This window comes from Anarhichas minor, unplaced genomic scaffold (assembly GCF_050575085.1).
Source record: "Anarhichas minor isolate MPS153535 unplaced genomic scaffold, ASM5057508v1 ptg000022l, whole genome shotgun sequence".
NCBI classification, from domain to species: Eukaryota; Metazoa; Chordata; class Actinopteri; order Perciformes; family Anarhichadidae; genus Anarhichas; species Anarhichas minor.
In genome coordinates this window covers 706411-850589 of record NW_027466468.1, presented here as the reverse complement: position 1 = coordinate 850589, position 144179 = coordinate 706411, and the positions used below count along the sequence as shown (strand labels likewise).

The following is a 144179-nucleotide window of genomic DNA, read 5'->3' as shown; positions in this document are numbered from 1 at the left end:
CAGACAAATAAGGACGTGATTCTGTGAAAGCGGACAGTGCACATACACTGCAGTTTGACATACTCTTACAGTAATTAAAGTACATCTGTCCCACTGGGGCTTGAGTTGATAGAAACCTCTGTCTCCACTGTGAAGGAGCACTCTGTTGAGAGAAGACAAGAACTTTTTTGATAGCTGGAGTAATTTCATTCGAATTGAATAGCGTCCAGATTCTGAAAGCCAGAGCAAGTGGAAACATTTCCGCTTTGTTGCTGACGATACTTAAATAGACTTATGAGTTATTACAGTCAGAGTGATCAATAATGGAAACACCCCTCCGCACACGATGTGACGCGTGGGGAAGTGTATTATTACCTGGTAATGATTTATGAGAGTGCGGGCCTGTTTCTTCAGTCAGCCCCGTCATTTCCTGACACTGACAGGCAATGAGTTTATTGGTGGTCAGTGACATTCAGGGCAACTGGAGCCGGCCGGTGTGACGGTCACTGCAGGTCACCCCACGCAGCTGACAACGGGGGGAATGTGGCCCACAAGCTCACGCACACACGGGCAAAAACACACCGACACTCTACTTGAAGTTTCTCACTACTCAAATACACACACACACACACACACACACACACACACACACCCTCGGGGACGGCAAACACACCATAAGGAATAACTTGTTCCATTCTACTCTGTTAGCAGATCACTTTAATCTCTTTGGGTCTGAGATACCAAAGACGGAGGAGTAAAGCTTGTTAGCGGCTCCAAATACCTTCCGCAGACGTATTCTCTCCGGCTTTGACAGAAGATGCGGTTAGTTTGAAAACTACCCTAAATGGCGTGGCTGGCTCCATGGTTTCACCAAAAAGGGTTGCGCAAACTGGCTGTTACATAAAAGGGATGATTTGTTTGAGAGACAAAGCCAGCCTGTTGAGGTGGTAGAAAACTAAGCAGGGCTTCTGGTGCGCTTGTGTGTCTGTTGACCGGCAGGTCTCTGAGGGGCGGTCCCGTTCTCCCTGCGACCCACGGGTCAAACTACAACCCTGGAAACCCCCATAAAAACATGCCTGTTGTTTGCTTTCTTATCTAAAAGTTCAAATCACTGCTAATTCTCGCCTTCCTGTAGCTGCACTGTGACACGCTCGAACTATGTTGTGTCGGGACACAAAGCATGACCGGCCTCCAGTTGCTCTCCCTAAACCTTTCATCCCGTCAAGGTTGAGCGTTTGAAAAGTGCATTTGCGTGAAATGAAACCAGCGTGCGATATGTTGCCTTGCTCTCGCTTAGTTGTTCCAGCTGTTATCACAGTTAAAGGCTCTGCGCAGGCACTTGATAAGTAGCAGATCCATGGAAGCTCACATGATAGGGGGGGGGGGGGGGGGTGGAATGCCATGGCCTCCGGTATGAATCATTAATCGTTGGACTTTACATTCATTCCATGAATTCACAGCTGAAGCCCAGGAGTGATGGTCACGAGTATGATATGACAGTACGTTACTCACTCAGTTGACGTGTATACTTGACCTAAATGTTGCAATGTTGCACCGCTGAAGTGCTTCTACAATGATTTCCAACAGTGCAGTATGTCACATGGGGGTTTCTAATAACCTTCACCTCCTAATAACTGACAAAAAACGTCTACTTCCACTACCAGATTATTAAAGAGCAAATGTATAGATTTTAACAGTAAGGTCACATTTTGAATTCAAAGTGACGGCCCTCTACTGTGTCTTGGCCAAGGGAACAGTTGAATAATAATATTCTTCTAGTCATGAGTCTCGACTGAAAAAGCATTAAGGTCTGCTGAATTTGCTGAATTATACTATAGCAAGACCAGAAATATAGTCAGCGGCCAAACTATGTCGCACGACTTGTCAGTAGAAGGCAGTCGACTGCAAGAGCCAGTGTTGGAACAGAGGCAGACACACCCGTGTCAAGTTGTGGGAGAGCTGAAAGGTCTCTGAAAGAATCGATGTAAATCTGTCAGACGTGTAGGAGGAGTTCCCTCCGTCCATCCTGGGAGCAGAGCTTAGCGAACCAGCCGTCAGAGCGGCGCCCTCCGGCAGAAACTCCCCGTCATGCGTGGCGGAGACAGAAAAAGATGACGAGGCACTCGGAGAGTGTGGGGAGAGAAGACAGACAGGAAGTAGGGAGACCGGGAGCTGGAATGAAACTGAGACAAATAAGAGATGCTAAGCAGAAATTAAGAGGAAGAAAAAGCAGAGCACGTAGAGGAGCATTGGTCACTTAGCATTGATCAGATTTGTGGTTGCAGTTTGTTTGGATGAAGGGATCTGTGTCAGGTGAGATGGGAGGCCTGTTCTCACGGTGGGCCTTGTCTCTCCTGCTGTTTCCTAAACGGTCTGTGCTAATTCAATGACACAATACCTAAATACAGTATGATTCATACACATGCTGTACATGAAAATATATACTGGTTTTCAGAATGTATATACGAGAGGTCTTCAGTGCATTGACAGAAAATGACGATTATGAAAACTATTTAGATAATCTATTAATTGTTTCGGCCATTTTTCAAGTAAAAATGCTTGAAAAATGGCCGAAACAATTAGTTGATTATCAAAATAGTTGATGATTAATTGTCTTTTAAATAATACTTTGATTGCTGCAATCCGAATTTCGTTGGGTTTTGAAGCGGTGTTCGAAACTTTGGCTTTTCCACTATTTACCGACATTCTATAGAGTTGATTAATCAGTACTGAAAACAATCAGTAGTTGCTCTATACCTTTACATATTATTACTTTGTATGTATCAGCTAATATTTGTCTATTATCCATCATTTGACTCCCTTTCTCTTTTACCAGAGGTGTCATTCAGATGGAAAACATTACGAGCCGCCTCTTATTTGGTTCTCTTCCCAGAAACAGTATGAGTTTCAGGTCTGGAGGTCTCTTATCTCATGTTGGCATCTTCCCTGCTGTGCCTACAACAGTAAACAAAGCACCAGTGGCGTGCCCCACCAGTATAATCTGACTGGTTTTGAACAGTGACGAGAGCCCGTGGCAGTGTCACGCTTTTCCATCCACACACACACACACACACACACACACACACACACACACACACACACACACACACACACTGCCAGCTCCCTGTACTTTCCCCTCAAGGCCCATGGGAGGCATCGCTTGGCAAAGACGGTGTTTCCAGCTTCATGAGAGCGTCCAGCTTACAGGTTTTCTGCCTCTCCCTGTAGAAGCACTGCAGGTTTAGAGGGTATGGGATGAGAGGAAGTGCGTCCCATTTTTTAAGTATGCATATTACTAAGTGTAGTATTCATAATTGATGGAAGTCTTCAACTGCTCTAACATTTACCGCTGCTCTTGAGAGTACTCTGGTTTTTTGAATAAGACTCAACATTTAATTTTATAGATTGTTATATGATCTTTTAAGACTGTACGTTCTAGTACTGAAAAGGATTATGATGTTTAGTTTGCTGTCGGCTCCTCTCACGTCTCCCCGTGCCCGTTGAGCTTATTTGGGCTTCGCAGGGTAAGCACAGCCCCTAGTGGATCATAGTCCGCACAGCAACGGACCTGACAATCAAAGAAGCAATAGTCTTTTAAGGAAAACCTGGGGGGGATGAAAAGCTTTCCAGGACATCCAGAACGGTAGCTGAAATGGATAACTATCATATTCCGTTGCATTGCAGGCACCTTTGAGGTCTTCTAAGATCATCTTTTAATCAAAGCCTGGCTTAACCTCCTCTCTTCTGCCTCAGTAGCCGAATCTAAATAAAGATGAAATGACAGCATCTCTCCAGTAATGGTGTTGGTCCAGCTCCAAGCGACTGATTCTCAGTGAAAGCCAATGAGTCAGAGCGTGGGTGGGGACGGGACCTTTGGGGCCCTATCTCGCTCCTTGTCCACTGCAGAAATCTCTAAATCGCACCCTCCATCTCTCCTTTCTGCAAATAGGATGTGACTCGGAGCAGAACCGTCCAGCGTCCGCCTCTCTCTGCTGTGATTTATCCAAATCTCAGAACGGGAGGCTCTTTATTAGGGAGCGACCGCACACAACTTGAAAGCCCCCCACGGGACCTGGTCTTAGGTCTTTTTAAGGGTGGAGCATGGGAGGAAAACCCACAGGGGTCATTTGCGCCACATCTCATTTCCCATCCGTCTCAATTTCCAGAATTCCTCAGCAGTCACGCTTGTACCAGTATGGAAGGAAAGTCAGCTCCTTGTCAAGGTTTAAACAGCTGTTAACATGGATGCATTCTTTTTTTTCAGCTTTGTATACACTTACAATACTTTAAAGTCAGACAAAATTATTATTTAATTAACTGTCATTGGCTCTAAGTAAATTCTAGCTGAAACAACAATGTCTAACACAATAGACCCTTCACAGACCACCACGTCCCTGATTGATTCAGTCCGTTGGCTTAAATATTCTATCACAGGCTAACACAGAGGCCGTCTCTCTCACCGCGGAGGCTGGTCTCCATGCTGACTGCTGCCCAGGGCTCTAAGCCGGCGCATTGGGCCGGAGCTTTGAGTGGCTGGGTGACCTCAGACAGAAGGAATGTTTTGTCTGGATGTCCACAGCGGGGCTACCTGTCTGACGCAGACAGAGCCGAGGGCAGCAGGACCATGAAAGACTCGTAGGTGAAGAGTATTAAAAAGAAGGCTTAGTAAAGTAGCTTTGTCCTGAACAATAATACCAAACAGAGAAAGAAAGCCAGTTTGTATACCTTCACACTGGTACCGGGTAGCAAGCAAGGCTAGTAAGCTCAATGCTATGGTGCGGTTTTATGGTTGATATGTTTATTAGTACTGCTTATCAGAAGCATTGTATGTACTCCATTGTATGCCTTCATAAACTGTTTTTGACAGCAGCGTTTAGGTTTTTATTCGGAACCATAATGCCAGTGTGAAATTTATTCTCGACTTCAACCTCTAGTTCAACTTACTTGAAATAGTAACTTGGAATAGTGTGAAAGCATTAGCAGGTCAACAGTATGTATCATGTTGTCAAGTATGCAGTGTGTGTGCATAAGATACTAAAGATACCCGCTCTTTAGAATCATTGCTCCATGGTTCTACTAGTGGTCAAAGTCTACACAGGAGACCTCTTTAATTGTGCAATGTGGGTCACATGAAAACACTTTTTCCTGTTAGTGTTCAGTAAATATCCCACGTCATTTAAAATAAGTCCACACACACACTCACACACACTCTGTTTCTCTGTTTTCTGTCGAGGTAATAAAGTGAAGGACTGATGGGATTCTAGTAATCTAGCTGGCGTGCTGTGCAGTGATACACTCATCACGGATGCGGCGAAAGGAGGCTTAAGTCAGAAGCTGGGAGAAGATGTCCATAGCAGGCCTTAACAAATAAACCTCAGCAATTTACTGGCTGTCCGGCTGCCAGTAAACTCTTGTGTAGATTGGCAGGTTCCTCGCAAAACTGCACAGGAGCAAATAACTCCGGCTCAGCCTGGGTTATAGCATAACAAAAGCCCCGCTTCTCATAACTCTCATTCCTCACAAGACCCAGTTATGAAACGCCGCCGCTGTAAGAGAGACGTAACCTTGACCGGCCCGGGGAGTTGGTGTTTGACATTGTTTGTTGCAGTGTGTGTAGCCATGTGAGCATCTGCAGGCCTGAGGTGTGTTTAACATCCGAGTAAAACATTTGAGAAAGGATGACAGAGGACCGTGTTTGTGCATTCCAAATGTTAGGCACAGAGATAAAAGTGAAGTTTGGATTTAAAAAAGACATGTTAGATACTGAAGCACACGTTGCCATGTTAGGAGGAGGTAGTTTTCTCAATTTATGTAATAAATCTGCAACAAATACAGACAATGGGGAGAAATCTGATCAAAATCTGCAACCGGACCTCCTTCTGGCTCTTCAACAGACACGGCTTACTCACAGGTTTTTATTGCATCCGGCAATTACTGGTAAATCCCACTATTAGATTTCCAGTCTTCGCTCTAACCGAGGAATTTACTCTTTTAATTAGAGGCATTATCTGCGACTGAATATCCAGCTGCAGGCGATGTATTAATGCGTATGGTGTTGGTCAAATCTGCCACGGCACAGCAGAGTCTGTTCATTACTAAACAAATAAACACGAGTCGCGTTGGGAAATAAAAGGCACAAACACATATTGCTCATTTCCTCATGCGTTAAGAGAGTATTGCCCCCCCCCCCCACCCCCCCCCCCCCCTTCAGGTCACTAAATGCTCACTGAGATTTGTTTTCTCACTAAAGCTTGGCAGCTTTTGAATGTGGTAGAAACACACTTGTGCTCACTGATTATCATCATCACAAATACCTGCTGTGTTTTTACAATATATTTTTTCAAATTTGATTTCTATACAGTGTCAATTGGCACATTTATTTGATGTCGTTCCTAGTGTTTTCACAAAAATGATGTGATGTTTGATCAGTTTAAGTTACATTTTAGTCTTTGAGATAGTGTTTTAGTCAGCAACAAAAAAATAATTTATAGTTCATATGTTGTTTTATGGTTACATGGGATGTTCTTGTCCATCACCAATTGTGGAAAAGGCAGTTTATTGCTTTATACCCGACTAATGATCCACACACACGACCCACATTAAGCCTTGCTCCTTCTTCCAAATGGCAACGCAAAAGGTCGACGACTGAAAGTATCATCAAACTTACACCCGCGTTTCCTGATAATAATACAACATTAGCCTAAATGAGCTACAGTATGTATCAGCGGGCTTTCCTGCTCGTTTCCGAGGCAGATGTTTTGTTGCCATTCTTGCTTCCTTTCCAGTGAGATTGCTGATTTAGTCCCTAAATCTGTCACTTCCTCCTTCCAGGAACAAGTAATGTTCGTTAACACTGGCAGCGGCTCGTTAGATCCTGCTGGCCAAGCAGCTAGATTCATTTTTGAAGAAGTGGCTGTTTACCAGTCACAAGCATATAATCTGTGATTTAGCAGATGCATGCAGGTCATCTAGTAAGACTTCATTCATTGATAACAAATTGTAAGACCAGGTACTTATAGGTTGTTTTTTATTTACTTTTAATATTGTAAACTTTTTTTTTCAATTCATATTTTTGTCTTGATGAAAAACTGCTACTGCTAAATAACAAATTTAATTAAATTCAATTTATTTTGTATAGCCCAAAATCACAAATCACAAATTTGCCTCAGAGGGCTTTACAATCTGTACACATGAGACATCCTCTGTCCCGGGACCCTCACATCAGCACAGGAAAAACTCCCCCAAGAAAACCTTTCAACAGGGAGAAAAAAAGAAGAAACCTTGAGAGAGCAACAGAAGAGGGATCCCTCTCCCAGGATGGACATTGATCATTCATTTACAATGATCAGTCTATGCATAAAGTACTTGTCCTGCCTATTGTTACTATTGTACTCGGATGGCCGCCACAAGCAGCACACACAGAACACACACACACACACACACACACACACACACACGATGGAATTCTCCTTGACTGTGCAGACCAGCTAGACTTCCATTTCACCTGCTGCCAAAAATGTCATTTCCTCCAGACGTCCTTCATTATGTACAAAGGGCCATAGAAGAGCTGAATCAAATAACCGCTCCGCAAAAAGGCCGCCTGCTGTTCGAGGCGAAGCGGAAGCTAACTGATTATTAGAGTGTGTATTTGATTTTTGCCGTCATTTATTCTGTTAGATTTTGATTTGGTGCACTCTAGTCCATTTCCTGTGGCTTTGACCGCAGGATGTGCTACAAGCAGGGCTTCCTGCGTGGTGTCGGGGGGGCTCGATCAGCGTTAATGCTTAGCCAGCCGCTCACTACGAGGGGAGTAGTTTATTGACGAAGGGTAGTTTGGGATTTGTTCACACTAGGCACAGATTGTGTGTCGACGGATCCAAGTTAGTCCCTCAATTCATTCCCACATCAAAAGCTTTTCAGCTGATTATTAGGAAATAATGAATGCTTTCAGTGCATCACATTAGAGGTCCAGGAACAACAGTAGGTTTGTGATTAGGCCAACAAGCTGAAGATAAAAAGGATTCTCATCTGAGGTTTTTTTTTTTGTCTTCAGTCCTCTGAATTTTCTTACTGAGCACAATAAATTGTCAGACTACTCCAAGAAATAACAGCAGGTATGAACAACACCGTTGTGAGTATGTTCCCTATGACCGAGCACGAGGAGGCTTAAGGGGACCTCCAGTTTAGGCACTTCTTTAATACATTTTTAGCATACCTGCAGATATGAAAATGTACAGCCTGTTATCATTCCCCTTCCTTTGGTACTTCAGGCTTTTGTTAGCTTTTCATTGGCCTAGCGTGTCTGAAATGCCTGTGGAGGTTACTAATATATTGAAGCGGCCTCTCCTGCTGTTGCTTGTTTGCACAGTTGTTGTTTTTCCATTTTTTCCTACGAACCCAGTGTCCACTGTAGCTGGTAAACAAATGGTGTTGGTCTGTACTTTGTTATAGGATGAAAAAATGTACAGTAAACATTCAGGATTCTACACATCAGTCATAGCGGCTTTAGACGCTAATCTGTTAAATTATACGTTTTTACTGATGCATATTGACACATGAAATAGATTTTAGCATTACATATGCAGACATATTTTATTAAACATTTACAGTAGAGCTGGGCAATATATCCATATTATATCACTATTGTGATATATTGTTTTAGATATTGGATATTGTAATATCACAAAAGTGTCTTTTTCTGGTTTTGAAGGCTGATTTACAGTTAAATGATGTTGTTCTATTATTTGTCTTTACTCACTTCATCATTATATCCACATTACTGATGATTATTCATCAAACTGTAACAACATTCATGTCATTTGTGTAAATATTTTGGGAACGCAACAACAGTCAAACCTTCAGAATTTATTGCGATATCGACATCGAGGCATTTCGTAAAATATATTGTGAGATTTTAATTTTTTTCTCATTGCCGAGTCCTGATTTACAGTAATACCAACACAATATTTGATTTTCATTAAATTGCATTATGTTACCCAAGACTCTAAGCTTTTTTCTCTGCAACATATGTCCAAGCTGAATGAGTGTTTTACTGTGCTACTGTCACAGAAAGAGCCTTTGTTGCTCACGGTGATGTGGTAAGATGCTCACAACTGGTTAATAAGTGTAATTAGCGCTGAGCTACTTTGGTCAGGAATTAGACAGAGACGGTGGTTATATCTCCCCTTTATGGTTGTGGTCGGTCTGGGTAAGCAGCAGGCTCATCCTGGGATTTACTGCAGGGCTGTGGGTGTGGCTCTGATTCTGTTCCTCCACATACACACACACACACACACACACACACACACACACACACACATTACATTACTTTATCTTTTTCTCTGTGTTGTAGTCAACAAATGAACAGAACTTGCCTCCACCCTCTGCTTTTTATACATCTGTATCCTTGACAGACTCCCTGCTAATGTCACGATTGATCGACGGGTAATCTACTCTATCTGCTGATTGGCTGGTTTGTGGCAAAGCAGGTGGCTTTTTGACTTACTGACTGTGTTTGTGACTGAAAAGCCAGTTTTTAGGTGGGAGAGGAGGTGGAGGGAGCAGAGGAGGGGACAAGGGAGGAGCTTTGCACTGTTCTGATGCTTGCACACACAAAATGTTTGTGTGTTTGTGTGTGTGTGTGTGTGTGTGTGTGTGTGTGTGTGCACACATGACGTATCGCAGGAACCAAAACATAGCAGAGTGCCGGTCAGCAGAGGAGGAAAGTGACCAAGGAGAGACTGAAAAGACTTTGCTGCTCTAACACTTGAGACACAGGAATCTACTTAGACAAGGCATCAAGTCTGCCATCACTTCAGCTAAACAAGGAAGGAGGCGAAACCATTGAAGCTTCAACATCAACATTTAATACGTTCACTATCATCATACTTCTCAAGGAGGCCAGGAAGTGACTATGGACTACGGCAGGTCCATCCAAAATGAGATCACGTCTCTCAAAGGTATTTCCCCATTATGGATCAAATATTTGGGTACTTTGCTGCACGTAAGGCGGGATTGAAATGAAATTAACAGGCCGAAGCGCAGAGAATGGGAGGGACATTTTATTGTGCCTCTATAGGAAAGCAGACGGGGAGGGGTGTCCGACACAGGCATTGTTTGAGAAGCAGCGGAAGCTCAGAATATCCCCCAAGCTGAGACACTTTTAACGGCTTTCACAGTGACATTTGAAGAACAAGAATTTAGGTGGATACAAGTAGAGAATAGGCTGCTGTTGTTGAGTTGGAGTGCTGTGTTTCATCACCGTCGACGACCTTTTGTGCTGTCGACACAGAAGAGTGTGTCACGGCATCCCGGCTTGTGTAAACAGACAAATACTGAAGGAGTAGAGCACATTTGAGTGACGTACACGCAGACCTCATATTTGTCATGCAAAACCCACCATGCAAATTTCAACATCACCTCATCGTGTGCATAAAAGACAAGGAGAGGTGTAGTTTTTTGATTATCACAAAATACATAAAAAAAGACGCTTGCACAGTTGTTTTTGTTTTTTCTCCTTCTTGTTTCACCACACTCTCCCCTAGTGGAGGTATTTTAAACATGGGACCTGTCAGGTTCTACCTCCCAGAACAAGTTATGTGGCGGCGGCGCTCCACTTTCTGCTCTCTGAAACAGGGGAATGCTAAGAATTACGTCATCACTGTGCTCAGTGTCTGGCCTTGTGCTTTGTTACACTGATGATGGGGGAAGAAATAGTTGATGATAAAGGTTTCGGAGGTGTGACCCGTACGAGCTGGTAGGCGTATTGCTGAGCAACATGCCTTGTTAACAAAACCAAAGCAAGCGGGCAAAGAAGTTCAGGTCAGTTTAGCCGTGAGGAAGGGTATACAGTGTGTCGAAGCGCTTCACAGGCTTTGCATTAAAAGTTCCCGGTGAAGGCATGGAAGCATTTCTCAAAACCATTAGCGTCAAGACGCAACAGTCCATCAATAGGATTATGAGCTGAGCTCAAAAATGTTATAATAAATTCAATACAATACCTCCAAGTCCCAAATACTGTAAAACCAAAGCAAGATGGAATGTGATCTGATGCCACTCCCCAGCTCTAAGATGGCTGTCAGGGAGAAATAATGGTGGAGGACGGAGGTGGTTGTATTGATTTTCCAGCGGATGAATGAATGCTGACTTAACACACAGACCCCAGCCATCAGCCGAGCAGGAAGTGTGCTCAAATATGATGGTGATATTGAATCGCCCTAATGAATTAATTGAAAAGCCAGACGGTATTTACGATGGAAACATCAGAGGCAACCGCGTTGAGCGAGCTTGTCGGGTCTCCTCGGTGCACCGGAATAAATCTTGATGTAATTACAGCTGTGTCACCGTCTGGCGCTTTGGTTCTCTCTGTAGCCGGTGTGTGTGAGTCTTCACACAGTCGCGCTAATGGGAAACTATTTATTGGGTCTCACCATGGTGCAAAAGTCGGACATGGACCCCAGAAAGCAGGCCTCTTCATGTACAGTATCATTAGATAATGCACAGAGGCTAGTGCAAAGGGGGGGGGGTAGGATTCCAGGAAGCTGTCAATCGTAGCGTGCGTGCAATTAATGTGATCTCCTTGTTTTACCTCGTGACAGATGTCCACGGACAGCTACTGTCTACTGTATGCATTAGGGTGGGCGCTTTAGCATCCTGCTGTCGTCTTCCTGTCTTCGTCTCCGTTCTGTCCGTTCTGTCGTGGCCGTGGAGTAGCACGAATGTTTTATATGCGTAGGGTTAGTTTGAACAAACTCCTTGCATCACTTTTCTATCACTGTGGACAGAACAGTGATGGTATTTTGTTGAGATTATAAAGGTGGGACTTTTTACTTTGTTCACAAATGGTGGCAGTAACTGCTCGCTGCTCTGTTAATCTCTTAAAGGGGATTTATAGTTCTGGGTTTAGGGGTTACAGCGTAGTCACAGTTTTGACACCATAGGCTCACGCCGTGGCCGACGTCCACCTCCTCAAAAAGGTAACTGCACGTCGAGATGTTGTTTGGTAACGAGAAGCCACCTGGAGACTGCAATAACTTTGATTGGCCAGCTTTTGTTTTTCTCCTGCAAGCATCTGATGCCGGAAAAGAAGGAAATTGAGGAAGGGCTCAGGAATCTTCTCCTTTTCAGTAAAGCACGTAGATGAGATGTTTCCACCGCACAACCTACACCGCGGGTATCCACTGCCATTGTCCCTTTCCTTCGAGTATAAATCTACCTGCTGTTTTCCAGAGTTCACCAGACACTAGGCATTTAAATACGCGAATACTGCCCATTAGTCCAAGTGAGGAAGAGAGTGAAGGCCTTATATGCGTGCACCCTCCTCCCCGCCATTGTCTGAAGGAAATAACTTTTACTGTGCAGGAAATGTTCCGTGGACTCTCTGAGCCCCTCTGTTCAATCACATATGCATGCAGCATGCTTTGTACTGTACACACACTACTCAGAGTCAGAGGGAATTCCCTGACCTGTGTGTAGGTATTATGAGGAGTTCCTGTCTTCTTTCCCATATTTTTTTTGCCAGACAATTTCAGCCAGTGACCTGCCTGACGGACTGTATCCCCATTTCCCTTTTGACGAGCGAACTTACGTAGACTTTGTTTCCTTCTGTCTTTACTTTACTGCACCTCTGTTTCCTGACCAGAACAATCCGTGGCAAAGGTGGCATTCAGTGCCGTTTGTCAAATCTGATGTGAGGGGAAGGTAAACAACAAAAAGAGAGTCAGTGGTGTAGGAGCCTAGGACTTAGGACTGAAAAGCAGTGCAAGCAGGCTCCCATAGTGTCACAGTGTGACGAGAAAGTGTCGACCTGTTCATTGGGAAGTTTTCCCAAAAGTGATTTTCCCAGAATGGCATGTCGTCGTGTCAGCGTTTTAAAGGGCTGCCTGAGCACTCTTTGAAGTGTCTCTCTGTGCTGCCGTCATGGTGCATTCATGTGTGCGACGAGCAGTGCCAGTAACAAACTGGCTGGCCACATTGTCACCAGTTTGCTGATTACAGTGAACACTGTCTGCGTTCAGGACCGTTTCGGGCGGCGTGTTTGTTGTCGGACATGAGGTGGCGCCACAGCATGGGATGCTTGATGAACGCATACTCATTTGACAACAGAGCGAGAGGCAGTACGTCTTCTGTTTACCTCGCACCGTGGTATAGCGGCGTGAGTCAGTTTGTGTCAACGCACCTGTGTGTGTGTGTGTGGGGGGGGGGGGGGGGGGGGGGGGGAAGTATGCTCTGAGATTTTCTAGCCCTGCAGTGTTATTTTCCATCTAGTCATCACTGGGGCCTAGTCCTGGTTCTTGCCTCATGAGACACACTAAGTAACACCTTTTACGTTGAGATCCCATCGACTATAATGTTTTCATTATCCCAGAGCTTTCTCGTCATTTTGTCTTTACATGATGTAATAATAGTTTAGTCTCTAAAATGTGAGACACAATGACAAAGCCTGTTTATAGCGACTAAAGCTCTGCTCATCAGTCAATAAGACTAAGTGTCTACAGCCATGCTAGCAGCTCTGTGGGGCTTTGCTTAGGCAGCACTTTGAGCTAAATGCTAACATCAGCATGCTAACATGCTAACCATAACAATGCCAACATGTTGATGTACATGTTTACCATGTTCCCTACCTTTACACTAGCCAATTAGCACTTCACACAAAGTGCAGCAGAGGCTGATGGGAGTTCCATTAGTTTTGCAGGTATTTTATCATAAACCAAAGTATTGGACCAATTGAAATTCTGACTTGATGATTTTGCTGGATGAAAAGTAAAGAGTGCACTAAAGTTATTACAATCCTGAAGGGGATGTGACTGCCTGAAACAAATTGTATAGCAATCTATCCAATAGTTTTACTCAAAACTACAAATGTCAACTTCATGGGACAGTTCTTGAGATCTTTCAGTCTGGAACAAAGTGGTGGGTGGAATTTAGGCCACATTTTGGAGATTTTCCTTGTGTGTCTCAAACAGTTTCAGTTAGATTTGGCAGAAAAGGCCCTGCTCTTTAAGGGGGCTCTCAAAAATGATATAGGCAGATGATTCTGCTGGAATAGCTAATTTATATGGCCATGCTAGACACCCGTATATATATCCTGTATACATGGAGTTGGACATTACTATTCAGCTGTTGGCCGAGCAGCTGTTTAAGAATAAAAGAGGCATCTGCTGCTTATTAATTAATGGACCAATGCTATGCTCCATATCATTAACTGTCATTCACAGTAGCTGTTTATGCAATGACGAAACAGTGCCCTCTCCCTGTTTTGCGCTGTACAGCACATCTATCACATCTGAGCCAGTAACGCAAGGCTGCAGGAGAGATGACTGTATGCTGCCACTCGGCCCACAAGTGTCTTTGTGAATTTGCAATAATGTCATGTTTCTGAATGAATGCAGTCATAATGAAATGATGGTTCTTAAATTACTATGTTAAATAGTTTTACAGCCAGTAGTCACTAGTACTGTGTGAATGACATTATTTCCAGATACTGTTGTAAAATCTGCAGTCCAGATTGCTCTCTTTTACTAGCGATTGTTTCTTGTAAGTGCTGCTATATTGGATCCATGTCTCACGTCTAGGAAACATAGAGCACAAAGAAAGGAAGGAAAAGTTGCAAGAGGCTTTTGAAGACTCAGGAAGTTGTAGCTGCTTTAATGGAGACTTTCGATATGAGTTATTTACCTTATCTCTAATACGCTGCTGGGCAGTCTTTGCAGTGGTGGAAGGAGTACTTTGTAGTAAAAGGACAAAGGTATGAGCATAATATTCTTAAAATACCCAAAGTGAACTTATTCATTATGTGGAAAGGCCCAAATCAGAATAATATACAATTCCTATGATAATGATTATTGATGCATTTATCTTTGTATCACTTTGATGTTGCAGCGGTTAAATGAAAATGCATTGAAATCCGAAAAGTAGTTAATCAAAGCTTTGAAATAAATGTACAATATTCCCCTGTTAGCGGAGTATAAAGTAGCATACAATGGAACTGCTCAAGTTAAGTATAAGTACATCTAAATAATACTTGAGTAAATACAGTTTCCTTCTACTGCTCCCTTGTGTTGAAATGGATATGCTTGCTCGTTCAGTGTTACAGTAGCCTGGATCAAATCAAAATTATCCAATTTGACAGCAGTTCCGAAGTAAGACATGATGTTACTCTGGCCACAAAAATGTAGTCTTTGATCGGAGACATCCAGCTGCCAAAAATGCCAAAAAAGGCAACAAACTGACAAAAGCTGCATGTCAGAGGAATGGAATGAGACTCGGGTTAATTACAGCTCGGATGAGAGTAAGATAAGAATTGGGAGGACAGTTCATTATTTGACTCTGACCTTAAAGGAATGATCGGCAGCGGGGCCGCTGGAACTTGAAGTGTGAAGAAAGGTCATTATTATACAGGTCGGGTGTGTCCATGCCAGTGTTTGATTTTCCCAGGAACTGAGCAGCTTCATTAACCAGATGTTAGTTCAGATAGGAAGTGACTCGCTGACCATTTCTGTTTATTTATTTTAATTTCCTTATTCAAAAACGATGCATGATCTACAAATGACTCAGCGTCTGAAAGACTTCTGACCACAAGCAAATGAGTCATACCGACAGACTGCACTCTCATCGGCAGCTTCCTGGCTACCAAATCTAAAATTGCAAAGTTGAATGTCCTGTAGTTAATGACAAACTCCCTACGGTTGGATCATGAATACGGAGACACAGAGAAATGTGTGATGTTGCATATACAGTATATAAACGTACAGAATTGATATATTAGCACTCATCTTTTTTCTATTTCTTTTTCCTTCACCGATTGGAACTGTCCTTCTGAAAAACTGAAAATACATGTTCATTCTGAGGACTTTCCTTCTGGCTGGCTGCACCCTCAAGGACTTCAAGCGATTCAATATAAAGTAGAGCCTGTTCCTCCCTTGATGTCGTTAAAAGTTAAAGTATCCGGCAGTAACGGCACAATATGCCGGGAACTCAGAGTCGCTGTAAATCTCCGTAGAGCTGAGAGGAACTGCAGAGTCGAGGGATGCATCTCTATTGGTTTCGTCACGTGAGCGACCACTTTCAAGTGGACATATAGATAGAAATATTAATTTAACAAAAAAAAACTTGCACATTTACAGTCTAAATCACACAGTGGAGTCTCTCTTTTACTATATATTTAAATTGTTTTCGTGTTTATGTGTTTATTCTATGTATGTACATGGAGAGCAACGAAAAACCAGATTCAAATTCCTTGCATGCGTACGCATACATGGCCAATACAGCTGATTCTGATTCTGTACAGTTGTGAGAAAAACCTCTTGACACACAGAAAGTGGTCATTTGAAATTGGGCGTGTAAATACAAAAATGTTCCCTCTCAGATAAAGCTGGATTCATCAACAATGATTGAACCTTGCCAATATCTCCGAAGATATTTACAAGTCTTCAGTGAGGATACGACATTCATTATAAGCACAGGAGTGAAGTCTGATTGTCATCAAACTGTTGAGATCAGTTGGCTTCTGTGAGGTCTGAACTGTGTGGTCTATGTTGATGAAGATAGGGCAGGACAATGGATTGTGCAACTCGTGTTATTGTTGACTTGTGGAACAGCAACTCCCTTTTTTGTCTAGTAGTCCACCACATGGGAATCACATCAAATTCCTGTAGTGTTTATTGTGTGTCAGGCTTTTTCTTAGCATGTTCCAGCTGTCCTGAATCCCTCCTACCGTTCTGCTACATTTCTATTGTTTGGAAAACTTCCACGTTGTTATTCTCACTTCTGCACATCAGCACAGGGCTCTCTGTGTATCCCGTTTCACACCCTTGTCCAGAGTCCCTGAAGCAATTTTGTACACAATTCAGGACATTCCTCTGACATGGTTATCCCTACATCCCTGCTAGGAAATGCATCGTGGGTAGTTTCCCCTCCCTGTTGTTGAGCTATTTTTGGTGAGACCCGGGGGAAAGACCTTAGAGTCGGGCTGACCCACAGCTGTGATTTGACTTAGTGTCCCCCTCATGGTGAGCATGACCAGAGCCAAAGGGAAGCCTGCACTGTTCAACTTCCTCATTTTGACTGTTTGCTCAAGAAGTGAAAACTGTGTGTGAGCCTGTAGCTTCGGTTTCCTGAGCGGGTGATGCCATTAGCGTCACAAAAGCAAGTGGGTGGTGTGGAAACGTGTTTTCATGAAGCACATAATCAGTTTGCCAAGTGCAACGGCAGCACAACAAGCTGTAAACACGACGTTATTGGCAAACTGTTGGCAATGTACACAACCGTAGACTCACAGCCACAATAGCATTCCTTTGGAGGAACTTGTTTCCGGGGACCTGGATGTAATTACAATTTTCTTTCTCCTTTTCTTTTTGTTCTCCACCAACTCCTGAGGGAAGTATCTGGCTCTTTAGCAGCTTTAAATAGTAAAAGAAAAGTAAATAAGATTGGAAGAGATAAGCTATAAACTTTAGTTCAAAGTTTAACAAAGACAGCAAATGCACAGTCTGCCCTCATTTTAAGTATAGGGCTTTGGGGACATCCAGCAGACAAGAGTGACTTACTGAATGGACAAAACAATGAGGAAATGCTCTCAGGGACTTCACCATATACTTTATGTGCTATGTTTGCAGTGCAGCTGATAGGCCCAGCGATATCCATCCTTTCAGGATACAATGAAACAATAAAAAGCAAACATGCACCACTGCACATACACGACTGGTCTGTTAAAGGAAACGCATTAGAGACGACGACTTTTCCCCTCATGCGGTACGTGTGCTGCACTGTTGGTTTTTCTCAAGGGACAGGACTCGACGCTCAGCAAATTAACTTTTGGCTCTCAGTCAGAGGAGGATCATGGCGGGCTTATCAGACTCCGAGAACAAAGAAAGGCTTCACCAGTTTAGGACTAAACGTTCACGTCCGATTAACGTAGAACTACTATTTAAGTAGCTGCTATTGGAATAGAGAGGGACCATTATCCTACAAAAACATTCATATATTCATCTTTTATGAAGGAATTATAATGAGTCAGTTAAAACTGAAGCCTTGTCTTTGGGTGTCATTCACAGTTCTCTCTCTCATGGGTCCACTTGATATCTCCATGTTGGGTTAATGAGTGTGGTGCTATGCTGCAATTTAAGAATACGTGTTAATCTTTAATCCACACATTCAGACAAACACCTGCTTGACCAGACAACGCCGTATACTGCAACTACGGCTGCTATTTACTTTACACGGGGCTTATAAATTCTTTTGCATGTTGGACTTTTATTGGCTGAGAAGCATCCACCTGCGCCAGCCTCAACACCGCAAGCCCGATGAATGTTAGGAGACCCATTTAGACGGCCTGATTGCATTAATGTGCTATATATAACTTTGACAATCTTTCACCCGCTGACACTCATCCTCTCTTTACAGTATATTACACAATGCATGCACACAGTGTGTGGCACTGCAGTTAACACGCTGCGGCCCTCTTTGTCCGTGCAATCTGTAATGCTTTTGTCTCCCTCCGTCTGAATGTCACCCAGTCTTTTTTCTCTCTGCATAGTAGAGGGGAATTTGACACTCTCTCACAACACATTAGATGTTGAAAATGCCTTTTTGTCCCCGCACAAAGCTGCATGGAAACCTCTCATTTAGCCTCACGAAATACCCCCTAACTGTGTGTGACTGTAATTACTGAATTAAAGATCTCATCTGCCGTTGCAGCGGGAACGCAGAGTCGGTGCTTGTGCCAGACTTAATTTGATCCTTTCACTCATGTTCTCCGTTGTTCCCTTTCAACTTGACGCCCTTGTTTGCCTTTGTTGCAGCTTCGAAATTTTTGCTCATTTCTTTCAAACACTTCACCGCCGTACACACTAGCACACACACACACACAAACAGAAGTATTATTATGGAGGGCGGCTCTGACCTGTGAAGGCGGAGAGGGTGGGGTGTGGTGGGGGGGGATCTGTTGATCTATACAGTGGGACGTGTTTGATAGGGAGAGTTGAGAAGGTACATAGATTGTGAGAGAGAGAGAGAGAGAGAGAGAGAGAGAGAGAGAGAGAGTCAGAGATCCGGCGGGACACACTCGGATCAAAAAGAAGAGAGGGAGTGAAGAAAACACTGTCAGGGAGAGGGGGGCAAAGTCGCAGCGGTAACTCTTGAGGCTCCAAAGTTCTTCACTGCAAATGTTCAGCATGGAGTCCTTCTGCTCGGGCAAAGGTAAGCGAGCCGTTGCGTGTACTTGTAAGTGAACAGAGCTGCAGCTGAAAAGGAGAGAAAGGAGACGGGTAGCGAAGCCAACAGGTAAAGTGATACAGGTGGAGAGCAGACGGAGAGAGGGTTTTTTTTCAGGCTGTGGGTGGGACTGCACAGACTATAAAGCAGCAGCAAATGCGTAGCACGTGTCCGTCTGAATGACTTGTCGGGCTTGGAAAACATGAAAACGGCACATCATGTGACGATGGACACGTGTCACTCGTCAGATTTTGCCATGACACTGGAGAGATGCTGTTCCTCAAGTGTCGCTGGTTGCCTTGAGACCAGGATGTGTTGCAACTCAATGAGCTGGACTGCTTCATGGCAACATTCCACTGACAGGATTTTATTTATTTGTATTCCTGAATTAGCCTGTAAAAGACAAAACCATTTGGTTATTTCATCTGTAATACGATTTATATCTCGATTTACAGTATATCAGGATCGTGACCTTAAATATCACATACACACAAATAGATTTTGTACGGAAACAGAAATAAAAATGCATAATGCATGTTTGCATATGTGCATGTGATGGAGAGTATCTGGGAAGACTATTTTATCACCGATAGTCACTTGTTCTGTCAGCTGGAAGTTTATTTGGTTGCCAATAGAACTTTGTCAGAATACAAGTCTGCATAGTATATAACATCATAACAACAAAGTATGTTTGAATATGACTGTAACAGTAGATTTTCCAGCTGTTATGACATTATACAACCATGCAACAATGAAGTACGAGGATACCTTCAGGGGATGGGTACGAGTTCAGCTGCTCGGTCTGGTGTACAATCAGCGCTGAAACAATTAATTGATTATCGTCAACATTATTAGTAATGGTTTAAGTAATTTGCTGGTTTAAGCTTTTCTCGTCTGTTTTATATAATTAGAAATTGAATACCTTTGGTTTTACTATTATTTTGAGATCTGAGAAGTACACATTTCCTTTTTGTAGAATAAGTAATTGATCAGTTAATTAAAAAACAATCTACACATTAATTGATAATGAAAGTGATTGTTGCAGCCCTAAATAAAACTGAATTCACCAAAGATGATAATCTGTAAATGTATTCGGTGTAGCACCTTACCTGGTAGTGACATGGGTAGTGAGGTCAATCAAATACAGTGTCAACAAAGACCCCGGATGGAAAAAACCAACATCAAATGTGGCCAATGCAGTTCCGCTGTATTTGACTTGCTGTAGAGTAGAATGGCTCAGGGTCACAATAATGCATTAAGAGATGCATGGAAGTAAACGATGGTACTATCAAGTTGTCTTCTATATTGCAGAAGACCTCGTGAGCCTGACACCAGTTGGCATTTTGAACCAACATACCGTTTTCCCCACAGCGCCTGAAGAGCATTTTCTTCTCTGTCTGCTGTGTTTGTCGCTGGATCAGTGTGTCATCCACATTTTGTTTTGCCTATTTGCTTTTCTTGTCTGTGCTTGCAGGGGAACACAAGACAACGTGCTTCAAAGCGGCTAATGGTTGTCTGTGCTATAGTATAATGGACTGCAGGTTACATGTCCTCATTCCGATCCTCAAAACATGCTATTTTCCCAGAATTGTCAGGGGTTTGTTTGTTTTATTCTTCTCGAGAAGGAGCAACATTTTGCAGGAACCAAACCTCAATGAACAAAACTGGCACTAATAATCTGCTATCTGTTTGTTTTTTTAAATACATATTTTATTATTCTGCCACAGATTGAAAGCAGACATTGTGATTTAAGAATTCCCTGCTTTGTGCAAAGGCTATAGATTTGGTGTGACAGAGCTGATATGTGGTCCTTACTCAGTCTCAATGTACTGACGGAGAAAGTTCTGCATTAATCTCATAATGCCGCATCAAAGATGGATTAAACCTTTCGAGGTGTAACTCAGAATAGATGCTGACTGTGGCCGTGCAGTCCTACAGAGATATACTCTCTTCCCTTCACTAGCGGCTCCCTAATTTGCCAGTTTATGCCCCCGTTTTAGCAGCCTGAGCAGTACCGTATATTACCCTCCGTGTGCTCTTGCTGACTGCGATGTTGCCGTGCTGCTGACTCTCAGTCCAGAGCCCACAGGGGAGGGATTCTTCCTCTCACTCAAAGGCCTTTTTGCTGTGGCACTCTCTGGGATTAGCGAGGACGAATTTCCCGCTGAGAGCTTCCATCAGGCCGCAGCACGATTCAAAGACCTCCCACAGAGCGAGAAGAAGTAAGGCACTGTCAGTTAGTGTTTGTGTCTGTCCGGTGGAGGTTTGTCTGTCTGGCAGTGATCAGTGTTTCCCGACACTGCAGGAGTGAGAGTAAAAGCCAAGGGCAGGTTTCTGGGGCTGTATTGACTGGTGGAATGTGTGTTAGGTTGTTGTTGGATAGGGGTAGTTTGCAGTCTGGGCAACCAAAGAGGAATGCGTATCAAAACAGGAGCTACAGACATCCAAGAGTTGATATCACTGCATACTTTCATTTTGCATAGTATCATTTCTTTCTTTTTTTATTTACAATTTTGGTCTTTGACAAGTGGCACTCCAACTATTTCACTCATACAGGTCATTTTGCTTTACATAGTTAGTTATATTCAGTTTGTGCAAATAATGTTTTCTGAGGACTTTTTATGTTTGAGAAAAATTCCCTCATGATGTCATCGAGTCATCTTGAGTTCTGTTTGAAACATCAAACAAATATTTATTAGTGGAGATGGGAAGTAGGGAAAGATCTATTGACTGACTCCTGAGTTGCATTGTGGGATTTGTAGGATTCAGTGTTTTTTAAGCTAAAAGTCAGGATATCTTGGCATTTGCTTCTGTGATTTTAACTTTTCTTTTTTTTTTGGAGATCTGTCTCTTGCAAGTCATCCAACTTTCTATCTTTTTCCAGCTTTTAACTACATCTCACAGTCTTCTGTAAAATAGAGCAGATACAAACAGTGACATCACTAAACAAAGGTCTACTTCGGCAATTAACACAATTAATCATAGGGAACCAACTGCACTCATTTTCTGCCTGGTCAGACTTTGTAGTACACATGCCCCCTTAATGAACCGAAAGCAGGGCCAATCACACTGGCTGGATGCCGCCCCATGACAAATAAATGGGCTCTGAGAGTCCCTTTCCTAACAAAGATAATGCTTTCCTGTCCCATGATGTTGTCCTTGATACGCATATTTTGAAGATGTCACTATCCGGCAGCAGACCGTCCATCCGGGAAATGTGACCATGGGATGTTCCAGAGGAGAGTCTGACTGCTCTTTCAGGATGCTTCCTCTCACATGTTGTTGTTCTGTATTTTATATTTATTTGATGAGTCCCCAAGCTTACAACACGACGTGATTCTGGCAGCAGTTGGTATCACATGTCACTTATCGTACGAGCGACACAAGGCAGCTTTGTGACCTAGAAATAATGGGACATGATGTCTGTAACTGCTGTAGATTTCTCTGGCTCAGTAGTGAATTTGAAGATGCTACAGAACCGTTGTTAGTGTCCAGCTTTCTCCCGTTTGACGCATTTCTCACGCCTGTTTTTAGACACTTTTTTAATTGATTCTCTTCACTTTGATATGCCACCTCTGTGCACCAATTTCCGACCATACACACTACCTAATGTAGTCATATCATGCTTATATGGTTTGTTATATTAACAGGAATGGGACTGGATGGGGAGTCAATTGATTGACAGAAAAATGAATATGCAACTTCTGTTATAAAAGAAAAGTTGGTACCCTGAAGACGTGACCTAAAACTGTGCTGGAGGTTTTACTCATTTTAGACCAAATTAATTGATGCATCGATAAAATGATTGGCTGAATGAATGAAAATAGTTGTTAGTTGCAACCCTGAGCCTCATCATCGGCTGTTTTTTCAACTGAAAAATGTTTAGTGTTTTCACAGAGACATGAGTCTTGCATAGTGTTAAATATCCCTATCCTAGATAAAGTAATAAGGTGGCTGGATTCTTGTTTATTGAGGTGTAATATTCTGAAGCAGACATAACCATTTAAAATGAGCTGCAGAATGTGAAGCATGGGGGACCCCCCCCAAAAAAAGAAGTAAATCCTTAAAACCTTAAAAGCTGCCCACTAAAATGTAATCATCCTCACCATAACCTAATAACTTATTACGTCAAATATTTACCACATGTATTCACCATAACCACCTGGGACACGCACAGGAAACTGCACTGGTGCTCATGTGGGGAATGTCCTGCACAGTAGCGGGGCGATGTGGGTGGGAATCGCTGGGGCGCAGAGTGGAGTGACCCCAGTGTGAAGGACAGCTGTACAAATCTGACCCTTTCTTCACAAATACTTTCAGAATGTTTAATAAGCTTAGTCTATTTTTCTGGAGCTTGAACATCAAATCTGGTTTACTGTGTTACTTAATTCTCATAATTTTTCTTATCTTCTTATCAATGTGTATCTTGTCGACGCTAGGGCAGTGAAAGGTAAAGGTAGAAACTTACAGTGATGGAAGAAGTATTCAGATCCCTTTCCTTGTGGAAGTATTATCAGCAAAAGTATCCAAAGTAAAAGTATAGTCATTGCTGCATTAATGTGTGTGTGTGTTGCATTTCCTGCTTTAAGGTTGTGCAGATTGTAACTCCTTTATATACTGTTGGATAGTTTAATCCACAGCAACGCATCATATTCTATTAGATCATCGTATGTTGGTAGCGCTGCTGTCCTGTGAGAACCACATATCTGTGAAAAAAAACAAACATTAACAAACATTCATGTTTTTAGCTTTGTGACAATGCAAAAAAAGAAAATCTTAAAAAGGAGACTTTTCTCAACACATAAAGCAACACATCATCCTACAGTTTTACAACAAATTTTTATATTCATAATAACTTCATTGAAAAATCGTAATCTGAAAAGTAACTGCAGCTGACGGACAAATATAGTGGAGGAAGAAAGACAATATTGACCTTTGAGATGTAGAGTAAAAAGGAGAAAATGTGCCTAAAATGGAAATACCCTGGTACATTATAAATACATTACCTGCAGTAGTATTAGTAAATGTACTTAGTTACATTCCTCCACTGGCAACTCTATTATAATTGATTTAGACACCAGATCCAATGTTCCCTTTACACATGTCGCTATGTGCTTGATGAATTATGATACTCACCAAATAATTATTATATCTTACAAGTTATCAATGTCTCAGTTTGTCCACATGAATTATTCTGTATACCATAATGGAGTTTGGAAGGTATGGTGTAAAGGAATTTGAAATAGTATAAGAGTGTGGTGACCCGGCTGAAATACTTTGTAACTTAGCGTCATGCTTTGCAGCACACAGCTTGCTTTTGTTCTCTTTGTCCAGTAGATGGTGATATTAGCCAGTTTAGCTTGACTTTGCCTCCTGGCCGTGTTGTTCACATCCAGGGATTATTCTTGCTTAATCGTCCGTGCAGCAAGATTCCCGAGATCAAGATCTCTCCTCTCCTTTTGTGCAAAAATCCTTTCACCTGACGCAAACTTCCCCCGAGGCTCAAGCGTGGTGATTAATTTGTAACTCGGCTCTTTGTCGGACAGCTATGAAAACCCCGAGTGCCCCAGCGTGTGGTGAAAGAAATGCTCCCAATTGACTGAAGTCTTTGCAAGTGTCTCTGCTTAATCCAACACACTTGGAAGAGTTGGTTACAGTTCAACAGATGTGTCTGTGAGAGATGTAGTAACTTCACCCACATTTGTATTTTGTTATATAACATGGCATACTCGTATCTTTATTTACCACTGATGAGATTACACTAATACTTTGTTTTTTCTGTCTGTTTTTTCAGGTGAGTGACTCTTCTTCTTCTGTGGTTTCACTGTTGCCGGAGGATGGTCCGGAACATCTGAATATCTGAACCAATAAGTACTGCATGGATTTATGAAAGAGACGCTTGTTTGAACTCTGAGTGTCACATTTTCCTTAACGACACAGTTGCATCACTAGTTCAGTGATGGATATTCTGTGCTACACACTTAAAACCCTCATACACTCACTGCAGCACATGCTTTTAAAATTTTTTTTTGCTGTCTTGAAAGAGAAGGGCTCGGTCAAGACCTGCCCTCACAGGCCATCGGTTTCCTCAGAAGTACATCTAGAAGTCTTCTCGTCCCAGTTTGATAAACCAGCAGAGGGCCCTTTAACACCTGGGTGTATAGCTTGGCCCCCATAACAGAGCATTAGGTGAAAGTATGAACAGTATGTTTTCTTCCAGTGTTTAAGGAGCCATGGAGACTCTGTTGGGGGTTCTGCTTATGTTGATATCTGCTGTGCAGTGAAGGTAGAGCGACAACAGGAGAAATAGCATCAAATGTTGCTGAAACGAATGTGTGGGCGTGTGATTGAAGGGTGGGGTGGGGGGGGGGGGCGAACAATGCCAGCTCAGTTACTCTGAACTCTACTCATAAAGCAAAAATGCCAAGATCTTTGTGTGTGTGCTCGTGTGTGGTCTACCAATGTCGGCAAACTTGCGTAGGGCTCCTTACTGACCATGTGATAGATAGTACTACAGATATCTCTCCGCCCTAGCTTTTCGGCTTCACATTTCTTCACCCGAGGGTGAGTAACCACTCCTGCCAAGACCTCGTCACACCTCACATGGGTGCTCTTTAGAAAGCGAGGTGGATCGTGTCTGAAGCTGATCCAACTGGTTTGGCTTTCCCTTCAAAGGGCATGCCGCTTTTAAAGCCATCAGACACTCGTATCGTATCTAATTCCCCTGCAGCACATGTGTCGCTGTCTGGCTTCGGGTTTTGCCACAAAGAGTGTACTGGCCGTATGCCTTTTTCTGCCGTGCAATTGTATATATGTGTGTGAGTGCAAGCAACACAACTGTCCCCACACCTTTTTATCAGTGCATTCAGTCATGGATTGATTGCGGTAAAATCTTTAAAAGCTCATACTGTATCCTGAGAGGAGGCCTTTTTTTTTTATTGCAAGTCGTGCTAAATGACCCCACTGTATTGTTCAATGTTGGAGCAGCTCCCGCTCACTGGCTTTTATTACAGTTTGGAAAGACAAGCCACCCATTGTTTGGACTGTTATTCTCTCTCAAAGGCAGGAGTTTCATTTTATAGGCGTCCCGGTGTGAAAACAGGATGTGGAGTCAGCTTTAGCCATGCCGATAAGGACGAGGGAAGAGGAAAGCAAAATGCCATCTCCTGCGGCAGTGAGGACACTTGAACCGTGGACATGAATAGCCTATGTCAAATAATACATTTACAACATGTCAACTGGAAACTCGATCATGTGGCTTAGTGTAGGTGTTCTCGTTGCCTCCAGTGTATTGTACTTTGAACATGCACCTTAACAGACCTCATATTTTATTAATCCGGTAGCAGAGCAGCTCTGGGTGTGGTGTATTATTTTCCCAGCGTTTCTGCCTTGGACTCTCGCCAGTCTCACAGACAATGCTGTGAAAAAAAATAATAATTAGAACTTAATAATTCAAAAGTGATCAATTAATATCTCACTCCACCCACTGGGTGAAGCTCTGCTCCTGCATGACATACTATGTCCTGTTGTTATTGTGGTTTAGTGGCAAGCACGGACTCAGTGCTGCATGAGTTTTTTTGCTCCATAGGTGCCAGGCTGTGCTTATTTCGGTCACATCGTTGCATGAAAGGACATGTTGGGTTACATTTGTATTTTTTTTACTCCAGTAATTATACTCTGCTGCACATGGGCTGTCATTCGGACAAGCAGAGAGCATTCCTGTAGTTGTTGGAGTACACGACTGAAAGAGCAAATGTTCATGGAATGTGTTCATTAATTATCATGTGTTCATTTCCCCCACCTTTCGTTTCTTCATACCTGTCTGCTATGCTACCGCGGTGGCAGCGGTCTGTCGTCGCCTCTCAGGCGACAGGAATTCAGGAAGTGAAGTCTAGCGTTGTGTGCATCAGATAAAACACACTTCGAAGCTCCACAGGGGCACTCTGAGGCAGAGGCGTGGTGACTTTCTCGCACATTGGAAATATGTCAACCGTCAGAGCTTCAGTAAAAAGAGCAGCAGCATTGATTCAAAATGCCACGGCTGTTGTGTTTCTTTCCCACACGATGGAGTTACAAGACCCTCTTGTGGGTGGTTCAGCTCAGTTTATGAATGTCACAGAGATTATAATGATGGTGAGTCACTCGCTGTCTGAAACAGGACTGCATTATGGGAGAATAGGCCTTTTCTTTTCTCAGCCACAAACAGACTAAGTTTACTGCAGGTCTTTCTTTTGTGAACGGAGCCCCTCGTGCGGTCACTTTTTTTTTCCCCTCTCCACTCTGAGGAAAGAAAGAATGCAACTGATTCATTCTCTCCAGATGGAGCCGCTTTATGGTAGTGAGGATAATAAATCACCTGTCTGTGTGTGTGTGTGTGTGTGGGGGGGGGGGGGGGGGGGCATGCATATGTGTGTGTACGGGAGGAGTAACCTGTATTTTGTTTGCGTGGGTACAATTGGAGGCTGATCGTCAGGATGCCTGTCTAAATATAAAGCTCAGCCTCTTCAGGTTACAATGCAAATCCTCACATTTGTGGCAGCCAGTCAGGAAAGTCGGAGCCCGGATCCTGTGTCGAGTTTTGTTGTTTAATAGCTGGTTGCCCTTGACAGCAGCAGGCCCACGTTTCCCCGAGACCTCAACCGTGGACGGCCACATGGTATTTGAATAACCTGTGGGCGCCGTTGCTACAGCGACCGAAGCCCGGCATGGCCACACCCATGTGTGGTTTGCAGACGCTGAGTCATCGTGCAAATAGTCTTTTTTTCTTTTTTTTTCTTCTTCTTTTATTCCTAAAACATGACTTTGTTACATTGTTTGGGGACATGTTTTCATATTGGCTCAGATGTTTCCTCTATTTTCATACAAACACAGTTTAGAGGAAGAGTGAACGAGCTTGCCCACTCTGGCATAAGTCTGTGTCTCTGTGTGGCACAAACCGGCTGGTCCTGGCTGGCACTGGCTGGCACTGCCAGACCTGTTGCTCCCTTCCAGCCATTTTACACCCTCCTCACCAACCACACTGGAGCTCCATTTTGTGAAAGTCAACCTCCATTTAAGCATAATTCCGAATCACATTTTTTTTTTTGTTTATCTTCATACAATACTCACATGTACTTTTTTTGCATACGTTTTGCGTACTTTTCGATATTGAAATCATTATTATAAATCACTAATATATTTTAGGGATGCAATATTTTTTATTGCACTTTTAAAGAGCACAGCTTTCATTTCCACGTCGTGCTACATTCCTGGAGAATTGAAATAAGGTTTCTCTTCACCTAAAGTCAGTGCTTTTTCGTTTTAATACAGTGTATTACTTATTACTATGTATTGCAGACGCAACATTGAGGAAAGTCTTTCACAGGCAGTCGCTGTAGGACACAACACAGGGACAGCTCCCCAAAACGCTTCTGTGTGTAAAAATCCTCCCTCGCCTATCTAGTCATGTATGTCAAGGGCCAAGGAAGGGGCCACATTGTAATTTTGACATAACCAGGAGGATTATGCTTTGACAGGTTTGGTCGCGCCACAAATTAGTCTGAACAAAGTGCTGCAGTGTATCGTGTGAAGCTCCGTCTGAGCTTTATCTCTTGGTCTACCCCTCAGGGCCAACTGCACTCATTGGAATCAAGCCAGCATTGATAACGACTAAACCGTATTAGCTGTTGCCTGTGATCTCTTGCGCTCTTGAAATATGGTTACACCATTTGCACATTAACAAGGAAATTTGCATTGGAGCTCTACACGGCGGGACTGTTCTTTTTGGTTCCCTAATACTTGTCTCCAGTTCTAAGATTAACTCACCGGTCTTTAACGACTCACAAAAAGCTTAATTGCTCCCCATAAACCAAGAAATAAGACAAAGACAGAGTTGTTGTTGGCTTTCTTGTGGATGCCTTGGTAGTGATTTTTGCAGTCCGGCGATTAGTTCTTTGTCTTCTGTGTTTCTCCATCTAGTTTTCTTTGTCCTCCCTTTTCATCCAGTGTCCACACTTCATTTTAACGTCTGGGGCTGTAATCCGTGAGGTTTCTCAAACAAGGCGCCCAGTGTGTATCTCCCCACTTAGCCGCTGTCAGAATAAAGCGTGGGCGCCTTGGGATGTATGGGACATGGCGCAGGGTATCCGGGGTAGCAGAGAGGATGTGTCCAGGCTGGCAAGGCCTCTCAAATTTATGGCGTAGATGTTCCTCTGCATTTATGGGCCACAGATGAAAAGATTCCCTTGTTCTTATTCTCACAAACACCCTCCCTACCCTGAATGTACCCCTCCACTCCCATTCCTCCTCTCTCTTAGACCCATCTTGCGTGCCCTGTTGTTCCGCTGGATGGGCAGCGGGTCTCACGAGGGTGAAAATAAGGAGTAGCAGTGTGGTGTTGACTGGGTGGTGGAAGCAGAAAACAAGGTGTTGTGTTTTGTCGGTGCCACCGAGGCCTTTGTGCGATCAGATCAAAGCAGCATGGACAGAGGAGATCCTCTTGGAGATCGCTTCTGGCTCAGCCCGAAGAAAGGTAGGTGGCAAACATTCATCATGAATCGATACAGGAAAGGGAGGCAGGGTGCAGCGAGTGAAGGGTTGTCAGCATTGGTTGTCAGCATTGGTCGGATGGTTTATGTCATGAAGAGGTGTGGCCACATACAAGCAGCAACTCATTTTTCACACTTTGGAAGCTGGCGAGTTAAATTGGGAGTTGCGCACGTCAAGGATCCGTCTTACTCATCAATAGTTAAGCCTTTTCTAGTACCTAAATTGCGTAATACCTCTCTTGCATGCTGATTCTGATCCCTGGCCGCCGTCTAGCTGAGCTGGCGACCAGCTCTCACAGAGGAGAAAGAACAAGAGAGTCGAGGGCTGGTTTGAATTTTCTGTGCAGATCCCACTGCTGGAACTTGTTTGCAACACAGAGAGTTTTTTTGTAGTCTGTGGCTGTTTGCAGAAAATCCCACCGAGAGCTGATTTCTATTAGAGAATGAAAAGAAATATTTTCCTCCTGCGGTCAAAAAGCAGAATATAAGTGCTGTGTATAATGGATGTAGAATGTTGGGGCAAGGAATACTTTGGCCTCCTCTGAATCAATCATAAAGAACATTATCTATTATTATCCACGGACGATGCCGTTCCTGTTAGACATGGCCCATCTGTCACGTTACAGATCCTGCTTCCAGTTCGTCCTCATTTGCCCCCCATCATGGGTGGGCTCCTGTCTAAGTCTGAGAGGCTGCAGGGGGCGTTGTGATGCTGGACACATAGAGACCCCACCACTAACACATGACATGACAGCTTGTTGGAGAGAGTAAGAGTGAAAGGGACTTGGCAGTCCTTTCGGGGGCTCCTGCTTATTTTTGGTCGGTAAAGAGGGTGAAGGGAAGCATAATCTGTGACTTCATTTCTTTCCACTCTGGAAAAGGAGAAGTCGGTGTGATCCGTGACTCGAAGGAGTCGAGAACACAAGCGGGGCCTGTCATATTTACCTCAAGCCCACATCGGTTTATAGATTTTCCATGTGCACTTATGCATATACCGACCGGTCACAAAAAAGCCAAGAGTTGCCCTTTTTTTTTCTTTTCTGCTCACACAGTAGGCTATTCTCCTTGTGACGTCAATATGTTTTTATATTGCTTCGCTTAAAATAATGACTCTTTGCTGACATTTTCTTTTACTTTTACACCGTTACACAGACTTTAGTTTATGAAACAAAGATGTCTTAATCCACAATTGCTTTTAACGAGCCTTATACAACTCCAAAGATATTTACGGGGCAAGAAAAAGCTTTGGCAAAGCAGCAAGAACAGTTCCTATAGCGTCTTGATTGATTTCAGACCATTGCCTTGTCTATTGTTCTTGCCCCTCCGCTCTGAAACACAGCAGAGCATTTTCATCCTTCTACTGTAATTTGCTCCTTCCTTGTTTTTACTATCAAAGAACAGTTGATTATTTACTTTCGCAGAACTGCGAGTAATGCCCAAAGACACCTCTGGCTCCTTACATGCGCACCAGCCTCTAACACACAGTGCTTCTTTGTCTGAAGCCATTCTGTGGTTTAACACACTTCTGTTTTGTTTGTGTTTGGTGAAACAGTATGAAAACCTTTTTTTTTTTTTTGTGTACTGGCCACCCCTCAAATGATCTCTTGTCCCTTTTGGCATGCAACTCACAGTTCCCCTACGAATCGCCAATGTTTAACCACTAGATCGCCACAATTACGCACAGAGTGGCCAGGGACCGGTCAGTGCAGTGGGGTTAATCCTTGCAGCTTCGTCCATCTTGCATTTCAAAGGCTACTTTCTCTGCTTGTACAAGCACTTATTGACACTGTCGGGATTAAGGCCTCACATGCCGTCAATCGACATGTTCCAACTGTCAAGTCAACGAGTAAAGTTTATATATAGCTCCCAAATCACAAACGTGTCCCTGAGGGCTTTTCAATCTGAACAATATGACACAACTTAAATCTTTAGGCCCTGGTCAATTCTAAGTATGAAATTGAGTATGAAAAGATATGACAAATTTTGTGGATTCATCCTTTTTACACTGCGGCCACATTTAAAGACTATGTTAGCAGCTCTTTGAGACTGTACTTAGGCACAGTGGTGCTTCGAGCTAAATGCTACTGTCAACATGCTTCAATAATATTCTTCCACACCCAAGCTACTGCAGTGATATCATGTCAGTTATTTTAGTTTAGTGTGTTAACATGGTTACATTAGGGCTAAACACAAAATACAGCTGAGGCTGATGGGAAATGTCTTTAGAGCTCCCAGTCAATGTTATGGTGGCACTAGAGGAAGAGTCAAGACACCAAAGCCAGTCCAATTCATCCTCTTGAGACCAAGAATATCTTTGCGAAATCCATCCAATAGCTGTTGAGATATTTGAGTCGTGACTAATATGTGGTCGACCGATCAACCGTGCAACAGCCCAACTTATTCCTAGCATGGCTAAAAAAGATCCTGAGTCTTGACTCTTCTCTTTACTCCTCTACACTAAAAGCTGCAAACATGTGATTTCAGTAAAAAATTGTTTGTGTTTATTTTATTTATATTTTCTTATTTAAAGCAAAAAGACAAAATTGACTAGTGGGACAACCGATAATTACTGTGAGGACAACCCCCGCCTCCATATATAGCTGTTTACAACAATGTCTAACTTTAGCAGGTTACTGGGTCAGAGGTGTTTGTGATCTAAAATGGGTCATCCATGTCAGGGGCCACAGCTGACCCCGACTGAGGGGGTCACTCGCTGCACTATATCCAGCCAGGGGTCAAGCTCCTCAAATGAATATAGGCTTATTTAATAAAAAGGGAACTCTCGTGCATTGCAGAATTACTCTTCACTAACACAAAAGTGCAAGTCATGATTTGGGAGCCACCCTTCCAAAAAAAGATGTTAAAATCCCCTTCTGTGTTTTTATCCACCTCATACGCTATCATAATATGTGGCAAATTTTTTAAACCGTATTTTCAGGTCAGCGTGTAGTGCTTCAAAGCACTGTGGGAGAATCAGTTCCTGCCGCTCAGCTAGAAAGTTTCAGTGTGTCATCAGTGGCTGGCAGATGGCAGAGACTTATTGCATTTGTCCAATTAAACTGTACTGTAAACCGTAACGACTTGATAGTCGTGTATGAAGCTAACTCGTACGCTAGAATTGCACGTGTCATTCATTAGGAGGACCCATGGTTCTGACATGGTCTCCAGTGTCGAGACAGGTGTGACTTCGCTCTAACTTCTGGTAATGTCAGCGCACACATTAGTGGGCTAGAAAAGGCTCTGCTGACCTTTGCTTTCCCTGGAAGTGGCTGGAGTGGCTTGGATCTGATATCAGAATGGAGGGCACGGGTGCAGGACCAATAGAACCAGAATCAGCAGGCTTTTACAGTGGGCCAGTTGCCAGCCACCACCAGTCTAGTGGTGACAAGTCTATTCTGGGACTTGTGGAGGTCTGACTCATCAAAGCAGAAGTGGGCTCTTAACTAGGAATCTATTCTTCCCCAAAGTCGTATTACTACTTTATCTGCTTCAATCAATCAAATCATGTTTCCTTTTGCAGCTGTCTGCTGTTAATAGACTGAATGAAATCGGACAGTATTAGCTCTATAGTGAGCGTTCCCTTCTGAGAGTCTATTTCTAAGGATTTCTTATGTTGCTACCGCCACCCTCAAACCTTCACACAGCTATTGTAACCACCAGGTCGCTGTAAAAAGCAGCAGCACTGTGTTCATAGCCAGGGTTTGTCAGGCCCGGCGATACTGTATTCCTCTTGAAGCTGGGCATATTTAATATTTGGATGGCTGAAGGGGACTGGGCCTCGAGCCAGAATACGGGTCACTGTGGGAAGTTTGAAGTTCACTGAACACTTTGTGCATGAATTCACACTGATATGGGGCCAGGAGATCAAAGCACCATGCATGGTGATGCAGATTACCCCCCCCCCCCCCACACAATTTTAACACTTAGTTGACTGTCGTATGATTGGGGCTGATGTATTTGGTTATTGTCTGTTTGGATAAGTTCCTTATATTGTTTTGCATTGACCTCTATAACTGCCAGCTAGACATTCAGCAGTGTGCCACAAAATACCAAATGGGCTGAGCAATAAAATGCTTCAGAATCATTCTCATGTCACTTATATATGCTTATTTAAGCCCAAACTTGCAGATTCACACGTGCATTCACACACAGCCAGCTTGAACCAGCTGCCACCACCGCCACCGCTTCTGTTTCAATGTCAGGCAAACTGCAGCAAGTCAGTGATAAAACATTTGTTTCGTAATACAGAGGTATGCCTGTCTTGTACAATGGACCTGAGTATACCTTTGTTCCTCCACTAAAAACTCCTCCAAGCTGTTAATCTGTATCATTAACCTCACAAGCAACACCACAGAAGATGGAACCCCTGGAGGCATGTTTCAGAGCATATTTGCTGTATAGGTGGAGTACACGCATGGCCTGAGGCATCACCTACTAGTCTGACTAGATAGATGCTGAAGAAGTATTGACTGACAGGAATTGTTTTCATGACACTATTAGTAGACACAAGTGTCACCACAGTACTGCCAAAAACAGTATTTATCATATTCATATTTAATATTTGTCTGTGGTTTTAAGCGCATAAGACTATAATTTTGCCCTCAGATCATTTTTTATTTTCTTAATTGCTATCAAAAGCTTGACAATGTGCTGAATGGTTTGTTTCACATCACAGTGTCTTTGCAAATAGCTCTGATCAATAGGTCTGATTAATGACAGTTCAGTCCAGCTGTCCAGGAGAACAGATTTATGTCCCGCTGCTCCACTGCGGCCCAGCAAGCGGACATGTGGCTTACTCAGAACTGGCTCACTTCGTTTGACTGTTACCATGGCAAACAAAGTGGAAACAGTTTTCAGCCAGTGTTTAGATGTGTAATATAGCGTGTGTGGTTTCAACCAACAGGCGGAATGCATCATTTCATCGCTGCCACACAATTTCGCAACTGGATCGCTGTGTTCCAGCACAGTACTGTGTACTTTTCACTGGGATGAGTGAACATGTACTCCTCTGCTCTATCCAACAATGGTCACTTTTCCTTCCAGTTTGGCTTGGACACTGGCCGTGAGAGGACACTCACTGACACAGAGAGACGAACGGGAGACAGATGTACGGAAGAGAGAACTGATCTAGGGACAGAAATCTGATCTCATGTTCCTAGGAGCGCTGGAAAGGTTAGCTATAATGCGCAGCTCTTTATATAGTTGTGCAAGACAGAATCTCGGTTGCCAGCTAAGTCGAGGCATGAAGCCTGAATGTTAGCCGTCCGAAGCAGCAACACAACTTTAGGGTGCTTTACAGCCTGTTGCATCACTTTAATGAGCTGCAATGGGAAACACTTATTAGTCTATGTCATTTCCCTCACTTGGTGTTTTGGTGACCCTCCAACAAACAGACATGAATAGAATCTCTCTCTCGCTCTCTCTCTATCAAACTACTTGTGTGTCAGTTAAACTGTCATTGCAGTTTTCTCCCAATACCAAAATACATTAATGGTTAATTATATGTTTTCTCTTAAAATGTCATCTTTTTCTTTCCACATTCAAAAGACTGTGTGACATGAGATCCCCAAACCACACCTTGTGCGTAGAGTAAAAGTTCCCCAGTGATACCTGATCGGGAAATGTGTAAAACTAGACGCCTTGCACATGATAAACTACATAGATGCTCAGGGATAGATGCATGCCAAGGGGATGACTGTCTTTTCTGTAAACTAATCCCTGTTTAGAACAGCCCATTTACCTGGCGTGTGTGTGTGTGTGTGTGTGTGTGTGTGTGTGTGTGTGTGTGTGTGTGTGTGTGTGTGTGTGTGTGTGTGTGTGTGTGTGTGTGTGTGTGTGTGTGTGTGTGTGTGTGTGTGTGTGTGTGTGTGTGTGTGTGTGTGTGTGTGTGTGTGAGAGACACGCCGAAGGCTGTTTATCTGCCGGTCGTATTGTGTGTTCGGAGGTGTGTGTACATTATGAAGGAGGTGTGTGCTTTCGTGTGTGATTGGGGCGTCTCTGTAAAAGTCACAGAGCTCCAGAACATGTGCTCAAACACACTTCATAGGTGTGTTGCTCCATTCGTTTAACTTTGTGCTTTCTTGATTTCAATCAATTTATTGCGTAGACTTTTATTACTCGCTTCCTACTTCCTGCTGTACTATTTACTTTATTGAGAATTTTTTTCCAGGCCAGTTTTTTCCTAAGAAATAGAGAGAGAAGGTGGGAGGAGCCCGACTGAGAAGTGTGCCTCACTCTCTCTCTCTCTCTCTCTCGCACTCACACTCACACACCACGCTCCCTCTTCCATTCTGTCATTGCCATCTCGGCAGAACGGAGACTGTTCATTCCCAGGCACGCTGAATGTAAGGGGGGGGGGAACAGCCCACGTTTGACTTTGTTTAAGACCGATTTCACAGAGGAATATTCTTTTTTCTTCACGATATCCAAAGGATCGGCAAGAACGAGGAAAAGAAAGTAAGATAAAAAGATTTCAAGGATTCCTTCTGCCACTTTTTTCTAATTGAATTGAGAAGCATGTGACAGCCGGTTTTGCCACTGGATTCTTTTAAACAACAGGGTGTGAGATCGTCTTATTTATGTTCCTTTCATGTTGTGATTTTCAGTTTTGCTTTGAGAGACCACATTGACATTAAGCACAATGGTTGCTGGAATGCTGATGCCCCTGAGAGAACTGAGGGCCATCTACGAGGCCCTGTTTAAAGATGGTGTCATGGTGGCCAAGAAGGACAAGAGGCCTCAGACCAAGCACCCTGAGCTAGAAGGTGTGAGCAACCTACAAGTAATCCGCTCCATGGGGTCTCTTAAGTCTCGGGGCTACGTGAAGGAGACATTTGCCTGGAGACATTTCTACTGGTACCTGACCAATGAGGGCATTGTTTACCTCCGTGACTACCTCCACCTGCCCTCTGAGATTGTCCCTGCCTCCCTGCAGAGGATCAGGAAGCCAGCCGCCACCCTGGCCATTGGCCACCGGGCTGCACGGGTCCAATCTGTGGAAGGTCCTACATCTTATGTTCCCAAGCCAGGCCGCAGGGGCGAAGTAGAGAGCCTAGAGTCTCTGACTGAGCGTCAAGGCTACCGCCATCAGATGATGGGTCCCGGAGAAAAAGAGAGCTACTCTGATAGGACCCCCAGGTTTAGGGGTCGTCCGCTGGCTGCGGAACCAGTCAGGCCAAAAGCATCATGGGAAGTGGAGGACCAGCCTCAGCCTCTGTTTAGGAGGGGGAACAGCTTTAAAAGTGAGGCAGCGGTGATGGAGGAGAGCAAGGTAAGAAGAGTCTCTCGTCAGCATGCTGATGTGAGCAGTGAGAAGCCAGCAGCTACATCACAGGTGAGACAAGTGTCTGAAGTCCAAAAGGAGAAGGCACCAATGTCTTTCCAGATTCAGAGAGCAGCTTTGAAACAGGATGTGCCGCAGACCACTCTGACATCAGTGTCCTCCAAGACAGCCCTACCATTAACTGTGGCTTCAGGTGCTGCAACATCAAAGATTACAGCTGAACCCTCTTCTCCTAAAACAAATAAAGAGAAGCTCAAGATCGCTGATGAAAAAGCTTCCAGGAAGCCTGGTTATGTTGTAACAAGCAATTCAGCTATCGCAACGCTTCCTGATTCAAAGATCAAAGAGGAGAAGACACAAAAGGTGATCGTGGATCCGATTACACCTTCAGAGGTCAAGGCTACAGCTGAAATGGCAAATTATAAAGCAAAACCCCAAACAGTTATTAAAATGCCTGCTGCTGAGGAAACCAACAATCTCCTTACTGCCACGGCCACTGCTGCCCCTGTCGTCACCAAACCTGCCACCAAAGATGTCAAGGAAGAGACAACAAAAAAGGGTGTTGATCCAGTTAAATCCACAGAGGTCAAGGCTTCAGCTAAAACAGCAATTGATAACATTAAGGCCCAGACAGTTATCACAATGGCTTCTGCTCAAGAAACTTCCAAACTTCTTACCGACACGGCCACTGCTGCCCCTGTCGTCACAAAGCCTGCCAATAAGGATGTCAAGGGAGAGACAACAAAAAAGGTGATTGTTGATCCAATTAAATCTGCAGAGGTGAAGCCTACAGCTAAAATTGCAACTGATAACATGAAGGCCCAGACGGTTATCACAATGGCTTCTGTTCAAGAAACTTCCAAACTTCTTACCGACACTGACAGGGCTACCCCTGTCGTCACAAAGCCTGCCAATAAGGCTGCCAAGGAAGAAAAGACAAAAAAGGTGATTGTTGATCCAATTAAATCTGCAGAGGTGAAGCCTACAGCTAAAATTGCAACTGATAACATGAAGGCCCAGACAGTTATTACGGTGTCTGCTACTCAGGAAACCTCCAAACTCCTTGCTGCTACTGCCACTTCCACCCCTGTCATTACAAAACTTGTCAATGAAGAGAAGCCTAAAAGAGCAAAGATGAATGAGGGACCTGTTAAACTGGCAGAAGTGAAGACCCCAGTTGAATCCAAAATAGATCACGAGAAGGCCAAGAAAACTGCCGAAGTTTCTGTTACTCAGGAGACCACCAAACCACCACCCGACAGTATCACCAGGAAGTCAGTAAAGGAGATATCTAAAGTAAAAGTCACTCAGGAGCCCATTGATGTTAAAGTGTCCACAGTGAATCTCTCCGCAAAGCCCAAAACTGATGAAGCTCCCCAGAAAACTACTAAGGTGACGGAGTCCTCAGTACTCGAAGTTAAAACTACCATTAGTACAACGACTCTCTCAGCACCTATGGCCGGTACTGAAGACGCAAAACCCGTTAAGGGGAGAGCTACAGAAACAGAGATTATTACAAAACAGGAGAGAACTGATGTAAAGGTGACTCCTCCTGTCCAGAAAGATGAAACAATAGTGCCAGAAGAGGTGCTTAAAGTCTCAGTACAGGGTGTCACATCCCCTCAACTCAGTCAAAATGTTGCCACCACGGAGGTGGTTAGGGAAACCAAACAAATGGTTGAGGGAAGCTCTAAATCAAAAAGGAAGAAAAAGAAATCTCCAGGTGAGAGTTCCAAGATTATCGATGCTGAGGAGCTGCCTGACTTTAAGTTGGAGAAGGAAAAACCCCGTGTTGACAAGACGCCTGAGGAGGTGGCTGAAAATACCCTCCAACCCACACCACTGACTACCTCAGAGCCACTGAGCATGTGTACCAGCATAAAGACTGAGGGACCTGCAGAGAAATATACGGCTCAGGCTAAAATAGATAGGGATGGGGGGGAAATAAAGGAAGTGCCTAAACAAATTCCAGGGAAGCCATTAATGGAAGTCCCTAAACAAACTGAGGACCAGAGTATTTCTAAAGTAGCATCACTGCCATTAGCTCAGATTTCAGCAGTGCCCCCAGTGGAGCTTCCTGACAATGCACTAGTAAAAGGGAAGGTTGAGGGAAGCAGTGTCAGCAAAATAACACATGGACCATCATGCTCTGAGGACGAGTTAAAAGCTAAATTGCCCCACACAGAGTCAGTGAAATCTGAGGGAATGACTGTGACTAAAGTGGAAACAGTGACTATACAGAAAATAACTCAAGTGGAGCTCATACAAGCAAGTCCTAAACCTGAGGGCAAAAGCCCTGCAGCAGCGCCAGAATCCCAGAAACCCACAGACACTAAATCCCTTATAAATACAGGGAAAGCTGCAGAGGAATCTTCAAAGGGAAAAAAGAAAGGAAGAGGGAAAAAGCAGGCTCAGGCAACAGTATCAGACACCATAAACACAAAGCCTGTGCTTTTGCTTGAAGCAGAGGCCTTACCATCCTCTAACATTACACCATTACCCAAGGCTACAGTTAAAGACAGCAATGTCACGACCTCTGAGGTGACTGAACTGAACGTTTCTCCAAAGAAGACTCCCAAAAGAATGTGCAGCGAGGAAGCCAGGCAGTTAGCAGCTGTGCTCTGTGAGGCCACGGCAGACAAAGGGGAGGTGGAGCCATCGGGGCTCTTCGCAGAAAAAATCAAGCGGGAGGTTCCGAAAGGAAAAACATCCTCCACTGCGAGGGAAGCGCCCGCAGCCGGAGAATCAGCGTCAGCAGCACCAGCGGCGAGAGCAGAGGCAGCTGTAGCTCAGGCACAGGCCAGCCCCCTCGGCAAGCAAGAGGAGCCTCCCAGAATTGCACAACATTCAGCCAGTCGGGCAGCAGAGTGCAGCACAGAGAAAAGGCTCTCTTTCGGTAAGGCCTTGAAGCAGGAGGAAGAGAAGAAGAGAGAGTTGGTGGAGGACACACCCTCTGCCACTGCCAAACCCACAGCTGCCCAGCTTGACCAGCTTCACCTAGGAGACACCTGCAAGTCCGAAAACCCTGATACAGACGAAGCAGCCATGAAGAGAAAGATTGTAGTGGTTGAGGAGATAGTCGAGGTGAAACAGGTTATTAGTCCAGAGGACACTGGGGAGCACTCGCCTCCTCCACCTGTGCAACAAGAGGATGAAGGCGAGGAACTGGACATGGATGTTCTGGAAGAAATTGCCATCGAGCGGGCACTTTTGTCAGCTTTGCCGGGGTCCAGGGTGCAAGGAGCCTCACCTGAGGGAACCTGGGACCACTCACTGGATGAGCCAGAGGAGAAGACATGGCCACACTTCGTTGAAGGTTTGTTTGCATGCGTGCCAATTAACCTACTTCCTACCTTGAGCGACTCTCGCTTTGCATGTGTAATTGCTCTCTCAGCTAGGATCCCACCTTCCTTTGAAGTGTGGGAGGTCTTAGGTTGGGTGTTTGATGAGGGCTTTTCTGTTGCCCCTCCACATTGTCATGCATTTAAAGCAGTTCATACTCCGAAGAACATAATTGTCTGTCTCTCACTTCTCTTCTAAAGTGTTATTTGGGGTGATTTGATTACAGTTTATGGCTTAAAGTTACATGCTACAGAGCCTCTACATTTGCGATGTGGACGAGAGGCTTTCTCTCTTTAGGAGTGGTTTCAGTGAGCTGGTGAGAAGAGTCAGTTGAGATGTGGCTGGGATTTAATTATCCGTGTGTTAAAATAGATGAAGTATCGGTAACGCACTGGCAGATTTCCCACTGGCATTATCACATAATCTCAGGTGAACGCTATACTTAAAAGCTGTTTATAAAGCTATACTTGGGCATTAAGTACTAAATGCATCGTACCTATAATTTGCCACACCGTTTACATGCAGAGCGTGTTGCAGTGGCAATTATAATTATTTTTAACAAATGCCAAAAATCACACTGTTTTTTGGGTGGGGAACTCTACACACGTGTCAGTAAATACAGTACTCTCTGGAGCCATCTCTGAGTGTTTGCCAAATAAGATTATGCAGACCTGCAGTCATTCCAACAAGGTGGGGCTGTTTGCTGAGATTCAGCCTCGCCTGTTCCCTTCAGAGATAGTTGTGTGTGAGCTAAAGCCAGAGGCAGGGAGGTGTGGTGCTTTTGGGAGCATTTGTTCCCTTTCCTCCAGTAAGACTGTGTTCTTGGCACTGTTTTATATTCTGTGGTTGTTGCTCTGTTTCTCTTTTCTTGTATTATAGGAGATTGGCATTCCCCTTGCATACTATTATGCAATGGCATGCGTAGGATATGGGAGTTATGTAGACATTGTGATAACAGGAGTGTATGATGGCCTCCTTTTTTTGCTGGATCTGGAAAATAACAGTTCTACAACTCCCTGAAAACGATGCCATTCGATGCTGCGGTTGGTTCTGCTGAAGTGAAACTTATGAATCACGATGAAGCATGTTCATGTGACTCTGGCTTTTGGATGATGGAAAAAGTGATATAACGTTATGTTGACTGTCATGTGCATATGGGTGTATAGGGACTTCACACGGGCGTTGTCTTTTGTGGGTGTGAGCAATGGGACAAAGAGTCAGGAAGTTGGAATAGCTTGCTCACAGCTCTCTCAGGGTGTGTTTATTTGGTTCCACACGTGACAGACGATCTGGATTCAATTAGCAGCCTGGACCCTCGATTCAATCTGTGGTCCTCATCAGGGAAATAATTACCTTCTGCACTTTGATAAAGATATATGTGTGACTCACAGGCACAGAAAACAGCATATGCAACTAATTATAAACAGAACTTGAATTAATTGCTTCAACATTTACAAACAAAACAAACTAATAAATGAAACATTAGGAAAGATTTCAATTTTGTTTTAATTATGGAGTCTGATAGACTATGGTGCTATCAGATGTTGACACAGACGGTGCCAGTCTATCAGATGACCACAGTTTTCGGTGACCCACTGCTGACATCTGCTGTCCATTACCAACCATTGTCATCTGTCACATAGACCAAATGCTGCAGCTGTAATCAGTTTTGATAATGCTCCAGGTTATGCATATTTCACATCACGTAGTGGACAAGCCTTGTTTTCTGTTTGGTTATCAAGCTTTGCATTATCCAGCTTTTTGCACTGTTGCCAAAGCAGTTTCCTTCTAATCTGACCTCAGATATGCTGTTAGACAGGGCAGTGGTTATCACAGGTACAATGTTTAGTGCTGTAAAGAGTGTGGTATTCTTGGTATGTTAGCTAATCAAACAGCTGTCGGCAGACACAGTTACACCCTGAGACATAGTTGTAGTCTAGCATGTCTGCTTTTGTCTTGCTACAATCTGTCTTTCATTGCATCAGTGAGGTGGAAACCAGGAAAAAGGAAATAATTTGAAAAAGTCTTGCGCAACCAAATAATTTAGCTTTCTAGAGAAAGAGAGCTCCTTGAACTGGTTTTGATTTGAAGGGAACGCTTTGACATCACGTGCGGCACTTTTGATTTCTTGAATGGAGGGCGCTGTACGTCCTTTGTATGAAGTGGACACACATGAGAAGGCTGTTTAAACTCTGCCCACACATGGCACCAGGGGCAATTAGACTAAATCACATCCCAGACATGGCAATGAGGTCCTCAATGTTGCTTTTTTTCTTTTTTTCTTCTTCTACCTCTGAAATCATGGCCGATGCATACTTGTGTGATTGGTTAAATGAAGAGCTGCAGCTTTGTGCCTTTCATTATGGCGGCACGTCATTTTGATCTTATGACTCACCCGGACCGTTCTCAAATCCGAGAGTTATAAGCCTGACCTTTTTGAGTTAGAAAAAATAAAAATAAAAGAATTGGGGACATAATTAATGTTCAATCTCATGCTATCTATCAATAGCCTTTGTTGTGAGCTGGCAGCTTAAGAGTCTGCTGCCTCTTTTTGCTGTTGCCCACCAGCGATGTTTTGCTCAAAACAAAGTAAATGACCGTAGCTGCTGTGCCCTATCTTTTACCGCTGACTCAGCCTGCGAAATCGCTTAATATGCTATTGCACCCACAAGTGTCAGAGCATATCGGCCTCCCTTTCATGAAACTGAGACAGAAGCACAGCAAGCAAACATTTTGACAATGAAGAGATGTTGTTGATACATTCAGAATGAAACTTGAGCAGGCGGCTGTAATACTCCAAAGCTGCCGCATCACTCCGGTTAAATCAGGATTTAAATAGAAAACAGGAGTTCAGTTGTCAATAACTTTGTGATATCAGCATAAAAATGTGAGCTTTCTTGGAAGAAGTAAATGATGCAGACGTGGCTACGCCGGTGTAAGGAGAAACCAAAGCGCAATCCTGTCTCATGGGCCAGTTGTTTGCGACCCTCCAACGCGAGAGAGAGAGCGAGCACAAAGTGTTTGATATCAAATTTAACAGCAGCCCATTGAAACATAATGACCAGAGGCTGCACAGTGACGCAGAATCAGAAATCTGTTATAGCAATATAACTAACTGTAGACCCAACCCTGGAAACAAGAGGGATCGATAACATGTGGAATATATTGAGGGTTTGGTCAAGATGGTTATGATGTTAGTCATTTCCCAGAGCACATGTTTGGCCGTATTACAGGGGCTGACTAACTCAACTTCAGTTTTATGAGTGAGTTGGTGGAATAGCTGTAGTTCAGTATTCTGTAAGGGGTTTTTAAGCCTTTATGTCGAATTTGTCTTTTGTGTTTTGACCATTGCTTAATGCGATATTTTCTCAGGAGACCCCACCACCTGTTTAGTCAAGATGGTGTTTACAGAAAATGACGCTCCAGCGGTATACGGGTTTAGATTGAGACAAGAGGTGTATTCCCCTCTGGACGCAAGCTTCGAATAGCTTTCGACCATGTGTCTTAACATGAATGACACGAGTGTGAGGCTCAGTTAAAGGTTCAGGAGTTTGTGGAGGCACATGAGGATGTTCACGGAGGAATTCCATGTGATCCTCCGTAAAGCCCCCCTGTGTGGTTTCTCAGTATAGCTGCCTCACACGGGGCGTCCATCTATAGTGTCCATGTTTTATGAGAGGAGACAATCCCACCTCTACTCTCCAGACACTGGGTGGAATTGCTTTTAGCATTACAGAGAAATGGAACTAATTGTCAACACGGAGCCATATGCATACATCAGAAGCCACTCTAGTTCGAGAATGTTGTGCATTACTGTGATCCAAAAGCAAAAGGTGATGAACACTGGGAGCTAAACTCTCTTCAATCTGTCCATCACTAAACTCTGTGTGTGGCTATTGATAATTATTCCATCAGTCCTAGTTCTCAGTTTTTATTTTTAACTTCGTCGCTATTTCTGTCAAGCGTTACTGCGGTGCCTTTTTCCCTTAATGACACTTAATATATCCAGTCAACCCATCTCATTTACAGTTTAAATGTCAGACGTTTCCGTAAACACTCTTGTTATATGCCAATCATCGTGAGAGGCCTCACCAAACAGTAGAAGTGCAAAAGAACTGCACCAAAGTTATCAAAAGTTAGGAAATCACAAATGGGGATATGACTATATTACGTTACATCACATGTCATGTAGTTTTATCATCGAGAATATAATGTCCCAATGATGCCTCTAGCATATGCTGCGAATATTTTGAGAGCTGTGACTTAACTTCACAGATAAACCTGCGGTCGTCATCCTCCTCAAAGAGAAACAGGGAGTGAGGGAGGGAGGCTTCTGTTTGTGGAGTTTGTCTCTAGTGGGCGAGTGCAGCCAAGTGTCCCGCCAGAGCACTTCCATCAGTTTCTAACTGTGACACTGTGTGATCATCTGGCTTTGGTGGGTATTTATAACCCTCAGTCAGCTCCAGCCCCCCCCCCCCCTCTCAGTTCTCAGAGCCCCTCGCCCCTGCCACCCCCACTCCCTCGCCCCTACCCTGGCGTGTCGTGCCTCCTCCCCTGGCCACGGGAGAGCAGGCTGACGGATCCAAGCAGCAGGCGCAGCCTGTCAAAATACAGCACAACAGAGAAACGAGGCGGTTCAGAGCGAACAAACAGGAGCCTCTCCTGTCCTCTTCATTCCCCCTCTGTAAAGCTCTCCTTTTCGTCGCCCTCGTCCTCCTCTTCCTCCCTCTACCGCCTCTTAGATGAAGATCATACCTGGTAGGTCCACAGAGTGGGGTTGCTGTGGCGTGTCTGTCTGTGTCTAACTGCGTTTTGTCCGTCTGTGCCGCTGACCGTCGGTGAATTGTTGATTTTGGCGAACGCCCCGTGTGAAGTTGTGTTGTCGTTAGGTGGGACCGCTGGAACACCACAGACGCACACTTCTAACAAAGAGAAACCTTCAGCACAGATTCTATTCCAAATTTAAACATGTCTACAACGTGACTGACTTGAATCATGAGCTTGGCTGGCTTCTGTATTTTCCTTTATTTGATGGTATGCAGATAGTGGGTGAGGGCAGGGGTCGAGGAGAGAAATGTCCCCTTCCTTTCCGCTTACTCTCTTCAGGAGCTGTCTTTCCTGTCAATCATGACATCTGATGGGCGTCAACACGCTGGGGTGACTCACACAGACTATATTTTATTCATTTTCTGAGAGAGGGCTATTTTAAATTTGTAGTTATTCTTACCTGTTTACCATCACTGCGTCACTGTTTCTTAACACAGTCATCACTTGATGCTTCAAGATACTTAATAATGGCGATTCCTTTGATGGGTGTTGTAGTAATCACAACGTCCTTGTAGGTGGACTGTATCAATACCTGTCATTGCTCAAATGGGTTTCACCCTATTCTCCAGAAACTGGTGATCTGCCAAGAATGCAGATGACGAGCCCATCCGGCGCGATGACCTGAAGTAGCTGTTGCAAGATTGAGTGATTGACAGAGGTGCATCTGATAAGCAACACAGATTAACCATAGCTATTTTTCTTCATGCTTAATTGATACAGAAATAAGCTTAAACCATTCGAAATAGATATTTATCCAGAAAACAAGTGTATTTGCTCTTTTAACACTGTGCTTAGGAAAAGAAACAACACATTTCGTAATGTGATAAGTTGCTCTGACTGTATAGAACGCATCTGTCAGGCAAGTGTTCAAAAAACAGCTGAACAAATCAGGAGAAGCAGACCAGACCCTCAGTAATAGCCGTAGTCTGGAGCAGCTAGGAATGCGTCCTTTTTTCTTTCTTTTTTAAAATGTCCCCGCCACACCCTCACCGATCCACTCCCCCCCTCCTCCCTCCCAATAAAAGCCCACCTGTCACCACAGTCCGGGCTCATCGCCTGAAACCCTCTTACTTATCTCTATTTATCCAAACAAATGCCTTCAAGCCCCCCAGGACCCACTCTCCCCGCCCTGGTGGTTTTGGGGCACTTAGTCACCCTGATTTTATTCTGGCGCTTGAGACAACACAAGAGGAAAGGTGAGAGAGGTGATTTTGTAAAGGTTCAAAAAGCAATGAGAGTAACGTGAAAGTTTAAGCCGCTAAATGCTGACTTTGGTGCTAATACTGTGGCAGCAAGATGTTTAGCATATTTGTCATTTTGCCTGCGTCTTATTTGTTCTATTTACACTTGTTTCTTTATTATTATAGATTTTTTGATCTGTACAGGTCATATTTCTGACACTGAGAGGTCACACACACATCTTCACATGTGGTATGTTTACCTCGCGCATTAGTCACGTTCATGTGCAACCTTGAGACCTGTCCGCCGTTGCACACTGTGACCGGTCGGAGGTGCCACCAGGCCTTTCCGTGCCAGTTTCGCAAAGTGGCTGCTCTTACTCGCAGCGGCAAAGAGATTAGTCCCCATTAGGCTCAGACAACGTTGGAGGCCTTCTCTATTTGGCTCTTGTCGCAGTTGCCCTCAACACTGATGGCCTGACATGTCACAGTGCATTGACACAAACCAGTCCAGACTACGTGGAGCTGAACTTAGCTCATTTTCTCACGTAAATGAGTGCTTGTGTAACAATTACTTACTGGGTCCCTCCCAAACCTGTCTAGTCAAGTTTGGTTACGGCTCAAAGGGGTGGGGTGGGTGTGTGTGTGTGTGTGTATTCTTGCTGGTGGGTGTCCTCTAGTTTCTTCAGATTGATGAATTGCTTTCTCTTAGCACTGGTTTAGTACACAATCCCCAAACTGGCTGCCAGCCTTTGAACTGACAGACAGCCGTACAAATGAATCCAGAAATGAATCCAGAAATCTGCTCCCCACAGACTGTAGATAAAAAATAAGCTGTCTGATCCTGCGATTTCGCATTAGTCTTTGATTGCAACATTTTGATGTGTTCCTCACAAGTTACTCAATGACTTACCTTGAGTTTTGAGCCATGCTAGCATGTTGTGGCTCAAATTTTTGTCTTTTTCCACCTTGCTTTTGACTGAAATATCTCAACAACTATTGGGTCCATTGCCATGGAATTTTGTACAGACATTCATGGTCCCCAGAGGATGAATCCTACTGACTTTAGTGATCCCCTGACTTTTCCTCGAGCTGTATGGTCACAATTTAAATTTGTCCAACCCTGCCTTTCATCAGACTTAGCTGTGTGTTCAGTGCTAATTAGCAAATGGTAGTAAGCCAGCACATTGAAGTAAGATGCTGAATGTGCTTGACAATATACTTGCAAAACCTCCGAACGTTAGCATCGTCACTGAGACCATTTATCTACGGACACACATATCAAAAGAGCAGGGGTGTCACCTAAGCATTGGTATCTTATCTAATCTGAGATAGCTGTAATTCAAAGGAAGGTGACTGTGGTGAGGGACTAATTATGGGGAAACTGGGCTGACCATGCTGAAAAGATACAAATATAGTATACATTGTGCCACTTGAAGTTTTGCAAACACATTTTTCCTAAAGAGATATACTTGATATGCTAAACATCCAATCTTGGCTGTTATACTGTTGTTTCCATGACCCTGACGTTACCCTGCTATCCGCTAATGTTTTATCGTCAGAGATACTGAAGACTTAATGCAGCTGCTGTCCCTGGTAATCTGTGCTCTTGGAGCTTTCCGGTCTTAGCTGTCCCCTTTTCCCTGGCATCCATTCCGCACGATGACAAACTCTGTCCTGTAGTTAGCCACTCAGCTCGAGCTATCGCATGTTACAGCGGTGAGAGCAGCTTCGACTTCTAGTCAGATGCACCGCACTGTGCTGTGCGCGCAGAGGTGAGAACACGGATCTGAACATGCCCCACCGACCATGTTGGAATGAGGTCAGCTGAAAGGTTGGACTGTAAATACTCTGTCACACACAAGGTGCATCACTCGGCATTCTCTCGCTGAACTTTGACCTTTCTTCTGTGTTTGTCCCCCTGGAGTCGCCCGAGGAAGGGATATACCAAAGCAGATTTTCGCAATCCATCTCTCTTAGCTGAGAGTTGAGAATGTGTCAAGTTATTTTTTTACAATGCTGGTAAAAGGTAACATCCTGTTAGACATGCTAAGGCCACATATGCCATTTAAATCACACAAACTGCCAAACAAATGCTTTAAGAGATGAATGTAAGGCACACACACAGAGCTGTATGGGCTGTGGTGGTTGAGCTCTGGCTCTGGCTTTGGCCTGGTTTATGGAAAAGTCAGCATTCTTCCTGGAAACAACCACAACTCCTACTCTGAAGTAACCCCGCTACTTTACTGTACACACACACCAGTGTGTGTGTGTGCGTTTCTTTTTCCAGCCCTCATGAGTATATATAAAACACCACCGTGACTGGCTCTGATCAACCAGTGGGCATGAGTCATAAGATAAACAGTGAACTTGTGCCTCATAGGAACCCAAAGGGGCTGTGGATACATTTCGTATGTCCTCTGGGAATAGTAAACAAACCCAGATGAGACAGAAAGACACATGGAGCACATGCATTCATTATTCATGAGCAGCACTGGGACCGTGGATACACATCCGGTCCTGTGCTGGGAGTTTATTTAGACCTCTTGTGACCTCCATCAGGGATTCTTTCGGTACTCCTTGGGGCATAAAGTGCAGTGACACCAACAGTTTACTTAAACTGTCACTTTCTAACTACGGTCTTTGTATGCAGTTATAGTGATTAATGAAGGACAGAAAACATAATTTCTGAGTCAAATAAACAAAGTGTGATTGCAGGTACATGTTCAAAGTTTCTTGAGTCATTTTTCTTGACTTTTTTTCAGACGGTGCCTGAATTCATTGCCCCTTTCTCTAGTTGACCAGTCTGTCTGTTCTGTTCTAGTGGCGTCACAAAACCAAAATTCTGACCTCGGTATGATACAAAACCTTAACGTGCTTATCTGGATTTATAGTTTAACATTTTGGAAAATTAGCTGATTCCTTCTCTTGCTGAGAGTTGGAAGAGATAAGATTGATCAATTTGAAGCTACAACGAGTTAGCTTGTTAGCATGAAAACTGGAAGTACGGTGAAGCAGCTAGCTCGGCTCAGTCCAAAGGAAATATAGATCTTGGGCGGACACAGTGTCTTTCTTGAGTGTCGTCACCGTGAGGTTGCAGTCAGCCGAGACTCTGCAGACAGAGTAACTGTGCCTGGCCAAGAAATAATACTGCATATGTCCAGGCTAGCTGATTCCCTCGGTCTTCATGCTAAGCTAAGCTTACCGGCTGCTAAATAAGGAGTGTGGTGTCAATCTTCTAAACTAGCTAGAAAGCAAATAAGCGTATTTCCTAAAACGTCAAATATTCCTTTAATACTTTCCTTGAATTTTGAAGCTTAAAGGACAAGAAGTGGCTCGCACCAGTTCGTCAACTAGTTTTGATGAACTGATATGACGATATCAAAGATTTATTTATGATTTATAGCCATCCCTTTAATATAAATGGTTGTATTAGAATATTATGGCCAATGTTGCATTACTAATCTCTTTTGTTTGCCATATATTCGGCTCATATCTCAGATTTCAATTTCCAAATTGCAGCTCTGTCCATTCTGAGGTTGCAAGGCTATGATGCCACCTCAATTAAATTCCAGACACTATTAACACAGCCTTGAAAGTCTTGAATTTGGCATTCTTGAATCCAGTTACATTGCATATCGCACTGAAAACGTGTTATCAGCAACAGATTCTTCAGGTCAACAGGATGATGTTTGCTGTAAAAAGACTACAAGGAGGCCTTCCTAAAAATGCTCCCTCTGCGAGTGACTGTGGTCATAATGTTAGGAGATCAGAGAGCATCCCGTGTGGTCCTGGGTTAGAGGTCAGCATCCTGTAGATCACAGCACATTCAGGTCACTTTCCCTTTCAAATGTGACCTAAGAAGAGCTCAGCTGTGCCCTGTCGTAAATTGTCACATGCTAAAGTTGACTTGGCATAACACAGTCAGCGTTTGTTGTTTGTGTTTTTATTGTATTCAAACATATCATTCCTTATGAAAGTTCTGCAGCTGAGAGTGTGTTCTTGGATTGATTCTAGAAAGCCCAGAGGAGAGAAACTATTATTAATAATATCACTGAAGAATTGTCACTGTTGTTCCAGGGCTGCATCAAACCTGCCAAGTCACATACGACAACACACCCTTAGGATTTTAAATAATTCCACTTTTTACTGCCAATGTATCCAAAAATGCACCAGCTGGCACTGTGTCTGGAAGACAGATCTTGCATCTGGCCCCTAATGGCCACATTATGGGATCATGTGCGAGGGCCCTGTCTGAGATGGGCTCATATGGAGAAAGCAGATATTTGTACAGTAAGATGTGTTGTGCAGGTGAGTGGAGAGACCTGACGTGCATTATTGACTGGATTAGGTAGGAGTGAGTTTGTTGTTTTCAGTGTGGTGAAACTACATGGTTGTTACTGCCAGAGAGACTGAACACAGTTAAACGTTTTAGGTGAATCTGCTTTATTGTATTCAAGTATTTAAATTATATTTTGTTAAAAAGTGTATAGTTGTTCCCATTGTTACATTTTGTAATACTACTACCAATAATAATAATAATTATATTTATTATAATGCACTAGTCGTATTGTTTTATGAAATAGAAATGAATGAATGGCATAGATGGACAGAGAGGGTGTCCATTTGTGTGTGTGTGTGTTGTTTGTTGCGTTACCTTGGATGTCATCGTTGAACGTGCAGTACTTGTTGCACTACTTGCTCAGCAGCTGGAAAACCTTCATATTTGCAAAGTACTCAAATTGAGTCCGACAGTCTGTTCTATACCTGAATAAAATAAAGGATAACGGAGATAATTGTTTTTTGAAAGGAGATATGCCGTTTAATATACTTTTGTACACTCTCAAACACACACACACACACACACACACACACACACACACACACACACACACACACACACAGACATAAACACAAATAGAGAGCAGCCTCTGCTTTCCATTTATTTCAGTCCTGACGGGGGCGCTCTCTCACAATACACTACAAGTTATAGAAATGGGTTGAATCACTTTTCTGAACAGCTGTATCAAAAATCATATCAAATTCAATATAGAGGAATATTTTGTTTCCTTAGGAGTTGTGTCTTCAGATGAAAATCAAAGCCACAGGACTACTCTCCTTGGAGTGTTTTGTAATACAATGAGGTGCTGAGAGATTTGCCTCCTGGCTGCTGCAATAAACCCCACAGTGAATTGAAGCTGTATCTCACGCAATGCATATGTTACGACCATCAACAAGCACTTGTGTTACATACCTGTGTTATGATAAGGGGGGAGGCGACACAACTATGGGAGCTGTCTCTCTAAATCCACACTGAGGTGTGGTAACATGTCTGAAGATAATAAAAATAAGTTGTATAATGCCAAAGAAATTCAGTCATTTTATTGGCTCATGTCTTGTCGTAAATGAGTAACTAAGATAGATATGAAGTGGTCGTTATGGTCGGCATTATCTTTATTAACTAGATAAAAATCAGCATGACCACCAGGATAGCGTCAGCTTTTATCTAAGAAATGTTATATAGGCCGGAAATATCTATACATGAGAACAAAGCGTTTATCTTCTGCATAACCAACGGGTCTAATTATGACTAATCATGACAACATAAACACTATCTTTCTTACCATCTATATTTCACAATTATATTATACTACTATAGAGAGTGACAGGACATCAGTGTGTAAGTAATTAATTACTTTATCAGAAAATCCTTCTTAAAGCAAATTGTTGTTTTGCTGTTGTGTAACATGATTATGAAAAACCAACATTATTTTTTTTTTCTGAAGGTTTTGCATCAAGGGGGTTGTTTAAGTTGATATAGTATTTAGTAATTCATCTTATTCCTACTTTTCGATACATTTTTTCCCTATATATTTTACCCCAGTAAAAAAAAAAGTACCGTATTTTGATGTCAGATATCCATAACAAGCTTGCAATGTTATTGGGAGAAAACTATTTGTTTTCCTTCTATTCATTATCTTTTTAAATAGTTGTCTCTCTTCTCATCTCCCCCTAGTCCATAGCCTCATAATTCTACTGGGGAAGAGTTTGGGCGCGGTTGTGCTCCGGCGCCATCTAGTGGTGAGAACAATGTCTCGCCTTCTGCCAGTGGGGGGGAGAGCAGCGTATTGGGTGGAAGATGGCGTTTTCCTTTCCCCCGTCAAATCGGTCAGTTATGGGAGACTCCTGTGTCTAAAAATACAGCTATGAGTAAGAGTCAGTCACAGCTCCCACTGCACATGCTTCTGTATGTTTATAGCTGTTGTCATAGAAACATGCTCAACTTCCCCTTTTTTTCCCCACATCTGCAACGGTAAGATGGCATATGGAAATACCGCATGTCATAATGATGGATTCATCGAACACATGAGAAAAGGGGAACCTACAATATTCAGCTTTCAGTTTATTAAAAGCTCTGATATTCCGTAGAGCTTCTTATAACAAATACAACATTTAACTGAGTAGTTTTTGAAGTACTTTTAGTAATTCCTCTCTCTTTTTAACATGAGTGTTTAAGTTGTAATTTTAGTAAAAATCCATTCTAATATTTCCATAGAAAAAAAAAAAAAATGTTGCTGCTACTTTATCACAGATGAATGGATTCACTGTGTTCGGTTTTGAGGTAAAACATTTAATTGATTAATTGGGTAGTCAATTTACAGAAAATTAAATTGGCAACTATTTTGTGATTTGTGATCCTTAATTGTCACTTTCCAAGCAAAAGTGCCAAACGTTAATTGTTACAGCTTCTATTAGGAGGTGCTTATTATATATATGAAAGTGAGATGATTAACTTTAGGTTTGGGGATCCCACTTTGTTTGGAATAGGAGAAGAAGAGCGGTGATAGATAGGCTATAGCTGAACAGCAGTATGCAAACAGGATAGGACAAAGACGGCATGTATATTTAGTGCTTTTATTGAGGTCAAAAATTTCCCTATGGACTGAAGTAAACAAGGCAAGGAAAGTTGGTGGTCATAACCATGTCCAAACCCACAGTCATGGATATTTCAAATGTATTTATCATCTCTGAAAATGCTGCTCTGACTCAAAACACCACTAATGCTGCTGTAAATATTTACATTTAGGCACTTTATTTAGTAAATTTATATGAAATAAATATTACAAATTGTTCTTTAACTCAGAGAAATAAGAAACATAATGCAATTTTTAATTCAATTTGACTTATTTCGGCAAAACAATTATAAGTTGCTTTCTTCATGTCTTATTTGATATCTACATGTTCAGCCAGGTGACTTAACTGTGTTGCTCTCGCCTGCAGAGGGAGACACATGCAGCTTTAAACGCTGTCCTCTCAGCCACTGGAACTGCAGCTACCTCAGCTATTCACCCCCATCAGCCTGTTGCAATTGATTTCTCCAACTTAAACATTAGCAACTGTCACAATCCCAGATGTTGCTCTTTCCACAGAGGCTTCCAAAGGTCAGCGCTGAGCTATTTTAAAACTCAGCTGTCGAGGCGGATCCAGAGGCCCGTTAAGTGGGTTTACAGCTTCATCGTTAGATCTAATCCTAACAACATAATCTAGAGTCTGCTGACGGGCTGGAGATCCTTGTGGATAATAACTGGACATCGCATCACGGCACAATGGCTCGTTCGTTTTGCTCGACTGAGAAACAGGCCACCTATGACGGTGTATTATCAGGGAGTCTGTGTTTTGCTTTTAGATTTTTTGGGTTTTCAATAGAATAAATTAATTCATGCAACATTATTAAAAAAGGGCCATTAAAATGTTTTAAATTCAGTGCGCCACATGCTGGCTTTGCATTCACTGCGTAGCAGAAATCTGATCCGGCGTGCACTGTGATTCAGGTGGTAGCTATCTGCCCCTCCTCCTCCTCCTCCTCCTCCTCGTCCTCCTCCTCCTCCTAAACAACTGAGGTGATAATCCAGGGTGTGTTTAGGCTGCTCCTAGTTTTATTAACATTCCTTTCCCTGCGGGGTGTGGTGGCCAGATATCGCAGTAAATACACTTTCACCTGAATTGACCATGAGTGACTGAGACATTAAAGGGAGGGATAGAAGAAAAAAAGAAGAGAAGTAGAGCAAATCCTTTGTGTTTTTTTCCATCCTCTACGATGAAAGGTGTTGTCCATCCTCCCTCTGTGTAAACCCTTAAAGTTGCTCTGCGGTTCAGCACTTTCAAAAGCCATAATGACATATTCTTAGAATTCCTTTGTCCTGTAATGTGTTGGCTTGGTTTGGGAATGGAGTCCCCAGTGCTTAAATACAGGTCGTTCAAGGCTACAAGCTCAGCCCTGTGTTTGTAAAGTAAGTACAGTATGCCTCTAATACTGACAAACAACATCGTGTGTTTTGTGTAGTTTGATTCAAACAGATTGATGCCAAAGGATAGAGTTAAACCTAAGTGATTTTAGCTCGCCGGATCCATCGTCTCTTTTTCTACTGTACTGCTGCGGTAATAGCGATAAACAAGTCCTATCAAAGGCACGCATGAGTGATTACAAATGTAATTGTCACAGATGCATGTGAGGTTACCTTTATACAGGATCACAAAACAAAAATGGTTTATGGGGACTGTGGTTTTCAGGACCACAAGGACCGGTTTGGGAACCAACACATGATGTTGGTGGTCAGATTTGTTTATGGTAATTATTCCAAACCATTTTCACAATGATACAGTATCTTGTTTGTTTAGCCTACAGCCACGCCAGCAGCTCTGATAGGCGGCATTCATGCACGGTGGTGCTTTGAGCTAAATGCTAACGTCTGCAAGCTAGCATGCTCACAAAGACGATGCTAACATGCTGATGTTTAGGAGGTGTGATGCAGGGTATCCCACGCTTAGCATCTTAGCTTAGCATTTGCCAGTCAACACAAATTAGAGCTCAGGCTGATGGGAGTTATGAGTTTTGCAGGTATTAAACCAAAGTATTAGACGAATAGAGATTTTGACCTGATGGCGACTGAAGATCACCAAAGTGGTTTACCGACTGAGCAACCAACTGACATTTCCATCTCTAGCCTCTTGCATGGCTAAAACAAAATGGCTACAAACAGAAAGCTATCTGTAGACTGGGAAAATAAGACTTTTAAAAGCAATGCTAGAAGTCCCAATTTACCCAAACCCAACCTCTAAAAATACCCTGCTAGCATGTAAATAGATAGTAAGTATCCGTGTGGGAAGAAGGAAACCCTAGTTCCCTGTCACTTCCATCATTGGAAAAAAATGATCAAACTTGTCATTGAGAAAGAAAATACTTCCTCCTCTTACTTTCACCAAGCTCTCTCCGCTCATATATAAAAAGCCCAAAACTGTTCCATCTGGTTTTAATGAAGCCAGACGAGGCAGCAGTGTAATAAGCATGTTGAGACCTTAATGATATGCCTCCTTTTTTAGTGGAAAGATCTCATGACTAAGATGTTCCACACGTTCTTTCGCTCTCGCCTGTTCCCTCTCGGGTCTCCCGCTAGTGTTGCCCGTGAGGTTCAGAGAGCTCTAGTAGGTGTCGGTGCGTGTTTCACTGCCAGAACGCCACCGAGTTCTCCGTTACCGTCTACTGTTGCTTCTGCATCTCAGATAACCGGGACAACAGTTATTATTCTGTTCAATTTTAATTCCATTCTATTCTACACTGTATATCGTTAAGGAGAAACTTTATAGACCTTTCGCTGTTCTCATTCCTTAAAGTGTTACATGCTCCAACTATTTGATTCAAATTACAGCATGTATAGTGTCAGGCTGCGAGGTTAAATGCAAGTTCAACAATAAATTCTGTGTTCGGCATGATTCCGTTCCTTTAATTGCCTTACCACATACCACTCCTTAATTCCTTAGCTTGCCTAGACATTGTGTGGACCTACAAAGGTGTGTCTCCGAAATGTGCTAACGTGGCTCGAAATGAGTCAACGCTCACACACACCCACACGGACACACGTACCCTGACACATGAAGCACCTTCATGTTCCTACAGGTCGCGTTCAGCACTCAGCGCTCTGGGAGAAGAAGTGGTTTTGGATGCCTGATTAAATCATGTCAGTCGGGGAGGGGGCGATACGGTATTATTAGTGCTAGAGGGGCGGGACACACCCTGCCCTCAAGCTTACCTGTCAGCACTAGCCGTATAGGGGACCACTATGGAGGAACTTTGTGTAACTAAGCCCCAAACTCCTCGGATAAACTCTGAATACATGCAGGAACTGTGTGCTGGAGAGACACTTAAAAGCAAGAGTGACTTTGGAAATGAGAAACAACACAATCTCCCTTTCACAAAAGAAAAGTTAAAGTCATAAGTAATATATATGCACCATGCTTCTACAGCCTCTCTTGGTCTGGCATGACCAGTAGTTTACAGTGGCTAAATTAGACTAATATTAGCTATATTTACGCAGACGTTGCTCTGTAGTAATCTGCCATTACTGACTCACTGTACTGACTGTTTGCCTCTTCTCTACTTCTGCTACATTTGAACAATTTAAAAGAACATTTGATGACAGTACTTGTGGTTTGGATTTTATGACTGATTGATTAGTTTAAAGTTTATTTTGTGCTGTTTTTCTGCAGATTAATCTATCATGGAATATAACTTTGCATCCAGTGTGACCCTTGAAATATGTTTCGAATGGTTATTGACAAAAACCCAGAATAATAATCTTAAACAGCATTCAAGCAATGCCTCCTGTTTTCCCTTTGCTGTTCTAAACACTGCCTGCCTGCTCCTCCTCCTCTGGATAGCAGGAAGTAACGCATCTGATGTTCGCCAATTTGTTAGGATTAGCCACCACAAAGCAGGAAATGTGCAGTCAGGCTGAGAAAACAATGGTGGCGGCGACTGAACGGCCAAAGAAACTAGCTCCGGCTGCAGTTACAAAAACAACTTTATCAAAGAGGCAAAATATCTTCACAGAGCTGGAGATAAGCTTCAATGAAGTAGTGAGAAATGCTTTGCGACAATGACAACTTAAACACAGATGCTCAGACGTGTGTGTGTCGACTTCTCAGAGCAGCCTGTCATCGCGCACATTCACAAGCGTGCTCAAACACTGAGCTATGAGCTGCTGTATCTCTCTGTAAAGCAGTGATGTTCAGGGTGTGGTCATCCATCGCTGTCTGGAATCCAAATCAGCCCTTCCCAAAACTATCTCATCCCCCATCGCTTCTCTTTTCTTTTCTTTTTTCTCGTCACAGTGAGTAACTCCTAATGTGAGATGTCTGAGTAATGCTGTGACTAAGTAATGATTAATCATGAGGTTGTGTGTTGGTGTGTACGCGAGTGTTTGACTGAAAATAATAACTTTTTTTTAAACTTGTTGTATATCTGTTACTTCTGTCACTAGATTGTACATCATTTATTAATGTTCTATTCAGTGCAATATAAATTCTTAAAAAGTAATCGGCACAGACTTTTTTTATTACACCTTGAGACTCAGCTTGTGTGTGTGTGTGTGTGTGTGTGTGTGTGTGTGTGTGTGTGTGTGTGTGTGTGTGTGTGTGTGTGTGTGTGTGTGTGTGTGTGTGTGTGTGTGTGTGTGTGTGTGTGTGTGTGTGTGTGTGTGTGTGTGTGTGTGTGTGTGTGTTTTCTTGCGCAATGAAGCAATAGTCCATGCAGCTAGGTTACCACTCCTCGGCAAGGCACGGGCACGCTGCAAGAGGAAGAGGTGTGTTTAGAGCCCCGCCCACCATGTCCTCCACACACTAGCGCCCACTAAATACACACTCGCTCATCCCACACAAGGACAGGCCCAGACTTCATAGCCCACAGGCACCATTTGCTATGAAAGGGATAGAGTGAGCGAGAGCAGAAAAGAAAGAGAGAGAGAGAGAAAAAAAGAAAAGAAAGAGGGGCAGAGTCGAACCCAATGAGGGAGTGAGGAGTTTGAGAGGCAAAGGAGAGGGAGAGACATCATAGGTCTGTGAAGTGCTGAGTGGATTGTGGCCACAGGACTGCATGCTCCGGGACGAACCCGAGGGACAGAGGGACAGATAGACGTGAGAAAAGCAGAAGTTTGCTCTCAAGGGCGAAAGCAGCCGAGGATATTTTATCATTAGGAATATTATCCTGCGTGCTGACAAACAGTGAAAATGAACTCTCAGCAGCAGAGGTTCAGGAATTTCTCCCCTGACAACACGGGCAGAGAGAGGATGCCCTCAGACGAAGGCTATAACCGGGGGATGCTGAAGGCTACGGACGGCAGGAAAGGTACCAGTATGGTGGCAATCGATGGAAAACGGCTCCATTGCAAGTCTTGATCTTGATGTATTTGCTCCTGTGTGTGTGTGTGTGTGTGTGTGAGACACCGCTGGGCAAGAGTGAAGTGCTTTTTCCATGAAGAGGTGAGAGGAGCGTTAGACAATGGTTTCAGGTTTTATGCGTCTTTGTCTGTAAGAGCTTGAAGAGGTTCATGTGATTGGCTAGCGTGTTGTTTAATGTGTGGTTCTGTACATCAGTTAGCTCATCAGTCACATTCCAAAGGTGGCGGGGTGTCCAGTGTGGTCACAGGCAAGTTTGAATGTCAAAGCAATCTAACATTGAAAACTGGCAGACATGCAGTTATTGTGATCCGACTGCAGTGTCCAGATACTCCCCTTTTCTAATGCATCAGCAGCTTCCTCACTTCGTATTGGTCAGCAAAGCCCATTCACAACTTTTGCTGTGTGGCATGCATGTGTTTTGGGGGTTGAATGAATCACTGCAGCTGCAGTCTTATTTGCCTTAACTTGTGCTGGAGACAGGATGAATGCTGTGTTACATTTTCTTCAGTTTTTTTCTCCAGTTTGTTCCTCTTTTTTTTTATTCCCCTAAAACAAATGAATGGCCTGTTTTACCATGCAGTGGAACACATGAGTTCTCCTAATCAAGACACTTTGATTCTGCCATTGTGATTCCCTGAGCAGTGGTGGACAAAGTATTTGAATTCTAAAGTGAAAGTAGGAATTAAACAAGAATTAAAAACTCCAACGCACTCATCACACAGGGAAAATGAACTTGTGTTATTATTATTAGTATTATTACGAATGCAATAATGTGTAAGTGTTGGGTTAAGGTGGTGGCTAATTCTAACAAGACTGTTGGATCATTCCATCGATAACATTAGATCGTACTTTATACGTTTATTGTACAGTATGTTCTGCGTGTACAATCTTAATCTGCAAAGCAAACAAAGCTGCGTGGAAAATGTAAGTAAATGTACTTTTCACCACTGCTGTTTTGACTTTTTCGCTGTTGTGGGCAGTGAGCTCCACACCTCACCGAAACCTGTTTGGTGTCTGGTGACATTTGATCCTTGAAGTTCACTCAGCCCCGATCCACTCGCATACCCTGCACTTATAAAGAGCAACGAGGCCACAGAGAGTAGTTTAAACAGGATTAGGTAACGTGATGTGAACAGAATGCAGAGACCCAACAGGTCAAAGTGCAACTCCTCTGGGAAAACTGCTTCGTCTACGGCCGCGTCCGTGTGAGTGTGTCACCAATCGTCACTCCTCCACCCTGGCAGGAAGTACGTAGTTATAAGCTCAGGCCCCCCCCCCATTGGTTTCAATGATAAACGAGGTGGTTAAAAGGTCTGGGGTGTCGATACAAGGTTTCCTTGGAAGCGTAGTTCCATAACACACTTGCGTAAGTCATGCTGACACCCTCCTGAAAAAACAAATGCAGCCTGTGGGCTCCTTTTTTGTTTAAAGGTTGAATCACAGCCCTTTGCTTCTCTTTGCTGGGTGTGTCGCTGTATGATTTGACCGTTCAGATAACTCCTATTAAACTGATAAGACAGAGGACTTTGATGTCGGTGACCATAGTTCATTCTGGCTTAATGTGGATGGAATTATTTGCTGTGTGAGTCAGTAAAGGAGGGTTTTTCAGTATAAATACAAAAATGTGCCTGATTGGCTCCCTCAGTTTTCAAAGCGCCACTCACTTGTCATGCTGCGTAATGAAAACTGTGCATTAAAGATCAAGTGAAAACGAACCCGATCCATCCACTGTGTCCATAATAAATGTTGCAGTGCCGCCACACCTTGTGGGTTTTGCCTGAACTCCAATAGGAATAGGGTGTATGCAGGTTTGATGTCTCAGTGGGCGTGGTCCTTGCCAAGATCTTGTTGTTTCTTGTAGGAAAATTGCACTCTCTAATAGATATGCCATGTCTTGTTGTAATCATGCGGAGCACCTTAAAACATCCGTCCCTCACGATGGAATCCTTTTTAGGAATGTGTGTGTCCAAGAGCACAGCTGGCAGCGGTGTCATAGGGACAGATGTGACCCCGCAAATACAACGTTTCCCAGACAACGGGGGGGAACTGCCGACAATGACTGTGATCTGACTCAGGTGCAGGCGTGCACAGTCAAGAGGCATTTTTTAACCTGGTGATGAATCTGTTTGTCAGATGTACAGATATCAAACAAGTCTGGTATTTTGGGGATTTCCTCTTTCCTTTGCTGCTTTTATGCCAAATAAATGGAGCTTCCAACCGCGATACATCCGTCATCACAAAGCTACAGCACACGATTTTTTAACGTTTAGGCTACATTCACAAAAATCCTGTCGATTTTGTTTCCTTCTCACACGTGTCTGATGATTAACTGTGGCGTCTCTGTTTTGCAGATGAACGAGATCGAGTACAGAAAAAGACCTTCACAAAATGGGTGAACAAGCACTTGATAAAGGTGAGGAGCCGTCCTTGACTTTTACTGTTTCTTATTCTTTACCCTGAAGGTACATTCAAGCTCTCACACGCCTACAGTGTCATGTTCCATGTTCATTTTCACACTCCCGAGGTACACTTGTGCAAAAGAAAAAATGCAAGTTCACCAAAAAGTGCCCACATATATGTCCCTTTCTCTGAACCTCACAAACATGTGGTTGACTGCTTTCTTACATAACAACAACATGTCACAACTCAGATGTTGAGAAGTTTTGATCTACACCTTTGATTAGAATGAAATCCATGTACTTTAATTACAGGTGCTACTAGTTTGGGATTCTTTATTTTTATTTTGGCAAGAATTTCGATGCATTGTTGATATTTGTCACTGCAGAATGATGGGCGATCAAAACAATAATCACACGGCACAATGTCTTTATAATTAATTCATTATATTATAATATAATTAAGAGGTTTCTTTTGAGTGACTGGTCATCATGATCTAAAATGGAATCCATCCCTTACCTGTGCATTGGAACTGACCCTGTGGAAGTGATTATCACCGTGACACCTCACACAAACACACATTAGCTTGGCAGTTGTTGTCTCACACCTCGTCTTTAACATTGCACCGTGATGGGGAGGCTCACCAGAAGTCCAGTCCGTCATCAGCTCGGAGACCGTGTACACCATCCGTCAGCGGGCGTCCGCTCTCGCCTACCTCGCGCTCTGTTCTCAAACTACGACCTGAATGCAGGCCGATGCATCACGCTTTCGGGGGAAGACAGGGCCAAACTCCTCACTCTGGAGTTCCTCATTACAAGTGAAAAACGAGCCCCCGTAACACAATACCCCTCCCACAGAGCAGTGAAAATACCCCTCCCTGCGCCACTTTTGTTCCAGAAAACTCCCATTGGCAGCAATGCATTAACAGCCATCACAACATTAAGCGCTTCCACATTATTTGAACATTCACTCCACAGACACAGGGCCATTCATTTCTTTTTTTTTTTAATGGAACAAGAGGGGGGAAAAAAGCACAAAGAGTGTTTTCCTTTCTATGAATGTGCGGTGCAATATATTTGCTGACAGACTATGAGAACGTACGGTAGATCCTCTTGTTCCTCTTTAGTGATCACTGTGAATTTTGGAGGGTGAGTCACAGACATCTGGACTCATTTACCTCCTTCTGAAAAGGCAAATTCTGGTCTCGGGCCCAGGGCCCACGGCGGTTAAGGCCAACGGTAGCACATGTGCTGCACAGACTCCCGGGCCTGGGTGTCTACCTGCGTTCATGCCCGTTCTAAACTGACGTTGATGTGTGGGAAGTTGCATAGATTGCAGATATCGATATGGTACGGTTTGATAGCGAACCCTATAGTATAAGCATGACTGTTCTGTTTTCAAAAGTTTGAAGGATTGCGCGTCACTATTTGGTATGAAAAATATAACTTTTAACTTAAGAAGAGCAACGAATAACAAGAAAGGGATCATCATCTCCACCTACATTCAGCTACTGAAAATGTCAGTAAAGAAAAAGGCACATGTTCAGTTGGCAAGACTGCCCCTCTCAGGTTAAACTGATGTTAAACTGATTTAATGGCCTGATGGCTGGCTCCCCAGCGCAGTAAATCTTTTTATACTGTCACACCAGCTGCAGAGCAAAAAATCTGCCTCTAGCGTAATCTTACATTTGATGTTACATTGATTGAAAACTACAATCGTTGCAGGTTGATTTCATATTACACCGAACTAGTGTTGAAAGTATGCCCTTGGGAGTTTTAGAGGAATTGCGCAAGGTGTCGTAAAAACATCACGTTAAACCCGAAGCATGTTGAGCGTTTGTCTCCATGCGGAGGGACCAGGATGAGGTGCTGTCAGCCATGTGCGCTAACGATTTTCACCTTGACAAGTTTACAGAGCAGCTTTGTTTGTAGCATAACACTTACCTTTCAGCTGCAACAGTGTCACATGGAGCAGAGCCTCGAAGTCATTGAGGGGTGATGACAGCTGGCTCTTGAGTACACGCTTGGGAAATACACAAGATAATTGCAAAGTTCTATGTTTGAACCAAGGAATTTAACAGTAATGTTTGATTAAGATGTTCAAAGTTTTTAATAATCGTGTGCAGCTCAAGAATATTATATTACAGTACTCGACACAAGTTGATCAAACCACACAACATAGCCCCCGGGAGGATGTTTTACATATGTAGACAGTGAACCCTAGTGGTGGCAGTGCAGGCTGCCTTCACTCCACTCGCATCCAGATGTGTTCATCTCGGCTCTGCCAGAAGGGGCGGAGCATATCTAAGGTTTGGAGAACTGTGTTGAAATTCTTGCCGACATAAAATGAGCCACTGTTGTAACTTGCAAAGGGAGATGCGCTTTCATTCCATTCGAGGGCCGAGGCCTCCTTCACACATAACGACCGAACGCACTCAGATGACGTGGAACAAACAAAAGAAGTTTAACCACTCTGTGTTTCATCTGTCCGTCCCGTATGCCGCCGTGTCCATCATCTACATCAACCAAATCATTGCCCTTCATTTTATTGTCATTTATTTCTCCCCTTCTCTCTCTCTCCTTTGTTTCTGTTCTCTCCGATTTTCCATTGCTCATCCATCTGTTCTCATTCCTCCATCTTTCACCCCTCTTCACCCAGCATCGAAGGGCAGAGGTAGGTACTGGCACGTTCCAGCAGTTGACTCTACTAAATGTGTCTGGTCATGGGCACGACTTTGCATGGAGACCTCCCTCAATTTTTTTGTTCTCCCCCTTTCCAATCTTGTGTTTTCTGGCATCGCCACAACAACTGTCTTGGTTGCAAGTAGACCACACCTCACTTTTATAACCAGGGACTGCACTTCTGACTGGTGATTGATTGAAATCCAAAAGATTCATTTGTGTTTTTTTTGTGTTTTTTACCTCACTGCTCTGGCTTTTATGCGGTCCCATCTATCACTTTTCAGGGATGACAGCTGACATTTGGATTTGGAATCAGGCCTGCCTGCTCACGGCGATGCATTCCTGTCCCGGGTAGAACTGTACCTGTGGCGAGAACGCTCTGAGCACTGTAAACATATATAAAACAAAAAGCAGTTCTCAAATCAGTGTAAAGCACTTCTAGCTGAGCTTCAGCGCATTTGGAAACATTTGGAAACATTTGGAAAAATAGACCAGTATTGTGATTTATTGTGTTCCGCCTCAGTCACTAAAACAAATGTCCCAGCTGTTGGTCCTGAATAGCTGTCCCTGTATGTGATATGGGGTTGTCGGTGTTATTCACGGTGCTTGCCTCTTGAATCCCTGTGACATGCTCTTTTCCCTTTGTCCTGGCAGTCGCAGCGTCACGTGACAGACCTGTATGAAGACCTTCGAGATGGACATAACCTGATCTCGCTGTTGGAGGTCCTCTCTGGGGATACGCTGGTGAGTACCGCCACCATGTCTGATTTCTGACCAGGGCGAGGGGCCGACAAGTCTGCATCTTTTACCTCTCAGACGTCCTCCGAACCAAAACCTAATCCAGACTAATTACACAAGGAGTACTTGTCTTCGTCGAGCTGGGATATCATCCCTGTGGCAACAAGTCGTAACCTGTCGCAGCCACGTTGTGAAGTCAGAGGCTTAACCTGAGCTGAACTTCGCTAAACAAAGACTCATTTACCGGCGGCTCTTGAGTCCAGGATCCCTTTCTCTCTTTCCTAACTATCCATCTAGTTTGTATTCATATGTGACTTCTCATACACCCTTTTAGTCTGCATATGTCTTCAACTAGAATCCTAAGGCTAACACACCAGCTCTGTACAGAGGCTGCTCTGCTGCTGTAGTTCACCGCTCTCTCCACCAGCTCCAGCTCTGCTCATCTTCTGAACGCTTCCATAGCCTTGACACATTAACCCCACTTTGGCCTGTGTGTGTGTGTGTGTCTGTGTGTGTGTACTATACTTATACCTGATGAATACCGTTCTCCTTCTCTACTCCTCCTCCTCCTCCTTTTCCTCGCTGTGACCTCTGTCTGTGTGTGCTGATCTTTGCCGCCTGGCCTTCGCCTCCTCTCTTTGCGCTGCTCTTGCTGGGGCTAGCCGAGGGAGAGAGACGTGGTCAGGACCGCTGGGTTGGTGAGTGGGTCGATAACTTACAGTAGTTCATTATTTTATTATCATTATTATTCATCTGCGCTTTCTCAAGTGTTTTGTTGCCTTCTTCCTTTCTTTCATTCATTGACATGCTCGCTTTAAGCATTTGGCTGCTGGATTCTAACTAACTGCTGCTGCTGACACTTTATTTTAACTTGGCAGTTTTGGCTCAAGCTGTACTTTGTTTTGCGTTGCAGTATTTGGAGGCGTTTGTATTTGTTTAGGAACTTTTCATATTTTGTTCAGCATTACTTTCCCGATTTACATTTGAAATTCAAAGGACAAACTGAGCATTGTGCATCATGAGCTCTTCGTAGCTTGCTGTCAGTAGATTTAAATCAAACAAAAGCGTGGCTCAGCCACTGCTAACTTCCTGCTGTATTTACTATTCTAAAGGGTTTTTTCCCCCAAGGGGTGGGATGGTTGTGAACAACAGGACCAAATCAAAATAATTACTCACCTGAAATCCTAGAAAAATATCCAAGATTCACCAGTTATTACTTCATTTATTCTTTCTGTTAAATGTCTTTCCACGTGATTTCCTGTTTTCCTCCCCATCATTTCTCTGTTTTAATTGAATGCTTTTCGTTCTCCTTCACCATGAGTATACCGAAAGTATCATCTCTCACAGTCTAGTGTCCATCATGTAACCAAACATCTCTTTTTTCCCCTCCTCTTCAGCCCAGAGAGAAGGGCCGTATGCGATTCCACAAACTACAGAATGTACAGATAGCACTGGACTTCCTCAGACACCGGCAGGTACGAAACATATGAGACATTGAACCTGTCCCTGTCACAAGTCACCTTGTTGTGTGTGTGTGTTTTCACCAGATGCTGTAATCCTGAAAATAATCGCACCGCGTTTTGTCTTCTCAGGTCAAGCTGGTTAACATCAGAAACGATGACATAGCAGATGGGAACCCCAAGCTCACCCTGGGGTTAATATGGACCATCATCCTGCACTTCCAGGTCTCCTCTTCTGTCAGTGTTGTGTTCCGTTATATTATCGCTCTATACCTCTGTCTCTGGGGTCTGCACCTGCTGTTTCCTGGAACCTATCGGAATGGATTCTCTGCTCTCCAAATTCCCTTTCAAAATTGACATTCTCCAACCAAAACGGAATATGTCTTACCATATTTCTAGAAGCATTTACAGCTACATATTAACACCGCCGCCACATGTTTGGTGCGCTTTGGCTGAATTATGAACAGCATAAAGAACATAAACACCATCAGGGTGTGTACGTATGAGTCATTTCCACCCTAACTCCCAAGGGGAGGGTGTGTCAGGCCGAGTGTACAGCTCATTGTCATGCTGCTCCTGCTGTTCCCGAGAATGCCAGAGAGCTGCCAGGCAGAAATCTCTGGGCACCAGCCTGACTGGCAGAGGCACGCCTTATAATATCAAATGATTCAGGTTCGGGTTTCAAAAAGCGGAGCATGGGAAATAAAGGAGACACTGGTGGTGAGAGCGGTGATATGGTGAAGGTGCCCTGTAGATGCACATAATGAGCCTTTATACTCGTATAGAATAGAGAGGGAACATAGCTGGGTCGTGGCAGCTGGTGAGTCATAGAGATCAGAGGGGAGAGGAAAATTCCAGTCTTACCAAGTAATCTCACAACGCGAGTATCCTCAATTGATTTCATTTACTGAGGAAATAAGAATTGTACGCTCTAAAATAAACAAGTGTACAAAAAGATCTGAGATTAAATAGTCACTCTAAAATCGACATGATCAAAACATCCAGATGAGTGGTCCATATTGTCGACATGCTTTTCATTGAAGAAGGTAAAAAAAAAAGAAAAATCTGCAAAAGTTACAAGTTAAAAAGTTAAAATCACATCCCATTATTTTTTTTAAAATAATTCCTCATTTAAAAATGTTTTATATATATGTATCCATATTGTTTCAGATCTCAGATATTCAGATCAACGGCCAGTCGGAAGACATGACGGCCAAGGAGAAGCTGCTGCTCTGGTCCCAGAGGATGACCGACGGCTACCAGGGCATCCGCTGTGATAACTTCACCACCAGCTGGAGGGACGGCAAGCTCTTCAACGCTGTCATACACAAACACCAGTGAGTGGGGCAATTTATCACTGATTGTTTGCTGGATTGTAAAATGATAACAGCGATACAAACGGTAGCGAGAGCACGCGAGTCATTGCACTGGCATGCGAGTCAGTTTGGAGAGTACTCAAAGATGCAAAGACACATATTAACTGTTAAATGTCAAGTTAAAAAAAAAAAAATGCAGGGGTCCTGTAATAGGACCAGAGGGGCCGTGTCTTGTCATGAGTTTAATTTAATATATTGAGTGCACTGGACCAGGAGTGGGACCTCATCAAATATCAAATTACGCTTCACAATGCCGGATTCAACATGCTCTGTAATTAAATCCCACTTTCATGTCTGACGACATGCTCCTGACAGTACTGCAGCTTTAATAAAAGCTGTATTATTAATGGCTCTCTATGAACATTTGAGGCCTTTAGGCTACCAATAACACAGGCGTTGGCCGTGAGTAACACGCTATTAAACAGGATTAGTTTATTAGATTGTTTGATAACCCTAGGTATTAAAAAGTCAAAAAAGTCAAAGTAAAGTCCTTGCTGTTGACCACCAAATATGCTCAAGTTGTTGTGTGTCTTTATCGTATAATTAGTGGTTAAGGATCGCTTTGTGTTTTGGCATCCTGGGAAATGAATGCCCTTTTGTTTCTCAGGAAGATTTGTGAATGCAGTTTGCCATTGGTTGGTTTCTTTTTAGACGCTTCAACAAAGGGATTCGTGCAGAAGAGTCCAGACAGCAACGTGGTATTAGATGAGAGAAAGTTAAAGGCGGAGCACATTAAGAGTCATTATGCATTGAATGAAAGGGATGCCTGCAGGGGCAAGTTTTTCAAGAACTGGAGCGTGCACCTGAAACTTTTTTTTTTCTCTCTCTCTCTCTCTCTCTTTTTGTTGGAGACACCTGAGGCTAGATTAATGCTGCCTTTCATATCGGTCAGGGGTGTGGTGTGTGGGCGTGACTGTGGTGCTTTGTGGCTGCTACATGAAAACTGTGGCGTTGCTTCGTGTGTAGGCACAGTTCAGAGCATCCCGGAGCAGAATGTGCGTTCGTCCAGAGAATTGTCCAGGGTTTATGTAGTGCGTGTGAAGGGTTACTAATTTAATTCGTAACGTCGCAACTGTCGAATTAGACGTCACGTGGAAAAAAAAGCAGTGACTGGGCTGCACCACTAGGAGGATTTTTCATCTCAGCAACCCTGCAGAAGGATTAAGGGGATCTTCACATGATGATGGACACCTGAGACAATGCATTGGATTGATTTACACGCAACCGTCAAGCCACCGAAAGATCTGTGAAGCAAAACCTCTTTTACTTGCCGCTGGACGAGGATCTTAAGATGCTCAGTATAAGGAAGAAGTCCAAGAAGAAGAAGAAGGGAAGCATCGGCTTCACTGGCGGCGTGTCACGATCTGTCAGCGATGCGGACGACAGGGTGGTCATGTTGTGCGAGGACATCCCGTCAGAGGGATCCTCCTGGGACTCGGGGCGGGGTTCCCAGAGCTCGGGGGCCCGCTCCAGCGGTGACGAGCTGTGCCACAGATGCAGGTCCCGTGGCTTTCATGACAGAGAGGGACGGAGCATGAGCAGCTCCTCTAGGCCGACAGAGCAGTACTCCGTGCGAGAAATCCGCCACGTGGAGGCTTCACCTGCTCGCGGACAGAATGCAGGTCGTTCCACTCTACGCATCAGAGAGCTGTATGAACCTGCTCCATCTGTTACTTATTGCACATATTGGATTTGCTTACTAAATATCAGAATCAGTACTGCAGGGATATGCAGTGCACTTTTGAATTTGTGGAGTTGGTAATGCATTTGAAACACTTTGTGATGTAATGGTTAGAAGTTCTGTAATGGTCAAGTATGCATGCGTGACAGATGAGGTTTTGTGATGCATTCAATCATCCGGCTTTGCACTCTGAAGACGTTACCTTTTCTTTTTTTTATGTCCTGAGAGTCAAGTAGTGGGCGGCTGCCTATTTAAAATGTGTCAGCTGTGATTACATCAGCTGCCCTATGAATTAACATTCCAGCTATAGATGCTCTGACATCTGCCAGGGAGAGTCAAACACCCAGAGGACAAATACGCAGGTGCTCCTACAGAGAAAGTGGGACAGGTGGGATGTAGCCATTGGCAGAAGGTCTTAAAAAAGCACAGCCACCGCTTATAAGTGAGCCGAACCTGTACAGACTTCATGAATTCTTTATTCATGTTAATGTTATTGGCATTTAGCCCTCCATTCTATCCCACTTCCCAAGTTTTAACTTTGGATTTCTGAGGCTGAAAATACAACACATGTGCGCATAGAAAGCTAAACTTTTTAATTGCAGCTTTACAGTTTCTCTCATACGTTGATATCAAATAGTATCATGGCAGTTCTGTTATGGAGACTCAAAATGCACGTCCTTACACTGCAGATTGTAGTCGGTCATACTATTAAACTCGTGTGAAACGTTTCACTAGACCACCCCCTGAAGATTGCTATCACCTGGTGATTAATTGTCCATGCTTGTGTTCCCCTAGTCCCAGACTCATCGACATGGGCAGAGTGTACCGACAAACCAACCTGGAGAACCTGGAACAGGCCTTCACTGTGGCAGAGAGCGACCTGGGGGTGACCCGCCTACTGGACCCTGAGGGTAAGACTGGCCCAGAGGCCATTTAATCTTGTAATAATTTGGTTTGTTGTGCTGCTTTATGTCTCGTTAGTGACTGTCGGTATTCATTGCAACATGAAATAATGAGATGTCCTTTCAGATGTCGATGTCGCACACCCTGATGAGAAGTCCATCATCACGTATGTGTCATCCCTGTACGATGCCATGCCTCGGATGGATGTACATGATGGCGCCAGATCTAACGTGAGCAGAACTTGTTCCAGACCATGAGTCTGGGTTGACGAACACAAACTGTAGTGTTCTCGTTCAGTGTGTCGAAACTCTGATTTAAACACCGAGCTAAACCACAGTTAATGAAGACAGAGTCGTAGTCATTTTCACCCTTTTTACTGTCACTTTGTTCCTTTAACATGTTGTGTGGTGAAAACTGAAAATACAAACAATACAAAACATTCAGTCTTATTGTAAATACAAACATACATAGATCATTTGAACATCAACAAACATTCATAAAAAACACTGGCATTGTTCCAAACTTACATATAACACAAACCTATTTAAGTGTACTGATATAAAATGCCCACTATGTCCAATGTCAAGCAGAGTACTTACAGCATTGCTCCTAGGATGCTTCCAGGTGGATGCGAGCAGATTACACCTCTGAGCATGTGGCTCTTTCTGGACTTTGAAACCGGAAGTGACAAAACCGGAAGTGATCATGACTTGAACGAAAAGACAAAATTACAATACTATCTTTTCGTTTTGTAATGAGCACAAACAAATTATCTATACAAAGTAGAAAAATGCCTTTAAAGGCAACACACAAACGTTTGCTCTAATTAGATCTGATTGAATGCTTGATCAGATTTATTGAAACCTGAACGGGCTTGTGACTCTGCTTGTAAATTAGCCTTTTCTTTAGCAGTATTTACCGCTGCTTTCAGAGAGAAATAGAAGTCTTGTGAAACCAAGTATCACAGGACTTTAGCAACCTGTGTTGTTTACACTGCGTTAGCCAAAGGGCATAAGCTCATATGTATCGACACGCATCATCTGTTCACATAAAACATACTGTATAGTAGTTTATACACTCATTGGACTAATGGTATGCTGCTGGTGCATTTAATGTCCTGTTGTATCTCAAAACAAGTAAAGGTGAATACTGATCTTGCATCTTTTCTAGTAACGGCAACCAATGACTGAGAACCAGAGATATATTTATCTATTCATTTGTTTGCATATTTATTTTCTATTTCGAACATAAAAAGCAAAACAAAAATAACCAATAAAATGCTAAAACAGTAAATGTATCGGAAACTCTAAAAATAGAAATTATTAAACAATATAAATCAACAATGTAAATAAATATTACATGTCTGAAAAAGAGCAAGAAGAAGTTTACGCTTATATGATATTACTCCACCTCCATAACTCAAACAATGATTTATCATATAAATAATAACTACCCCAATGCCATTATGTTCAACCCGAATATCCACCGATTGGCAATCAGATATCACTTACACAATTACCTCACATTCATTCAACCGACCCTTCCTCACCCCGATACCTCTTAAAAGACATTGTTTGTACATCTTCTTGAATTGATTTATATTTGGACTTTGCTTGAGTTCTATATCCCAACCATTCCACAAATTGAAACACTCTTACTCTTCATAGTTTTTCAAACACAAGGCTTCTTTAAATTCAACTCTCCTGCTACCGTCTGTCTGTCTCCAACCATTGTCTTCCTCCCCCTCCACTGTCTCCTCCACACTCTGCCTCCTTGTCCACTCACACAAGACCCGGGTTGTTTGGCGCCTAATTGAGTTTAGCGTGGTGCGCGAGCGATCGAACATGGCGAGGCGGGAGGAATAAGCGCCCTCCTGTCTGTTGTTGTTGTTAAACGCCCGACTGTCTTTTCTGCTGTGCTGGCTGCAGGAGCTGGAGCTGCGCTGGCAGGAGTACTACGAGCTGGTGACTCTTCTGCTCCAGTGGATCCGCCACCATGTCACGATCTTTGAGGAGAGGAAGTTCCCTGCCAGCTACGAGGAGATAGAGGTGAGATGATGTGCCGATATTCTGCCTCTCTGCCAGAGATTTGTCTTTTGTTGAAGAGCACAAATATCTTAGTATTTTATTTTACTCATAATAAACAGTTAAAACACATTGCATGTCTTAATAATCAAAGTATTATGAAAAAGAGGTTTCCATTGTTAGATCAAAGAACACGCTTATATAATGTCTAACTCTGGGCAGATGGCAGTAACTGTATTCCCAGACATTGTTGTACTGTAGGTGGGGCCCTGTGAGTGCTGAGAATATGCAGCCAAAAGGCAGATCATGCTGAACCTAATCCTGAGAAACCACTCCCTGTCAGCGCTGCAGAATAAAGGCTTCGCGTGACTTTAGTATTTTTCTTAATTCTCTCTGAAGTCAAATTATCAGCAACACAGCATCATCCAAAGTAGCAGTTTGGCTGTGCTTTTCTTTTTTTTTAAAGCAGATAAGTCTGTTTAGAGAGCGAGTAACAGTTTTCTTTGGTAATGCAGGCAGTGAGGTCATTGAGTCATTATATAAGTTCAACTCAATTTACACCAGTCATGGGAATGAACAAACGGAGGACAGCACCCCATTGTGTAGAGACTCCTAAAACTGTAGCGTGAGGTGTTAATGTGCTTATGTTATTTAGGAAATTAGGATTTTTACATTCATTTAAATGTGCAAAACATTATGTCATTCAAGACATACATCAAATGAAGATATAGATAAGATATTACTGATTTAAACTTTCTTTGTGTATTTCTTCTTTTTTTTCTTTAGCTTCTTTGGCGCCAGTTCTTGAAGTTCAAAGACACGGAGCTGCCAGTGAAAGAAGGCGACAAGAACCGGTCAAAGCACATCTACCAGTCCTTTGAGGCAAGCTAAACCCTCCTGTCCTTTTGTATTTCATTGTGCTCTGTTCTATTGAGTGGCGGCTAACACATTCTGCTCCCACCTGCCCACAGAGTGCCGTGCATGCTGGTCAGGTGAAGGTCCCTCCAGGCTACCATCCCATTGATGTGGAGAAAGAATGGGGTCGACTTCACATGACCATTCTGGAAAGAGAACGGCTGCTCAGGATAGAGTTTGAGAGGTTAGGACAGCGGTGGATATGCCACAATGTATTCTTTTATTCATTTTCATTGTAAAAATAAAGTTTCTAATATTATCAAGCTAATAACTAAAGAAAAATGCAACTAGCTAGTAGCCTAGCTTTAGTCTGAAGCCTAGCTTTAGTCTGAGGGTTCTTGCGTTAGCTAGCCTGCTAACCTTCCGACACCACCAAAGCTGTGCTCGTGAAGGTATCATAAAAGTATGTCATTCCCAATTACGTTATTATATACCTAAAATAAAGGTACATTAAGTTACTCCTTTATCAAACAACAATGTTATTTCACCGTCATATATTTTTTCTTGCAGCTGTATTGCATCATTTCCCCGCTTTGGTAGAAGATAGACAAACATTCTGCATCAAAACGAGACATAATGTAGAGTAGCGTTGCGTCATGTCTGGATAATGGGGTGGTTTCATGTCATGAGATCGTCCGGTCATCTCGCAGCCTGACAGCCTTGTTCATGGTTCTGAGATGAGGAGTGACTGAGTGAGCAGACAGGATGTCTTTGTCAAGAGGACATATTCGTCTCACCCTGCTTTGTTACGTGGCAGAGCATTTTCAGGAGACACGATGGGCGAGGAGAGCTGACTGTCTCGTAGCTGTAACTGTAATCTTTCTAAAAGGGTTGAGGAATGGCATTTGTGAGTGACCCTCATAAATTGGAGTATTTGCTGCAATGCAGGTGGCCGTCAGTTTTGATTTTAAGCTTCTGTTCGTCTAAATGTAATGTGGTTTTCTAATTGAATGTCTTATTGATCTTCATTTTTTTTATTTTTTTTATGATTGATCGTATCTTATCCAGACTCGAGAGGTTCCAGAGGATTGTCAGTAAAGTCCAGATGGAGTCGGGGTCTTGCGACAGCCAACTCAGCCACCTGGAGACCCTGCTGCAGACGGTGAGTGCTAACATTAGAAATACTACTCTTCGATGTGTGTTCACGAAGCAGAAAGAATCCAGATGATTGTTTGGACCTTGTGGCTTTTTTTATTTATTTCATTGTGACTAAAGAGTTTGGGATTTTACATTTTTTTCATACATATCAGTTATAAATTTGGTCGATTTGAGTCCAAAGGACAGACTTTTTAAGCCTCTTTTATGCTATTTAGTTTAACAAAAACTAACTATGAACATCCTACCAATCAGACATTTAAGAGAATAATGCACCTAAAATATGTCATGCAAAGCTACAGAAAAGTAAAAGGAGGAAAAAAATGGAATCTCTAGTATCCTTCAGGCAGAGAAGTGGCTGCTTGTATGTCCATCACTGTCACAAGCCTTTATATTCCTCTCTAAGTTGTTGTCATTTATAAAAGTAGATAAAAAAATGTATGTTTTTAATTGTCTCTCATTCCTTCAGGACATTCGTCTGCTGAACGCGGGGAAACCAGCTCAGCACACAGCAGAAGTGGAGCGGGAGCTCGACAAGTCCGACAACACGATCCGCCTGCTCTTCAACGATGTGCAGACACTCAAGGACGGGCGCCACCCTCAGGCTGAACAGATGTACCGCAGGTTGGTGCAATGTGTATTGCATTCAAGTGAACCTTTGACGTAATACACTGTGTTACAAAACAGTTGAAAGACGCAGATCTGAATCCCCAAAAAAAAGATCAGCAGTATAAAAGTGCTGTGTTTCTCATCGCCACAGGGTTTACCGCCTCCATGAGCGCTTGGTGAACTTGCGCACCGATTACAACCTTCGCCTGAAGACCACTGTGACGACTGTGACGAGCCACGCTCCTATGACGCAAACCATCCAGCAGAGCTCCACGAGGGTGCGGCCAGAGTTGGATGATGTGACCATCCGCTATGTCAAAGACCTCCTGGCGTGGGTGGAGGAGAACCAGCTTCGCATCGATGAGGCGGAGTGGGGCTCTGATCTGCCCTCTGTGGAGTCCCAGCTGGGCAGCCACAGAGGCCTGCACCAAACTGTGGAGGACTTCCGATCCAAGATTGAGCGGGCCAGGGCCGACGAGGTAGCACCGTCACCAGAAGGGATCGCACACCGTACGATGTTGTGCTGTTGATTTTAAAAGTAACCTCTGTTGCATCTCTCATTTATTGCAGAGCCAGCTATCTCCTATCGGCAAGGGCTCGTACAGACAATACATGGGTAAATTGGACCTGCAGTACGGCAAGCTACTGGTAAATATATTTGTATTTTAATCTGCACAAATTTTAATTTATCATTGTAGGTGATTGAAAGATGTTTTTTAAACTGCTTGTATTTTGATCTTTTTTTCAGAACTCTTCCAAGTCCCGCCTAAAGAAGTTGGATTCACTCCACGCCTACATCAGCGCTGCCAGTAAGGAAATGATGTGGTTAAATGACAAAGAAGAGGAGGAGGTCAATTTCGACTGGAGCGACAGGAACACCAACATGACGGCTAAGAAAGACAACTACTCGGTGCGTTTTAGGAGTGGACTTCAAATCCTGCGTTCACGTGCTTCAGTTTCTTAAATCTTGTCTCCAATTCCAGCCCATTGTGTGAAATATGTTTGGATAAAGTCATAAAATGAATGCACAGGAGTTTGTTTTTTTTTCCTCCCAAGATTGACATTAACTGTTTCATTTTGATTATTCAGGGTCTCATGCGAGAGCTGGAGCTGAGGGAGAAGAAAGTCAATGATCTCCAGGTCATAGGAGACAAACTTGTCAGGGACGGACATCCCGGCAAGAAGACAGTTGAAGTAATTACGCTAATAAGCCCAGCTGAACAGTCAAAATCCACATGCGGTGTAAAGGCTACTGAGTGAGGCCTCCGCTAATGCACCGTCATCTTTGTCTCTTTCAGGCCTTCACAGCCGCCCTGCAGACTCAGTGGAGCTGGATCCTACAACTGTGCTGCTGTATTGAGGCTCATCTCAAAGAAAACACAGCCTACTACCAGGTATGGGACAGCTATGTGAATTCAGACAGATCTGTGGAATTCCAATAACCCTATACGTCCATCAACATTCAGTGAGCAAAGAGTCAAATTCCCTGTCCCTTTGCAGTTCTTTGCCGATGTGAAAGAGGCTCAGGACAAGATGAAGAAAATGCAAGACAACATGAAAAAGAAATACAGCTGCGATCGCTCCACCACAGCCACACGGCTGGAGGATCTGCTGCAGGATGCTGTGGTGAGTGAGGACTGCTGTATATCTGTGTATATCTAGCTGTACGTGCACACGATCGTGCCAGATGAGCTTCTTAAGAAAATGTCGGCGATGACTATTTCGATTTAGAAGCAACATTTTCCCCCTTTTTTAATTGAATGCCATCAGAAAACTGGGAATTATTTGACTCTAATCTTGTTTGTGTTTTATTCATTTGATTGTATTTATTTTCCCCCAGGAGGAGAAAGAGCAGATGAATGAATTCAAGACCCTTGCGACCGGCCTGAACAAGAGAGCCAAGTCCATCATCCAGCTGAAACCACGCAACCCCACCACCTCCATCAAAGGCAAACTGCCCGTTCAGGCCGTCTGTGACTTCAAGCAGCAGGAGGTCAGTGATCTGCGATTCGTCCATAGCCCAGAGTGGTCAAACGTGTCGCGGAACCTCAGCACGCCCTCTTCCATGTGTGTGTAATTCACCAATCGTGGATTGTGTTGCAGATCACCGTCCATAAAGGAGACGAGTGCGCGCTCCTCAACAACTCGCAGCCCTACAAGTGGAAGGTCCTGAACCACGCCGGAAACGAGGCGGTGGTGCCCTCCGTCTGCTTCATGGTGCCTCCAGTCAACAAGGAGGCCGTGGACAGCGTGTCCAGGTGAGAACACACGTGGACGAGCAGCAGGGTTTATGGGAAAAATGTACCGATTTAGCAAGGCGTTTCTGTCAACCAGTCCAATCCAATGATACTAAATACATATTGAGTTTAAAATTTAACTGTAAATGGCGAAGACAGGTATAATCTCTGGAGTACCATCTGTTTCTTGATTCTCGCTGCGTTCCTCTCCTACTCCAGTCTGGACTCGGGTTATCAGCAGACGGTGTCTATGTGGCAGACGCTCCATATAGACATGAAGAGCTTGCTGTCGTGGCAGTACCTGATGAGAGACTTCACACATATACGCTCCTGGAACATCACAATGGTGAGCGTGAACACTTCTATTCAAAAAATGTTAAGTATATAAATAAAAAAACAAGAGTATGTGAAAAATGAGAAAAACAATACAAAAAGCATTTTATTAAATTTTTTAACTTAAGAAATATTAAACAACATACAATCTTCTGCCAACTGCACTCATTTGAAAATAAGACCAAACCATGAGCTGTAAATAGCTAACAGAATCTAAATAACTAAATGAAGGCTTGACGTCTGTTATTTTAAGAGCAGGCTGCGCAGGGAAGGGTTTTATTACGTTAAGTCTTCGGAATCACATTCAGTTACTGTAGGATCATTTTATAGCTCTGGAAAGAGTGCGCTAGCCGTCATACAATCAACAACGAAACCGTTTTGTTACCAAAACCTAAAAAATACATCATTAAATCAAACTACAGCATCAACCTCCTCAGAATACGCAGAATAAATCCTGCCTTCTAATCCCCATTCTTCTCCGTCCTTTGCAGTTGAAGACCATGAAACCAGAGGAGTACAGGCTGTTGATGAGGAACCTGGAGCTCCACTACCAGGACTACATGCGCGAAAGCCAGGACTCGCAGCTCTTTGGCCCCGATGACCGCATGCAGGTCGAGGGCGACTACACCAAGTCCACCCAGCATTTCGACCACCTGCTCCGCTCCATGGAGAAAGGTAACTTTTGTGGGTTTTTTTTCTCCAAACAACAAATGATTCATGGATGTATAAAGGAAATATACAATAAGTGAATAGCAACTTCACAGCATGTAATTGTTCACCTTTCAGGACTAATGGTTGTTAGGCTCAAAGGTGAGTGATGTCAAGCCGGTCAAAGCTTTGGATGAGATGCTCAGAGATAACCATCAGTGTGAATAGAGTAGAGTTCTAAGTGACCGCATGTTGGTTTGGTTCCCATGTTGCTTTTCTTCTTTATGTCATGCACCTAATGCTGTGATTACTTGGGTAGAAAATACTTGCTATGTACTGTATGTTATGACTAGTTTAAATGGAGCTGCGTGTGTCACGACACGTAATGAGCTGCATGTATGATCGTGCTTTTGCACATGGCAAATACGTGGTAGATGTCGCAAAAAACGTGATTTGAGTGTGAAAGAGGGCGACACGTAGTTACACATCAACAATACCACACCATACTGTGCCATGGACACAAAACTCGTATTTAGGCTGTGTGACGGTACTTTTTGCATCTACAGTATTCAGTATTTCTATGTTCTTGGCCCTCGAGTGCATCCAAACTCACTTCTTGCCTTTTGATTTAATCAATCTTTTGTTTTGCTGTTCTAAAGTAATACATTATGCTGCTACACAGGTCAACAGGATGAAACTCTGTGTAAGACATACATCTCTGAGATCAAGGACCTGCGTGTGAGCATAGAGGACTGCGAGGCCGGGACTTTATCTCGCATACGCAAACCGATGGAGAAGGAACCTCTGAAAGAATGTGTTCAGAAGACAGCAGACCAGCAGGTACTGTACATAGCAATGTGGCCATATTAATTACACTACATTACCGTATGAATTAGACATCAGTGCCTATGGGCTTGAATCAGATGGCGTTGATGATTATCTCAAGGGCTAAGTTACATTAGCTTTTCTTGTATTCTTACGTGAGGGGAGGAAGTGGAAACGCGTACTAATATAATCTTTTCAATAGGACACGTGTCTCAATGGTGCACATTTGCCTGACACTATTTGAGTATCATGTGCTTGGTTAGTTGCCTGATGGCAACATCTATGGAAGTAAAGTAAGGCTCTTAGCAACCCGCTGGCCCTAGAGGCAAAACAAATCCATCCACATAGAGGAAAGAGGGAAAGATGAAAGTAGAGGAAGGGAAAATGGGAATTTGCTAATTCTGTAAGGGGCCATGATAGGCAGGATTGGTGGAAAGAAGAACTAAACCACTGGGCACACTGTAGAATTGGAGTAAGAGATTCAATCAGTGTAGCTCAGAGTGCGAAGATACCGCAGAGAATTGTAAACGCTTTAAGGTCTGGAATTTGTAGCAGTTCAGAGAGAGTTGCAGAGATTGCAGTACGACTTCTGGCTGCTTTCCTACAACGGCTGCTCAGGTGCCTGCTGATCTGAGACTGTTCATTTAAATTATAAAGGTGCCTTGAAGCACATTTTTGTAATCTGCTCCTCATAATAGTCTGGTTGGGATTTCTTTGTCAGTTGATTGTTTTTTTCCCCCCATGCTTAAGAAGTTCTGACTCTTCTGACATGTTGCTAACTCTTGTTGTCTTCTTCTGTTGTGCAGAAAGTCCAGGTGAAACTCAAGAGCCTCAAGAAGGACCTTGATAAGGTGTCTGTGAGGACACAAGAGGTCTTGGCCTCCCCACAGCAGTCTGCCTCAGCTCCCGTTCTGCGCTCAGAGCTTGACATCACCGTGCAGAAGATGGATCATACCCACATGCTCTCCTCGGTTTATCTCGAGAAGTGAGTCCCTCAGTCAAGTACAATAAGGATGAAGAAATGCACTGATGCCCCTTTGCCTTGCTCATTTATTTACTTTTTGTTTCTTGTCCCAGGCTGAAGACTGTGGAAATGGTCATCCGTAACACACAGGGTGCTGAGGGAGTTCTCAAGCAGTATGAGGACTGTCTGCGTGAGGTTCACACCGTGCCAGGCGATGGCAAAGAAGTAGAGACTTACAGAACAACGCTAAAGGTAAACAGCATGTTTTTTTACGAGGAGAATTTTTCTCAACTGATCGGATATTTGCATACAGAAAAAAATACAAATCCTCCTATCAGCCAATTGAGAACTGTTCCCATTAAGTAGTTCAGCCTAACCGGTGATCTTGACCTCGTTTGCGCTCTGCTGACTGGCCTTTCTTTTCTTATGAAATCTGCAGAAAATGCGAGCGGAGGCTGAGGGTCAACAGCCAGTGTTTGACTCTCTGGAAGAAGAGCTGAAGAAGGCCAGCGTAGTGAGTGACAAGATGTCACGCGTGCACAGCGAGCGGGACGTCGAGCTGGACCACTACCGCCACCTCCTGTCCGGTCTTCAGGACCGCTGGAAGGCCGTGTTCGCCCAGATGGACATCCGCCAGAGAGAGCTGGAGCAGCTTGGCCGCCAGCTAGGCTACTATCGCGAGAGCCACGATTGGCTGATCCGCTGGATTTCTGATGCCAAGCAAAGGCAGGAGAAGATCCAGGCTGTGTCCATCACCGACAGCAAAACTCTCAATGAACAGCTGACCCAGGAGAAGGTATATTACCACTTGATACCAACCAGCATTCTTATTTCTTAGCACTATTATTTATTTTCAAAATTATTTCACGTGAGCTCAACTAATTAATTAAAACCCGTTTTCAAAACAGAAACTGCTGGAGGAGATTGAGAATAACAAAGACAAAGTTGAAGAGTGTCAACAATATGCTAAAGCATACATTAACACTATCAAGGTGAGCATAAACAACAACAACAGCTTTCGTTCATTATTGTAAATATTGTAATTTGGAGCAATACTAATGTATGGAGGATCACCTTTTTTCCAATCAGGACTATGAACTCCAGTTGGTTGCCTACAAAGCCCATATGGATCCTCTTGCTTCTCCCTTGAAGAAAACCAAACTGGATTCTGCCTCTGACAACATCATTCAGGAGGTTTGTTTTCGAGAAGCCACGTTGGATGCAGCTTGTGGAACATAGCTTTGATGAAGGATGACTTAACCATGAACTCATTTCCCTGTAAATGACACAGATGTTTTGTTTGTCTCTCCCCGTATCAGTATGTAACACTGAGGACCCGGTACAGTGAGCTGATGACTCTGACTAGTCAGTACATCAAGTTCATCACCGACACGCAGCGCCGCCTGGAGGACGAGGAGGTGCGTGACAACTGGCTGAGGATCCCAAACAAACTAAATTCTAACATTAACCTAACCAACCAACCAAATAATCCACCAACCAACAAACGAGATCACCCGCCGATTAACGAAACACATGCATGCACGTACTGTGTGTGTCACACACACACACACACACACATATCACATTAATGTACGGGTGACAAACAGTTCCTTTGCACTGGTTACGCTTGAAACATTGGCATGCTGTAGCTGATCTATATGCTGGAGAAGCATTGAGTAGTCATTATATCACGACAAAGGATTAATGATGTATAAGGATATGATTAATATTATCACCAAATTAAGAATTTGCAAACAAACATGATGCATGAGGTTTGAGTGTGTTTACATTCAAGGAAATATAGTATTTTATTAGATTATTCTTTCTGTTACATTGAGACGGTAACATTAATTCTCAATGCAGTCTAAAACTAGACTAAATAAATACAGCACACTGTGTGTTCGTATAGCTACCTCATCTCCATTCATTTTGTGTATTGTGATGTAGGTTTAGAGTTAGGGGTTCTTTCTTTCACTACAATTCTCATTCCTTTCTTTTCCTTCTGGCCACTTCCTTTCCTTAAAACCAAAGTCTTTCAGCCTGGTTATCGTGGTTTTCAGTCCTCCTTTACCCCCTAAATTAACACAAGTTTAAAGTTTCACATTATTTTCTAACCCTAATGTTTTGTTTGTTTCTTTGCTCCTCTTAACTGCTTGCCAGTGCTTTGCCATGATGAATGCTTAACTTGTTTGAGCATTAAAGAGGTAAATTATTCACAGTGTTTCTACTGTATCGTATAATCTCCATTCCCTCTTTCATCCTAACATCTGTGTCTCTTCTCAAACTGCGCTATGGCTTTTCATGGCATATTTATTTCCTTGCTTTCACTGCAGCCTTTTATAGATTTACAGTAGCTATCCACACTTCCTTACTCACACTATGTACTCAGTGTTCTTTTAAACCCACCTTACAGTGCTTCTTACACTTCCTGCATCTATAAATGGGTTTCGTCATCCTTGACCTTGCCTTTCCTTTCCATTCCATGTTGTGGCAAATAGTGATTTAAAGAACCCCGAGTGCATGGATGAGATAAAAGCCAGTCTATGTGAATGGTGTGAAGCATTTAGTTCTTATTTTGAAAATATAGTTTTATGTAAAACAACAGAAACCTACCTAAACAAAACTGAAAGTTATCAATAATTATATAGTGACAATACCTATGTGTTAGAAATACTCTTACATACATGGAAATGGCTTTTCCTCCCACTTATGCAATAAATATTGGAAAAAAAAAACATTTCAACAATTTATTAAGAATTAAAGCTAAATTGTAGACGTACAATATTATATTGGAATCACAATTATAAGGCAGTTTTGAAAGTTAGAAACAGCTACAGTTGCATGCCATATGGTTTTCTTGCTGTGTTGTGAAGTGATACTTTGTTTCCATACATTGATTCATTCATCCCCGTCATCCATTTTTTTCCTGAATTGCCTTCTCATTCATGTTTTTAATTGCATCGTGAATTTAACATCACTTTGATGAATGTGCATCTAATTTGTGTCCAGTGATTGATCTTTGAGCTAACATTAACATTAACATTGCCTCGGTAATACAGTACATTACGTTGCTCTTATTCCGGTGTGGTTTGGCTGTGATTACTACAGTAATTACAATTTTAATCCACACCGTTTTGAGCTAGTTAATGTACAGTGCTACCTTTAACATGTCATGCTTGATTATAATCCTTTCTTTACCATTTGCCTCCACTAATGCAGAAAGTTGCAAAGAAACTCAAAGCAGAAGAGCAGAAAAAAATGGCTGAGATGCAGGCTGAGTTAGACAAACAGAAGCAGTTAGCTGCTGCTCACGCAAAGGCCATTGCCAAAGCTCAGGAAGAGGCTCAAGAGCTGAAGCTCAGAATGCAGGAAGAAGTTAGCAGGAGAGACATTGCTGCTGTAGATGCAGAGAAGCAAAAGCACAACATCCAGCTGGAACTGCATGAGCTCAAAAATCTGTCAGACCAGCAGATCAAGGACAAAAGCCAACAGGTGGATGAGGCTCTTCACAGCAGGACCAAGATTGAGGAGGAAATCTACCTCATCAGGATCCAACTTGAGACAACAGTAACACAAAAGTCCGCCGCGGAATCTGAGCTCAAGCAACTTCGTGAAAGAGCAGCCGAAGCTGAGAGACTCAGAAAGGTCGCCCAGGAAGAAGCTGAAAAGCTCCACAGACAAGTCAAGGAAGAGACCCAGAAAAAGCGCATAGCAGAGGAGGAACTCAAACGCAAATCTGAGGCAGAAAAAGAAGCTGCTAAGCAGAAGCAAAAAGCTCTGGAAGACCTTGAAAATCTCAAGATGCAGGCCGAGGAGGCTGAAAGGCAAGTGAAGCAAGCAGAGATCGAAAAGGAGAGACAAATCAAGGTTGCCCACGTGGCAGCCCAGAAGAGTGCCGCGGCTGAGCTCCAGAGCAAACAGACCTCCTTTGTGGAAAAGACCTCGAAGCTGGAAGAATCCCTCAAACAAGAACATGGCGCTGTCCTTCAGCTGCAACAAGAAGCAGCACATCTCAAGCAACAACAGGAGGATGCGATAAATGCCAGAGAAGAGGCGGAAAGAGAGCTTGAGAAGTGGAGGCAAAAAGCTAATGAGGCCCTCCGTCTAAGGCTCCAGGCTGAGGAAGAAGCTCACAAAAAGAGCCTTGCTCAAGAAGATGCTGAGAAACAAAAGGAGGAGGCTGAGCGTGAGGCCAAAAAGAGAACCAAAGCCGAAGAGTCAGCCCTGAAGCAGAAAGAGATGGCCGAGAAAGAGCTTGATAGGCAGCGGAAGGTAGCTGAGAGCACGGCTCAGCAGAAACTGACTGCAGAACATGAACTGATTCGACTCAGGGCAGACTTTGACAACGCAGAACAGCAGAGATCCCTCCTTGAAGATGAACTTTACCGCCTGAAGAATGAAGTCGTCGCAGCGCAGCAACAAAGGAAACAGCTCGAGGATGAGCTGGCCAAAGTGAGGAGTGAAATGGATATACTCATTCAACTTAAGTCCAAGGCAGAAAAGGAGACCATGTCCAACACAGAGAGGAGCAAACAACTTCTTGAGGCTGAAGCCAGCAAGATGAGGGACGTGGCTGAGGAAGCAAGCAAGCTTCGAGCCATCGCAGAGGAGGCCAAGCATCAGAGGCAAGTTGCTGAGGAAGAGGCAGCTCGTCAGAGAGCAGAGGCTGAGAGGATTCTCAAAGAGAAGCTGGCTGCTATCAGCGACGCCACTCGTTCGAAAACAGAGGCTGAAATCGCCCTGAAAGAGAAAGAGGCAGAAAATGAAAGACTCCGCCGTCAAGCAGAGGATGAGGCTTACCAGAGGAAAGCTCTTGAAGACCAGGCTAACCAGCACAAGCAAGAGATTGAGGAAAAGATCGTCCTACTCAAAAAATCATCTGAGGCTGAAATGGAAAGACAAAGAGCAATAGTGGACGACACCCTGAAACAGAGGCGAGTCGTCGAAGAAGAAATCAGAATTCTGAAGCTCAACTTTGAAAAGGCCTCATCTGGGAAACTTGATCTGGAGCTGGAACTGAACAAACTGAAGAACATTGCAGAAGAAACTCAACAAAGCAAACTAAGAACAGAGGAGGAGGCGGAGAACCTGAGGAAGCTTGCCCTGGAGGAGGAGAAGAGGAGGAGGGAAGCAGAGGAGAAGGTTAAGAAGATCACTGCTGCAGAGGAAGAGGCAGCCAGACAATGCAAGATTGCCCAAGACGAGCTCGCTCGCCTGAAAAAGAAAGCAGAAGAGGCCAGGAGGCAGAAAGACTTGGCCGACATTGAAGCTGACAAACAGATTGTTGCAGCCGAACAAGCATCCCTGAAATGCAATGCAGCTGAGCAGCAAGCCCAAAGTGTCCTTGCCCAACAGAAGGAAGATGGCATCATGCAGAAGAAGCTTAAGGAAGCGTACGAGAACGCCAAGAAGCTGGCCAAGGAGGCAGAGGCTGCTAAGGAGAAGGCAGAGAAGGAGGCGGCTCTGCTTCGTCAACAAGCAGAGGAAGCAGAACGGCAGAAGACAGCTGCTGAGAAAGAAGCTGCAATCCAAGCCAAAGCTCAGGAGGATGCGGAAAGGTTGCGGAAGGAGGCTGAATTTGAAGCTGCTAAACGAGCACAGGCAGAAAGTGCAGCACTCAAGCAGAAGCAACAGGCCGATGCCGAAATGGTAAAGCACAAAAAACTGGCAGAGCAAACATTGAAACAGAAGTTCCAAGTGGAGCAAGAGCTCACAAATGTTAAACTTAGGCTCGATGATACCGATAAACAGAAATCTGTCCTGGATGAAGAGCTGCAGCGCTTGAAGGATGAGGTTGATGATGCTGTCAAACAACGGGGCCAGGTAGAGGATGAGCTCTTCAAAGTCAAGGTTCAGATGGAGGAGCTGCTCAAACTGAAAATCAGAATCGAGGAGGAAAATCAACGCCTCCTTAAGAAAGACAAAGACAACTCACAGAAATTCCTTGCCGATGAGGCTGAAAATATGAAAAGGCTCGCAGAGGATGCTGCCAGACTTAGTGTAGAGTCCCAAGAGGCTGCACGCTTGAGACAGATTGCAGAAGACGACCTCAATCAGCAACGAGCTCTTGCAGAGAAAATGCTCAAAGAGAAAATGCAGGCCATACAGGAGGCATCGCGACTTCGAGCTGAGGCAGAGATGCTCCAAAGACAGAAGGACATGGCTCAGGAGCAGGCTCAACAGCTGCTGGAGGACAAACAACTAATGCAACAGCGTCTGGAAGACGAGACGGAGGAATACCAGAAGTCACTTGTAGCAGAGAGGAAAAGGCAAATGGAGATTGTAGCCGAAGCCGAAAAACTCAAACTTCAGGTTTCTCAGCTCAGCGAAGGCCAGGCCAAAGCTGAGGAGGAGGCAAAGAAATTCAAGAAACAAGCTGATGATATTGCTGCCCGTCTTCATGAGACTGAGATAGCCACCAAAGGAAAAATGACTGCAGTGAGACTGCTGGAATTGCAGAGCGAAAATACCAGCAAAGAGGCTGATGATTTACGCCACGCAATCACAGACCTAGAGAGGGAGAAGGCTAGACTGAAAAAGGAAGCAGAAGAACTTCAAAATAAATCTAAAGAGGTATTGTGTCAAAAATGGCATAACAAAGCAGTTTATGTCATTAACTCTTTCTGAAAACTAACTCACTTCTTTCTTTACATTTCCTCTATCTGAAAACTAACTCACTTCTTTCTTTACATTTCCTCTATTCCTTTCTCTTATCATACTAATCATGAAACCATCTCTTTGATTTTAAATATGATTTTGATTTAATTTTGTTACAGTGCACTCTGCTCATGCAGATCATATCCTGAATGTCCCCCTCATATCCTGGAATGTTTCTTCATTTTGAAACATGCTTCATATATCTGTTCCGTTTCAAAACTCAAATTAATAAAAATATGATAGTCCATTAGCAATTTAGCCAAAACGTTGAACTTAAGTGTGATTAGAGAGATAACCTTGCATTACACTACATCCAGATTTGCAAGAACCCCAAACCTCTAGGAAGATTTGTGCTAGTGCTCAATGCGTTTTAAAGGAATGTCCCACTGCATTTATCCTGGATGATAGCCAAACCTTGAATATTTGCTGTATTTGCAGGATTAAAAGACCAACCCATTCGTGGCTAAGCAAAGTTTACCTTCAGTAACCATCCCATTTGTAAAAATGCCCAGATTCAATTTTGAATGCTGTGTTAAAATATGCAGAAATCTCCACCAAACTGGCCTCTACCCCGACAAATATATGTATTTATACTTTTCAGGCAAGCAAAACTCTGTCACCAACACAGACATTCTAAAACATTTACCAGAGATCTCACCATACCTATTGAGCTTTCTTACTTTCTTGTTGACAAGTATATGTTGGCATCATCAACATCCCCCACCCCTCCGTTTCCATTACATCTGGTGGAAGAGGAGAGAATTGCAATAGTATATACAATACACTAAATTGGGAGCTTTGTTGATGTGATCATTAGAATCATTAGAATACAGAGAGGTAAAGTTGAATAACAGTGGAGTATTCCTTTAATATTTAACTATTTCAAAAGACACTATCCGAGATCCTTGCAAACTTTTTATCTTAAACTAATTATATGATGTGTCGTCAGAATTCTGATCCTTGCCATTTACTATAAGTAATATATCAGGTGAATCTGTGTGTAACACCTTAGAATGTAACTAACACAAGATTTCTGGTATATAGTTAGCAGTAAATTCTTATGCAACAAAATATATTCTCTGTTGCAACACATCAAGTAATACAAAAAACTCTACAATCAAAACAAGTAAGAGCATGCAAAACATTTTGCCAATTTATGGTTACCACAGTTTTGCACAGTATATTATAATTTCATTGTCAGTTTGTAAAAGCTTTCAGATTTATACAAAAACTGAACTTCAGTCAAATCTAGTTCATCAAAATCCAAATTGACCATGTCAGTGACTTTTCTCAACTGATTTGTAGCACTTCCAGGCAGAGTACTACGGTGGCCCTGAGAGCTCAACGCACAACAGAAACGCACTGCAAAAAGAGAAAATCCAACCAAATACAGAAAACATAACCAAAAACAGAAACCCAATGCAAGTACAGAAAACAACCAAATATGGAAATGTGCCGCAAATTGAGAAAACAACCAAACACGGAAACATGCTACAAATAATGCAGCACACAACTCAGTGGAGAGTGTTTCCAGGGGGTACTAAAAATGTATGCAGACAGCTGGGGCACATGGCTGGGGCACGTATGTTGTTGCCGTAGTTTTTAGCTTATGACATCATTGACGTTGGCTATTCGGCGATGGTGTTGGAAAATCAGCTTAAATGTAGTTACGATCTTTTGGTTCATTTTAACATTGAGATCGCAACATTCAGATATCATTGCAGATTACTGCTTTTAACCTTGTGTTTGCCATTATCTTATTATTAGCCTGCCAATTCAAATAATCGGACAAAATACACACTATTAATGGTGAAACAGGATTACGTTATGTTAGCTGGCTAAAGTTATTTTCAGAATTGTCACCAAGTACGGGACAAAAATAAATTGAAAATTGTTTAATTAATGGTTTAAAACAAGGCAAAATGGGTTTCATTTGTTTTCCTAATTTACAGTGTGTTGAGCTTTCAGAGTCACTGTAGAGTCACCTAATTGTTTTACAGGGTCCTTTGTAATTCTATTTCAGTCCAGTGTGACCTCCTAATAAGCAGAGCCACCAACAAATTCCTCCTCACTTTACTTACTTTGCAGATACATTATATGAGCTTACACAGTCCACTCCACTCTAATTACATATACATTACATTCACAATTAATTGAAAGTGATAATCAATCTCATAATATCTATGCAGACAAATTGCAGTCCAAATTCTTCTAGGCAGGACATTCACATAAAAATGTCTCAGAAAAAAGGGATTGTGACAATTTATTTTGATACATTACTTTTTTTGCTCTGCATTTTTTGCTCGTTGAGAAAAGTCATTCTGGACTTATATGTTTTATTTATATATATACAAAAGCTGCACAATCAAATTTGAACAATATTTTATCTCCCTATGCATAAGCAGAGTGCATTGTACAAATTGTATCCATTACAAATTAAATATACAAAATAAACAATTTCGATAAAGAAAATATGTACAGAATATGTTCTTCACCTATATGCCAATTGTAACTTACTTTTTCTATTTTTTTGTCAGATGGCTGATGCACAGCAGAAACAAATTGAACATGAGAAGATGGTGCTCCAGCAGACATTCCTGACAGAAAAGGAGATGCTTTTGAAGAAGGAGAAGCTAATTGAAGATGAGAAAAAGTGGCTGGAGAGCCAGTTTGAAGAGGAATTAAAAAAGGCCAAAGCTCTCAAAGACGAACAGGAACGCCAGAGACAACAGATGGAGGAGGAGAAGATGAAACTCCACGCTACCATGGATGAGGTCCTCAATAAACAAAAAGAGGCTGAGAAAGATATGCTGAACAAGCAAAAAGAAATGCAAGAACTGGAGAAGAAGAGACTAGAGCAGGAAAGGATTCTTGAAGAAGAGAACCAGAAATTGCGCAATAAGCTGCAGCAGCTTGAGGAAGCAGGGAAAGACCAACACACTGATAAAGTCCCTGACAAACAGCTCATTGGTGTTACAACAGTTGAACCAACACATTCTGTTTCCAATGGACAAAATGCCAGTGATGCGGTAGACAGTGGGGAGAAGAAACCAGATCCCTTGGCTTTTGACGGCATACGTGATAAGGTACCTGCAAGCAGACTTCGTGAAATCGGCCTTTTATCCAAGAAGGAGTTTGAAAAGCTACAAAAAGGCAAAACAACTGTTCAAGAGCTTGGTGAGACTGACAAACTTAAAACAACTCTTAGAGGAAAGAATTGCATTGCTGGAGTTTTGACTCCATCTAATCAAAAAATGTCAATCTATCAAGCATCAAAAGAGAAGAAGATTACTCCCGGCACAGCCATGATCCTTCTTGAAGCTCAAGCAGCCACAGGTTACATTTTAGATCCTATTAAGAACCAAAAACTTTCTGTTAACGAGGCTGTCAAGGAAGACTTGATTGGCCCTGAACTGCACAACAAAATGCTTTCAGCAGAGAGGGCAGTTATTGGCTACAAAGATCCATACACTGGTGGAAAGATCTCTGTCTTTGAAGCTATGAAGAAGGGTCTGATCGAACGTGATCATGCCATCAGAGTCCTTGAGGCTCAGCTTGCAACTGGTGGCATCGTCGATCCTATCAATAGTCACCGTTTACCCAATGACATTGCCTACAAACAGGGACAATATGATGTTGAAATGAATAAGATTATGGAGAAACCTTCAGATGACACAAAGGGATACTTTGACCCCAGCACTCAGGAACCATTGACATATTCTGAGCTAATGGCGAGATGCACTACGGACCCTGAGACCAAGCTGCTACTCCTGCCAATCACAGACAAAGCTGCTCAGTGCTCAAGTATATACACAGAGGAGGAGACCAAGGATGTGTTCAGCAAAACCACTGTGTCTGTGCCATTCGGGCGATTCCAAGGAAAGAATATCACCATTTGGGAAATAATCAATTCCGAGTACTTCACTGAGGAGCAGAAGAAGGACCTTCTCCGTCAATATAAAACAGGGAAAATCACAATCGAAAAAATCATTAAGATTGTCATTACTGTGGCAGAGAACAAAGAGAAGAAGAATGAGATTACCTTTGATGGTCTGAGAGCACCTGTTCCTGCCACTGATCTCCTGGAATCCAAAATCATTGACAAAGACCTCTACAACAAATTGCACAAGGGCAATAAGACAGTTAAAGAAGTGTCTGAAATGGAGCCTGTCCACAAAGCACTTAAGGGTACAAACTGCATTGCAGGTGTAATGATTCACTCATCCAAGGAGACAATGTCCTTCTATCAAGCTATGAAGAAAGACTTTATGAGGGCAGGGCCTGCCTTGAATATGCTTGAAGCCCAAGCAGGAACAGGCTACGTGGTTGACCCTGTTCATAATCAGAAGTACACTGTTGATGAAGCTGTCAAAGCAGGTGTGGTTGGTCCTGAGCTGCATGAAAAACTCCTGTCTGCAGAGCGAGCTGTTACAGGTTACAAGGATCCTTACACTGGGAAGACTGTATCTTTGTTCCAGGCAATGAAAAAAGACCTCATACCTAAAGAACAAGGAATCCGACTGCTTGATGCCCAAATGACCACTGGTGGTATCATTGATCCAGTAAAGAGCCATCACATTCCTCATGATGTGGCCTGCAAGAGAAATTATTTTGATGACGAAATGAAACAAATTCTGAACAGTCCCACTGATGAAACTAAACGCTTCTTTGACCCCAACTCAAAAGAACATGTCACATACTCACAGCTCTTCAAGAAGTGTGTCACTGACAAGAAAACTGGTCTCCAGCTTCTGCCTCTTTCTGATGAAGCAATTAATGCAAAGGAGGAGCCAACATTAACTGATACCCAGACGAAAGAGGCTATGACTCAGGCAACTGTGGAGCTTGACTCTGGACCATTTAAGGGCAGGAAGATGACCATCTGGGACATCATCAACTCAGAATATCTCACTGAGGAACAAAGGCTTGACTTGCTCAGACAGTTTAGGTCAGGAAAGCTTACAATTGAAAGGATAGTCAAGATTGTCATCACAATTGTAGATGAGAAAGAGGCCAAGAAACGAGAACAGTCCAGCTTCAAGGGCCTTAGAGCTCCTGTTCCTGCAGCCTCTCTGTATGATTCCAAAATCATTGACAAACCAACCTTTGACCTCCTTCAACAAGGCAAAACAACACCCAAACAAGTCAGTGAGAATCCTGATGTCAATAAATATCTCCAGGGCTCCGATAGCATCGCTGGCATCTACCTGGAGCCAACCAAAGAGAAAATAAGCATTTATCAGGCTATGAAGAAAAAGCTCCTCAGACACGACACAGGTCTTTCACTTCTTGAGGCCCAGGCTGCCACTGGGTTTCTTGTGGATCCAGTGAGGAATCAGTGCCTGACAGTAGACGAGGCAGTGAAGTCAGGTCTTGTTGGTCCAGAGCTACATGAAAAACTTCTTTCTGCAGAAAAAGCTGTCACTGGCTATAAAGATCCATTCACAGGCAACACAATCTCCCTCTTTGAAGCAGTGCAAAAAGATCTCATCCTGAAAGAACATGCCATGCCTTTGATAGAGGCACAGATGGTTAGTGGAGGAATCATTGACCCTGTAAATAGCCACCGTGTCCCAACAGATGTTGCATATCAGAAGAACATTTTCAGCAAAGAAATTGCTAAGACCCTATCTGAACCATCTGATGATAACAAGGCTTTCTCAGACCCAGAAACCGATGAAAATGTTACTTACCGACAGCTCAAAGACAAGTGCAACAGAGATCCAGAGACAGGCCTGTACATCCTTCCACTCTCCAAGCCTCAGTCTCCAACTGTTGTGGAGAAGACATACCTCTACACAGAGGAACAAACACAGAGTGACCTGACCGACACCCAGATTGACATTCCAATCGAAGGCCTTGCTGATAAGCCACTGAACCTGTGGGAAATCATGAACTCAAATTTGCTTCCAGAGCAAGAGAGGCAGAAGCTCATGAATGAATATCGCTCTGGTAAAATCACTAAAGAGCGGATGATCATCATTATTATTGAGATCATGGAGCAGAGAGAGATCATCAGAAATGATAGTCCATTGTCATGTAAGACTATAAGGAGACGGATAACGATTGAGGAGCTCTACAATGCCCGCATCATTGACTTGGAGACTTACAACCTCCTTAAACAGGGCAAGAGGGACATCCGTGATATAATGGAGATGACCAGTGTGAAACAGTATCTCTATGGCACAGGCTGTGTTGCTGGGGTCGAAACAGACTCAAGCTCTAAGATAAGCATATACCAAGCAATGAAGAGAGGTTTTATCAAGCCAGAACTAGCCCTGAGCCTCCTAGAAGCACAAGCTGCAACAGGATTCATTGTCGATCCAGTTAAAAATGAAACACTCACGGTTGACGAAGCTGTTCGTAAGGGTGTTGTTGGCCCTGAGATCCATGATAAACTTCTTTCAGCTGAGAGAGCAGTCACAGGATACAAAGATCCATACAGTGGGAAAACCATATCTCTTTTCCAGGCCATGAAAAAGGATCTTGTTCCAGAGGATTATGCTCTGAAAATGTTAGAGGCACAAACCGCCACTGGTGGTATTATTGATCCAGAATTCCAGTTCCACCTGCCAGCAGACACTGCCATGCAAAGGGGTTACATCAACAAGGAAACCAACGAGAAGCTGACTGACAGTGTTATGGGATTCATGGACCCTGTCAATGACGAGGTCCTGTCATATGCACAGCTGCTCAAGAGATGCAAGTTAGATGGTGGGTTGCGCCTACTCTCCCTGGGAGACAAGAGAGTGATGTTAGACGGTATAAGGAACAAGATCACATTAGAAGAGCTGCTCCGCTCACAAATTATTGACCAGGAAACTATCACTGATCTGAATGAAGGTCGTATTTCAATGGAGGAGCTTAGCATAAGATTATCAAGATACCTTGTGGGCACAAGCTGTATTGCTGGTGTATTTTTAGAGTCCTCAAAGGAGCGTCTATCAATTTACCAGGCCATGAAGAAGAACATGATCAGGCCAGGCACAGCATTTGAACTCCTTGAGGCACAGGCAGCCACAGGATATGTTATTGATCCCATCAAAAACCTCAGACTGACTGTCAGTGATGCAGTGAAAATGGGTATTGTAGGACCCGAATTCAAAGACAAGCTCCTCTCTGCTGAACGTGCAGTCACAGGATATAGAGATCCCTATTCAGGCAAGACAATCTCCCTGTTCCAGGCCATGCAAAAGGGGCTCATCTTGAAAGATCATGGAATCCGTCTCCTGGAAGCCCAGATTGCCACCGGCGGAGTCATTGACCCAGAGGAAAGTCACCGTCTGCCAGTTGAGGTGGCCTACAAACGTGGCTTCTTTGATGAGGAAATGAATGAGATCTTGACAGATCCATCTGATGACACCAAAGGCTTCTTTGACCCCAACACTGAAGAAAACCTAACTTACCTCCAGCTCATGGAGAGGTGCATCACCGATCCTGACACTGGGCTGGTGCTCCTGCTTTTGAAAGAAAAGAAGCGGGAAAGGAAGACCTCCTCAAAATCCTCGGTTCGTAAACGCAGAGTTGTCATCGTAGACCCTGAGAGTGGTAAAGAAATGACTGTGTATGAGGCCTACAGGAAGGGACTCATTGACAACCAAACCTACCTGGAGCTTGCTGAGCAGGAGTGTGAATGGGAAGAGATCACAATGACCTCCTCTGATGGTACTGTCAAATCGATTATTATTGACAGGAGGTCTGGCAGACAGTATGATGTTGATGATGCTCTTTCACGTGGCCTCATTGACCAGAATGCCCTTGAAACATACCGATCTGGAAACCTGTCAATCACAGAATTTGCTGATATGCTTTCTGGAAACACAGGAGGGTTCCGCTCACGCTCATCCTCCTTTGGTTCCACCACTGGTTCTACCTACTCCTCTCCCATGAGCCCCATACCCTCCATTAAAGCACCTGCAGTCATATGGAATGACCCAGCAGAGGAGACTGGCCCTGTAGCTGGAATATTGGACATAGACACACTGGAGAAGGTGTCTATTACTGAGGCCATACACAGAAGCCTGGTAGACAACATCACTGGCCAAAGATTGTTGGAGGCCCAAGCCTGCACAGGAGGAATAATTGATCCCACAACTGGAGAGAGATTCTCAGTCGCTGATGCAGCAGAAAAAGGCCTTGTGGATAAAATCATGGTTGATCGCCTGAACCTGGCTCAAAAAGCATTCAATGGATTTGAAGACCCCAGAACTAAAGTAAAGATGTCTGCCTCCCAGGCTCTTAAGAAAGGCTGGTTGTATTATGAAGCTGGGCAGCGTTTCCTTGAGGTCCAATATCTGACTGGTGGACTTATTGAGCCTGATGTCGAGAGCAGAGTGACACTCGATGAATCTATCAAGAAGGGCACAATTGATGCCCGCACTGCCCAGAAACTGAGAGATGTCGGTGCTTATTCTAAATACCTAACATGTCCAAAAACCAAACTGAAAATCTCCTTCAAAGACGCAATGGACAAGAGCATGGTCGAGGAAGGATCAAGCCTGAGACTTCTGGAGGCCTCCTCACAATCCAGCAAAGGCCTCTACAGTCCCTACAATGCCAGCGGCCCTGGATCTGCCTTTGGCTCCCGTACTGGCTCGAGGACCGGATCCCGATCAGGCTCCAGGAGAGGCAGCATTGATGCTGGCTTCAGCATGAACTTTGCCTCCTCCTCCTTCTCCACATCTTCTTCAAGTGGCTACAGCCGCAGATACTGATTAGCTAGTTCTGTTCCCATCAATAGCCCAATTGTCTAAGAATTAACAATAATAATGCACTGTACAGTTGCATTTTTCATAGGAAAAAAATAGTTACAGTAACAAAGAAAATATCATTTATTTATTCTGCCCTGCATGTGGTCACATCAAGAATTGCCAAGGATATTGTTTTTTTTTCAGATAACAGATGGGTACACATGTGCCTCATATATGGAGACATAATAGATATATATATATCTATTATGTTTCATGTCTTTAGTACGAATTATCAAGTCAGTTTATATTTTTCAAAGCAAAGCATGACATTTCTGCTGTTTTTAAGTGACTTTATAGTTTTCATTTTACACTTGTTAAAAAGTTGTAAACTTGTTCTTTCTGAAACTAATATATACTGTATGTATGTCAAAGAGATATTTTTCCAGTATTCTTTTGAAATTCAAGGATATTTTTTATCTTTTCCGACACTCCTACTTAATGAGATGCTGTATGTCGACGTAGTTCTAACATTTTTTAACAGATTCTAAAATGCATAGATGCCTTCACATTTCTGGATGTTTGTATAGAGTATGGATAAATTATGTTGAATGTTGTCTCGGTAACTAAATGATATACCCAGTATATAATATACACCTGAGACACTATAAAATGGGACACTACAAGAATACAAAAAAAAGACATGCCAGAATTAAAATTATGCAGACTATTCTGAAACCGGTTTCACATCTGTCATTTTTTTGTTCTCATGCCCATTTATATTTAGTGGACTTTTGCATCCTTTGGGTTCATTGTTTTACACACTCCAAGTTTTATATTCTATATATTAACCATCAGTAAAGTGTTCCTGGTTAATCCCAAGATGATGTCAGACTTCATCCTGCTCTCCCATACAGACCTGCGTCCTGTTCTTTTGGTTCTTGTAAGTTGAATTTTTTGTTTTGTTTTGTTGTCTGATTTCTTCAGTTTATTTTGATCGCATCTCAGAGCCTAGATAATGCCCTTTATGTATGCCATTTTTTCCCTATCCCACACATGGTGATATCACTAGTGAACTGTTACTATTCAAAGTTCTCATTGCTGCTAATTGACAGTTTTTTTTGTCATCTTGTTTTTGACAGCTGCCTCAGTCCAACAGAATCCAACATATGAACACGGATACTGAGTTGGCTGCAGCATACAATCCTCTCAACTTGGATGGATTTGTGAGTCCATGTCATCCTCACGCAGTTACACAGGTACAGTGTATTACTGTTTTTGAAAACATTGTCATTTTCATTTCATTTGCAAAAGATGAAGCTAAGTTTCATCAAGATTTGTTTGGCAATTTTCATTTCATTTCTATTTTTCCCACTGCATGGTTTAGTTTATTTTGATTTTAATTCATAGCTATTTTCTTTTATTTCTAGATTTGCCATTGAGTATATCTTTTCTTCCATTGCACATCCTATTTGAAGAGAGCTGAGGCAGAGTCGACCTGAAACCATCTTGGGATACCTTTCTAGGAACACTTTTCATTCATTACCTTTTTTTTATATATTTATTATTTGAATGCTAGTAGTGATATTTGTGTGGTCATATCCTTTTTTTTTTTTAGAGAACACTCCCAAACATACACACATCTGCATGTGTAGTATTTATATTTAATTGGCATGAACAGTAGTGGTAGAGCAGCACATCTTCATTTAGCTGCTCTTAAGTCCACTGAGTATATTTTTGTATTATCTCTCTGTAAATCCAGTCCTACCAAAGTGCTCAAAAGATACATTGACATGTTTGATACAGCAGCAATTTGCATGAATGTATGTATTCTATCAAATGAACTCACAACAGTTGATTTGCCATTGATTTTCTTTGCAAACTGAAAAAGAGCTTGATGCTTTATTTTGCCTATAGTTGTTTTTCCACAAGTATTTCTGTTCTGTATCTCTAATGTGTTTTATCTCTGTAAATCTTTTTCATTTGTTTTCATCAAGTTTTTTGATTAATTTGCCTTGCATGTTTTACCAACCGTATAAAGGATTTTGGGGGATAATGATGATGTAAAATAAAGAAAACTGCAGATGTAGCTGTGCTGATTTAATTGTTTTTGCAACATATCATTTCACAAACCAACTGGTTTGTTTTGCTTCGGGGTTTTGCTTTGAATGATGTGGTGAGTGGATAATGTTGTAAGTTCTGACCATTAACACTATGTTGTAAATAAATACGCTCTGAAGAGGCCCTCTTGTCATTCATATATCAATATCCATGCATCTGAAGCTATTTTTAGAGTAAAACATGCTTTTTAGTGCTGCTCTCTTAAATTACATATAGGAGCAGTAATGACACACTAGAAAACTAAAGTAAGACATAATGCCTATTTCCCATCCCTCCATGGTCAATCACAACATTAGAGCACAACAGCTGTAGAGCAGCTACTATCAGGGTTGCTACGCCTCCTAGAAAACTGTTGACCATTTTTTCAGCCATTGAAAAAAACATGGAAACTGAGAGACAAAGCAAAATGTCCTGGAAAATCTTTCTTTGTCCTGGAAAGTTATTTTAACATTATTTTATATTCTACTGGCTGAGAATCAACAACAAGGCCATTCATCAGAGTTCCCCAAAATGGATAACATTGCCATCTGAAAGGAGTAAGTTATGTTCAGGATCGATCTATATGATCATATTAACGTCCAATTCTATTTTGAAAAGCCTGCTCTCGTTCTGTTGCTGTGAACCAGGTCCATGTACGTTTTGAGAGTCTGTTTTCCCGTTTAATCAAAAATACAGAAACACCATGTTTTTTTCATTTGTTTTGGACCAAAAATGGAAAAGCACAGCCGTTTTTTCATTTTTATTGTCAGAATCCAAAAACAAGTCGGACCAAAATCAAATAACGAGCCAATATTGTTTTTTGCAAATAACGAGCCAATATTGTTTTTCCCTTTTTTTTTTGCCTTTAAAAAGAGACGCAAAGCACGCCAGGTAACCCGGAAGTAAGAATATTTGAAAAATAAAAGTCAAGGCAATAGAAAAATAAATGAATGTAAATAAATAAACCTGCGCCAATGGGAGTATGTTGGCAACAGGAGTTGACTACATGCAGTTTAATTTGCCTGTATCCATACACACAGCAAGAATGAGGTTTTCGATTAATCGGTGCATTGTTTGATGCAATGTAGTTTGTAATTTAGTTTAATCAAAGTCATTTTTGTGTGCGCAGAGTTGTTTCTGTTAGCCATTGCTAAAGATTAAATTCTTATTATAGGGAAGGGGATCCTAGTTACTTGGCCAGACAGTGATATCCAAAAAGCTGTCCACAGACCTTTTGCTGGATGCATCAGTGGCTGCAGACTGGTATGAACAAGAGGTGGGCTCACTGACAAGAGTGTCACACTTTGGGAGCAACCTGTTTCACAGAGCACAGGACCAGGAAGCTGCAGAGAGGGAATATTTCAAATGTTCTGTCTTCCGGGTTACCTGTCGTGCTTTGCGTCTCTTTTTAAAGGCAAAAAGAAAAAAGCATTTCAATGTAGCATTTCAAAATTAAAGCCCTTCAAAATCTCATTCATGAGCTAACTTCAAATCACATTCATGAGACAATTTGTCTCATTTCAGATTAGATTTTAGAAGAAATGGTTTATAGTTACAAAATCATTTCACTACAGGTTAATAGCAGACCACCTCAAGGTGTCACTCAGAGAGAACCAGGACATTCTGATGTAGCATTTCAAAATTAAAGCCTTTTGATATCTCATTCATGAGCCGATTCTTTGCCACACTGCGTCTGTCTCTGTTTAGTGGTATGAATATTCCCTCTGCAGTAGTTGACCACATGAGGGCATTGTTGGACCAACCAAACACTCATCCCTAGGGAGGCCAGGGAATCAGGTCAGACCATAGTCCAACACCTGCTAGTCTAGTGATCTAGTGAACCCACTGAGGTTTATCGTTACAATAATAATAATTTGTCAGATCAATGAGCATCTGACTAGGTTTTAGAGGCTGGTGATAATACAATAATGGTTTTAGCTCCTCGCAAAATGACACATCCCCCCCCCCCCCCCCCCCCCCTGAAATGTAATCTGATCAGGGTTTGAAAGAAACACCATTTAGATAATGATTAGAAATCCTCTCTCCATTGGACAATACTGGTATACATGTAGATTTACAGCCAATTCCTTGAGACCAGAAGTGTTTTGCTCTATGTGCCAACATTAGCCACTGGGTTTGATGGAGGAGCCTGCCAACAGAAGAAATGGGGCATTCACCTCCCAGAATTCTTCGCTCAGCTCCCTTGACTACTCTGATCTGACCCTGTCCCTCCCAGCGTCGGAGGCTGGAGACGGGGAGGTAAGAACACAGAGACGAGTGTACAAACACTTGCGTCATCATATCTTGTATACAGTAAATTAACTGTTGAATGAACAGTGTCCGCTCAAGCAGCTGGATATGCTATAAAAGTAAGAAAAACACAAGAACAAGGATCGTTTTGTATGGTTTCTCTCCTATGCAGGATAAAAGAAGTGCTTTGCTCGGACCGCTAACGCCTACATCACAGGATCAGAGATATGGGTAGGCTCATTTATGACATTGTCGTTCATTCTTGCCGCAATAATAGGTTACTTGCATCCATGATTAATTGACAAATTATAACATTTGTAAGTTAAATGGCCAACCTTGAAAGAAAAACTAAGATGAAGTCCAATATAAGTACAAATGGCCCATCACACATGATTGAAAGTGGCCACCAACAGTCCGATTAAAAGAAAATTTACAGCCTGTGACGACAGTTGGTCAGTTGTATCGTCTTTGCAGACCGGTGCGTCCGCGTTTGCCAGCAACACAAAGACAGAGCTAGTATGAATTGTGAAGGGACCACACAGTGTAAAGCATCTAATTGCAGCATACTGAAACTAAGGTTCCTGCCCAGTGGACAGAGAGAGAGAGCAGATGCCGGCCTAATGAGATATTTTTCTAAAAAGTAAATGATGTTGCTCATGATATGACACAACAAGCCAAAAGCTTGAGACAGTACAAAATATATATATTACAGAAGAAAACACATTACCAAGCTATCTCTATTCAAACCAAGTAACAATAAGGTTTATAATGTGTTTGGCTTGATTAGATTATCCTTGTAAGTGCATGTGTTCCATTTTACTAACTTTATTTAATACATTTGATTTTAAACGATGGATCAATATAACTTCTAACACTCGTCTCTGTTTTAGGAGGAACGTGGAGGACTTGAGTCAATGGCAGTGTGAGTTCAGGGGTCAAATCATAGCACTGAGAGAGTGGCTGAAGAGCATGGAGATGAGGCTGCCTCCTCTGGACCCAGGGGTTAGTTGAGTTTACTGCCTTTCTGCCTTCTGTTGTCTCTCTACCGTTCACCATATGTTAAAGTTGTCAAAACAAAACCTGCATGTGTTTCATCCAATCCTCTACCTGGGGTGGACGTTTTTTCTCTCTCCACATGGTCAAATTTCAGGTTACTGAATATTATTAGGCCTATTAACACTTCAGAATCTGTATAAAAAAAAAAGAGTTTTATTTTTATTATAGTCTATGGTATTTTTTATTATATTTTCTTATTATATTATCTTTACCATTTACCATCCCGTCCTCTTTCAGAACTCATGACCTGTTTGTTGTAGACTCTTGTGGGAGGCACCATTGCCCTCTACAGACTTCCTGTTTCGTTGTTCCTATGTCGCCTGGCATCCCGCCAGTACCCCCGATGTGTAGGAAGGTTTGAGGACCTGTTCATAGCGGCTTGCAGCTTTAATCTTCATGTGTTTTCAAATATTCTTAGGTATTTATTTACTATAAAAACTAGAATTCCGACTGTGTTTGAAAGGTGCTGTGACACTAAATATACCTAAAAATGTTGCTGAATGTAACTCCAGACAAAAAAAAACTATATTTTGAACCAGCATATAAAATCATCTGAGCCAACCTAACAAGAGAACTTGTATTTTCAGGCTATAGAGTGCAAATTAGAACTAAATGCTTCAAGGATTGAAGGATATGTTATTGTCATTCTGTAACACAGTGAAATGCAGTTGCCTATGTCATACAATACTCCAATAATAGACATGAAAAGACAATGAATTAAAACAAAAATGTAATTCATCGGAGCTTCTGGCCAAGTGCTTGTCCCCTGATTTACACATCTAACAAAGCACATGTTACACATTACACGTGACAATAGTGAACGTTACAACAACCAACCAACAAACATGACATCATTGTTTCGTATTTATTTTGTAATTTTTAAAAAATGATTACCCTCTGTCTTTTTCCTTTTTATTACCTCTTTTTGACGGGTCTCTTTGTCCGTCTTCATCTTCTCCAATTTGACTTGAAGCTTGTTGGTTTTAGAGCTCTGCTGGTCAAGATGTCTCTTAGTTATCCGCAGCATCGTGCAGGTCTTTATCACCTGGGACTTCAGGTAGTCTGTTTCCCTGGTGTGTTTGGCCTGAGCTTAATCCAGCATGGCTTTCAGGTCACAAATCTCCATTGTTGTTATAACTTCAGTACATCGTGTCAAATCTGCTCCAGATTTCTTTGCCAGTACGCCTGACGCACAGAACAATGCGAGGGCCCGTTTCATCGCTGCTTGCAGTTTTAATTTGTATTGTTGTTTTTTTTATTGTTTAATGGTATTTTCTATTATTTTCTCTTTCTATCTTGACATTTTACCATCCTATTATATTAGATAGTGCAACATCATGCAGATTGAGATTGCATTTCATTTTAACAGTAGTAAAACTGGCACCTGTAAAGAATATTAGAGAAAATGTGGGTTAACGAGTACAGAGGGAAGTGAACCAATGAGTCATGCTGGTCAGGATACAAACACTTAAGTTAATTGAGCATTGCGAAAAAGAGGAAAGGGACTCTGGAGGTTTTTCAAAGTCCGACATACTCAAACGGATACTGAGGTGGTCTTCCTTCACTCATGCAGGGAGACTTTTTTAGGCCACAGAGGGGCTGGGGAATCAGGCTCCATTGTGCCTGGCCTGGACAGCCGGGCTAGAGACGTGCTTAGCACTGGAGGCCCTCGGCACACATGAGCACACACGCTGAAAAGACATTAGACTCAGATGGATGGAAGGGCCAAGAGGGCAGAAAAAAAGAAAAGTAGGATCTTTGTGGTCAGTATGGAAGCATTTATGGATCGCTAACTTTAGATTTTGTCATGTACCATTTATACCAATATTTGAACAAAGATTTGTCAGTCAAAGCTGCAGCAAGAAATGAAGTTACCAGCTGGGTTAAAAAATCGCTGGGCAATTTTAGGAAGGGCTAACTGCTTAACGACAGGCTTGAATGACAAATAAATAACTTTGATCAAAATAGTGACTAATATTTATGTATTTGTGGCCATGGCAGGTCAGCACTAGGTAGCACTAGCGTTGCTAATGTCAGTCACCTTTTCTAATTGATTATTTAACCTGTTGTGCTTTGGTTCCTCCCATCAGGTCAGCCACTCAACCAATCAGATTACGTCTTTTCCCGAAGCATTTCTGCCTGTGAGAAAAGTTTGCATTACTATTATTGCTAATCAATACAATGGAACAATGAAACGGTAACATATGTCTTATATTATGGGGCATTGTTCATTGGCACAGAGTTCAGCCGTAAGATAAAAAACAGCTTCATTGAACTTAATCTATTGTCCACCAACAACTGAAAGCCATTCTAGCACAAAACATCAACATGTTACATCTCCGTAGTGCAGCGAGATGGTGCGGTAATAATTCATTTAAATATCCTTAGTGAAGGGGTGGTATGGGGTGACTGCACCTTCTTCAATGAGCTGTGAATCAATTTCACAAAAGGATCAAGAGTTTGATGTTTTTATTGAGATAGTAAAAATTGGTTTTGGTTGATTTAGTTTTAGGGTCCATTGAAGTAGACGCGTTCCGTTGTCCTAACGGAATGTTTGAGCCCTTAATTGATTTTATGGTTTAAAAGGACAAAATACAATTTGTATTTGAATCCGTATGACCTTTGAAGGAACTTACTGATTGCCATCTCACTAAGAGAAAACGCTCTTCAACAGAGGACGTTCTTCAAAAAAAAACATTTTTGTGTTACATTTTGTCTCCGTTTGAATAAAGTCACTGTTTCCCTGGGGACTGACGTGTAAGATGCACAGGCATGTCTGATCCCGTCACGAAAGCTCAAATGCTTTGGAGAGCTTTCGTCTGACCCCCGATGAGAGTGTGTGAAATAAGGGGGTTCTTCTTCATCTCTACCATGCCTTTATCATACTGCATCCGACCACAGACCTTTGTCATGGTAATGCTCTGAGTCTGCTGCACTGCTGGTTTCAGTCTGGGCCTTGAGGGACTCGTTAGTTAGTTCCATGAATGAGGAAGTCCCTCAGCAGCAGCCCCCCCATACACAGACCGGTCTACAACACACAGGAGAGAGACGCACACCTGCTCCTTAACACAAGGCATGCACCAGCACATCTTCAACCTTTTTGTATCAACACTGGGATACATATAATAATAATAATAATAATAATACATTTTATTTATATAGCGCTTTAAAAGGCACTCAAAGACACTTTACATGGTAAAAACAGAAACAATAAAAGCATTTATAATAAAAACAAAATCTACAACATAACAGTAAGAAAAAAATAAAAATATGAGCCTCAAATTGGATGTTGTCAAGCATGAATATAATAAGCATTTCAAATGGTAATACCATTCATACCTTATGGACCAGGCAAGCCTAAATATGAAAAAAGATTCATAATAGACCAAGAAGTCAAAGAACAAATCATCACTTCACCAAATGTGCACGTTTGCATAATTTGCTTAACTGTGAAGCAAGCTTATACTAACTACATATTAGAATACACGACATCAGATCAGGCTCGTATTTATAAGCTCCAAAACAGCTACTGAATGGACTTTGTAGTGAGAATCTTTTGTTCAACGGCTGTTTCCCAGGCGAAACATACATTCATAATTTCACCTTTATAGATAAAATATCTTTAGGTTAATACCTGGCGGTTGACAACATTTTATTTTGGTCAATGTGCTAATTGGATTATTAGAGGGAGGTCACAAAACTGTCTGAAACCACAAGTGCGTCCTTGATTTAGCTGATGACTTCCATACGTTTGTTTTGGATATGATGCCTGCGGTTTAATCTCTATTTTATTAATAAAATCTAAAATATGAACAATCGACTAAGGTGTGCCAAGTGCTCATACCGTGCACTAATCAATTCATGGCAAAGATGAAGACAGTCATGAGAGGCAGTAGAACAATAAATGCTCATGCACCTGAGTAATAGTAAATTAGGAATTACATCTCTTCACTTTGACAGTCAGTTTAAGGTCAAACGTTCTTCCTGTTTCCCTGCCCCCCTGCTGGTGTGGCTCTTCTGGATAAAGCTCTCTGTGCCGTAAAGGTCTCTGGTTTCTCTGGGCCTGTGGCAGATGCTGCATCCCAAATACGTCTTGTACACACAAGATGAAAACAGGCCCTGTAAGAGGGGTGAGAGATCACAGCCTATTATCCTCTCCTCTCTCTGTTTCTGACAGCCCGCAAACAGCATCCCTGCTCTCTGATGCTGTCATAGCCTTTAGGAAAAAAGGGGGCTTGTTTTCATGGCTGTGAATCACCTACAAGAGGAATGAAGGATGCCAAGATGGCGGTAAAGTCAATTTGTTTATTCTGCAGACTCAACTTTAGATTCAATCTTACATCCAGCTGACTGTTTTTCTCAAGCTTGGCGTGTCAAATTGATTTTAATCTTAAAACACTTAAGAGATATTTTGATTCACACACTTTATCAGGGTTAATGGCAACGTGGGGCCTCTTCCTTTATTGCCCGTGGCTTCCTGTGCTCAACAAAAAGTGTGGATTTACGGCGGTGAATCCTCTCTTCCTGGGAGCAGTTGAATCAAACGCAATGTGCTGATGATGAGTCGAGCTCCTCTAACCCCCAAGTGGCTAAATCGTCTTGTCACACATGACTGTGATTTCCAGCATCCAGGCCCGGGCAACCCAGCAGGGAAGCCCATCATCCTTTCATCCACTTTTCTTGGAAGCGACCTCTTTTGGTGATAAATGACTGTGTGCATTCTCAATGGTGCTTCTGGTTTGACCCTCAAAAGGGACCCCCCCTCTTTTTGTCATTTCTCATGAAGAGGGCTAATTACCATGTTCTGTAGAGGAGCCATTGAGGTCTTATTTAATTTGAAGACAGCAGAGAGGTTGAGATAGCAGAGGAGGAGGAAAACAAGCCTGTAAAATGAATCTTCTTCTCTGGTCTTTTGGCACACTGGATTTGTGATCAAATTTAGGCTCCCATTGGACTCTCATTTAGAATCACATTCATTTTGGAGACTCCACTTTCTTCTACCTCCCAACCTGTGTCCACTCCATTAAGGCATGCATTTTGGAAGGATAATGAGGGCTGCTGACAGTAGGATGAGCTTTCTTTCTTGCCACCAGTAGCAGCTTATTGCATCACCGCATAGCTCAGCGTGCCAGCTGCTCTTTAACCACATCAGCCCTTGTCTTTTTAAGAACTGTGTGCAGGCTCTACGTGTGCACCTACCGTGAAATGGAGAGGAGAGATTTTTGGCAAAATCATTCAATTAGTACAGAGGGAACTGGAGGTTCCTGAAAGCCGGGATCAGGTGTCATGGTTTGACAACAATGCCTTCCTGGAAAAGTGGTGCCTCGTCACTGCCAGCTCCTTTTCAGATAAAGACAGGAGGGGACGGGGAATGCAGGCCTTACTTGCTCATTAAACAGCTAAAGACATTAGCTCTCCAAGTGACTTGAAGACACTATGTCTGAGTTTGTGCATTTTTTTTTTTTTACAGTTAAACTGTCTGAGCTGGGTCTTGTCAGCTAACAGTGCTCATGATGATATTGATATAATAAGGATTCCCTGGTTGTTGTACTATTGTACATCTCCAAGACTGTGAGATACAGGACATCTTTAGTGGTGTGATTAAGGAGAGACTGGGAACTCTTGCATCAGCACCGGAGTACTCAGGGGTTAAATAACTTAACCCCACAGGGGTCATTCTTTTCAATTCTCTCTCTCTCTCTCTCTCTGTCTCTGTCTCTGTCTCTCTCTCTCTCTCTCTCTGTCTGTCTCTCTCTCTCTCTCTTTCTCTCTCTCTCTGTCTCTCTCTGTCTCTGTCTCTCTCTCTCTCTCTCTCTCTCTCTCTCTCTCTCTCTCTCTCTCTCTCTCTGTCTGTCTCTCTCTCTCTCTCTCATCGGCCACAGTGACAGGCATTTCCAGTTTTCCTTCTTTTTCGTATTTTTTTTTCAAATCACTATTTGCATAATTTAAGGCTGGAGGAGGGTCAGGGGGGGTCAGAAATGGGACGGTAACAGAAAGGGGCTGAGGATCGCTCTAAATACCTGAAGCAGCTTCAAAGTAGAATCAACAGTCTATTTTCACCACCAGCGCTCATTCACTGAGGTTCCGAATGTTATTGAATTAATAGCTATATGGACAATGACGTGATAGACAGGAGCTGCGCCAGGAAATATTTTCAGCAGCTTTTCTCAAATTGAATGGAGCGCTGTGTGTGACAACTGGCAGAAAATGTTATTAACACCCATATGTAATTATTCAAAACTTAACCTTCACTAAACATGGCTGAGCCTCAGCACATCCACCTTCAACAGACTAAGAATCGTTGGTGTATCTTTGGTTGAACTGAACAGTATGTGCTTAATTCTGAAAGGCACACACCCTGCATGAAGCTCCGGCAGAATATACTGAACTTGAGACTTTGTTAATGGAGTTGCATCATGATCCTGTGGACCAAACCTAGTAAATCAGGACTCTGCACACATCTCGGGCTGAATAAACCGGGTTTGCATTGACAGGTTCAAAGACATTTGCCCTCACATGTAACACAGAAGGCACTTTACACTGGAGCGAGTGGTATTGATTATATGATATTGTATGAGGTGATATATGTACTTGCATGGTGGAATCCACGTAGAAAGGCACATGAACATTCCTCCTCATCATAGAAGATATTATTTTTAACTGAATACAGGCAAATTATGAAATTGTATTGTTATTATTATTATTTCATGTATATTTATGTATTACTTGATGCTTTGGCATTATTGTTCTTGTTATATTCATTCGGATAAAGTATATTGAATTATATTATATATAAAAAGATATAGAAATGTGAACTAGATGTGTTGTTTATTGAAGAGTCAACAGTAAGGTTTGTCTTCCTTCAGATGCGTTCTCCTTTAACTAATCCGAACACTCGATGAGTGACCTTGTGGATTAGGGAGGAGGCTGAGTGGCGGGTGTCTGCATGTGTGTGTGTGTGTGTTTACTGTCGAGACTGTGTGAGAAAGAGTGTGTGGGTGTGTGTACATGCATGCACGCATTTGGTGGATCAGTCGATTGGTTGATTATTTGGTTGGCTAGAGAAAGACAGAGGGAAAGGACTAAAGAGGGCAGGATTTGGGGCGTAAAAAACGTCTTTGTGAGACAGTCACCTGTTTGCACGTTGCACCTGCACATTACCTCATATTCAAAGAGATATTTCTGGTGTATTAAAACTAGTCAATCCCACATCACATGTCTAAATAAACATCGGACATCATTTCAAACACCAGTTGCTGTAATGGTATTTGTACACAGAATGTTTGGTGTTCTTCGTTCAAAGGCAAATATTGTGACTTACTGAAACAGGGCATGATAGAATTTCACCATAGGGGTCCTTCCTTTGCTTTCCCATGCCAAGACTGTATTATCTTCCCATTGCACTCTATCTTTGTGTGTGTGTGTGTGTGTGTGTGTGTGTGTGTGTTTCCTTCCAGCCTCTTTGTTTATGGATGGGCCGGAGTTGCAGTGGCTGAAACCGAGTTGAAAAGTAATCTGAGATGTTTTACAGTAATTAGTCGTCTTTGTTGCTGCTGTGGGGACTGCTGCACTGACTCTGAATGGGGAAGGGGGGGACGGCAAAGGGGGTTGGGGGTGAATCTGTGAGTGGGTGGGTAGCAGGGTGGGTGTGGGTCCCTTCTTTTGTAGCCTGCACTTCTCTCCCTCGCCATCGAGAGAGGGAATGGACTGAGGCAGCTGTCACTTAACATGTGAATGTTCCCGAGGGCGGCCCAGGGGTCTTTAGAAAACTCTCCCTTTTTTTTGCACCCCACTCATCCCATTTTTCAAGCAGAAGCAGCATGGAGTTTCTGAGCCCCAGTCAGACCCAGAGGAGGGGCTTTGTTGGAGGAGAAGGGGCGAGAGAGTGAGGGGGAAAAAGCCTGGGGAAGGTAAAGGGGGCACTTTGCCGCCTCGCTGCCTGGTACAGGAGCAACCTGAGCAGCAGCAGCAACAGCAGCGTTGGTTAGAATGCCACCATTACATGGAACCGGCTCAATCTGACCTCCATGTGAAAACCGCTCTTGGCTGGGAACTGTGGGAGTTCAACTGAGCCGTTGGAATACATTGTCTCCATCTGGGCGCACTATCCCATCGGCGGCGCTAACAAGGAAGGAATTCCTCTATCACAGCTCCCACAACAAAGAAGAAAGGGAGAGGAGCAGAGCTGGTGGGAGGAGAAGTGAAATGAGGGGAGGGGAGGGGAGGGGTGCGCTGTGAGGGGAGAGGAGGACATTGTTTGCCTGTGACCGTGGGCAACGGGAAAGCATGAGTTATCAGGGCATGTGTGAGTGTGTTTAGAAAGTGTGTTTATTTGTGGGCATGTGTGAATGAGTGGACTTGATTGAGTGTGCGTTTGGAGGGTGCATGCATGTGTGTGTGTGTGTGAGGAGCGTTCATGTTTGGGATGTTGGAGCTGGGAGGCCGTTCAAAGGATGCTCAAACAAAGCTGTGTTTTTTTTTTCTCTCTTTTTTTTTTTTTGAATGGTGATTGAGGACTGGCTGGATTCCTTTACTCATGCTGTTTGGCTCAACTGTGCTTCAGGGTAAGTGTGGTTCATGTGAGATTCAAACCGCCAAAACTGTCAGTAACCCAGGAATGGCTCAGAGAGAGAGAGAGAGAGAGAGAGAGTTTGATTATGGACTTTGTGCTCGAGGGAGCCATGTGCCGGTTGTGACTTCCTTCACTTATTCTAAGCAAATGCAAAATACAAGTGCGACAGGCAATGGCAAAGGCAGTATCAGTTTGAATGGATCATTCTGATGTAAGTATGTTTTATTCAGTTTGTTCTTTGTAAATAGTCTGTCGGCTGCTTGGATTTCCTGAAAGGATTCAGAATTCTGATCAACATTTTAAGAGTAGGCATGGCCATTTTCAGCAGCTACTCGTTTTTGCCAAAGCCATGCTGATTTGATTCCACGCTGCAGCTTTGTGTTGCATGTTCGGAGGGCTGCCTTTGAGATCAACGTGTGACCTTGTACGATATCCACCCTAAGATGTTATGAGTCTCAGGGGTGAATGCACAGCTGCCATCCTTGATTAGGGACCACTACCCATGATTACTACTTCGGGACCTCCCTTAACAGAGGCAGACGCACACCAGTCACACAACATTATGCCGCTCTACTGTTGTGATTGATGATTATTGTTTTGCTACTAATTGCAAACCCACCCATAAATGGGTCAATCGATGCAATAAATAAGACGAACATCAGATCTTTTGTGTAGTATTTTGATACGCGAGGTGTTGCTCAAAACATTTAAAATACATACACATGTCTCCCATACTGAGATTTAAATAAGAACTAGACATGAAATGTGAAACTGAGGTACTTGCAAACAACAATGTTCGGATTGTTTGTCAATGTGTCGTTTGCGCGGAGAAGCCCCTCCACTATGGTTGTAATCCAATTCATCAGGAGTGGACTGTGGTCATGTATCATAAATCACTGTTGAGAGCAGAGAAAGGGGCCGGTCTGAATTAAGGGCCATTTTAAAGTAGGTTAAGTAATGGGATGGGTAGGTCATCTGCAATATGAGTTAAATGGTGGAGTGGTTCCCTGGTTCTCTTTCTAGTATCATTATGCTAGAGAGTGGGAGGTGCGTATCAAATATACAGGCTGTGGGCATTTTGAGAGGGAAGCTCTGGTTTGCTTTGGTTGTAGAATAATGTAGGTCATTGTATTCTGAAGATTATTAAAATGACTTAAGTATGTCGTAAAACAGCGTCTGTGGCCTAGTCTAGTAGACATAATAAAACAAAATATCTGCATATAATAACATATTCTTAGTAGCGCTCCATGTGCACTCTAATGGGACTACTCAGCATATCCTCACATACTGTATATTGGTGCGAGAGTACGCTTAAGGACACTGTGTTATTTAGGAAACGACCACACATGCACGCTGCAGTAACCAGACACGACACACCCTCTCTCTTGAATTGTTAACCCATACGAACACGGCCACAGACACACTCTCTGCCCTCCTCCGGAGACCGCTGGGCAGTGATCTGAGCTAACTGGGTAATCATTGATCTCGAGGCCGGGGCTTTGTCTGGGCACCACTCTCTGATCTGACTGTGTTCTCCCCTGTGGATCCACTGACTGCATCATCTTGCTCTGCAGAGACATGCATGATGTTGGTAATTACTTGCCTAATGCACATGGAGCCATCGTATCAAACTAGGTCATTTTTGAGATTCTCATTTAGTTAAAAGCCATGATATATCTTAATTATGATTAGTTTTGGGGGACACGCAAATGAGATTTGATTCAAATTTGCCGTGGATATTGACGGGAGCACGAAGTTATCCTCCGATGCAGACTGCCTTTGTGTCTAACCTCTGGTAAAGATAAGAGAGCTGCATATTCAGCATAATCTTGTCAGCCTGCAGCATGACTGTAACATAGTTACCATACAGCATCGTAAATCCTCTTCTTCTGCTTTTTTCAAACCAGAAGAAAAAGGAATCCCTCTCGATAGTTTGTGGAGCCAACATCCCAATTCCCCCTTTGTTGACCCATATTGCCCCCCCCCCCACACAGATTTTTAGTCACCAAGCATGACCTGAGGTGACCCGTATAATTCTGAATGGACCAGTCCAACCCCGCCTGCAGAGGAAGGACCCAGCCTCAACAGGAACCTTGTGATCTCCTGATGGGCTCACCTCAGCTCCTCTAGACCAACATTATTACATCCACCTTTAACCCTTCTGTCAAAACAATGAAGGCGCTGAGCTGAGGGGGAAGCAGACGGGCTGACACAGTTTGAAAATGTCGCTGCCAATGATAGGCTTTTTGGTAATATACTCATTTTGGTCAAACAATATGTTGACGAGATCATTGCTGGATTCAAAATTGTCATTCAGTGATGTAGTAGTGAGAGAAAAGCCCTGTATTATCTTGGTTGATTGTTACTGTTTTCCTAACTACCCCCCACTGCCCCCATGCCACTCGGTGTCCCTAATCCCCCTCTTATTGTCACCCCTGAGAAATGAGGCGATGTCTGCATTTTTATGGCTGTCATATTTTATAATTGAGCAGATCCTTAACGGATTTCCCAGGAGTGGTCCAGGCTGAGCTAGAGAAAGAGCTGGCTGTCTGCCACCGGTTCTGCGTGCCAGGCTCAACAGTGGGATCCTCGACAAGCCTGTCACATTGATTTCTAAGCCCAGAATATTTTGGTTGGTGATGTGAGATGGATGGGGAGCAAGTGCGTATGTGGTCTAAAGGAAGACAAAGGGACAGCGAATATCTAGGCCAAGTATCTCTGTGGTCTTTCAGTGCCAAGAAAAGGGCAACGTTGGCACAAAAATGTCGCATTTAAAGGATGTGAGAGACTTGTTCATTTTGTTTCATAGCAGTTTTCTGAAGATGTAAGCTGTGGCAAGCAGTACTTAGTGACTTTAAAGCAGGGAAGTTGTGCTTTTAAAGAAACAAGATCAGCGGTATATTTTTTTCTATGATTTACACAATGAGCACTTGTTTACTGCATGATGACCCAGAGCCCCCTTGTCTTATTTTAGGTAGCTGAAGGATCTTCCGCATGCATGGCCGAGGGGCCTTACCTCACCTATTACCTCGCTAGCCTCTGGGCTGAAGGATTATGGGTAACCTCGTCAGCCGGCCCAGCTGCCTGGGCCAGAAGTCCAAGCATGTGAGGTCAGACGAGGACTTCCTGAAGGAGTGCTACCAACGACGAAGAGAGCAGCAGCCCCCGGAGCAACATGGCGAGGCCAAACCAGAAGTGCCGGTCAAAGACAAAGCAGGAGAGGAGGCACACAAGGAAGGAGAGGTGGAGAGGGACAAGGAGGCAGAGGAAATTGATCATAAGAGGGAGGAGGGGGCTCATACTCCCATTTCGGACAAACTCCTCCGCAGCTCTCCCACCTCCACAATCAGGAGCACCAGTACGCTGGACAACGCCTGGCACAGCAGCCCTTCTCCGATAAAAACATCCCGAAATGGGACACTAACAAGACGGACTGTGCCTCCAGAGTACACCCGTTCCCCTTTGGCTCACCCGGACAGGACCTCTGCTGAGAGGAGGGCCAGCTTCCAGAAGAGAGACTCCAGAGAAGGAAGCCCCTGGTCCTGGAAGACTCTGGCGTCACGTGAGGTCACAGAGGTGACGGAGGTGACGGAGACGGTCGTGACCGAAATTCTGGAAGTGACAGAGTATCCGTCTGGAGATAAAGGAGGGGACCCCATTGTCACCAGAACTGTTAGAGTCCTGAATGGTGTCGCCGAGGAACTCGCTGAGGTTGATAAAAAATTTGAAACATGACAAATCTCACCTGTCTTCCTTTTCATCCTTTCTTACTTCTTCTCATATCACCTATATAAATAATATCACCTATTATCACCTAGACTGTTTCTTTAAAATCAATGTTTTGTCTCTTTAACATCGGGGTGGGTCTTTTTGAAACAGCAATTTTGTCAATTGAAACAACAGGTCCACTGTTTTTATTTTGCAGCTCCAAAGTGATGGACACTCAAGCTCAGATCAGGATTCCAGCCTAGATAGATGGAGGGTATGTTCTTCTTTATGTGCATCTTTACTCTTTTCTCCTTGTGTCGCGATCATGCTACTTGCTGACAGTATTTTCATTCATTCATACTTAAGCTAATATTTTGTTATGGACTCTCTCAAGGGAACAAGATCTGCCTTGGCTCTGAGGGATGTGTCAACAGATTCTGAGACATTTCTCCAAAACCTGGAAGCTTTGCTCACATGGGTCAGTGAGATAGAGGAGCTCACAGCCAATCAGAAACCCCCATCCTCGGAGGTCAAAGTGGTGAAAGCACAGCTCCAAGAACAAAAGGTCTGCTATCACCGACATCACGTCCCCTCATTTCTTGTTCCAGAAAAAAACATCTTTGAAGTATAATAGTAGTTTGAAGACACCTGAAAGGTTTACCTCTAGAAAGGTGTGCCGAGGTCATGAAAAAACGCTCAACTGCTTCCTTTACAACGTAAATTCGGTTCTATTCAGCTGTGAATGGGAGGTGTTCATGGCCACAATAAGCTTCAGTGCTTAAGCTTTGTTAACATTTCCTGCGGGTATGAAAAAAAGCAGGGAAGCCTCTCACCTTTCAGCTGTAATCTCACCCATTGTATGCTGTGTGGATGAGGTGAAACCTGCCTGACTCTTGACAATGTAAGCTTGACACACGAGACAGCGCTTCCTTCACACTGACCCAAAGGCTGAAAAAATAGGAATGGGGCTTTCATGACTGTTAATTCTTACCAGAAGCAATGCCATTTCGCTAAAATTAAAGTATAACGCAAAACATCTTCTGTTGTACTTAGAACTGATTTGATTTTAAACAGAAGGAGGGCTTTGAAGTATTTGTCCTTATTCTTGAATCGTCTGTCTTTCCACAAATATGGCTAAATATTATTCCTCCATCCGTGATGTTCTCTTACAGCTCCTGCAGCGCCTCCTAACAGATCGAAGGCGTAGTATGAACTCCATGATGTCGGAGGGCCCTCGACTTGTGGAGGCCCACCCAGGAGAGGAGGGGGAGCAGGAAAAAGTCAAGCTTACCGCTCTCAAACAGAAGTGGGAGGCCTTACAGCTGGGGGCGGAGAAAAGGTCAGCTACCTTTACTGGCAATGCCACACTCACATCTTGGCAAGGCTTACAGCATGAGTCACAGAACCATCATTGTAACAAGTTACCATCATTGTAACGTCATCCAGAAGTATGATCTCATGAGCTTTTGACTGCTTTGTGTGTCTTGCTGATGCTAGTTTAGTGTACAAAGTGATCAGTGATCTGGCTCCTCCATTAAACGAGTTCATGTCATGGCGCTTAGATAATGGGACCACCAATAGAGGTGACTGTGCGATACAGATTTACTGAGTTTGGCCGGTCAGCCTTCTCGACCTGCTTCTTCTAGACGGGTTCAATACTAAATTATAAAAGCGAGAGCTGCAGTCTTACTGATTTAAAATTCAAGATGAAATAATGGCTAAAATCAACTCAATGACGTCCGCATCACGCATGAACGCAAGGGACTGCAGATAGTTAGCTTATTGCTAACAGCTGTGCACTGTCCCTGTAATTATTAAATAAGTTACACCATTCTTACTCGCTGATGGTAACATTTTGTCGTTGGTAGGAGAGCGAGTCTGGAGCTCATTCTGCCCAGGGCCCAGCTCTTCCAGGAAGGAGTAGACGGCCTGCAGCAATGGCTCATGTCAGTGGAACAGACTCTTGCTCAACTACGGAATGCAGAGCGAGTGATGCTGCACCTCTCGGAGGCCACAGACAGGGCCAAGGTTGGAAATCTACCATGTATGGTTCAACTGCATGTGCAGTGTAGTAAATGTGCATCGTGCTGTTTGAGTAAAGAATTATAACTTTGACGTGTTTTCACTTTTTTTTTAGGCTGTTGTCGAAGAGATTCAAGTCAAAACTGCTGAGCTAGGGAAAATACAAAAGTCGGGACATGGTCTGATGGAAGCAATTTCAGGTAATTTTTACTACATATGGCGAAAGCTAATGGGCATAGTATGGGCATTGAGGTTGGAAAAATATTGCTTTCAAATAACTCAGTTATTTCAGAGGAGGAAGCCCAGCAGGTGCAGGAGAAGATGGATGCTCTGCGTATCCGCTGCTCTGTGCTGAGTCTAAGCAGTCTGGATGTGCTGCAGAGGCTGGAGCAGGCCCTGGAGGCCTCCAGTCGCTGTACCTCCAGCCAGGAGGACCTCCACCTGTGGCTGGGCCGCATCGAGAGGGAGCTGCTGGGGGCGGCAGGAGTGCAGACACATGCTGGAGATGCAGTGCTATGTGCAGCTGAGAGACAGAGGGTAATGTTCCCACTCTAATGTACAATGAACAGATCAGGTGATGCTGCAGCGTTGCTAACTATTCCTAGATACCTAGCTTGCTATAAAAGGTCTGTTCAAGGGAACATTGTTGACTCATGAAGCTAACAAGTTGCAGCAATCTTCCAAACTGGCCTTATTTAGATAAACTGACCACATATTGGGAATCTAAATAGTTACTTTCTCGAATGAGAAAATATTAAAACTTAATAAAGTGACAAAATCTCTGACATTGCACAGTGTGTGGGGCACTTGGTTGGTGCTGTAGGCTCATGCTGCATATTCATAAATTCTTGCTAATGTAGTATACATCTGTGCATTTCTCGCATCCACATAAATCCACATACTATGCCGCTGGAAAGCAGCTCTACATACTTAATTTGACTTCATACTTAGCATGAAAAGTACGTGAGTATGCAATTCCAAATACAGCTTATCTTAATGTTAGTGGACTCTCATGATGCCCGTTTTTGTTGTTAATTTGTAATTCAGCTGTAATCTTATCACGGCAGACATTTTGACACACCATTGCAGGTGTAATGAATGTAAATACAGGGAGTGTGATTATGTAAAACCGTGCTTCGCCTGCTTTGATGAGTCAGAATGTCTACAAGAGGCCTGACTTATCTGGGGACTTGTTTTTGGCCTAGAATGATACTACTGCAAGTATGTGCTGCCAAGTGGTATTATATTTCAGAAATAATAGTATCATGTTTTAATTAGGATTATATATATATGATATTATGTTCTATTGTATATGTTTGTAATGCTATACTAACATACAGTATATTCTCATCAGCTGGAACAGGCAGTGGTGAAGGAGATGGCTTGGTTCAGAGACACAGCGCTGAGTCTTGAAAAGCTGAAAACCATTCATCTGAATCCAGAGCTCATAGCAGAACAACTCTATGAACAGAAGGTTGGGACATTATACAAACACAACTGGCTAACTAATAAACTAAATGAATAGTTTCCCACTTAGAATAAAAAAAACATTACATAATATGTGTAATCTTTCATTTCTACGGTGTTTTTTGAAATTCATTTAAGTTAAATGATGAATGGTAAGTGAATTTAATTTGACGTATTATCTCCTGAATAGATTTTGGCAGTGGAGATTCTCCAACACAGGTTCAACATTGAGAAGATGGTGAAGATTGCTGAAATCCTGCTGACGTACAGTGATGAAGGAGAAACGTACGATTTGCAGGTATTCGCCACAACTCATTTACTAAATAACACATTTACTGAAAATGTAAACAAATGTAACTGTAAGGTGTTTATATTTCACATGTATTTATTGTTGCTGTCACCTCCCCCACGCAGACCCCACTAGATGCCTTACAGGAACAATGCAACACCACCTCAGCCACCAATTCCCACGTGGTCCTGCAGCTTGAGCACGCTCAGTCGCTTCTCCTCCAGTTCTCTGAGGGCATCGGGGAGGTATCGCCCTGGCTTGAAGAAACTCAAACCCTAATTGGCCAGCTTTCCATGAGCACAATCAGCTACGAGGCATTTCGGGAACAACAGGACCTCTTACAGGTAGAAGAAAGCTGCCTCTCTGCATTAGAAGGCCAGCTTTTCTCTTTTTTGTTATAATACCTTTCTTTGGCCAGTTCAACAAAGAAGTCCTTTTATACTTCACAGTCTGACACCGTTTTCCTGTAGGTGAATGAGCTGATCTGTTCAAGGACTGTTCATTAATGCTATCTACTTCCCAAGAGGGTTACTTTTCTACCTGTGCACTATAATGGCATGTTAGTTTTTTTCTAACTTCCTCTACCCATTAAACTCAAATCAGGTTCTTTCTGAATAAAAAAGTATGCTCTCCATAATGTAATTACATTATTTTTGATCTCTTCTCTCCTAAGGGTCTGAGGGAGTCTATAGCAGAGCACAGACCCCTGATTGCACGCTTATGCTCTCTGGCAAAACGCTTGTCAGAACTAAACCCCATTCAGGGCGATGAGTTCTGTCGAAAGGCGACGGAGGCCGAGGAGCAGCATAGAACCATCAGAGACCGGGTCAGAGAGACTGCTAATCTACTCGAGGAGTCATTGCCTCGATTCACGCAGGTAGGACTGCTGGGTTAATGCAAAAAAATAGCCCTACACTTTGAAAATATAGTGTAATACACACAAGCACACAACAAGTGTTTTCTTCTGTCTATAGCTGAATGAGAGGATGACCCTTATCAGAGAGAGTCTTGACCGCCTGTGCAGTCGCATACAGACTCACACCTCTCTTCAAGGCATCACCCCGAGGATCCAGGAGCAGCTGCAGGACAACAAACACACCCGGGCCGAGCTGTCCAAGCTTGAGCTGGACCTTGGCAGTGTGAAGACACAAGCAGATGAACTGCTGGCCAACACGCAGGCGGCTGGTGATGGATCTGTCGGCACAGGTAACGATCTTCTCGGAAATTGTATCGTTTGTATACAGATGTGATATTGTCCTATAGCACACATGGGGCTGCAAGTAGCAACACTGCTTTGGGAAAAAGGGCCGATTCTAAGCAATACCCCTGTTATTTTCTCTGTGATCTTAGCAATCCAAGAGCGTGTGTCCAGCCTGTCCCAGCTGTGGGACGAGACGCATACTCAGGCCCAGGAGAGGGAAAGCTGGCTGCTCAAACTCTTGGATCTCGCCTTGAAGTTCTGGAGCGACATCAGCGATGTCACGGCTGCTCTCAGTGACGCTCAGCAGGCAGTTTTGGATCTCAATGCTAGTCGGAGAGACTCGGAAACAATCCGCCAGAGCCTTGAAACCATGCAGGTTTGTCAATCACGTATGAGAAACCCTCATTTTTTATATAAAAGACACAATATAACCTTTTCTATCTTTTCAACTCACAGACTCTCAGAGAGGATATTGACAGTTTACAGGGAGATTTGGACACCCTTGGTGTTTTGGGAATGGATCTGATGTCAGCATGTGGCGATACAGACAAACCAGACGTCACAAAGAGCCTGGATGAAGTATGAACTACATTTGAACACAAATAAGTTTTAACTCATGATGTTATGCTGACTAACTGAATACCTTGTCTGTTTGGTGTCTTGAAGCTCTATTGCACGTGGAACAACTTGAGCAAACTGTGGACCGAAAGTCACAAAAAGCTGGAGGAGTCCTTGCAGATGGCACTACATTATCAAGACACTATGCAGGTGTGTGTCTATATGCAGTATTGGTGTGTATGCATACAATATACTAACAAATATTTCATGGTCCGTATCTGGCCATATCAAACGGGACGCTTTGGCCACCCCCGCCTCGCCCAAGCAGTGTTATGGCATCCTGCCAACAACAAAGCTAGTCTTTTATCCTGTTACAATAGTAACGTCCAGACTCTTACTCCCTGTAGCTTTACATTTTAACTGCTGACAGATCGTGTGGACCCCTGCCAAAGGCAAATGAGTTTAATGGTGCAAACTGCATCAGACAGTGAAAGGAAAACTATGTGAAATGTATCCAGCTGTATTCACCAATAGGGTTGCATGTTTTGCTGTTGAGAAGCCGCAACATGGCAAGAGTTCAGGGTTGAGTGGTTGTACATTATATCAGTTATTGTGCTTTAATGCTGTTATTGTCCTGCTAATAGGGTCTTTTTGAGTGGTTGAAGTCAGCTGAGCTGAGGTCTACTGAAGAGTTTATGGTAGGAACTGACCTGGAATCCGTCAAAGAGCAGCTACGTGATCTCAAGGTGAGTTTATTTGCTGAAGTACACCCGTAACCAGCAATGATCAAAGTTCTTTTTCATATATGCAGTGTATTTGGTCTCATATTCTACAGAGACAGTGCTTTTGGCTATGTGTGTTGTATTTTATTAAAACAGAAAACATATATACGTCATGATAATAGCTAACGTCCAAACATATATTCTGTCTTTACTCTTTCTCTCAGGAGTTTAAGCGAGAACTTTACCAGAAGAAGATAGAGATAGAAAGCCTGAACCATCGCTTTGTGTGCCGGCTGTCTCCAGGCTCGGAGCGTCCAGGCTCCGTCTCACCGCTGTGTGACTTCAGACAGCGCTGGGACAGCTTGGAGTCAGAGACTGTCAGCAGACAAGTGAGAATATGCAATCAGATAGTATTATGTAATATTGATATTCGCACTACCACTATAATCCATTATATGCACAATGTCATCATGCTATCCATTACGTTTGATGTCATTTCAACAACAGAAAACACATTTAGCTGAAAAACTGTTTAGAGTAAATATATATATTTTTTTACTGTGCATCAGCATCAGCTGGAGTGTGCTCTGCTGGGTCTGGGTCAGTTCCAAAACACACTTGATGAGCTGCACACATGGCTCTCCCGAACAGCTGACCAACTCCAGGGCAGCCGGCCAATCAGCATTGACCTGCAGGCCTGTGAAATAGAGCTGGCCAAACACAAGGTTGGTGGTGGGCTAAATACAATGAATGTTATGTACTAAGTGTAACAGTGCTCCTTCTGACCAGGCGACAACCTTCTGTAGTCCGATTGTATGCTGGGTGTTCAATTCACAAATGGTGGAATTTGATTTCCACTCTTCCTCTTTTGCTTCTTCCTCCTACAAGGTGTTGCGTAATGATGTCATGTCCCACGTTCGCACCGTGAAGTCCCTGAACCAGGCAGGCAGGGAGCTGCTGGAGGTCGGGTCCGGGGACAGCCCGCATGGTCTGCAGTCTCTGCTGGAGCAACTCAATGACAGCTGGGAGTTTGTCCGCTGTGAGACTGAACGCAGGCAGCTGGAATTAGAGAACAAACTGAGCCAGGTGAAGTTACAGTTGCAACAAAAGTCGAAAAGTATAGAAAAATAAATAACTATATATATATATATAAATTACATTGTTACGCTTCTTAAGCAGTTTATCATGCGCCCTCTTGTGGTGATTGTAAAGGTTACATGAAAATAGAGGCAAATCCGAATTTACATTGGGGGTTTTTATTTTGAAATTGAATCTACAAATAAAAATGCACTGTGATAACAAAATAATATTTGATCAGTTTGCACACTCTTGCTTGAATAAAATATATTACAAAGGTTGATGACAACTGATGTTACATGATGAAACATTGTTCCATAACTAAGGTTGTAATGAGCTGACACCTGCATCACCTTTGATTGAGACTGAACGTTCATTCTGCTGTTTTTTTCTGCAGGTACAAGATGTTACAATGGAGATTCAGGATCTCCTGCAGTGGCTGGAGAACACAGATCTGAGACTGTCCTCCTCTAAAACCGTGTGGGGTATGCCGGACTCTGCCAGTGAAAGGCTCAGCGCACATTTGGTAAAACGGACCAGACTTTTGACTGTACAAATAAAGAGATACACAAGAAATACAATTTTTTTAACCCAGTGCAAAACAACACCTCTTTATTCTTCTCACCCATAAAAGGAGTTGTGCAACGAGATGGAGTCAAAGCTCCACGCCTACACAGATGTGAAGAATGCCATCTACAGGATGCTGGAGAGCAGCGACGTTGTGCGGGGATCAAGCACCGAGCACAGCTTATCAATTCTTGAACAGAAATGGGCATCCGTCTACAGCAAAGTCCAGGAGCGAAAGGTTATTTAACTCTCCACATGTCATCCTGTGGATTTATCATTAATCGAGTGCATCCTTATATCCGATTGTCGTGCTGTTCCCGCAGGCAAGGCTTACAGAAGGACTGGGTCTGGCCAAGGAGTTCCACAGTAACGTCCAGGAACTTCTCACTAAAATGAGCAAGTGTGAAGAGTCTATTGGGCTTCTTCCTGCTCCCAGCTTTGTTCTGAACAAAGTTTGTTCTCAACTGCAGGAACACAGAGTAGGTCTTTTTACACCTGCTGTGGTCTTTCTATGTCTGCTCCAGATCCAGAGTATACAGATTTAAAACCATTCAGTTTTGCTTCACGGCATACTTTTATTTGTACAGACACTGGTGAATGAGGTGAACGTTTACGGGGAGAAGAAGACCACCATGGAGAGCACAGCCCGCAGACTAATAGAACTGAGCAGGAAGGAAGACTGCGATGTCATTCATAACCTAATCATGACCGTCCAGGATCGTCACAAAAAGCTCCAGCAGCGCGCTTCAGAAAGAGGCAGAACGCTGGAGGAGGTCAAAAAGAATGCCAAACAGGTATGCTATAACTATATCAGCTCCAATGTGAATGGCTGACCTTCTCTGTCTTTCTCACAACCATCCATGCACTTAATAATGTTTGACTTGTGCCACTCAGAGGATCTTTTGTATCATATCTGTCTTTAATTCTCACGCTTCAGTTTAATGAATCGTGGCGCCTGCTAGTGGACTGGATGGCGGAGGTAGAACAGATACTAGACACGCATAAAGAGATCGCTGTGACCCACGAGGAGATTAAACAACAGCTGACCGAACAGAAGGTGCGGCAGGCAATAACAATGAATGTAACTTGGTCGGGTGCTATATGTTTATGAATGCCTTCGCTGACCTTTTATTTTGTAATATCAGGAGTTCCAGAAACTGCTGAGGTCAAAGAGGCCCATGTACGACGCAACATCGAAGAATGGCCGCTGCCTTCATGAAAGAGCTCAAACCGGCCACGATCGACAACATCTGGAGAATCTCCTGGCTGAACTCAAAGACACATGGGACACCATCAGTGGCAAGTCTATGGAGAGGTATGGATCTGTGTTTACAGCCGATTTGGGGCACATTTATATTCCTGACAAGTATTTTTTTTTTTTTATCTTGATATCCCAAAATGTGCTTCTCTCAGACAACACAAGCTGGAGGAAGCACTGCTGTTCTCAGGCAGATTCACCGATGCCCTCCAGGCGCTGAACGACTGGCTATACAGAGCCGAGCCCCAACTAGATGAGGACGTTCCTGTCGGCGGAGACAAAGACATGGTCAACAACTTGATCGACAAACACAAGGTACAGCGCCCAGCATGCATTTTAATGTGTGGCCTCACTATTTAACAGATGTTAAACAGATTGGCATAAATACAGTACAGTTTACAGCTACTGTACATACATCACATCTACAGTAAACATTCAGGATTCATGCTAACTTGTGTAGAATGTCTGTAAAAGTCATTTTAATGCCTTGGTTTAACTGCTATTATAAGCTTGAATGATGGTCTAATTTATTTACAGTGATTATACCAGTGTCTCCACAATGCAGTCTTGCAGCAAAATTGCACTATCTTAGCAAAATTCCCTTTTTTCCTTTAGGCCTTCCAAAAGGAGTTAGGGAAGCGAGCCGGATGCATCAGGACCCTGAAGCGCTCCGTGAGGGATCTGACCAGGAGCAGCACAGCCGACGCTCACTGGCTGCAGGAGCAGATGGATGAGCTTGAGGGGCGCTGGGAGGCTGTGTGCAAACTGTCCGTCAGCAAACAAGACAGACTGGAGGCTGCACTTCAGCAGGTAGTTCTCACAAATGACAACGGTGACCGATAAATTAGCTTTTAAGTTCTGAAGGGAAATTATGACTGAAGCTGTAGTTGTGTTTCACTCAGAAAGTCTCATTTTATGAAATGAAAGCCACTCATCCATCGAATTCAGGCTGCAAGTAGCTGTGGTCATGAGCAAAACTATATTATATGAGGAATGGATAACAGTTGCTGATAACTAACCATAAAAGTTGATAAGTAGGGCCGACCCCCTGCTCTTATCTCAATCTTTGTCTTTGTTCTCGTTAGGCTGAAAGGTTCGATGGCCTCGTCCACTCTTTCATGGAGCGCCTCACTGAGGCAGAGAGGATACTGAAATATGGAGTGATACCAGAGGAGGAAGAAGGCCTGCTGGCTTTCAGCAAACAACACGAGGTCGGCATAACGTGATACTTTGTCACTCGAGAAATGCATTCTGCTTCAGGGGAGGTCAAAGGTCAGGGCTTGCTACAGAATAACAAGTTGAAGCCGGGTTGTTAAGCAGGGTGGATATTTGCAGACTCTAATGCTTGAACCCATTCAGCCGGTTGAAGGACGGACACTCTGACCATTAGTTAGTAGCATAACACTTTCAACGAGTTTGAAATGAGTCAAATGTTATGCTAATGGCTCATCCTTCATGAGAATATGTGTTTTACTGGATAAAACGCTGAATAAATCCATTTTCTCCCCCACTAAAGGAATCAATGGCAGCCTTGCAGAATCAGGCGGTGGAGTTGCAGAACATCCACTGTCTGGGTGAGGAGATCCTGGCCTCCTGTCACCCAGACTCCATAATCACCCTAAAGTCTTGGATCAGTGTCACCAAGACCCGCTTTGAGGAGGTGAGTGCTTTTGTGCTCAAATGATAAGCAATAGCAAAGTTTCCCCAGGGATTCGATTTATGATAAATTACGAATTATTTAGGAAACCATTAGTTGCTCTCAGTAAGGTCAAATGTTTTGACGACAGAGGGACACGGCTTTGGCAATTTCTAAACTTAGAATGGAGCTGGTGTAACTTCCTCCATCTCTTTGTTTTCCGAGTCAGGTTCAGACCTGGGCTCAGCAGCAGGGCCAGAAGATCCAGGCCAGCTTGGCAGCACTGGAGTCAGAGAGAGAGGAAGTCCAGAGGCTGCTGGACTGGATCTCCTCAGCAGATGAAGCCCTCAACCTCAGAGACCAAGAGCCTCTGTGTGAGACCACGGAGCACAACCAAGAACTGATTGAGCAGCACACAGTACGATTCTTCTCTCTTCTATGAGCTATACCATCTACTGATAATCATACTTTACAATTAAGTGCTAAAATATGTGCTTAACGTTAATCAAACAACATTGAAACGCTTTGACCTTAACGGCAAAATTCTTTCCCAGATATTATTGTTGCTCATGATGACTTTCCACCATAATCAATACTTTACCCTGGTTACAGAACTACAGTACTTCGCTGTACCATGTTGTGACTGATCATTCCTCTCTGCAGGTATTCATGGAGGAGTTGAATAAGAAGTTCCCAGAGGTTGAACATGCCACAAAGTCCTGCAAACACAAGAGCATTTTGAAACGGCAATGTTCCCCCAGCAAACGGCCGCTCACAAGTAAGCCAGCATGAAAACAGTATAGTTTAACTTCTGCTGAAAAAAAAGAAGTAATTGTTGTAAATGTAAGTTTTGACAGCTTGACGATGACCTCACTGCTAATGACCTGTAAAGCATAAATGAGTTGCCTAAGCTGATTCCATACTCTCATGTTGTTGTGTGTCCCTCCAGAGAGGAGGAGCACTCTGAAGCTGCAGCCTGCTGTTCCTATTCCCCTGGAGCACCTCGACCCCCAGACCCCAAAGCTCGGTCAGCTGGTCAGTCAGTGGCAGAAACTTTGGCTCCTGGCTGTGGCGAGACAAAGCCGCCTGGAGCAACACCAGCAAACACTCAAAGAGGTTATTGTACTTTCTTAAATGTATATTGTAAGAGGTTATGGTGTAATTAGAGTTGGGGGGGGGCAAGTCATTTGACTTCAATTTCTCCAACCTAGATTTTGTGATATTTTGCATTTCAGATGGAAGAATTTGCGAACTTCGACTTCAATCTTTGGCGAAAGCGTTACATGCTGTGGATTAGTCATTTGAAGTCACGGATCTTAGACGTGTTTCGCAGCATCGACCGGGACCAGGATGGACGCATCAGCCAGAAGGAGTTTGTTGATTACGTCCTCGCCTCCAGTAAGACTCCATTGTCATAAATCCGCTCAGTGTTTCGACCCGTATATATCGCTCATTTTCAGGTTCCAATAAAATGATGGCAGAAATCATGACCTATAATGCTGAAATATGAATTTAACCCTATTACCATTATTTTATGCTGGTGTTATGACAACATCGTTTCCCAGATTTACTTTTTTTAACAAAGAATGGCTTTACACCTCTCTGCTGCAGAGTTTCCCACCAACTCTCTCGAGATGAACGCAGTGGCAAACATCTTCGACATGAACAGTGACGGCTTCATCGACTATTATGAGTTTGTGAGTGCCCTTCACCCGAGCAGAGATCCCTACAGGAGACCGCTGGATCCAGATCAAATCAACGAAGAGGTATGAACAGTGTGCACACTAGAAAACACAAAGATGTCGTGGTTTATTTACTGTGACACTGCACTTGTTACACTCTTTCCCTATTTAGGTGAGTCGACAGGTATCGCAGTGTAACTGTCCCAAGAGGTTCCAAGTGGAGCAAATAAGTGCCAATAGATACAGGGTGAGTCATTTTTAGAGACAATAATAAAAAAACTGTAAAGCAGCTTTCACATTTGGTCCTCTGATTTCCAGCAAAAATATAACTTGCAATATGTATTTTGTCCGCAGTTTGGAGATTCCCAACAGTTGCGGATGGTTCGTATCCTGCGTAGCACGTTGATGGTGAGGGTGGGAGGAGGCTGGACTGCTCTAGATGAGTTCCTGGTCAAGAATGACCCCTGCAGAGGTTAGTGCACTACTCCTAAACATTCCAATTATCCCTGCAAACTCTATCTTTTAATAAATATAATTTACTGTAATATGACAAGTCTTCAGCACCTGGTATGACTAAAAGTGATATGTGCTGCTTGGATCCATACATTCAGCAGATTTGAACTTAAACACAGTATTGGTGTCGGGTGAACAGGTAAACATGCTACATAAAACTATTCCTACTTTAGTGGCGTGCAATCCTACGGTAATTGTAGCTGTAATATGTCAGATATTGATTGTGTCCATTTAGCATTTTTGAATAATTAAAACTGCTCAAACATGTCAGCGTGTTCCTCTATATTTCTGTTTCTGGCAAAGTTTTGATATTTTAGTAATATTTCTGTGAGCCTACCATTTGAATACTGTTTTTCTGAATGACTTATACTGGCAATCTTGCTTCAATTATTTATGCATACAGAGTCTGCTGGCTTTTATTAGAGGAGTGGCTACTATAAATTCAAACAAACGTGTTTACAGTATTCTGCTAAATGCCCCTGCTGTGTCACCAACAGTGAAAGGCAGGACCAACCTGAAGATCAAGGAGAAGTACTTGTCTCCTGCAGGAAGCACTTCTAAGGGTTTGACTGTCAGCAGGTCTAACTCAAGCCTCAGCCTCTACAGCAGCGCCTCCGCCCCCACCAGCCCCATGACACGCAAGGCAAGGCAAACGCCGTATTCTGTTAAACTGTCATTTACATGTTGGTCAGCATGTCATGACCGCACTTTTTACCATAAACACACACTTCATAACATTTGCTGTCTTTACTTTTTTCCCCCACTGTTTCCTTTTAGTTAGTTATTTATTTTCATATTCATCTCTTTTAATTCCAAGTAAGACATAATCCGGTTCATGCATTTCCACTCTTCTAACTGCAAAGTTTAACTTCTTGTTAGTTTAAAGGGAAAGTTACCCCCAAAATCCAAACTACTAGTGCCATTTATCAGTCTAGATTGTCTTGGTGTGAGTTGCCGAGTGTTGGAGGTATCGGCCGTAGAGATGTCTGCCTTCTCTCCAATATAATGGGACTATACGGAACTCGGCCAGGTAGGAACTATTTTCTTTCTACTGAACTACACCGGCTAACCGTATCACCACGCAGAAAGGAAGGAAGTATGCATCTACTCGTGGCCGAGAGGCTTGTGCTCGTATACTACTGGCTCACCTGAGCTAGCTGATGTTACAGCTCAGCTGAGGAGGACGCCATTCATGCTTACATCTTGCGCTGCACCACAAGCCGGTTGCCACATAGTCTCATTACATTTGAGAGAAGGCAGATATCTCTACGGCAACTCACACCAAAACAATGTAGATTGATAAATAGCACTACAGGTAAGAGGAAAATATGTATTTTTGATTTTGTGGTAAACTGTCCCTTTTAACTTGTCAAAATGTAGAATGTTATCCAATATAAATGAATATGAAAACGGGAGTAACATCCTTTAAATTGAGTTTTCTTGAATGTGCTTTTGAGGAGCATGACATGCTCCACATGCACTATAAGATATTTGACCCCATCTTACTCTAACTAGTCTAACATGTCTTGCTTTAGGCATTACTTCGCAGAAGTTTCTCAGGTGACCGCTGCATCCGTCCCAGGAGCTCCATCGCTGCGTTGGGGTCTGACCTTCAGTTTGCCACAGCAGGGGAGGACAATTCTCCCTCACCATCAGGTCAGTCAATCACCTCAGTTATTGTTAAGGACATTTGCTTTTGTCGTGCATCCATCCATGTAAGTACAAGTCTCTCTGGATACACAAACATGAAAAGATCTTATAACTTGAGATGGTGAGTTAACCCCCGCTCTTTCTGTTTTCATTCTTGTGCACCGTCTAGACGAAGCTGAGAGGTTACCCACATGATTATCTCTGCCTCTGAGAACCATGTGTATATGCTGCAGTGTTGAACCAAAACACAGCCTTGGGGCCCCCAAAAAAGAGAGATAAGCAGACGTAACGTGATGAAGGGGCCAACAAAAACAATGCATCAGTCACATCTGAAGAGCAGACACTGACAGAAGAGTGCAGCGAAGGTCACCAGATGTGATGGTAAAGGGTTTGAGAAATATCTGTGTGACGATCATGTGCGGACAATGAGGAGGTCAGCAGATGCAAGGACCCTGTTGCATTGCATACAGTAGTATCTGATTAGGAAGAGTAAAGAGGAGGAATTCGCAAATTTCTGCATGGATCATTATTGCATGATAGCCAGAGCCTTGCTTTGAATCCAATATAGGTTTTTTTCACCAGCTTGTTATTCTTTTTATTTGTAAAGATAAGCAAAGTAGCTGAATCTGAGAATAATGTCTTGGGCGGTAATGTGGTGCGAGTGATTTAAAAGTGACTTACCGCAAGAACACATTTGTACATGGTCTGTAAAGGTGCTGCGCTGTCTGACTGCCCCTACTAGCCTCCAAAAAAAAACCACATATACCAAAACCATAAGTATGTGGACGGTACAGTATGCTGTCCTTCAACTTTGTGATGTTATTGTTTTTTTATTTCATTCCATGGAGATGACATTGTTGGCAGGGCCACACAGTTTTTTTTGTCTTTTACCCTTTTTTGACACCGTGTTCTCCAATAATTATGTATTTGTATTGTTCTTTATTGTAAGGATGTTTTAAACACTGGAGATTGTTGTAATGATCAATGCACTGAAGTACAACAGGTCGTTGTTGATTTGTAGAGATTATTTTCTCAGGATTGGTTTCGCCTTTGGATGTATGTATTTCTATGGAACATGACTGTGAACGTGTAGATCTGTTGTTTTCTTTATAACAGTGTACTTCCTGGGAATGTTTTGTTTAGCACATTTTCATAAAAATGCACTTTTTTCTGTGTCCTACTACTGTAGATAGGTTGTTTTACTAATTGGAAGATCTGTCAGTTGTCGTGACTAAGTGAATTCATTTTTCATAAGAATGCATTGGAGGCGATATTTCAGTGAAATCTACCTTTTTTTCCTTGTTGTCCCTTTCCAGGCTGTTTTACCTAAAGCGGCATATTTTTACATTTCCGTCTCGATGTTTGTCTTATCTGACCTCGAGTCCATTCGTAAAAATGTACACAACTGTCTTGATTTTATTACTCTACCTTCAAACATGTAAGACACTACATCTGTTTCCTCCGAAGTCTCCTCGTGATCCGGAGGACACCAGTATGCATTGTTTCAGCAAAAGACACTGAAAACCATTTTCTCTGAGAGAGAAGCAACTGCAGCTCCACCATCAGTCTACAGCAGAGGCTGTTCAGTGCTGCACTGTGCCTGGCGTTCACTCTGATTCTATTATAAAGCAGTTAATACTTACACAATATGTTATCAGCAGTGGAAAGTTGCTCTATTTGTATGTGCACCTTTGTACTAGATATACCTGAGGTTGAAGACAGTAACTTATGTATTTAATTGCATTTGGTCTATGCAGTTGTCGAAATGATTTTTTTACGTGATGAAATACCTTTTTCCTCTTGGCCTCAGTGTGTTAATGTTGGAGAAGGTTGATATTTGACTGTACTGTAGAAACACAATAGCCAGATTTCACTTCTATTGCTATGCACCCTAATCTTTGTGTACTGTAAATGTTTCTATACCCAGCACTCATTCTAATGTCTAATTTAGGGAAACTGTCCATTTAATATCACTAATAATTTGATGTCCACTTGTATAAAAAAATCTTTTTGTTAGAAAAATAAAAAAATATTTGCCATGATCATTCCCTCATTGATATTATACGGTGCTGCATTTATGTGCTATTTTGCCGGAAATCAATGACAGATGACGATTGATTTGCACTTACAGACTTTCTGAAGATGGAGAAACCAAATGACAAATTTATTTAAAATACAGTTTTTTTCAATTGTTCAGTTTCACTAATACAAGTGTACTTGAATGTTCTTACGTCTGCAATAACTTGGGGGAAGCAGAAACAAGCTGTAAAGACACAGTATTGATAATCTTTTAAGTCGGTGCTTAACTTGTTAGCTTGTTAATTCGCTCATCCAGCAGTAACAAAGCAATATTAATATTCATTTTTTTGGACCATGTAAGTGTAATTAATATTCACTCTCTTTTAGCTTTGTTTTGGTCTCTACCAACTCTTGAAATGATATCTGGTTCTTCAGCTGCTAAATGCGTTGCTATGTTCACTTTGTCTGCGATTTGGCGCTGGGCAAGTAGTGTACAGTGGTTTTCTTTTAGATTTTTCATTAACAACAACTGCCTGCGCTGCTGTAAATGCTATGAGAGCAGTGAGGGTGAAACAAAATAGTAATATTGTGGCTGAAGAACCAGAAACAAGCCAAAAGAAGCTATAGAGCAGGGGAACTGCAGTCAAGTGACAATTCTCTGTGGGTTCATCCCTGAGAATGACCCCTTTCACAGTACACATTTGCTGAAGAAAGTTCAATATATAAATGTATGCATCAAGTTAAATTTGAAGTTGAGGCTGCTAGATAGATTCACAACCCCAATCCCCTTTACTACATTCAAACAGTAGAAGAAGAAAACAAAAAGTGGATGAAACAAGTGAAGGAAATCTGTCCGATTTTGGTCCGGAATGGAAAACTCATGCACTCATCCGGGAAGGAAAGAAGAGATGGAAGACATAAGAATTTGCATCACATTCACATACATTTGTGCCTTCTACAACAAAAACGACTTCTACTGCAACAGCTCTAGACCAATAGAGGAGCCAGCATATGAGTCAGTTATGCAGGTGGAGTTTTGGACATTCTGTACTAAGACTTTTTTGTGACTTCTTTCGACATGCTAGACTATGACTTTATGATTTCTTTTCTAAATGCCATACTATGATTTTTTATGACTTTTTTCGACATACTATGACTGTTTTTGACATGCTATAATATGACTATCTCGATATGCTATACTATGACTGTTTTCGATATGCTATACTATGACTTTTTTTGACATGCTATACTAGGATTTTCTCATGACTTTTTTCGACATGCTAACTGTATTATTTTTCATGACTTTATTCGACAATAACATTTTCATAATCATTTTTTCAAACCGTATTCAGCTGCATTTCAAATTGTATTCTGTACAACCAAAAGAATAATAAAAGCAGTTTGATAAAAGAAAAACACCACCTAGCTGGCAATGCCAAAAACAAATCCAACCTCAGGGCTTCAGCATAGAGAAGATGTTGTCTCAGTTGGTATAACATTTCTCTTATTCCCATTATGTCATCCATCGAGGCTTCAAATCAAAAATTGTGTGACAAACTAAAGCATTTGTCTTAACATTCAAAACAATTGACAATAATACCCTTTTAGAGAGTTTATATTTATATATAACAATGGCACTGGAAAGTTTATGTAAATTAGATCCTGCTCTACAAAAGGTAGGTGATGGTATGCACCTAAAAGTTGGCATTGCAGTCCACCAAAAAAGGCAAAGAAGAAGAAGACACCAAGACTGGAAAGTCAATCCCCCAGGTAGAGGGCCAGCCTTTGAAGCTAATTTTACATAGTAGCCAAATAATGGAAAAGAGACGTCTGTTTTTTTTTAGGTAAATCAACTTCCCACCACAAACACTAGAATATATATCTTAAATTATTAGGTCTTAAAAGTTGTAAAATGCAATAATAGCAAATTCGCTGTTATTCTCTTTCCTCCGTTCATGTAATTGAGCCCCAGAACTGGGCTGGATCGAGACCTGGGGAGCGGGGTTATAGAAAATGCTAGTGCACATGCTCTATGGGCCATCTAATGCAGAATACCCGGGTATTTTAATCTGAATTCTAAACTCAAACGTCAAACTTTTTGCCACTGAGCAACTTTCATAGGAAAGGACAGGGCACCGCCTCAAACACTGTAACCACTGCTCTTCACACATTGATGTGGAAAGTGGCAATCTCCATGAAGACAATGACAACACCTACATCACAATGCTTTTTGTCAGCTCAGCAATCAACACAGTTCCCCCGCATGAAACTAATTGATAAACTTAGCACTCTAGGTCCTCACTCTGCAACTGGTTATTAGACTTCCTCACAAACAGACCCTAGGCAGTTCCAATGGGCAACCACACTTCCTCCACTCCAGTGTTAAACCCCGCAGCCCCCCCAGGGCTATGTGCTCAGCCCCTCCTGTTCACGCTGTACAACCACAACTGCTTCCTCTGTGTGAAGGTTGCACATGACACTGCAGTCATTTTTGTTGTTGTGAAAATAGGACTGCAATCTTCATTTCATTGTGCAATCCTGCAGGAGTTGCCTGATATTAGCCAGAATTGTCAACTCGCTTCACTCTGTTTCCAGTCCATTGAAACTTTCTGAAGTGGGCAGATTCAAAGGTATGGACCCAGGACCCAGCAGCAGCCGAGAGGTGTGTGCGTACTGGTAGTTCCGTTAGCTGTTAGCTAAACACACCGCCAGAAATAACAGTGTGCTAGCTGTTTCTGCCCGCTGTCACTCTGGGCACAGAGTAGCGGCTGAAGGTTGTATGCACTCAGCTGTGTTATCAGTAGCGGCCCCGAGCGGCCCCTACCGGCCGGGGCCAGTAAAGCCAGTGGTGAATGAGGAATAAGCAGGCAGTTCTCGGCAGGCTATGAGACTGTGGGAGCTGTGTTTTGAGAAAGTGTGAATCATCGCAACCACGAGTGGTCCTTGAGCTTGCCGCCATAAGTGGACACCCAACATATTGTGTCAGCCAGCTAGCAAGGCAGCTCCCATGTGTTTGCGTGGCCGTTCAACCTCTGACTCCCCTCATAGTTTACAACAAACTCCTGTTCGTTCTGTGGTTTCCTTACAGCCTATCTCCTTGTGCATCCCATCCTGTCTTCATGAAGTGAATCATAATGGGGAGAAATTCCTGCTTAGTTACAGACACCATAAATTATTTCCAAAAAATAAAAAGCTTTCATGAATGTGTTGCGTGAAGAGGCACGGTGGTGGACTGACTGTGTTTGTTTAAAAAACATGTCAAATTCCATCTGTGGATCCCCCAGCTCCAGTTGCCCTCCTGTTGATGTCTAACAAGTGAATCTTTTCAGACTCACACTGACATGCGGTATCAAAAACACAGACATATTTGTTCAAACACACAGGCCGGCGGTTTGGAGAAAGAAAGCAAAGTATTGTACTTCTATGCAAATATTCACCATGACAATCCTGATGTTTTATCAAAACAACCCTGTCCTGTGACTGGCCCTCACAGTGTAGCAGAGCAAAGAGGTCATGCAATCAGGGTATATAATATGAACTTTCACTGGGTAATGCAAACATACTGCTGTTACAGTAGAGACTCTCCGTGTAGACCCCTCCCACGGACACATTTCATCATTTAGACTTGTTACATTACTAAACTCAATGCTTAACTCAAAACATTTCAACGGCCAATTTGCCAAAAAACAAAACAGATTGAGAGCAACAATTATTTCCTTGTGCGAATTAACAGCTGTTTAAATGTGTTAGTAACGCAACAGTCGCCTTAATCTCACACCCACGAAAGCTCAAATCATTTTTATTTACTGTATCAAAAGCAATTCACTTTACTGTCACGGGTCTGAAAATAAATTGTGTTATTCAGGAAGGGAACATGTAGTGCCAGTGAGTGCCCAGGTGGGTGCAAGGGCACTCGAGTGAAATGCCATGGCGTTAGTGCCCAACAGGGGTCATTCATTTGGAATTTGTGCTGAACAAAAGCCGGAGCGACCCCGACCAAACACCCCCTCAGAAAGCACAGAAAGCTGTCCAAAGCCATCTTCTGGTTGGCTAAGCCGCATTCGCCCTCTACGGAAAATGGAAAGGACATTCAAATACATGTAGTAGACTCATCAGATTCAGTCTGTTACTTTCTTGCCAACATTTATTAAGCTCCCTTTCCTCCATCGATCCATCCTCTCACGTTCTTTCCTACCTGTTCTCACTCCCTTCACCCCCCCCCCCCCCTCCCTCCCCCGCCGCTTCTGCTGAGGACTTTTTCCAACACTGGCCCCCTGACTCGGCCCTCTGCAGTCACCTGACACAGACTCAGAGATCCAGAGTAGGAAAATGCAAAGCACTCTTGTGCGTGCATACTCCACACAAAGCAACATCAGAGGGCCACTGTGTTGTTACACCTCTGGACAGAGTAACCCTGGGCTCACTCTCCGTTGCTATTGTGTAACCTCTCACCAGAAGTGTCTTTGCGCCTCCTTTCCCACGAGCAGGTAGGTGGTATCTTGTTTAATGTAGAATGATGAATAGAGGTGATTTAACATATTGAATGGAGTCCAGACAGTGTATTGTGTTTTGTTTTAAGCTGTGGAATCGTTAAAAGGAGGAATTCTGTCACAAGACATGGTCCTGTTAAAGGTTTTGGAAACTAACACACAAAAAAAACTTTTTAAACAATCAAAGTAAAGTCTGGCTGGTTTTCCACTGCGCTTCTTTAGCTTGTCCTTAGCAACTGTCCTTATCTAATAAAACTATTTGGGATTAAAATGTATGCAGTATTTATTTATGATGCTACTTATTAAACATTCTGTGATGCAAAAAAGCACAATTTGACACTCTAAAGCAGTTTTATATTATTATATTACTATCACTTAGGTCATTTGTTTTTCATTGGTTTAAAAGTGTGTAATTGCAATATTAAAAACAAAGGTAGCGATCTCAGTTCAATGCACAATAGTCACTATTTTCAACTCATAAAGTATAGGCTTGAATCTTTGAAATAAGGATATAAGCCTGTGCAGCGCTCCTGAGCAGTCTGCTACATAACACGGAGTCTTTTACATTCTCAGCCTTATCAGTCAGCTGATGTTTTGTTAGCTGACAACCTTGACAAAAGATGTTTTGATTCTCTGTAGACAATACTATCACAAATTAACAGGTGTGTGTGTGTCTTTTTTTTTTTTGGAATGTTTCTTGATTTCTGCTGTCTTATAATTTTTTTTTATTTTTATCAAAAGTTTGCATGATGATGGTACAAGATGCAACATTTTAAAAATCACCACAGTTAAGAGGGGAGACATGGATGTCTGCAAGAGCAGAGGTCTTCAACAGGGGGTCCGCGGAGGTACTGCAGGGGGTCGGCAACATTTTTGGTTGATTAGACAATTTAAATTATTATTATAATTTTTTTTTTCCCAAACATGAATCTGTCCATTATTTTAATAGTTCAGTATTGTATGCAAGACAACAGGTATGTGTATGCATGGCAGTGGCACTAATAGGCCATCACTCATTTTCGTTTCCACATTTATGTTTAAAATGAAAACATCAATTTGAATAGCTTGTATGCATGATTATCATGCAATTGACAGACAATGTTGATATTGGCATTGGTATCAGCTGACAAGGTGTTTATAAATGGCAGTGGCACGGCCTCCCTACTCACTGTACCTTGCACACGTTTAAAATAAAAACATGAATATATGAACCTGTGTATTATTTGAATAGCTTAGTATTGAATGCACAATAACAAGGTATGTTTATACATGGCACTAGGCCCAGTTTAATATAAAACACAATTTTATACAATATAGTCGGGGGTCCCTGCTCCATCTCTCTATCAGTTTGGGGGTCCTTGGCCTGAAAAACGTTGAAGACCCCAGCTTTAGAGGAAAGGTATCATCTGCTGGGCACCATGAATGTCCGTACCGAATTTCAACCATCCAATAGTTTTTGACTATCCTCCAGGCTGAGCTCCTCACTTACATACTTGCTATTAATGAAAGCATGCTGCTGCTGCAATCAGCAGCAGTCAGGGTAGCCGGCGGACAGAGGAGACAGCCTTTGTGGTCCCAGCAGTCATTTCACTGCTGCTGGTGGGATAGCTACAGTATATCGAAGTAGGTGGTCGGAGGAGGCAACCAGAAGCCCTGCAGAACCTTTGAAACCACCGCCTTTGTGTTGATGATTGTGAAACTAGAGATGCAACATAATGGCCTGAACAAAAGAACTGCTGGCACAGGGAGAAGCCAGTCGAGGCTTAGCAGGCCATAAGAAATAAACCGAGGCAGGGATCAGAGGATTAGAGGGACAGTCGGTGTGTTATGTGTAATATCTCGTACATCACTTCATTAAGTGGGAAACCAAATGCCGGTTCACTCTTCTCACTCACACTGCAGCCTGTGTGTTTGAAGGAGGGCAGGCCACAAGGTCGTATGCTGGTTGGGGGAGGGAAAAGGAAAAGGAGGAGCTAATCTCAGTGAGGCCTCTCACGTGACTCTCTTTCCTCCTATTGCTGATCTGCCAGGCCCACACAGAGCACATGGCTGCATGCTTTTTGAAACTGCTCTCCAATAGAAGGATAGAAGTGTCACTTCAGGACATGTGCGCCTGTGCAGCTCCTCCCCTGTCAAGTGCAGCACAGACACGGAAGTAGAGTAAGCCTGTGTTTTAGGAGACAGGGGACAGGGTTGGTGTGGAGGAGAAAAGGGGGAGGGAATGCATACATACACACACACATATATACGCACTCACACACACTTGCGGCTGAGAAAAAAACTGGGATCACAATGGAGTGACCGTTGTTTGAAAGGAAAGAGGGAAGAGGAGAGCCTTCCGGTTATGTTCTGACCGAGGTAAGACGAGATATTGTGACACCAGCTGTGGTGTGAAGGAAGAGAGGGTTATGGGATTTCCTGGTTATCCTAGAACAACCAGGCTTAACTCTTAGGAACCAGGATGATTGTATAGTTTTAGATATTAGATTTTGAAGAGTAGCCAGCACAGTTAGCAATACTGACAATAAATGATACAATGATGACTGATTGTATTTGTTTGTTGACACTAACTCCTATTTAAGGACCTTTTTTGTTTCAGCAACAGAACAACGATATGTAAATGTTCGGTATAGCATCAATTAGTTTACTATTTGTTTATGGTTTTAATTAGAGCAAGTCCCAATGACAGTGTTGATGTAGTTTTGTTAATAAAGTCCCTTTATTATGTCTGTTTATGTCACAACCACATGGGGCTTTTTATATGGGAGCAGTGTGTCAGTGTGTGAAAGGTCAGGCCTTACCAAAGCACATGAGACAGGGATGGAGTAAGAGACAGAGTGAGGGGGGACTGGGAAGGTCAATCCCAGCCCCATGGGGACATGCTTTTGTTCTCGGTAACACCTATGTGACATGCAGTTATGCCTATTCACTGAAACTGGAATTTTATTTTGATATTTTTGGTATAATGTAGTTAGCAAACACCATTCCCAAAACAGTCTTTTTCCCTTCCTTTTAGCTATGCTAGCTTTAGGGATGCAATGTTGGTTAAGGTCCTATTTGAGGGATTGCTGTGAAAATTGGCACATACAGTACATCCATGTCACTCTCAGAATGTCCAACTCATCCAGTGCTATCATTATGTCAGAATCTGCAATGACATTCCCATCAGCCTCAGCTGTACTTTGCATTTAGTGCTGGTACGCAAACGTTTACTAAACAATAACTGTACATTTTGTTACATATACAGAGTTGTAGATGAAAGTGAAAGGCTCATATTCCAATTTTAAAATAATCTATCAGCTGCCAGTTAAAAACTTGCAATTATCTACATTTCTTTTCCCAGATTTTGGTGAAGTTGACAAAACAATCCTATGTTGCGTCTGTATTTCAGATTGTGCACGTCTACATTTCCCGATTGACCACATTCCTGCCTCCATTATGTCACTGCTGACTCACGTACTGGCTTGCCTGTTCGGTATGGGCTCCTGGGTGGCCATCAACGGGATGTGGGTGGAGCTGCCCCTGGTCGTACCGCAGATCCCAGAGGGCTGGTATCTGCCATCATACCTCACAGTCATCATCCAGATGGCCAACATAGGTCCTCTCTTCATCACTCTGATGCACCGCTTCCGCCCCGGGGTGCTGGACGAGCGGCTGGTCATCTACTCCATCGTGGGGCTGGGGATCGTTGCTACATTCCTGCTGGCTTTCTTCTGGAAGCACACAGTGACGATAGCGGCGTCTTTGCACAGTGTACCCCTGCTGGTGTTGAGCTTCCTGCTCTCTGTGGTGGACTGCACCTCCTCTGTTACATTTCTGCCTTTCATGATGCGGCTTCGCCCAGAGTACCTCACCACGTACTTCGCAGGCGAAGGCCTCAGCGGTCTGGTGCCTGCACTGGTGGCTCTAATTCAAGGTGTTGGCGTAGTCCACTGTCAGAACGCCACTTTAGCAGATAACGCTACTGTTGGCAGTGGAGAGCTACAAGCTGTCTACCAGCCAGCTAAATTCTCTGTCCAGGTCTTCTTCGTGTTCCTCAGTGCCATGATGGTTGTGTGCCTTGTAGCCTTCGTCCTACTCAATCATCACCCAGCTGTGGCTCGAGAGAGAAAAAACGACTTGTACTTCAGTGGTGATCTGGCCTCTGGGAAGAGAGAGGAAGGTCTTTCCCTGCACGCCCAAACACCAGAGCAGAAGCCTATGATCTGCCCACAGGAAGCCATTAGGTGGGAGCCCAGGAGCTCCTTTGGGATGGGCACGTACAGCAGTCTGGAGGTGGTGTTCATCTTTGTTGTACTGGCTTGGGTCAATGCTCTGACCAACGCAGTGCTGCCCTCAGTCCAGTCCTACTCCTGTCTGCCCTATGGGAACAAGGCCTACCATCTAGCTGCCACCATGGCAGCTGTTGCCAACCCAGTGGCCTGCTTCATCGCCATGTTTGTGCCGATTAGGTACGTATGATTGCTGGAACCATCTAATTACATTATAAAGATTCTCGGTCTCCTCCAAACGCATACAATTCAAATAATTGCAACTCCAACAGATGACATGAAATTGTAGATTATACTGAAACCATTGACACTCTCACATCAGTGGGTTTCCTGAAGTGGTTCATTGTAACAGAAAATGCATCAATTTTGTTTCCAGGTCTCTCGTCTTGATGGGTTTCTTGGCCATGGTTGGGACTGGATTTGGAGCCTACATAATGGCCATGGCTGCTCTCAGTCCCTGCCCCCTGCTGGTCCACAGTCACTCTGGAACTGCAGTTATAGTAAGACTGTTTCTTCCAATGAATTTGAAGATCTTTTATTTAGACTATGCAAAGTGCCACTTGATAGCAGTTAGTTTTGAACCTCATGTTCTCTCTTGTAATTGGTACACCCTATAAACGATTGAAAGTGCAATCCGCCATAGTCACACGTATTTGCAGTGTTGTGTGAATGGTAGGTTTTGAAATCAAGTTGTGTCAACTCTATCTCTGATCTGATTAAGACAATACTGTCAAACCCTGTTTGTGCCAACTTTATGAACATTCTGAGGAAAGCTTTCACCCTCACAGACGTATTGATTCATATGTACATTAGCTGGTGCTCTTGTATTATGCGGTCAGCGTAATCAAACTTGAAGAAACATCATGCTGCTATTTAACTGCTATAAAAAGTCAATGGGCTCACACACTTTCAAAATATAGGTTTATAGTGGAGAAAGACAAGCTTAAGAAATACCTAAAGAAAGATTATGGCAAGTGAGCAGGAAGAAAGAGGGAGGTGTACTATGAAGCAAGAGGTGCTTGCGAGACTGCGAGATGAACGTCAGAAAGAATAAAGCTTTGACCGCTTTTGAAAGTCAAGTTGTTGGGCTCCAAACAAATCAGATTTTTTTTCCTTATGGATGTATCATATTTTCAGTCATCATCATTGTTGACAAATACCATACTATACCACCCTGTGATATATGTAGCTCTCTAAAAAGAGTTTCAAAGTAAACAGTAAATAAGCAAAACAATAAACTAAATTGCTAAAATAATGAGACTATCAGAAAATGTATAAATGAGTAGAATGCAGGAAGTTCAGTAACTAAAAACAATAAATTGGTGTATCAGTATTCATGATCCAATAACTGCAGCCAGCAGCTAATTTTTATCAACTGGCAGCCTTGCCTTTAGAGAGGAGGAGCTAGCTGGTAAACAGAGTCAGTTTTTGATAGGAGTGAAAACATCCTGTCCCAACCTGTTCTTGATGGCAACCCATTGAAAGCCACTGCATTGGACACTAGGACACTTTGCGTGTTTGATTTGCATCTGAATAACAAGGACTGGGAGTCAGATCATTGTAAGGTATAACATTGATCTTTTTTCTGTGATGCAGGTGCTGGCCTGGGTCCTGTTTGTCCTCTCCCTGTCCTACGTGAAGGTCATCATTGGGGTGATTCTGAGGGACGAAGGCCACAGTGCCCTCGTGTGGTGTGGAGCAGTAGTGCAGTTGGGCTCCATGGTTGGTGCCGTATCCATGTTCCCATTAGTTAGCGTCTATGGACTTTTCAGCTCAGGTGATGCTTGCAACACCAAGTGTCCAATGTTGTGAATAAATATGTTTAAGTTAAACACTGCTGTACGAAACTGAAATTATTTTTTTTTGATGCACTTAACGCATTGTAGTCGTGAGCTTTACATATTCCTATTGTTACAGACCTGAGCTGTATCACTCCCTGATGAGTCAGATGGTTTATGTTTTATACAGATATCTGTCAGGATTGACTAACGGAGCTCAGCACAAGGATGAAATGACCTCAACATTATTAACGCGTCAGATCACACAAGACCACTTTGTTGTCGAGCATATTACAATTCCTTCTCAATCTAGAGGTCAAAGCCAGTTTACTTGAACTGTTAATATGATGTGAAAGTATAATTGATTGATGTTACTTTTATAAGAACATAATGGTACTTTGGGCTTTACAATGTGCCTTCATTTTGACTCTTTTGATGTACATGTTGTACATTCTAGCTTACTTTGTATATGTTACTTGTGCGGAGAAACTGTTCACCAATACCAAATAAAACATGTTTTATTGTTGCCTGAACACTTGTATTATAGTGCAAATCCTCAAAAACATTCTCCTTATCCTCTGTCAGCTATAGGCAGAAGGTTTTATACCCGTGTAGAGAGGATACAGGGGCAAAAAGAACAGTACCAGAGCAGGGTCAATGGTAGATAGGGCAATAGGGGGGGGGGGGGGGGGGAGACACAAATAGCATCAGTTTGTCTTAAATATCTTCTATTGTGTGTTTTGGTTAAAGTGACATAACCATGCTAGGTCATACTGCATAGAAAATAGTGGACACTGAGGGGCTCAAAAAACAGCTAAATGTGGCAATAGATTTTTTTAGGGTCAACATTGGACTTGGAATGATCTCTGACTCCATCTCTGACTTTATAAATATTATCTATGAATTATTTTATGGTCTGATTGCAACTGTTCAAAGTCTAATAAACATTTTACTATATTATTTTCCAATTAATAGTCCAACCCATATGAATACAGGCACATCTAGTTATGTATTCCCCTGGTTTGCCTTTGAGATAATTAGATGGCTTTATTTTCAATATACAACAAATTATCATGTAATAATGGTTTACTGTTTTGCACATCATAATCAAATAAGCAAGTATTGGCTCAATATACGCACACAATCTTCATATGATGTGGCATTGAAAAACTCATGAGCAATCGGTTGCCTGCACGCCTTTAAAACCAACACTAGATGTCCCCGTATGATTAAAAGATACTCGGGAGGAACCGAGGCACTCATCTTACCTGCAACTTTTAAGATTCAAGTACTACAGTTTTGATGTGCAGGAATAAACAATTAAAATGACTCCATTTGTTGAATCAAGTCACATTTGCTTAATAGGTCGTGGAGAGAAGGTTGTGGTTAAATTCATGGATCTTGGACGTCCTTTGGATTATACAAAGCCTTGAACTCAATGCGGTTGAAAACCCTGAGCATGTTCATTCATTTCTTGGTTCCCTTTGACTTCATTTTAGGTTTTTCAAAAGTATAGAGTAATTGCTGCACCTCAGTTCAGGAGGAGGAGTGATTCATGTCTTTGGATAGTTTGCCTAGGTCACCAGAGTCATGTCTGCATCATATCCTCCTCACACTAAATCAGAGAGTCTCTTAGCCATGTAAGTGTATTAATGTGCGTGTGTGTGTGTGTGTGTGTGTGTGTGTGTGTCTGTGTGTGTTTATCCTTCCTCCACTCCTCGGGGATGATGAGGAATGAGGAGCTCAAGGCCAGTCAGAGTCTGATTCAGATCCCAGTGGTTCTTCAGAGAACATCTGGGGTCATCATCTCCTGTGTCTCACACTTCACCTATTCTCCTTATCTCTTCTAGTAGTTTTCTATGACTTATGGTGTGCTGAGTTTAAAAGCAGCAGACCTGTTTGGAAAGGATTTTTGCAAAAGCTCAAGTTTGGGAATACATATGTTTTCTCTGAAATTGTCGAATAAAAAAACTAAAAGAAATGAAAGGGTCCCTTTAAGAATAATGCCATGATACAAATGCACTGAGATCCAGACAGGTGGACCAATATGAATGTGGGTGGCAGGATGACAGTATACCATAATGAGAGAAAGGAGTCTTCCTTCTCTTTCTGCCTGCCTCTCTCTTACTCTCCTTCAGTCCAACTATTTCGATATCTCATTTTCCCCCCAAGCTCCTTGTCGTCCTTGATTCACGCACATGGCAGACTTTGTGACCTTAATTTCAATTTAAAACACATGGGGGGAAATCCTAGCCCTCGCTGCTCTTTAATAGGCCGTCATGGGATTGGAGTATGCGGAGAATGATTGAATTTTGTGAGAAGGCCAGGAACGATCACGTCTCGCCTTCCGTTATGCAATCGACCATTCCCCTCTCACAACGCGACGTCTGGTAAAAACCTAGAGGAGGAGGAGGAGGAGGAGGGGGGTGGGGGGGGGCTAAGGACTCACATCTAGACCAAACGACAGAAAAAAACAGTTTTTCTTCTGAATGACTCAAGGCAATATAAAAGAGAAACTCAGCTATCATATATAAAAAAGAGCCAAATGAGATGTGAGCCGCCACATCAAAGGCCGAGATGTTGAATCGGGCAGCTTTTAATGGTTGTAAATGAGTCTTTTTACACTGTAATGCATGACATCCTATATTTCCTCACAGACGGAGACATATGGACCCTATATACAAAGCCCGTCACACTGTTTTATTTATACGATTGTGTCATGTCTGTTTTCTCCCTTGACTCGCTCCACCTGCTTGGCCCACTTTGACAATGTTGAGATCAAAAACTCCACCACGCACACATTATCGCTTTGTGCAAACTTCTTCACACCCACTGTGTTGGATTACACCACTGCGATATATCCTTTAAATGAAGCAAGAGAGACTACCTTTCCCGTTAAGTCCATTATATTCAAATGGGCTGGGCCTTTTTCTTTTTTTTCTTCTTCACAACAAGACATAAAGTAATCAAAAGTTAAAAGCAAACACTCAAGGAGGCACTTAGCAAAAAAGAAAAGCTTTTATGATAAAACATTCATATATAGTGCAGGAGACAGGTAATCTTTGAGGATGATAGGGTTGTCTTGTGGTCAGTTTCAGTATAGTATGGCTTGGGGAGCCTTGTAGATGAATGCTCCTAATAACATCCCCGCCCACCCATCACCCAGCGGAGCATCCAGGCAGAAGAACTAATACCTGAGTGTATTTCTTCAGTGGTGTGAAGTAGGCCTTAAAGAGCTGTTGGAGGCTGCAGTAAAGTAGGGTTCATTACCTTGACAGACTGATGACAGCTAAGACTGGCTGAGATGCGCACATATAGGCTACATAAATACTAAAAGAAAGGCTAAATAATCTGCAATCAGTGCTCGTTGTATATGCGCACACAGCATGACCTTATATATAAAACACAACACCTTAGATACAGTTAGAAAAAGGAAATACATCAATGTTTTCTGGGGCTCTAAAATGTAGGATTACTCTCTGGAAGTGCTTTGCACGTCGTTTGCTGAAGGCATCCAAATCAATATGTGATAAACATGCTGCGGGTGCAGATAACATATCTGTATTTGAAAAAAGTTTAGTGGGAAAGGGTTTTAAAAGAATAACTCAACATTTTGAGAAAGGCTTGCGTGTTTGTTTTCTTGCTGACGGCTAAAGGATTAATAAAACTGTCTGCACAGTAAATGTGACGCTATAGCCAGCATCCAGCTTTGCTATTAACAGGGGAAACAGCTGGAGTGACTCTGTTCAAAGGTAGAGGATTCAGGACCTAATTAAATGTTGTTTGTTCGAGCCATTCGAAAACAAAAGAGTAAAAACAAGTCATGGTTTTATGGCTGGTTGTGCACTTAACTATTTTGTGGTGGGACGCATTGACTTCCTGCGACTTTTACTGCGCGATATAATCTAAATATAATGTGACAGGCCAACTCCATCCTACATTTCCCGTCTGTATGCCAAGCTAAGCTAACTTTTCCTGCTGTATAGCTTCATACTTATCCAAAGGCAGTCAAATCTGTATTTGTTTGGCTGGGCGCAGTGACTTCCTAGTGAGGGTCTTGTGAGGTTGACAGGGAACCAGTGGCGACTCAAGGAAGTTACATTACCAGCCAAGAAATAGTTCGGCACCTCATAAAACCCATCTCGTTTTCAGACTCAAGTTTTTGTACGGATTAAACAAACAATTTATCACGTGCTAATTAGTGAGCTTGACAGGTGCTTGTGGATTTCGTTACCTTTGGACAGAGCCAGACCAGCTGTTTCCCCCTGTTTACATTCTTTACACTAGGCTAAGCTAACAGGCTGCTATATGTCCTTTAATATGTTGATATTTACCATAGAAATGAGAGTGGTATTGATCTTCCTCTAATTCTCGGCAAGAAAGCAATGGAAATGTAAACTATTGCTTTAACAATTTGAGTTAAAACACATTCCCAAAATCAAGGGCTTCAGTGACGTACTGTGCTAAATCGATATAGTCCACA

General features: G+C 42.9%; 4 protein-coding genes and 1 long non-coding RNA gene across 6 annotated transcripts; 4 read left to right on the top strand and 1 right to left on the bottom strand.

Moving 5' to 3' along the window:
* Positions 1-14779: 14779 nt before the first annotated feature.
* Positions 14780-27564, bottom strand: LOC142955190 (uncharacterized). Of its 2 annotated transcripts, XR_012955810.1 has the most exons (4): positions 26709-27564; positions 20301-26609; positions 19960-20010; positions 14780-19584 (listed from the first exon to the last, which is right to left on the bottom strand). It is a non-coding gene; the product is annotated as an uncharacterized LOC142955190 (long non-coding RNA). The 2 variants fall into 2 exon arrangements; XR_012955809.1 differs by having other exon boundaries at positions 20301-27564.
* Positions 27565-36357: 8793 nt separating this feature from the next.
* LOC142955128 (small ribosomal subunit protein eS10-like) lies at positions 36358-58194 on the top strand. Its single transcript, XM_076096510.1, has 2 exons — positions 36358-36773; positions 58121-58194. The coding sequence occupies exons 1-2, from the start codon at positions 36358-36360 to the stop codon at positions 58188-58190; spliced, it is 486 nt and encodes a 161-aa protein (XP_075952625.1). The 3' UTR covers positions 58191-58194.
* Positions 58195-58407: 213 nt separating this feature from the next.
* plecb (plectin b) lies at positions 58408-97053 on the top strand. Its single transcript, XM_076096511.1, has 34 exons — positions 58408-58527; positions 60932-60993; positions 64313-64402; positions 65794-65871; positions 65989-66081; positions 67027-67193; positions 69709-69824; positions 69943-70046; positions 71745-71864; positions 72627-72722; positions 72812-72939; positions 73764-73857; positions 74320-74474; positions 74611-74938; positions 75030-75107; positions 75208-75369; positions 75549-75653; positions 75758-75853; positions 75960-76085; positions 76300-76452; positions 76563-76717; positions 76916-77042; positions 77521-77704; positions 78360-78517; positions 79309-79487; positions 79580-79718; positions 79906-80262; positions 80375-80458; positions 80556-80660; positions 80786-80884; positions 82686-86039; positions 88661-95753; positions 95953-96069; positions 96241-97053. Exons 1-32 carry the CDS (start codon positions 58410-58412, stop codon positions 94835-94837), a joined length of 13587 nt encoding a protein of 4528 aa, XP_075952626.1. The 5' UTR covers positions 58408-58409; the 3' UTR covers positions 94838-95753; positions 95953-96069; positions 96241-97053.
* Positions 97054-111842: 14789 nt separating this feature from the next.
* macf1b (microtubule actin crosslinking factor 1b) lies at positions 111843-127333 on the top strand. The gene is made up of 38 exons (XM_076096444.1): positions 111843-112460; positions 112891-113061; positions 113669-113835; positions 114365-114524; positions 114634-114718; positions 114811-115055; positions 115873-115992; positions 116176-116283; positions 116400-116519; positions 116948-117151; positions 117249-117480; positions 117625-117851; positions 117932-118054; positions 118142-118243; positions 118678-118779; positions 118980-119144; positions 119325-119480; positions 119644-119841; positions 120230-120358; positions 120467-120637; positions 120723-120878; positions 120987-121193; positions 121337-121456; positions 121545-121714; positions 121813-122011; positions 122273-122467; positions 122743-122868; positions 123174-123317; positions 123523-123711; positions 123957-124071; positions 124243-124409; positions 124529-124691; positions 124905-125059; positions 125148-125222; positions 125330-125447; positions 125986-126131; positions 127024-127144; positions 127308-127333. Exons 1-38 carry the CDS (start codon positions 111843-111845, stop codon positions 127331-127333), a joined length of 6195 nt encoding a protein of 2064 aa, XP_075952559.1.
* An 8480-nt stretch (positions 127334-135813) lies between these two features.
* Positions 135814-140222, top strand: LOC142955108 (riboflavin transporter 2-like). The gene is made up of 4 exons (XM_076096477.1): positions 135814-136005; positions 137039-138098; positions 138295-138418; positions 139515-140222. Exons 2-4 carry the CDS (start codon positions 137086-137088, stop codon positions 139728-139730), a joined length of 1353 nt encoding a protein of 450 aa, XP_075952592.1. The 5' UTR covers positions 135814-136005; positions 137039-137085; the 3' UTR covers positions 139731-140222.
* Positions 140223-144179: the final 3957 nt, after the last annotated feature.

Bases quoted from the DNA above. Each gene is read 5' to 3' on its own strand.
- LOC142955108 (XM_076096477.1), top strand. From the start codon at position 137,086: ATGTCACTGCTGACTCACGTACTGGCTTGCCTGTTCGGTATGGGCTCC. The intron at 138,099-138,294 runs GTACGTATGATT...TTTTGTTTCCAG, and splicing joins GCCATGTTTGTGCCGATTAG to GTCTCTCGTCTTGATGGGTT. The intron at 138,419-139,514 runs GTAAGACTGTTT...TCTGTGATGCAG, and splicing joins ACTCTGGAACTGCAGTTATA to GTGCTGGCCTGGGTCCTGTT.
- macf1b (XM_076096444.1), top strand. From the start codon at position 111,843: ATGGGTAACCTCGTCAGCCGGCCCAGCTGCCTGGGCCAGAAGTCCAAG. The intron at 113,062-113,668 runs GTCTGCTATCAC...GTTCTCTTACAG, and splicing joins CACAGCTCCAAGAACAAAAG to CTCCTGCAGCGCCTCCTAAC. The intron at 114,525-114,633 runs GTTGGAAATCTA...CTTTTTTTTTAG, and splicing joins AGGCCACAGACAGGGCCAAG to GCTGTTGTCGAAGAGATTCA.
- plecb (XM_076096511.1), top strand. From the start codon at position 58,410: ATGAACTCTCAGCAGCAGAGGTTCAGGAATTTCTCCCCTGACAACACG. The intron at 67,194-69,708 runs GTGAGTGGGGCA...GTGTTCCCCTAG, and splicing joins GCTGTCATACACAAACACCA to TCCCAGACTCATCGACATGG. The intron at 77,705-78,359 runs GTAACTTTTGTG...GCTGCTACACAG, and splicing joins GCTCCGCTCCATGGAGAAAG to GTCAACAGGATGAAACTCTG.
- LOC142955128 (XM_076096510.1), top strand. From the start codon at position 36,358: ATGGTTGCTGGAATGCTGATGCCCCTGAGAGAACTGAGGGCCATCTAC. The intron at 36,774-58,120 runs GTCTCTGACTGA...GGATAGAGTGAG, and splicing joins GGCGAAGTAGAGAGCCTAGA to CGAGAGCAGAAAAGAAAGAG.